At 38.4% G+C, this 144,179-nt stretch overlaps 1 protein-coding gene across 3 annotated transcripts; it reads left to right on the forward strand.

Annotated features, from left to right (window-relative positions):
• The first annotated feature begins 9,923 nt into the window (after positions 1–9,923).
• On the forward strand, positions 9,924–103,561 carry HTR1E (5-hydroxytryptamine receptor 1E). Of its 3 annotated transcripts, XM_044005064.1 has the most exons (4): positions 9,924–10,658; positions 33,230–33,387; positions 94,184–94,238; positions 101,001–103,561. In XM_044005064.1, the coding sequence occupies exon 4, from the start codon at positions 101,163–101,165 to the stop codon at positions 102,258–102,260; it is 1,098 nt and encodes a 365-aa protein (XP_043860999.1). In that variant the 5' UTR covers positions 9,924–10,658; positions 33,230–33,387; positions 94,184–94,238; positions 101,001–101,162; the 3' UTR covers positions 102,261–103,561. The 3 variants fall into 3 exon arrangements, with proteins under 3 accessions (XP_043860999.1, XP_043860998.1, XP_043861001.1); XM_044005063.1 differs by lacking the exon at positions 94,184–94,238; XM_044005066.1 differs by lacking the exons at positions 9,924–10,658; positions 33,230–33,387; positions 94,184–94,238 and adding an exon at positions 79,399–79,445.
• Positions 103,562–144,179: the final 40,618 nt, after the last annotated feature.

The following is a 144,179-nucleotide window of genomic DNA, read 5'->3' on the forward strand; positions in this document are numbered from 1 at the left end:
AATAGTATTCTATCACATCGTGTGCCACAATTTATTCAGCCACTCTCAGTTCTGCATAGGCTCTAGTTTTTGCCACCCCCCCAAAAAAAAGAGTTGTTATAAATATGTTTGCATTTATAAGACCTTTTCTTATTTATTGGAGATATAAACCCATGATATATAGTAGTGGTATAGCTGGGTCAAGGGACACACACTATTTAGTAACTTTTTTTGTTTATAATGCCAAATTGCTTTAGAGAATGGTTGTAACCATTCACAAGTTCACTAAGAGTACATCAGCTTCCCCTTAGTTCCAGTGAAACCTCAAACCAAAAACTACCATTATTTATAACAGAGATAAACCATAATCTTTTCCATTAAATTCAAGATGAAACAAGGATACCCATTGCCACCATTTCTATTAGATATAGTACTAGGAAGGCTGGCTATGGCAATAAGATGATGTTGTACTTAAAGACTCCTGAAGAGTCAAGTGAAAAATAATTGAAATTATGACTTTCATGAATTTAGGATCTAAATAAATCCATGAAAATAATCAATATTTCAATATAATACCACCTAAATAGCTCAGTCGTTACAGAACCAAAACCACAGTCAGGAAAACCTGAGTGAAAATTTAGCCTCAGACACTTCTAGCTGTGTGTCCCTGGGCAAGTCACAACCTCTGCCCCAGTTTTCTTGTATGTAAAATGAGGATAATAATAGTACCTACTTTCCAGTATATCTGTGAAGATAAAATGAGGTATTTTAAAGGTCCTTTGCAAATGTCAAAATCCTATTAAAACCTAGCAGGAGGAAATAGAGAAATTTTCTTTAAAATCACAACCCTTTCATTTTACAAATGAAAGAACTGAGTCTCCCAAGTGATTTCTCCAAGGTCAGACAGCTAGTGTGATTTCAAGCATCCTGGGAGGGAAAAGGATGAGGCAGGAAGAGAGGAGTTCACCCCACCATGCCATCTGGTAGCTTTCTGTTTTAATTAAGTAGCCTTACTCAGCTCAGTGCTAAGTTCTATCATATCTATATTGCTGAAGCACTGCAAGTGTTGTCAGCATCCTCTAAATTTGGAGCATTGGGGCAACACCCTGGTCATCCTGCCCTACTTTCAGCTCTGTCTTAATAGATGAAGATGATTCACCATAATCAACGTGAGATGTGTTCTAAATTATTTTTCTCCAAGCATACATAATCTCTGATTAATCCCTCCTTGATACCAAAGGTACACATGTACTATAAAATAATCTGGATGCAATAACCATAGAATAGAGTTTTTTGTTTTTATCTGTGCAAAATTAACTGAACCAATGAGATCTTGTTACAGAAACAATGAGATCCTCGGCTTGTGGAATTTGCACAAATCCTCTATGGACATGGAGTTCTGATTTCCCAGTGGTTTATTAAATGATATATTCTTACACATACATCACCTCGTCACCTCTTACCAAGACTTCTGCAATAGCTCCCTAATTGGTCTCTCTGCATCCAGTCTTTCTTCTCTCCAATATATAGCCCATACAGCTACCAAGTTGATATTCCTGAAGTACAGATCTGACCATGTCACTCCTCAGCTAAAGGAGCTTCAGCAGGTCCCCATAGACTTGACGATAAAATGCAAACTCCTCTGTGTGGCCTTTAGGGCTCTTCACAGGCCAGCTCCCTCCTATATTTCTAAACTGATTGATGATTACTCCTAGTCATACCATCTGTGCTCTGGACAAACTGACTTCTTTGCTGTTCCACTTACACAACACTCCATCTCCCCATCTCCTTATCTTTACAAAGCTGTTGCTCATGCCTGGAATATACTTCCTCCTCACTGACACCTTTTGGAACTCCTACCTCCCTTCAAAAGCTACTTATTGTTACCTCCCACATGATGACTTTACTGACTCTTCTCATTTCCCCTCCCCCAAAGAAAAAACTTTTTAAACGTTATTTTACATTCATTTTATACTAACTTATCTGTAATACATATCCTTTCTAGTAGATTATAAGCTCCTCTAAGGGAAGGACTGTCTCGCTTTTGTTCTTATATCCTTAGCACCTAGCACAGCACTTGACATATGTTGTTGTTGATGTTGTTAAGTTCTTTTTCAGTCACGTCTGACTCATCTTGACTCCATTTGGAGCTTTCTTGACAAAGATACTGGAGTGGTTTGCCATTTCCTTCAACTCATTTTACAGATGAGGCAACTGAGGCAAAGAAAGTGAAGTGACTCGACCAGGGTCATATAGCTAATGTCTGAGGCCAGATTTGAACACAGAAGATGAGTCATCCTAAGTCCAGAGCCAACTGCTTGACATATAGTAGGCAATTAATAAATGTGAATTGATTGATTGATATATACACATTCATACATAATTCAAGTCACATTAATTCAACATCCATTTGTTAAGCACCAACTCTGTGCCAGGTACACAGTACAGTCTCATGCCTTCAAAGAGATTACAGTCTAATAATCTAGATGATGTCATATTGGTCTGAATATAGGCATAGGACATAACTCTAAGGTAAGATCTTTAAGGAGAAAAGAAATATTTACATAAACACTGAAAAATAACATCTATTTTCATAATTTGTAGTTGCTGTAAGTTGATGGACATACTCAGGTTGACAAATCCCCTAGGCTTCATAAAGGAGTAGCTATAATTTAGGGAGCTTACAGCATTAGCTGTGGTTTTGATGGGATGCTTCAAAAAGTCCCTTTTCTCTGGGCTTTTAATATGTGTAAAGAGACCCACAGAAGCCTTTACCTGCTAAATTTCTTTCTGAATTCTTTCCATTTCTTCCCTTATCAGCTCAGTAGACTGCTCTGCTTTGAGAACATTTAGCCCTCAAGAGTTATCAGTCATAGCTTCCTGGTATCATTTTTTTTTCTTATCACTCCAGTATCTAGCCTTCTGTGGGTATATCTGCACTCAGTGGAGTGCCCAGTCTTTTTTTCCTCATCCACTTTTTTTGCTGGTAACTTTCCATATGATTTCAAATACTCACATGTTGATTCCTTAAAACAAAATCTGATTTTCATTTACTATTTTACCTATTGATTGGACCATAGGTAGAGAATCAAAATTTTAAATATTAACAATTACTAATTCACTAGAGCTACACTTATTTATTGATCAACTAGCAGAAACACATAGGTTCACTGTTTGAATCTATGTTCTGAGTTTTAACTACTTAAACTGATCTGTCTAGATTTACAGCTTCATTTCTAGAATACATGAAGACTTTTACCATTAGGGATAATACATCCACATATTCCAAAAGGTTATTGACCTTAATTAATATTAACAAATAACTGAAGTTTATATAGTGCTCTACCAATTGCAAAATGCCTTACAAAAATTCATGCATTCTCTTATTTGAGTAAAAACCAGGTTGAAGAGATGGCTCTCTCTCTCTCTCTCTCTCTCTCTCTCTCTCTCTCTCTCTCTCTCTCTCTCTCTCTCTCTCTCTCTCTCTCTCTCCCTCCCTCCCTCCCTCCCTCTCTCTCTCTCTCTCTCTCTCTCTCTCTCTCTCTCTCTCTCTCTCTCTCTCTCTCTCTCTCTCTCTCTCTCTCTCTCTCTCTCTCACTGCTGGAACATTTCCCTGAGGTTCTTAATCATTCTCACCACCACCACCCTCCCCACATGTGTGTTAAAAAACTATAGGGAATATAACTATTTTTGATTCTTGAGTCTACTATATCTATATTTACACCATTAATTTTCTTCTTCACTAATAAACAATTTTTTAACCCTGGAAATGAGATTTCAATTGTTTCCTGAGAAACTGACATTTGTAGTCAACATAGAGAATTGAGAACAGTTGATATTACATATGCTTTTTGAGTCTGTGCTTGGCACAGATAAGTACTTGATAAATGTTTTTTGGTTGATTGATTACTATTGCCTTTGAACTTCCATTGCAGGCATATACATATTCTATGCTTTGTACCAGTGGTCACTTCAGTCCATTATCTTTCCTCTTTTTCCCTCTTTCCCTCCCTTCTTTCCTTCCTTCTCCCTTCCTTCCTTTCCTTGCTTCGTTCTTTCCTTCTTTCTTTTCTTTCCTCTTTATTCCTTTATTTCTTTCTTCCTTCCTTTCTTCTTCTCTTCCTTTTTTCTTTTCTTCTTCCTTCAATGAAATCAGAGCTTTAACTGGGAGAAAAGCTCGATATGATTCAACACTGTGATACAACAGCCAAAAAAAGCTAATGTTGAATCCTGGCTTCTTTAAAAAAAAAAAAGACAAAGCATTCAGGACAAGGGAGATGGTAATCCTTTTGGTTCTGCTATAGTCAAGCTACATCTGGAGGTTTTTGCTCCATTGTGGGGGGCCACATTTTGCAGGAATATTGATTAGGGAGGTGGGGAACAAGAATTTATATAACATAAAGGTATCTCAGAGACACTTCTCTGTGCCATGCATTCTTCCCATGAGAAGTCCAAGGATTTCTCTCTTGGTTTCCTTTCCCTAGCACCCTAAATAAAATATTGTTTTATTCTAATAGGAAAAAAAGAATTTATATAGTACCTATGATGTGTCAGGCACTTGGGCTAAATCTTCTGACAAATATTATTTTATTTTATCTTTTCAAGAATCCTGTTATGTAGGTAAAATCATTCCAATTTTCTAGTTGAAGAAATTGAAGCAAACAGAGGTTAAGTAACTTGTCCATGGTCACATAGCTAATAAATATTTGAGGCTGAATTTGAATTCAGGTCTTCCTGTATCCAGGCTTGGCACTCTAACCTAGCTAGAGAATGTCCAGAGGAGGGTAACCGCAATGGTGATATTAACCCAAATGAACAAGGGAATGGAGATATTCAGTGTAGGGATGGGGTGAGAGATGAAATAACATTTATTAAGAGCTTATTATAGGGGCAGAAGGACCTGAGTTCAAATGCAGCCTCAGACACTTGACACTTACTAGTGGTGTGACCTTGGGCAAGTCACTGAACCCTCATTGCCCTGCAAAAAAAGAGCTTATTAAGTGCCAGGCAAAGCTCATTATGTGCCAGGTGTAAAGAAATGCTAAAAACGTGATCTCTGCTTTCAAGGAGCTCACACTGTAATGGGGGAAGGAATATGCAATTAGCAAGAAGAAAAGAAGAGATGTTAGAGAAAGGAATAGAGGATAAAGCATAGGACACCTATAGAGCTGGAAAGATGACAAACCAGGAAAAGAGAATGGAAAAAGTAGTCAAAGAGGTAGAAGGAGGTGGAAAGAGAGCAGAAACATTGGAAGCAAATGAAGGAGGGCATCCAGAAAGAACAGTGGGTCAATAGTATTTGCTGCTGCAGAGAACTCAAGGTGTGTGGGGAAAGAGAAAAGACCAAATGGATCTCATAATGAAGAGAAACTAGAGAGAGCAGTTTCAGAAGAGTAGGGGAGATTGGACACCAGACAGCAGGAATGAGCTGATGGTGAAAAAGTAGAGGCAGTGAAGTTTTTCAGGGAAGGGGACAGTATCAGAGGGATAATGAGAAAAGCAGAGCTGCATAAATTTTATTTGATTGTTTTCTGTTGCCTTGTTTTTAGGATTGGTGAGACACAAGCATATTTGCAGACAACAGAGTAGGAGCCAATAGTTAGGATGAGATTAAAGGGAGAGAGAGAATGCAATGGAATGATTGATGGAATACTCTCCAAGAGGAGATAGGAAGGATTATTAAAGGGCACCAATGAAGGGGTTAACTTTGGCTAGAAGGAAAATCATTTCGTCGCCTGAGAATGAAGGAAAAATGGGTAAGGACATAGAAAGGTTTTAAATGCAAAGAGTGGGAATTGAGAAAGTTCTTGACAGATAGCCTAAGTCTTTCCAGTAAAGTAGTCAGTGAGGTCATCTACCAAAGGGGAAAAATGGCTTTGGTCTAGAGTTGGGGCCTTGAGGAAAGAAGAGAAAGTTCGAAACAGTTGGTATTAGGGATGTGATAGAAAAGAGATGAATGGGTGTCTGTGTAGTGAGGAAAGCCCAGTTGAGGTTAAATAGCATGAATATATAGTGGACCCAATCAGAATAATTTCATGACTTCCTCCAGCAGTGTTGGAGTAGCAACTGGCAATTAACAGTGTGGGAAGAGCCTGAAGAAAAAGGAGCTAAGGAATTCAAGGGTGGAAAACAATGCCCTGTTGAAGTGATTAACTATGAATTTAAGACTGAAAGAGGAAGGGAATGAATCTGGTACATAGATCGACTGAAATAACAGAGAGGGAATGAAGGCTCAGAAGTCTCGAAGAGCAGATTCATGAGGAATGAAGCAAAGAAAAGGACAGACAAGAGTTCATAGGAGGTTTTGTTCAGTTCTTTAGGATTCAAGAAAATAGAAATTGAAAATAGAGAAGTCTGGGGGTATGATGAGGTCTAAGGTGGGACTACCCTTATAGATACCTGAGGCTTGAGGATATGGGATACCAGGGCTCTAGAAGAGTTGTGAATGTGAATATCAAAATCACCAAAGAGAGGTCAGAGGTTGGGGTGAAGAGTAAGGTAGTGAGCAAGGTGGAAGAGTGACTTGGAGGCTAGTAGATAGGGTGATACAATGGGATAGCATGAACTCTTCTTATTTGAGGAAGAGTAGTTGCAGAGTGATGGTGAAAGAGAAAAGGTTTGGAAGTAGAATTGGGTCACAAAAAGTATGCCTATTTTTCTTCCTGGCCTGTGGACAAGAAAGGACATGAGAGAAGGAATGCCCAGCATTAAAGAGAGATGAGGTAAAGATGATTTATCTTAAGGGGAAAGGTCATTCTGTGCTAGTAAAAATAGATTAGGAAGGTGAGAATTGCACTGGTCTGATGACCTGGATTCAAAGCCCACCTCTGATTCCATATGAATAACCTTTGGCAAATCACTTAGCATCTGTGGGCCAGTTTCCATTATAAAATATGGGGCTTGGAATAGATTGCCTCTAAGACCTCTTCTGGCTCCAAATTAATGAAAGTAGTGTAAAAGGAAGAGCTCAAAGGGGCAGCTAGGTGGCACGGTGGATAGAGTAGTGGCCCAGGAGTGAGGAGGACCTGAGTTCAAATTCAGCCTCAGACACTTGACACTTACTAGCTATGTGACCCCTGGGGCAAGTCACTTAACCCCAATTGCCTCACCCAAAAAAAAAAAAAAAAGGAAGAGCTCAAGAATATGAGGAAGAGAGGGGCAGCTAGGTGGTGTAGTAGATAAAGCACTGGCCCTGGATTCAGGAGGACCTGAGTTCAAATCCGGCCTCAGACACTTGACACTTACTAGTTGTGTGACCCTGGGCAAGTCACTTAACCCTCATTGCCCCCACCAAAGAAAAAAAAATATGAGGAATAACTCAATACTAACAATAGATCAGGGATTTCAGATGACACATTGGAAGGGATAAATAAAAGAGAACTAGGCAGAGAAGTGTGGCTGAAGTAGTTAGGGATGAGAGCAGGAGGAGGAGAATTAGGGACATGAGATTTTTATGTAGGCAGGCCATGATTCTGAATCTCAGGGACTGAAGAAGCATAAAATTGCTTTTTGATGGTCATAGAGCAGCGGGAATACAAAAATCTGGTCCCAAGTTTCTAATTGGAATGTTTGGTTAATAGACCTTTTGCTAAGTTCATCTTCCAGGTGACCAAGGCCTCAGAGTGAGGATTAAAAGCTACTGAGGCTGAGAGGATGCTGGCATTTGAAAGAACCAAAAACCTCATTTTAAGCAAAATTTCTACCTCCCCTGTCACAAAGCCATCTCCCAAACCAGTAACAAAAGTAATTTCATTCAATATCCCTTCCTCTTCGTTCCCCTGTTATTGGAGTTATATAATAGCCAAAAAACATGGTGCGGGGGCGGGGAGGGGAAGGAGACTATGAAAACACATTCAAATGGCAACGATAACCCACAAATTGAATAATTAACCTCCAAATAATGAGTTGTCTGTACTTTAAAACTGGTAAGCTATTTAATTAAAATTATGGAATCCAGAAGATAATAGGTAGTTTGGACAAAGCCACACTCCTCTGAACCAGAGTTCCTTGAAGTGACCTTCATGGTACTCCTTAATTTACAAAGGTTATTTTCATGGAAACTTCTTTTGAAGTAACCACACAGTGCCTGGCACATAGTAGGCAATTAATAAATGTTTATTGATTGATCGGTTGGTTAAAGTAGGCCAATTTCTTGGGGAAATGATGTACAACATATTCCTATTTCCTCTCTCTCCTTGGTAAAGGACCTACCTCCTTAAATAGTTTCCCTATTTCCAGACTGTCTGTAGAAACTGTTCTCTCATTTTGAATACTGGCCCTAAATGAACCACAATATCCTTCTTTCCAAGATGAATTAGAACATCATTCTTGTTCTATACATTCCAAGTCTAAGTTTTGTGAATCAGGGCCAGAAACAAATCATGCCATACACAGCAGGAAAAACTTTTTCTGTGCTTCTTGTTGCAGCTTTACAGCTTATATTACTGGCCTCTTATACCATTTCCTTAGAGTATGGAATGAAACCAAGGGAAGCAACTCAGAGGCCAAGGACTGGGAATAATCAGACTCTTTTTTGGCCTCTTTTAACTGTACTTTTACTCACGCAGATCTTTTGCATCCACAGAGCACCTGCTAACTTCAAGTGACAATCATGAAGCCTGGGAGATTGGAGAATTGGTGCCCACTGGCATTATTTTTCCCTGTTGTGCTGCTATTATTAAAGAAACATGAATTTCTGCTTTGGAATTAACAAGCTGTAAGATTTCTTCCTTTACAATATAGCCATAATGATGTTCTTGAGTATGGCAAATAGTTTAGCATCTATTAAATATTCCCTGTTTCACAGAATCCTCTTGGTGCTGAAATGCTTAGCATTGTGGTTGCTGTGTCTCTCCTGCAGTAGTTACTCCCACTACCCACTCTGAACCTACCTCTCCACAACAGAATAAAATAAAATAAATCCAGGTTCAAATAAATGCCAATTGCTAAGTAAAGCATCTGAATTGAAGACTATGTGGATCCACTTGGAATTCCCAGTTTCAGAACTCCTGGGCTCCAGTTCAGAAATGGTGGGCTTGCTGTGAGAAGCCATTTTAGTTAGATCATTTTGGTTCTTGTCAAGTGGTTTTACCACTTAACCCTTGTCTGGTATGGTAACCCTTAATTCATTTCTCCAGGAGCTGTTGCAAGGAGTTATAGAATCATAGACTTGGAGTCAGAAGGTACCTTAAAGGTGATGCCCTTCTGAGAACTGAGGTTGTGTGATCTCTGGCAAATCACAACCTCTCTGGGATCAGGTTACTGTAGCTATAAAATGGAAGGTTGGATAGATGACCTCTCAGCTAACTTCAGCTCTAATTCAGCCACAGAATCATAGATCATAGATCTACAGCTGAAAAGACCATGAAAAGCCATTTAGTCCAACAACCCTCTCATTTGACAGACCCAAAGAGGTGGTGACTGCTCAAGGTCACAGGGGTTGGAAGTGGGAATTAAATTTAGGTCCTCTGACTCTGGAAAATGGACTTCCACATGAGAATCAACTCAACTGTCTTCACAATCTTCATTAGTGACCTTTCCTACCACCCAGGTCCCCTCTCTTGGAGAAACAGACACACCCCTTCTTTCCCTTACCTCCTCCATATTTATGGAAATCACCACTTTTAGCTTTGATTTGAACAATTTACCTCCTCCCACACAAGAGACTATGCCAGGAGCCTCTAGAAGCTGCAAATTGTCCCTCTATTCCCTCCCCCCCTTTCTATTTCTCTATCCTCAGTCCTTTCCCTTCTTCTCTTCTCCAGCTCAAAAGGAAAAAGAAAAGCCTTCTTCCTTAAGCAACCAATTCTGAGCAATTCTCGTCTCTGCAGTTCCGCAGTCCAGAGCCAGGACTGGAAGAGGGAGAGAGGAGGAGCCCAACTCCCCCATCGCTCTCTCGATCCCTAACCCTATCCTTATCTTTACCCTTATCCTCGATCCTATCTGCGCCCCCGCTTTCCCGCTCCAGGACTTATACAGTGGAAATCGCTGCCCTCTAGTGTCCGGACCTGGCAACCCAGGAGGGCGCCCCCCGCTCAAGAGTTTGTGCTGGGGTTTCCCCCCCGCCCCGCTTTTGCATCCTCAAAACTGGAGGAGCTTGAGGAACCCCGAAGCTCAGGTCTCCGTTCTCTTCCACCCCCTTCTGGATGCTTCTTCTTCCCTCTACCCCTTTCTCCCTTCCTGGACTGTTATAAGGATGAGCTCTGAATTGCCGCTACCTGCGAGGTGGGTTTAAAGGACGCCTCCTCTCCGTCCTCCTCCCCTTCCTTCTCCTTTTCCTCATCCTCATCCTCACCACACTAAGAACCAGGCAGAGACTTGCAGGAGCCTGGCCCCCTGCTGCCGGGCGTGCTCCGCTCAATGCCAAGTGCGCTCAGCTGGGAAGACTTGGGAAGGGTCTCTCTCTGTGCCTCTCTACCGGTCCCTCCCTACTCCCCAGTCCAGGGATTATTGGATTCCAGGAACGAGGCGAGAGAAGAGAAGGTTTAACATTTTCCAGGCACTGAGTCGACAGCCAGGAGTTGTGAGAAGCGGAGCTTTTCTTCCTCTTTTCTTTAGAGGACAGCTGGAGCGAGCCTTGGGGATCTCCCCACTATTCCTCCTGTGCTTGGTAAGCGCTCGCCACGCAGCCGGGAGCTGGTGGAAGACACGGTGGGATTCGGAGCCCTCTGGCCCGCCAGGTGAGCAGGGCGCCACTCCCCGAGGCAATAGTTGCCCTTTCCCCCTGGCCCAAAGTCTGGCACTCAGGCTGCTTGCCCTCCAGTGGAGATGCTCGGTGGGGTAAAAGGTGATGGGAGCAATATACCCTGAGAGGCGGGGGCAAGTCTTCAATTCTCCAAAGCCGCAACTAGATCATGGCGAGCGGAAAGAGCCAGGAGAGGGTGGGAAGGGTGCCCGAGCGCCTGGAAAACGCTGGTCTGGAATGTGTCGGTGTGCCCAGACAGCTGTGCCATCTGCCTGGACCCTAGAATGGCATGCGTTTCTTTTGTTGGCAGCTGCTCGTTAGTTACTGAAGGTTCCGTTTTCCAATTGAAAGCTGAACTAACTTTCAGTGACTAGATATATGGATGCATGAATGGATGGGTAAATATTATAGATAAATAATGAATGTACATCTCATTCAATATTTAAGCTTACATTTAAGATTTCAGGCATTTGGATTGCGTGTCTTGTCTATTTCCAAAAGGATTTAAGGCATTTTTGCATAGAATAATGGTCAGAGGGGTCAGGAAATACAGTTAGACTTGGGGTGATCCATGGCAGGCTCCAGAAATGCAGAAGAGAAGATACAAAAAGTAGAGCTGATTAAAAGCCCCCTAGATATGGAGACTCTGACACCTAGAAGACATCCATGCCTCAGTAAGTAACCAAGGATTTTACCTTGGTAATGGAGATACCTGGTTGGGGAAGTGATGGAACTGGGTCAGAAAGAAGGCATAAGGGCATAATTTAAGACTGCAATTTGTTCAAGTTATTCCTACCCAGCACTGCATAAAGTAAGGCAAGCAGATGAGAAGTTCCATCGAAGTGTAGTCAGTCATTTATAACATATTTGTAATTGTGTTGTCTTATGTTTATATGTATATTTATGCACTTGTCATAGAATCATGGATTTAGAACTGGAAGGAACCCATGGGACCATTTGAGTCCAACCTCCTCATTTTACAGATGAGGAAACTGAGGCACAGTGACATGTCACTCGCCTAGGATTGCACTTAGGCATGATTTGACCTCAAGTCTTCTTGACTCAAAATCCAGTGCCTATCCACTAAGCCATGCTGCCAACCCCCCCCCAAAAAAGGTTTTGTCAGTGTCAGAATTATCCTTCCAATCCTCATTAGGTAGGTGATTTCATTAGTATCTATGGCCCCAAAAATAAAATACACCATCTAGTGACTAATGAAATGGTGAGTGATAAGCCTTCTCCATGCTGGCCAAGTTAATGTAAATAGACTTTCCCTCAATTGAGACACAGCTTCTTTTACTCGCCTATACTGAAGCTTTTCTGGGTTGGTAGGATCTGTCTGTGTTATATAGCTTTCAAGAACTCAGCATCACCTTCTACACCATGATAAGGCATTGAAGTGGAACTAATAGGAACTTAGGTATTGAAAGACAATCCTATATTACCTTACTTGCAAGGGACATTGCTTTCTGCATCCTAAGATGTTTTTAACTTCTCTACTGCCTCTTGCTTGGTTCTTCTCATCAGAACACAGGAGGAAATGAACAGAATATTTAGGGATAGGCAGCTTCCCCCAAATGATCTGTCATTTTGTTTTGTTTTGTTTTTTTTACTTTCCCAACCAATTCTCACATATATGTATGTGAAGAACTACATTGAAAAATAGATGCCATTGTTAAAACGGGTAGCTATTATTTGCATAATGTCAAATATAAAGGGCCACACTTGACTTCCTTGTGAATCAGTGGCATTACTAATATATTGAATAGTATATAAAAAGGGAAATGCTCATGTGGGAATGAACAATTTCACTAGCTGGACTTATATGAAACATCTCTTGTAGGCAGATTGAAACATGCCATGATTATTTACAACCTTTTTTCTAGAGTGATTGTTTTCCTTCTGAAAAAATAATGTCTCCTCATTCAGGCAATGCAAGGGTTATACCAGAGGTCTATGAGCCCTAAGATGCCCTGGCAGCAAATATTTTGGGTAAATGAATGGAAGCATTTTACAAATATTGGAAAATGCTCCTCCTTTTCTATTCTCTCCCTCCCTTTTGAAATAAAGAGTATACAGAAGTCTGAGTGCAGTTTTAAGCCAAAATAGCTTAAATTTGCATGACTTTTAGAAAACTCTATTTTTCAGATCATGGGATCACTGAGCTGAAAGCATAAAATGAGTCCATCAGTGGGAACTCAATTTGTTTTTCCTACTTTAGTTAAAGCAAAATATATTGCCACTTTCCAAAATCAAACTACATTAAAGAGCATTCAACATAGAGGAGAAATACATGTATTGACCACAAAGTTATGTGCATCGAATCATCTTCAGAGATTTAAGGAGAGGTGAATGCAAATTTTGATGCATCAACATAGCATGAGTTGTTCCATCATCAGTATGAGGCTTCAGCCATGGAGAAGTTGCCACAGCTCTCATTCCATATGCAGAGGAAACATAACAATGGAGGTCATTAAATCACACTCATTAGGATGAAATGGCAAAGCAGATGGTATTTCCTATTCTTTAATGCCATTGCTGTTGATAAAAATTATAACAGTTTCTGGTGTTCACCTATCGGACAGTACCAGAGGCTTTGGTGACAATGATTTTCTTTTCTGGATCTTCAGGAGCTGTGACTGTATCACCTGCAGGAGCAGCTGCCAAGCCACATCTCCGTGGGGGCTATTTCCCTGGATTACTGGGAGGGGGAGTGGCTGGACTGAAAGCAGGATCAGTGGTCTAAGGGGTACCACCACCCACAGAGTTCTTGGGTTTACCTGCCAATCCATGACAGATGGACAGTAGTTGGTGATGGTGGTGTCAAGGAAGGGGGACCTTTCTCTACAGAGATTGCTCCCCTTAATGATGGTTGCAGGGTCCAGGAGGCAAGGAGGGACTGCTATGCCCAAGATTCTTTGCTTCAGAGTCATTAAGCCTGAAAACCTTCAAGGTATCTAGTAATGAACATCTCAGTAGTCCCCAAACAACCCATTCAATTTTTAGATGTCTCTGTCAACAATTTCTTTTTTCCTTCAGAGTTTTTAGATAGTAAAAATGGATAGAGTGTTGGATCTGGAGTGAGGAAGACCTGAGTTCAAATTCTGCAGCAGATGCTTACAAATTGTGTGACCCTGGACAAGTCACTTAAACTCCTTGTGCTTCAGTTTCCTCATCTGTAAGATGAGGAGGTTGGGCTCAGTCTGAGATCCTTTGAGTACTATCAACAGAGTTAGAAGACCTGGTTTTAAATCCTGCCTCTGACGTTTACTCCCTGTGTAGCCTGAGCCTCAATTTCCTCTTCTTTAAAATGAGAGGATTAGACTGAATGTCCTCTGAAGTGCCTTACAGCTTGTGAGCTATGATCCTTTGATCTTGTAACAAAGAGAATCTGGTCCAGTCCCCTGCTGTCCAGTGTATAAAGGTCTAAAACCACCCATAATTGCTTGTGGTTGCTCAATTGTTTCAGTTGTAGCCAATTCTTTGTGACCTCATTTGGGGATTTTCTTTGCAAAGATTCTGGAGTAATTTGCTATTTCCTTCTCCAGCTCATGTTATATATGAGGAAACTGAGGTAAATAGGGTTAAGTGATCTGCACAGCTAGTAAGTGTGAGGTTAGATTTGAACTCAAGTTTCCTTGATTCCAGTCCTGGAACTCTATCCACCTAACTCCCCTTCTCTACCCCCACCCCCCAAAATAAGTGGTTACCTCTTATTTTTCTGGAGATTTTCAGTGATAAAGATTCCACAGGTTATAGTATTATTCAAAATATGCATATTATGCATATTTAAAGTTCTTTTACTATCACCAGAAAAAAAAACATTCCACATTCCAAAAATAATCCCATAGAATATCCGAGAACCACAAGAAACTCAAATTTTCTTCCCATTTCTCCTTCCTTTCTCCTATTTTGCCTTATTCTTATAGCTGGGTTTTCTCCTGTTTCTTTTACACTTGTAAGTATATGCTGTAGCATTTCTGTTGTCCCAAAGAACCTTTTTGCTCAAGAATAGAAATATTTGTTCTTTCCCTTTCTCTGCCAAAAAAATCTTTGTAAAACTCTTGGTAGCCATATATGTTGTTATTGTTGTTGTTGTTCAGTTGTATCTCACTTTTCACAACCCCATTTGTGCTTTTCTTGGCAAAGATCTTGGTGTGCTTTGCCATATCCTTCTCCAGCTCATTTTACAAATGAGAACCCTGAGGCAAACAGGGTTAACTGACTTAGCCAGGGTGACACAGCTAGTAAGTGTGAGGATGAATTTGAACTCAGGTCTTCCTGACTCCAGGACCAACACTCTATCCACTGTACCACAAAATTTCAAACTTTGAAGAAATCTCATTAACCACCTAATCAAACCTATCCCTGAAAAGGCATCCCCTTTCCAATAGAAGAAATCTGGCCTCTGCTTGAAATCATCAAATCTTATCTTTGGTACTTATTACCTGTGTAACCCAAGGCAAGTTACTCTGGACCTCTATACAATAAAGGAGTCAGACTAAGTGCTTTCTAAAGCTCCTCCCTATTCTAAATCTCTGCTTCTTATCATCTCTTATTGTCAAAATTCTGTTAGGAGATACAAGACCATACAAGCTGTTTTCCACATTTATAAATGAAGAAACTAAAGAGAACGAGACTTGTCTAAGATCACTCAGCTATATATAACATCTTTCTGGCTTATAACAAATGTGCAGCTATATCAGAGTATAATTTTCTTAATGATTTCACAGTTTTTATTCTGTTTTTATTCTACTAAAAACTTTTCAATGAAATATGTTGTGGTTCATGCTTGAAGAGGACCAAAATGACAGGGTAAATGTAAGGTATGTCCCATTATAGCTGATCAGACCAATATGAACTTAGAAGGTTTTACAACAAATCAGGCATAAATAGTCTATGAACATTTGGAGTGGAGATGTCTCTAAATTTGCACATCTCACATTTCTTTTGAGGTACTGCAATCCTGCTTTGTTTATAGGGCATGGCGTGTTCTATGATGCAGGAGGATAGGGGTTGGGGGAGAGAATGAAATATGTACAACCAGCAGAGGCTTAGTAATAAACTCACTTTTGAAGCTTTTATCCAACTTATCAGATCTCAGTAGTTCTAATTCCAGCATCAGAGGGCCAACCAGCATCCAATTGTACCTATGTCCTCACAATCAAAATAAACTAAAAGACTAGAGGAAAGGCCTTTGATGGATCCCCAAAACCAATGCTTATAGAGTTGAATCAAAACAAGAATTGGCTAGGTGGTGCAGTGGATGTGGACTTGAAGTCAGGCAGACCTAAGTTCAAATCCTGTTTCAGATACTTCAGTTTTACAACTCAAAACAAGTCACTTAACCTATCTCATGTTCAGTTTCCTCATCTATAAAATAGGGGTGATAATAATAGTACCTGAAACAATGTTTCACAAACTTTAAAACATTATAGAAATGTTAGCTATTACTGTTTTGGTCTTCAGGGAGTAGATAGGGCATCTAAAAGATCTAGGTATCTCAGGAATTAAATGGAAGGGATTTATGAAGTCGAGCATGAAAGAAAAGTTTTCCAAAGAGAAAAAAAATGGGGAGGGGGGATAATGATTGACAATTCAAGGAAGTAGCATCTGTGATTCTCAAACCATTAGTTTCTTTTCATGGTTCCTGACTGAGGTACCAAATTAAATTAAAGTATTATAGTACATTTAAGGTTTTTAAGTTATACAGTACAACCATGTAATAGTTTCCTAACTACTGTAAATAACAGAGTGTTGTTGGGTCCTGAGAATGGAAGAGAGTCAGGGGAAATTTTAAAAAGAAAATTAGTTGAAGACCAAAACAGAATTATATTTTAACTATCTGGAGGAAGAGAGCATATCTTGGATCAGTAATAGAAGCAGACAGGGACTAGAGAGAGAATGTGGACTTCCCTGGAGCCAAGGAATTATAACCAGTTAGGAATAGCTTTACTTAATAGCAATGGGTATTTTAAGCACCAGTTGTGTACTAATCACTATTCTAGGCACTGGGGGAGACATGAAGTTTGGATAAGATATAGCCCCTGCCCTTATTTTACTTAGAGTCTAGTAGGCTAAGTAATACACAATATATGATACTGCATGACTCAAATGGCTGGATAAAGGTACACAAACCAGAGCTTTGTTAAATAAACCCTAAGGAAGATTTTGTCTTAAGCAGGACAAAATTGGACTCTGCATTCATAGAAGATTGTAATGACTGTCTTATCTAGTCTTAATCCAATGTCTCATTATAGGGTGGATGTGGCCCTAGGCTTTCAAAGTCTATACCAGTGGAGTGCAAATTACTTACAAAGCTGGAAAGGCTTCTAATATAGTACAGGCAAAAGCTAGTGTCTGCTGTCCTGAGGCCTAGCTGACCTCAAGTGAAGAAAAACTTGTCAGCATTCTAACCCCCAAAGAGATGAATTCTTCAGACAGAGCAATCCATGAAACAGTTCTCCTATATAGACACATGTAACTGCCTGTTAATTTGTAGTTGAATCCTCATATAGCTTAGTGCTTTTTCTAGTATTTGTTACATTCAAGAAAAATTGCCCAAGTGTACATAGCACTCAAACACTATCAGGTGAGGTAATGTAGCTCAGGGGAAGTATAGTATCCCAGAGATTTGAGAGTCAAACCCCTCAGTGGTAGTGTAGAAGATAGGGCATTTGCAGTAAGACCTCATCTTCTCAGTCTAGTTTAACCTTTTTAGGACCAGACACAAAGTGAATAGTGAAATAAATAGTTTTATTTTGTTTTGGTTTTTAATGCTCTTTCCTTTCAGAAAATCGGGCCCTCATTCTTTCCTCTATGCTCTCAGCCCCATGAAAACCTTTTCTCATAGCCTTCATTTCAGTAGATCTCTGATCCCAATTTTGTGGCTGTCTTGGGATTAGTGGTAGCTTGGGATAAATGGATGAATTAATGAGGCATTTATTAGGTGCTTACTATTTGCACAGCACCATGCTAAGTGCTAGGAATACAAACAGAATAGCAAGAGAGCCCCTGTTTCCAAAGAGTTTACATTCCAAAGGTAGAAACAACACCTATTAAAAGTTTCAACTGCAGGCCAAATGGAAAAGTCTCGCGGTCCTTAGGATGAAGCAGCAAAGCAGGTGGTAATGCCTTTTCTTTAATTAAATGTAGCTAATCACAGGGCTCTGGGGTTAAGGGTGATGGACTGCCTTCATCAATGTTTAAAAGGAAGTGGTAGGGGCAGCTAGATGGCACAGTGGATAGAGCACCGGCCCTGGATTCAGGAGTACCTGAGTTCAAATCCGGCCTCAGACACTTAACACTTACTAGCTGTGTGACCCTGGGCAAGTCACTTAACCCCAATTGCCTTACTAAAAAAAAAAATAAAAAAAAAAAAGGAAGTGGTAGTCAAGGTGGGGGGGGTAGTTTGACTCACCTGGCACATTCTGCCTTCCATCTCTCCCTCAGGGTGCTTTGCTGCTTCATCTAGGTTGACTTATGACCTTCTTGTGCATGGCGGTTGATTAGCTTTTAGAAGGGATGAGCATCCCTTTCTCCATAGGTATTGCTTCCCCAGATGATAGATGTAAGTACGAGGTCAGAAGCAGAAATGGTGATATGAAGGACTGAGGGAATAATGCACCTCCCAAGTATCCTGTCTATCTGCCTGTTTGGTGGCTTTTGGTCAGCATTTTGTTGTAGTGACAAGGAAGGTGAACCCCCTCTCCACAATTATTTCTCTCCTCAGTGATGGCTGGGGGACTGGGATGGAAACAGGATATGCTTTGATTGCTGGACTTGGAGTAAGAAAGACCTGAATTCAGGGGGCAGCTAGGTGGTATAGTGGATAAAGCACTGGCCCTGGATTCAGGAGTACCTGAGTTCAAATCTGGCCTCAGACACTTGACACTTAACTAGCTGTGTGACCCTGGGCAAGTCACTTAACCCTCATTGCCCTGCAAAAAAAAAAAAAAAGAAAGAAAGAAAGAAAGACCTGAATTCAGATACCATCTTAGACATTATATTGAGCTGTGTGTCCCTGGACAGATCAGATAGCTTCTCTGAGCCTTTGCTTTAATGGAGAGATTGGCCACACTATTAAATATGAAGTTTATAAAGCATTTCACATAATTATCTCTATTTACTCATCTATAAAATGGTCACTACAATGGTGTCTTCTTCATAGTGTTGTTCTGAGAATTAAAAGAGATGATGTGCGTAAGGGATGGGGATTGGATCTAGGCCTATGATTTCATTACCTAGGATATGCCCAAATGAGGAAATTCTTCTACTAAGGCTGGTTGGTATCTTCTCTGCCACTTGAAGAGTTACCTAGAGCACTGAGAAGTTAAGTGGCTTTCCCAAAGTCACACAGCAAATATATATTAGGGGCAGAACTTGAACTCAGTTTTTTCTGACTTCACAGATGGTTCTTTATTCACTGTATCAATTATATAAAATACTTTACAAATATTAAAACCTTATGTAAAACACAACAAGTATTATTATCAGTGCAGATCCCAAGCCATCCATGCCTTCTCCTACATGATTCTTGTCCATGTTACCCCAAAGATCCTCTATCTAATGTGCCAAAACCTTTTCTTTAGGTTGTTTTCCCCTCTGTGGATTCCAGTGTAGCACCTGGGCTGCCACCTCTTACCCCTCGGCCTAGCCACACAATCACCCTTTGCCTTCTCCACATTGACCTGGACAGTATCCCATAGGCCACTTATTATTATACTTGTTACATAGAGTTATAAATGACTGATAACAACTCAAAGGAGCAGTTTTCAGAGTTTTGTGATTCTGGAACTATTTTTGCAATCATCATTATACCAGAGGAGTCATGTGACTATATTATGTGTCCTAAAGAGTCTAAAATATTGTTTTGTGAAAAAAGACTTTAAAATATAGCATCAAGCTGAAGTCTGATGCCCCTAAGACCAGAGGTTGCACAAGGAAGAGCTATTCTAGGAATGAAGTCTGAGTGTGAGTAGCATAAAATATTTCCCTTCTAGAGAGATTTGAAATTTAGCATCTAAAAAGATGAAGCTCTAAGGGAATTTCAGGCATGAGGTGGAGAGGAAGATATTTGGTCCTTACTGAGCCCTCTCTCCCCAACCCCTTCCCACCCCACTTCCCATCAAATCAGTCCCAAATCTGATAAGTATATAGGCAAAACTTGACACCATGAAACATGTACGGCAGTTGAAATATTGGTCCAAAGTACATGTATCATAGCTACTCTTGTGTTTGGTAGTGCTGTAGTGTGTACATTGGTGTTGTCTGTCTTTCATATTTGTCCTTTGGGATTTATCACCTATGAGAATTTAGTCATCTTTACTAATTGACCTAACAATTCTTCAGAGATCCAGATTAAAAAAGGAAATTAGGAAAACAAAAGAATTCTGAAGCAGATAACATGGCCCTAAGCAATGAATAGAAATGCTGAAATGAAATGAAATGAAATTTCATTTAGTGAAATAGCACTAAAAATCCATGTCAGAAATTAGATATGTGTGTGTTAATAGTTACAGGTGTCACTGTAGCTAGAGTGCCAGGCCTGGAGTCAGAAAAACTGAATTCAAATCTGGCCTCAGAAGCTTACTAGCTGTGTGAACCTGGGGTAGTCATTTAACCTCTGTTTGCCTCAGTCTCCTCATCTATAAAATGGGGATAATAATAGCACCTCCCTCCCAGGATTGTTGTCAGGATCAAATAAGATAATCATTGTAAAGCATTTAGCATAGTGCTTGGTACATAGTCAATACTATATAAATATTAGATAGTATTATCAGTATTATCCTTCCTACTACTAATAATAATAATCATAAGCATAATAAATTAATAATAATTTGTCCAATCATTTTTCAGTTGTTTCTATGAACCCATTTGGTGTTTTCTTGGCAAAATAGTGGCTTGCCATTTCCTTCTCTAGATTATTTTACAGATAAGGAAACTGAGGCAAATTGGGCTAAGTGACTTGCCTAGGGCTACACAGATAGTAATTGTCTGAGCCTAGAATTGAACTCAGAAGATAAATCTTCCTAACACCAGGCCTACACTCTATCACTGTACCATCTAGCTGCCCCTTTAAATAATAATAATAATAATAAATTTACCAACATATAAAATCTAACTTCATTAGCTATATATATATAGATAATGAAAGAATATACATATAAATGACTCTCAAATCTCTGTTCTGTAAAATTATAGAAATACTGTCTTTCACTAAGCAAGATAATATATTGTCCTTAGGCTGTAAAATTCTTTGAAGATTTATTTCCATGCGGCTTCCCTCAAAATCTGAGAGAGATGTTTAAAATGTTGTATGTATGTGCATATTGTAACAGTGCAAAGTATAATATTAACAAAAATTACAATAATAATCATCATCATAATGGCTAGCATTTATATCGTATTAAAGTTTCAAATGCTGTCTGACAGAGATGCCAGAACATCATGGCCTCCAAAGAACTGAAGATGAATATCACATAGAAGGCAATGGAAAGATGCATGGCAATTATGAATAGGCTACAACACATAAATGAAGAAGAACAGGGATAAAGGATTGAATGACAAGAAGAGAGGGTGGGCTGGCCATGTGTCAAGAAGAGGGATGAGAACTGGATGGTGAGAGTGCTGCACTGGTACTCTTGTAATGTTGGAAGTGATGAAGGCCTCTAGAATAATGAATGGACTCCCTTTGGGGAACTTTTGCAAGGACATGGAAGGGAATCATCCAGAATGGGCAGACATGAGTGAGTTCCAATATATTGAAGGGAACTCTTGAGTCAGTGAAATCACAGATCCATCTAAGTATTTGATTAATTTCAGGTTTCTAATAGAATTTACATACATTAATGGAACCTCACAACAACTATGTGTTCTACTATGCTTCTGTTGCTTTTTGAGAAAGGAGTCAGTTTGGTCCCACTGAAAAGAGCATTGACTATAGAATGAGAGGACCAGGACTAATATTCTAGCTCAGTCACTTACAACCAGTGTGACCTTTGACAAGTCACTTCAGTTCCCTGATTCTCAGTTCCCTTGTCTATAAAATTAGGAGAATTGAACTAGGACTCATTTCCAGCACTAAGTCTACAATTTAGAGATTTCCACAAAAGAAGCAAGCCATCCAATAAAGCTAAAAAAAGCAATAGACCTCCATGTAGCAAGTTTTAACTCACACAAAAGAAAGTCTAGTGAGTTAGACTCAGAAAACTAGGGGCATGGGGACTAGCAAGAGAAGAAGAATCAAGGTGTATTGGAATTATATTAACCCAATAGACAAGGATACTATTGAATCTCCAGAGAAGACAGATATATCCATTATTTAACCAATAGAGAGGGTCTGCCTTTGATCAAGTAATCTTGAAGTGCAATGGGAGAAGATGAGGGAGATCACTAACCATTTGAGAGGTTTTTTTTTTCTATACCCGTGTCCAAAGTCCAAACCAATCACCCAGGTTTTTGTTCTTCCTCCAAGTTGGGTACAAGCCTACCTTGATTGTTCCATGTTGTGTTTGGGGAGGCAGAATGCTTTATAGGTGAGACAGGGCTCCTTATGTCTTACATGACCATTTTTCTCCTCTGTCATAGGCAAGATGATGTCAGTTAGCTAATTAGCTGGAAATTTCCATTATGGAAAAGAAAGGACAAGTCAAGAGATACCAAGAATAAAAAAGGAGTGTTTTTAGAACAGAAAGGCCCTGTTACAAGAAAGCCCCAACCTAAAAAGAGATTTTTTTCATACTACCCCAAGTAAATATCCATTTGGAAAATGTTTCCAGACTCAGAGAGGCTTTGTTTCCCTTGATCTCCTTCCTTCCTGCCCTTGCAACCATCAACACACACACACACACACACACACACACACACACACACAAATACACATCCATACATACACATACACACATAGTCACACAGCTAAGAAGTCGGTTTCAAACCTAGGCCTTCCTTAACTCCAGTGCCACGATGCTATATTATCACCATGCTATAATAGACCATCTTCATGAGTTGCTATAACTGACAAAATCAGTGTTTTATAGTAACACATCTTATTATTCATTTATACCTTAGTGTTTCTGGCAAGTTTGGATTTTAGCTATTAAGCACAAAGACTAGGGTAGATGCTTAGAGATCCCTGAATCTCACCTTTGTGGAATGAACAGAAAAAGGAGGGGCAGCTGGTTGGCACAGTAGACAGAGCATCGGCCCTGGATTCAGGAGGACCCGAGTTCAAATCTGGCCTCAGACACTTGACACACTTACTAGCTGTGTGACCCTGGGCAAGTCACTTAACCCCAATTGCCTCATCAAAACAAACAAACAGAAAAAGGAGTACTTAGAAAGTCAACTTACACAGGCGAAAATATCCAAAGCAATTCCATTTTCTTTTTCAATTATTGATGGGGGTTGAAAGGGAGCGGTGAAGGTTGTATCATGGTTTCCTTCTATTAAAGATATTTCCTTAAGTGCTCTTTAGCTCTGCATGTTAGGATTACACATCATGATTATCATTATCAACAACAAAAATAATAGCTAGCATTTATATAAGCACTTTACAAATTTTATCTCATCTGATCTTCACAACAACCTTGGGGGGTAGGTGTTATTATCTCTTAACACAGGAGAAAACTGAAACAGAAGGACATTAAGTGACTTTCCCAGAGTCACACAGCTAGTGTCTGAGCCTGCATTTGAATCCTGATCTTCCTGAGTCTAAGTGCAGCACTCTACCCACTATGCCACCTTGATACCCATAAAATTTGAATGATGTTTAAAATTATACAGGAAGCCTAAAGTAACAAATCTAGGAATAATGCAGCCAGCTTGGGTGCAAAGAGGGTTGGGAAGAAATTTCTTCAATGATGGGTATATGCTCTTAACAGAGGGGAGGACACATTGGCACAACCAAGGCTATAGACCTTTTGTGGGTAATACAGGGTTCAGGGTGAGGAGGGAAGGCAACTATGATTCCTGCCCCCATCTCGAGGGCAGGGAAGGAGGAAAAGCCTTAAAGAAACAAATTTGCCTCCTGTACCATTTCTACCTCTGAAAATCACATTTGTGATAATTCCTCTTCTTCTTTAGTGGGTATGTTATTGTCTTAGGATCATAAATTTAAAGTTGGACGGGCCTTCAGAGATCATCTAATACAGGCTTCTTAAACTTTTTCCACTGGGGGCCCCTTTTTTCCCAAGAAATTCGTATGCAACCACAGGTATATAGGTATAAAAAATAGAGATACATAACCCTTTACTGTTGCCAAACTTTTCATGAACCCCACATTCAGTTATAGGACCCCATCACACAGTTTAAGAAGCTAAGATAAAATCAAACCCTCTCCATTTATAGATGAAAAAGATGTCAAGTAATTTGCTCAGAGTCACACAGGACATGAGTAGTGGGATTTGAACCCATTTCTCTGATTTCAAATCTAGCAAACCTATATCATGGTTTTCAGAAATACATACAAGTCATGTAATTCAGAATTATCTCAATTTTTGGTTATATTATTGATTTTGAAAACAATTAAATATTATATCCAAAACATTGTGCTAAGTACTATGGATATGTAGTATGTAACGATTGGAATGACGCCACCTGCTGGAGACTTACTGTAGAAGAGTTCCACCCATGAAGTGAAGGTCTTTGAGGGCAAGACCAGGAGTCTTTTCTTTGGGGTCAGGAAGTGACACGGGCTAGTGGGAGGAGGAAGGAAGAGACTGGCGTTCGCTCTCAGGCTCTTTCCTCTGGACTCTGGTGGAGAGCGGAGCTAGAAATGTGCTCTCCCTTTAATAGATAGGAATCTAGGCCTTTCTCTCTCTTTACCAAATTCTTATTCTCCTTAATAAATGCTTAAAAGTCTAACTCTTGCTAAAGCTTATAATTTATTGGCGACCACTCATTAGATATTTTAGACAGTTTAGCTAGAATTTTAGCCCTTAACAAGTATTTGGTGGTGGTGGTGGTGGTGGTGGTGGTGGTTTTTTTGGTTTTTTTCTAATGGCATAATTCCTGCCTTCAATTAGGTTATATTCCAAAAAAGGGGGATTGGGTTTACCCAGCTCAGTATAATACCAGAAAGGTTAAGTGACTTGACCCAGATCAGTACAAAGCAAAAGATGAGATGGGTACAAAAGAGAGATCCAGACAAAGTGCTTTAAGAAAATGTGAAGGAGGAGATGGCCTACTAGTTACCTGCATATTGAAAAGCCTAGAATGGAAGAATTTAGACTGGATTAAAGCAAATTTTGATACTCTGGAGAATTTGAATTTTAAATGTCTGTAAACATAATCTCCTTTTCCTCCCCATCCCCACCCCCATTTCCAAACAGTCTAGTAAAATGTAAACCTGTTAATATTTATAATATTGAGCAAGGTCACAACTTTCATCAGATTTTTTTTTAATCAGAATTAAGTTACTTTGCTGATTATTCTGTCTAAAGATCACAGATTCAAAGTTAGAAAGGACCTTAGAGATCCCTGAGTCCACATACACACCCCTTCATTTTACAAATGAGGAAACTGAGACACAAGAGGTTAAGAGACTTACCTTGGTAAGTCCCACAGCTAGTAAATTTCTGAGGTGGGATTTAAACCCAGATCTTCTTGATTCTAGGTCCACTATACACCATACCACTCTAATTCTGGTTTTGAGCTTGTCTTAATGTACCTTTTAGATTTTTTTAAAAAGAGGGGTAAGCACAATTTTACATTTATATTCAGGGTAGCCAGCCTAGTCACATTGAAAACATGTTCAATTTCACAGATTCCAAACAATTATGGTAACTTAATCCACCTATAATCTTTGAGTCACAGGAAACAAATTTCTAATGCCCCCAGACACCTTGCTTGATGCCAGCTAGCATGAGGGGGGGAAATGTATTAGACCCAGTGTGTGACTTCTTCCATGCAAATGAATTGAGGGACCTGAAGTATAGGATTTCTAAGGTCCCTTCCAGCTCTCTCATTCTCTGATTGTAAGAATGAAAAATGTAATGGGTCTAATGACTTTAGAGGAGTAGGAAGTCTCATAGCTCACAAGTATGTTTAATTAGTTTTTCAGCTCAAACACTAAAGGGAATAGTTCTATGCATGCCTTTCTAATGTCCTGGAGCATGTAACATTTCTGTCTAGCAGTCTTCTGTAGCAAATGAATACCTTTAGACTAAGGTATTCATTCTCCATTCAATTAGGAGCAGTGACAATATGCATGCATGTCATCTACACACCAATTACAGCTAGGTTTTGAGTGATCTGAAGACTTACCTTGGGTATACCCAAAGTATTATTTTTCTCATTCAGAAGAATCAGTTTTTGTTTTACATTAACACATTTAACAAGCTGAGTATAGCATGACATACTGGTTGTTCTTCTGTGCATAATAAAAATAACTTCCATTGAGAAAATGTTTGACTTTTTCAACTGAAAATAGTAATAAGACTAAATTACTTTATTAGTATTAGCTACTCACCCAAAGGTAATATAGAAAACATAGCTGAGTGTTATATTAAGAATTAGGAGCTCTGGATTTTAAACTTGCCTTCCCCACTGATTTCTGGGTAACCTTAAACAAGTCATTTAAATTCTTTGTTCATCTTTTTCCTTACCTATAGAATGGGAGGACTTATATTGGCCCTACTTATCTCATAGGGTTGTTGTGAGGACAAATTGATATAATAGTTATGAGAAAATGCCATGGACTAGCATAATAATAGAAAAAGGAATGGAATAGAGACTTTTTGAGGTTTCATCTTTGTGTTTATAGCATAGTATCTAGAATGTGGCATGTTCTTAAGAAATGCTTCTTGAATTAAATCAAAATGTTAAATATAAATCATTATGCATAGTGGTCATGGTGGTGATGATGGTAATGATGGCGGCTGATTGTTATTCTACTTTGTCCTCCTCTTGCCTCACCTCTCCCTGTCAAGTAAATGGATTAGTATGATTCATAGTGATCAAAATCTGCTGTTATGATTCCTTTTGTTTAATGGTCACATAATAATACATTGACAGACATAGTAGATAGAAGGCCAGTCTTGAAGTCAGAAAGACCCGTGTTCCGATTCTGCCTGTGGTGAGTGTTGGATGCTTGGCCATGAAAAGTTACTTGACCTCTCAGTGTCCCCCAGGCAATTCTCTAAGTTTATAAGTTACATATAAGTTGTCCGTCTATATTAGTGAAAGGAATTTCCACACCATAGAGATCCTCACAGTTATGAAACCACTGGCTGGGACATAATAATAATGAAGAAGGAGGAACAGGAGGAGAAGGAGGGAGAGGAGGAGGAGGAGAGGAGATTGCAGGTTCATATTGTAGTCATGCTTCTGAAAATATATACATACATTGAATTTTTATGAATGAAATTTCATGTCAAATGCATTGCAGGGAGATTCTATTTAGGATTATACGATGAAATCTTAAAAATCCTTAAAGATCAACCACCTGGGTCAAAACCCTCATTTGGCAGACAAAGAAACTAAGGGTTAAGTGACTTGCACAAGATCTCGGAGGGAATAAGTAATAGAATCAAGATTTACATCCGTATCTTTTGACTCTTGATCCAGTGCTCTCTCTGTTTCATCACAGTGGGAACCTTACAGGGAATCTCTTTGTAATTTAAATAAATATTTACTTTTCCAGAATAATACCTCACCTTTATATAGCATTGTAAGGTTTGCAAAGCTATTTACATATATTAAGTCATTTGATTGTTGGGTCAGTTTGTAAGGCAAAAAAACCCAAACCTAATTCTTTGTCACCTAAATTTGGACTGAGATAATTGTATCAGGTTGTTCTCTAAGACCCTTCCAGCTGTAAATCCCGTATTCCTAAATTTGACCTCACTGGAGCTGGATACACCATAATGGACAACACTTAAAGTGTATATGCTGGATTTGCAATCACAGGACATGAGTATGGATCCTGGTTCAATTATTTACTATCTGAATGATCTTGAGCAAATCACTTAACTTCCCCCGGCCTCTGTTTTCTCATCTGTAAAATGTTGGGGTTGGACTAGGTGGCCTCAAAGGTCACTTTCAGCTCTAAATCTAGGGTCCTGTGATCACACTGTGATAATTACTGAGGAAAGAACCTACCCCTTTGACACAGGTAAACTGACCCAACTTTTTTCTTATCTATTTTAAATCTATTAATGCTAGCTATTTTTATTATCTAGAAGTTGATTTTGTTTTTCTAGCTGTTAGTTGTTCAGTTGTTTTCAGTCATGTCTGATTTTTTTGACCCATCTTGGGGTTTTCTTAGCAAAAATGCTGGGGTGATTTGCCATTTCCTTCTCTAGCCCATTTTACAGATGAGGAAACTGAGGGCAAACAGGATAAAGTGACTTGCCTAGGGTCATACAGCTAGTGTCAGAAGCCAGATTTGAACTAAGAAAGATGTCTTCCTGACTCAAGGTCCTGCACTCCCTGCACTGCGTCACTGAGCTGCCCTTCTAGCTTTCTACCTTTTTTTTTTTTCATTATGAAATAGCATCCTCCTGTCCCTCAGAAAATGAGTAACAATAAAGACAAATAACTGTAAGGTCCGGGTGTTTTGACATGCTTTATAAGTCCCTGGTAAAAATCTAGGAAGTAATGCTCATGATGTATTATTATCCTCCGTCTTGTTTTACAAATGACTTTGTATCCTAAGCTGGTACTACCTGGTTTTTTTCTCCACTTGACAAAGAAATAAAATATTTACCATACAAAGTACTTTCTGTGATTTTTGGAGTACTCATTGAGACAACATATTTATATCAGTTCAAATTTTTTCAGGAAATGGCAATAATATCTTTTCCTGTTGTTGCTTAATGGTTTGGGACACTGATGGCTTATTTGAATAGGTCAAGTTGAGGACGTTGGAATAGCACACATTGTCTTCTGATTTTGGTTCTTTCTTCTAATCTGATACATATTTTCACCTTTTTCCTAACTTGTTGATAGTCTGACTGCACACATAGTGCCAATTTATATAGAACTTTCATATCATCTACCAGTTTTTCCTATTGATCAAAGTATAATCATTCATATTCTTGAGCCATATTGTTCAGGGCTTTCTGTGTGCAGCACCTTCCTATTCTATTCTTAAATAAAATATTCATAATACCCAGCTATGAGGGCCCTTAATGATCTATAACATGTCCTTTTTTAATTTTTCAAGATCTAATTCTATTTTCCAATAGATTATTTTTTGCCCTCTGCTCTTGTGCCATCTTTTGCACTGAAGTCACCAAATACGTGTTAACTTGGTTTGGGGAATCTTTTTAAGTTCTTCATGGAATTCCTCTAAATCTTCATCCTTTGCCATGGAACTTAACTCCTACACTCCACTTATCCTCATGGTGATCTTTTTTTCTTATGCTAAAAATGAGTATTGAATAATAAGATGACCTAACTTTCCATGAATAATCTTTGCTTCTTCTTGTCTTTGTTCGAATAATGAAATTGACTCTGCCAACTCCTTTGTTTTCTTCTCCAAGAGGTACCTATGTGCAATCCTTCAGTTGAGTTTGTATTTTCCTTTAGTTTTATGTTTTCATCATGAAGTGAACAACATATATATGGCCTTATACTTACACTTCATTGGCTGGTAAAGATTTTACATTTAGAGTACTTTCAGTTGATGATGTTCTTAAATGTTTTTTTTAAAAACCTGTGTAATTCTTAGGACCATATTTTTAGAGTTGAATGAGACCTCAGAGATCATTGAGTCCAGCCTTCATTTTACAGGTGAAGAAACTGAAGTTGAAACAGTAAGAGAGTGACTTTCCCAGGGAATCACAGCTAGTAAGAGGCTAAGGCAGGATTTGAATTCAAGTTTTCATGGCCCCCTCATTCCACTTCTCTCTCCTCTGTTCTACTTTGCTTCTTTTGCTGCCCTTTTTGGCCATCCTCCACTGTAATTGTGAAAGCAGAATGGGCCATATGGAACTGAGCACAATTTTGTATTTGTTTTTATTTCATTGTCTTGACCAAAGAATTCACCACATAGTGGCAAGAATAATAGTGATGAGCCTCTCCTTATTTAGCTTGGAGACCTTGGAGACTCCATCTACAACCAGGATATTCTCAAAACCAATATTATGGTTTGGACATGCCAGAGACCATGTCCCACTAGCATAGCTTTTGAGAACTCTTTCATGCCATGATGAAGCAACAGAATGGAAATGTTTGGAGATTGTATATTGGAGGAAGATTACCTGGATTATTCTGGCAAAAATGTTTCAGGCAGGCATGAATTATCTGGGTCTTTTTTTTTCAAGAGGGAATCCTTTAATATAGATACTGAAACAGGATACACAAAATGGCCCCCGGGCAGTACTGCTCACACACGTGGCTCTGGCCCCATAAGCCAGACAGATGCAATGGTTTTCCAAGAAAGGACAGTTGACCATTTGGATTCTCTCCCCAGGGGTACAGGTAAAGTGAAGGTGGTTTTTTAAAAACATGGCTGTTACTCGTTTACTTTGCAGAAGGGGGGATTATGGGGGATGAAGGGCACAGCCAAAGAATTTCTACATCCTGCTGAATAACAATTCCCCCCTCCCACCAAGTATATTCCCTGCCAGGGCTGAAGCTTGGGACCCCTACTCCCCAGTGGAATTGTCACTCATACAAAGTCAGGGAACATGCACATTTATGGGAACAGGGGAAAGAACAGGGGAAGCAGAGGGGCTGTAGAACAGAGGGACTCACTTTCCTTTAAATAGCTTTTTTTTCTTTTTTTCCCTGCTTTTAGTGTTTCTACACAATGTACATTTTGTGCTTTGTAATTAATCGTCTCCCTTCCCCCCCAACCCCACCCTACACAGCCTCTTGCACTTGGGCTTGGGGTGGAGAAGAGGAAACATGGGCGCCATAGATAGAATGAGGCTGGTGGGGAGAGATCCAGTCTACGTGACAGCTCCTCGGTCCCCGATGAAGGGTTGCGGAGCTTGCTGTAGCCTTTCAGTCCACATGCTTAATGACTACTAAAGATGAATTAGTAGGACTGGCTTCATCACCAAGCCAGGAAGAAAAAAGCCCAGGGCCCTCCCAGAGTCCACAGGCCCAGACCCCGACAGAGCATGCTCGGCTCCATTCGTGAGGAAGATAGAACAGAAGGCTCAAAGCCAGAGTCAGACGGAGGGCTGATACCGGGCAGGTTAGAGAAAGGGAAGGCTCCCGCTAGGACCCTGTGGAATGGCCTGTGCAGGGGAAAGATGGAAAGAATACAGCAGGCCCAGGCAAAGGAAGCCTCAGTCCCAGTGCTTCCGGGGAAATCTGGGTCATTTTTAGAGTGCTCTATCTCATTAGTATTTCCTTGGATTTAACATGGCACCTAACTCATCAGTTCAGCCTGTCTCTAACTTGGTTATTTATATTTGTATCCCCCATTAGACTGTAAGCTCCATGAGGTCAGGAACTGTCTTTTACCTTGCTTTATATCCCTAGCCCTTAGCATAGTGCATGGCACATGGTGGGTGTTTATACAGGTTTATTCACTGAGTGACACCACAAATCACTGTCTTCCAAGTAAATAAAAGAGAAATTCTCTTTAACAGCCCTTGACAGTTTTGTTTTTTAGCACAAATATTCTATATCATCGAACCAGCAATTAATTATGAATGATGGCTTTATTCATTTAGCTACCACTTAGCAAAATCATCTTTACCTAGAGGAGCTTTCAGTGAATGTGTATGTTATGAAAGCCAGCTGTTCTCTTTTAAAGGTAAACCAGAATTCATGTTTGGCTTTCTTGAGAACCTGGCATAGGGCAAACATACATAGACTGTAAGGTTTTTCCTGCAAGGAATGAATTCAATACCCTAATGCACAGGGAATAAAGCATTTCCTAACTACAAATACTATATTCAAATCGTCATTCTTAAAATTTTAAGAAGCAGGTCTTCTCCTTGAACAGCAGCCAAATCCAACCATCTTGCTTCAGAAAATGGATACCACTTACCTCATTTTTAATATCTTACTAAGTAAAGGCCATGCTTTGTTTTAACCTGTATTTTTAGATAGTGGTTTGAGACAGCTAAAGTACATGTTACTAAAAGTGCCCTGGGTGTGCTTTGTGTGTAGAAGAGCTCTTGAAGGCATCGCAGTAATCCTCCTTAGAAAGGTTATGAAAAGCATATATGGTATGGTGGGAAAAGCCTTCAAATATGAACCACGGTACCTAGGTTCCAATATAGGCTGGAATATTAGTAACTGGCTATGTGATCTTGAACTTGACAGTAAAATGATGCCATTGGACTAGATGACCTCTAAGGTTTAACATTTGTGATGTTTTAATAGTTCAAGGGATATAATTTCTGGGTAATTGAATCATTGTATTAATAAGGCTAGCATATTATTAATAAAAAAGAGGCCAATGTCACTCTCAAATGCCTCCCATGGCAGTGGGTTCACAGCTTATATGCTCTTGGAAGAGGGGGTATTCCTGAGGGTGGCAATCAACTCTGGTGAACAAATAATGAGAGAGAATGAATATTATAATGGGAGGTAGGCTAGATTACAAGAAGGGTCTTGGGGGTACATGACTTGTATTACCTAAGTCTTGGTCAAAGAGATTTATCAATTTCCATATCACCTGTCTGACAAAAGGGAAAATCAACATTTTCCCAGACCTGTCTAAGAAAACACAATGAGCAGGAATCCACTCATTGGCCTAAACATAGAGTTTCTTTTAGTGTGTGTGTGTGTGTGTGTGTGTGTGTGTGTGTGTGTGTGTGTTTAATTAGATCTTAGCCTGAGTAAGTCTTAGAGCAAGATTCCCCACACTAATTGATTTCTGGATAAGAAAGTAGAAAAGACAAAAAACTTGGTCCTAATTCAATAATTAATTATTTATACAAGAAAGAAATAATCATTTCTCTCCCAACCTATCACTGTTGTTGTTTTTTTAGGGCAATGAGAGTTAAGTGACTTGCCCAGGGTCACACAGCTAGTAAGTGTCAGTTGTTTGAGACCAGATTTGAACTCAGGTCCTCCTGAATCCAGGGCCACTGCTCCACCTAGCTGCCCCACCCCATCCTCTCACATTGATCAATAATAATGTGACAAACTGAAAAACCATGACTATGCCTAGGGGAATATGATAACAAAGGACATGGTCACTTATGTAGCCTTTTTTCCCCCTTTTTCATCCATTTTCCCACACTGAAGTAGAGTGGCAAGCACTTTACGCAGGTGAACATCATTCAAGGAAAAATTTCTTACCCATTCCTGTTTTTCTTGAGTGTCTGGAATTACCCATTTGCCTTTTAATAAACCACTCCCTTTAATATCAAAAGGAAGTTTTCTAATATAAATGACTTAAAACATAATTTCCCACATTATTGTGGTGTTTCAGTTGTTGATAGGTTTTAGAATATCATAATAGTCATTCCTGCAAAACCTCAGTGACACTTTGCAAGGTCCCAACACTGTTAGGCCCTTACACTGTAGCAATAGAGAGCAATCAAAATGAAAATTTGCTTAGCACAGCATTAATTTGCTCACATGTAAAATTAGAAATATGATGTTAATGTCATCTAATAAATATATTTGTGTGTATTTTTTCTCTTATAGTTCTTTTTGGCCTAAAGAATTGGCTGTCTACAGTGAACAGGTCAACCAAAAAGTCTCAACATCTTCTCTTCCCTTTGTGCTATCAAAAACACAGCCTCTGAAGAATTGTTCTCCACATGAAGCATTTTTTAATGAAACTTCAACTGGTTCTAATCAAGGTAAGAAATTATTTTAAATTGCTTCAGTTTTGCAATGAAGCTTTTGAGAATCTCCTATCATCACTACCATCATGTAATTGATATGTTTGCTATTTCAAGATATTATTTCCTAACATGTCATTTCTATATATGAATCAATATTGTCATTGATTTTTTTAAACCTTTATCAAATATAAACATAAGTAACACAACATTTTAAATTGCACCAGGGTGTTTGGGCCCCCCCAAATGGATGACTTGAAAAGGTTTAGGAACCAATATTAGCTTCTAAATAAAGTCAAAACATTCTGTTATGCCATTGCAAAGTAGCTTGTCATTACCTCTGTGTCAGTGGGAATTCTTACAAATCCAGAAGAACAAGAAATGAGGATAGTGTCTTTGTACCTTGGGAAAGCAAACAGCCCAAATGGTGGCAAGCACTTTATCTCCAAGAAGGTGTCAACGTTGCCCTACTTTATTTTTTTTAGAATTCATCTGTCATTTTATTTTCCTCTTCTGAATGTGAAGCATCCTTTGAACAACCCCTCTTCTTTTAGTAGGTTTCCAGCTGGTATTTAATGAAAGTCAGATGATCCCCAGAGCCTGGAAGAGATTTATTTTAATTTGATATTTTACCCCCTTATCTAGCTGTCACAAGCATACTCTGGAAAGACTTTCCCTATGGCAAGAAATAGTCCAGAGTACCATGTCAGGAGGTACCTGGGAAATTAACACGTGAAGAACCATCCTCCATATACATAACATCTGTGTCTTAGAAATAGATTGTTGTTGAGTTGCTGTATCCTGAGTGCTACCTTAGAGGTAGCTATGTGGTACAGTGCTGGACCCAAAGTTCAGGATAGACCTGAGTTCCTATCCCTCCTCAGATACTGACTAGCTGTATGATCCTGGGCAAGTCATCTATCCTCTGTCTACTTACATTTCTTTGTCTGCAAAATGGAGGTAATAAGAACACCTGACTCATAGAGTTGTTGTGAGGATACAGAGAGAATGAGCATCTATTATGTGCCAAGCACTGTGCTAAGAACTTCACAACTATTATCTTATTTAAGAAAGTGCTTTGCAAACCCTAAAGTGCAATATAATATTGGTTATTCCCAGTATTATTATTATTATTACTATGACTTAATACTCTATCTACAAGCTCGCCCCATATCCACCACCTGTTACTTGACCAAGTAGTGGTAGTGAAGGAATGCCAGAATACAAGCCCACAAAATGTAGTTATCCCATGTTACCAGCGAAGCATATAAAAAGATCCTTGTTTTTAAGGTGTCTAAATATTAGAATGTTTACTGTGCCTGATACTCCATAAATGGGATGGAGTTCATGGTAGCCAGTCTAGGAATTGTTCTGAAGATGCTACCAAAAGTAATCAGATATTTTTCACAAGGAGGTCAATGGAAACAGTGGTTGGGAAGCTTCTTCCTCATTTTTTTTTCAGGGCAATGAGGATTAAGTAACTTGCCCAGGGTCACACAGCTAGTAAGTGTTAAGTATCTGAGGTCGGATTTGAACTCAGGTCCTCCTAAATCCAGGGCTGGTGCTTTATCCATTGTGCCACCTAGCTGCCTCCCCTTCCTCATTTTTTGGAAAGACTTTGCTCCCTGCACATGAGTGTGTGAGCACACATACATACATACATACACAAACACATACACAAACACACACACACACACACACACACTTCAATATATTCTTCCCTAGGGATGAAAGCAGTCATGGGAGAGAAAGAAATGCCACCATCCCTGGAATCCTGTGGAATTAAAAGTAGAAGCCTCATTATTTAAAAGCTTCTAGGGAAAGGAACCCAACTATATATAAAGAAGTGTTTTTTAAAACAAAATTCTGTTTACTTTTTAAATACTTAAGGACATTCAAAAGGCAGTAAGGTATAATGGCTAGCCTGCCAGCCACAGAGACAAAAAGACCTGCATTAAAGGCCTACTTCTAAAACATACTGACCATGGGCAAATTACTCAACCCTTCCGTATCTACTGATTTTCATTGGTGGGGGGAGTTTTCTCCTCTTGGAATTTCCTGTTCTAGTGAAATCACAAGCCCAGTCCCTATCCTAATTTTTCTTCAAGAGGCAATCAGGGGAGGCAGCTAGGTGGTGCAGCAGATAAAGCAATGGCCCTGGATTCAGGAGGACCTGAGTTCAAATCCAGCCTCAGACACTTGACACTTACTAGCTGTGTGACTCTGGGCAAGTCATTTAACCCTCAATGCTCAGCAAAAACAAAGCAAAAGAAAACAAAACAAAACAAGAGGCAATCAGGGTTAAGTGACTTGCCCAGGGTTATATACCTAATAAGTCTCTGAGATTAGATTTGAATTCAGGTCCTCCTGACTCCACGAGTGCTCTATCCACTATGCTACCTATCTGCCCCTCACACACAGTCCCTATCCTTATTGGCAATTTTTATTTATGTAGCAGGATATGGACAGTTTACAGAGGCAATTATACAGTAGTACCAGGCTGTACCCTTTACAATGTGGTTTACTTATCTTCTTTCATTTAAACCCAATAGCGATTCTATGGCTTAGGTATTTAGCCCAATTTTACAGATGAGGAAAAAAAGGTCAGAGAGGCTGAGGTCATTATATTATTGGATCATAGTTTAGGGCTAGAAGAGACTTCAGAGAGCATCTAGTTCCTCATTTGACATATAAGAAAACTAAGTTCTAGAGAGGGTGTGACTTGGTCACACATGTATCAATCAATCAGTCATTCAGTCAGCAAGCATTTAGTTATCCCATATTATCAGCAAAGCACAATTCCAGGCACTGGGAATACAAGTACAAAAAAATAAACCAATCTCTATACGTAGAAATTATATTCTAGTAGAAGAGACAAAAGGTACATATATATATATATATACATATATATAATAAATATGAAGTTAATCAATACAAAAATATACAAAGTCAATAAGTATAAGATAGTGATAAAGGAAGGATTTGAATCCAGGTCCTCTGGCTCCAAGCCAGTGTTTTGTTTTTCTTGTTGTTATTCCCCATTGTACCTCTCCATGACAAACCATGATTGATTGACCTGGGAATTTCAATTCCACAGGACGAGATATCCCTCCCAGGAAAAGCCCATCATTTCTAGATTCACCACCATGTTCCTGACTCACACTAACTCCCTCAAACTCCTCTCACCTATGATTGGAAGGAGAAGTATCAAACTCCTCCCAATGCCTTCCTTTATAGAGGGCAGAAACTGGACTTTCCACTTACTCTACTTTGCATCTGATGCTCTGCCTGGTTTCAACTTTACAGAATAAGATAAGCCCTGGTGTCCCCCATCCTCCCACCCCCAACCCTGATTTCTTGCTTCCTTTTGTGTGCTGTCTCTTCTTTAGATTGTAAGCTCCTAGAGGGAAGGGACTGTCTTTCTATTAATCATATCCCTATTGGGGCCATTGTCAGTTGACTTGACTTCTGTCTTGCCACTGCACTCTGGAGGGGAGAGTGAGGATGATGACTTTGTACAGCTCTGCCTCACTTAAATCCATCTCACATGCAAGTCAAGACATCATCCTCATGATGTCATTGGTCCTCTTCGAGAATAAAGGATGAACAACAATCTGCATCCTGGCACTTATTGTAGTAGGCACTTTATAAATCCATAGTAGGAACTTTATAAATATTTATTGGATTGGGTTAACCCTGATAGGTTCTAGAGATAATAGGCTGTCATAATATAACTAGACTCCAAAGTAAATTTAATTCGTTACATGACTACCTTGTCCTTCAATATATAAAGTAACAAAGGATTTGCCACATGGTATCCCTCAACCCCACCAGAGACATGCAACAAACCTTAAAGGCATAAGCCTTCCTAATTAAGCTTTCTCAATAGAGCTTAGGCAACCCAGGCAGCCTTCAATTCAGGGACTTTCAAAGGCCTCAAAGCATTTTCCCAGGGAGAATTCCTTCTCAGAACAGTCAGGCTTTAAGGAAATTGCCCTGAGAATAAAAGGGAAAGTTCCAAAACTAAGTTCTGCTTCCTGATGTGATTATTTGATTTAAAAAAGAGCATCTTAAACATCAGTAAACCCTGAGGAAGATTTTTTTAAATTGGATCTTATTCAGTTTACCTTATTATAAAAAAAATTTATTTTCTCTGTCTCTCTCCTACCTCTTAAGTATTTGTTTCTAATGGTAGCCATCTCTAGGGTGGGAGGGAAGAAAAATAAAGAAATTTACGCAATAATTTTATTGTATATTTGAAAAGAATAACAAGTTGTATATAGATTTGCAATTTCACGTACAATCATCTTTTTATTGTACTATGTTATGGAAATGTTTGTTTTATTTGATAAATTAAAAATAAAATGTGTAAAAATATGTAAAAAAGAAATATGTCAGGACAACTGGTGATGGCCCTTCCCATTATGTTTTAGGCACTGGGCTAAGTACTAAGGATAAAAAAAAAAAGGCAGAAAAAAATAGTCCCTACTATCAAAGTGATTTAATGGGGAAACAACATGCAAACAACTATGTAAAAATAAGATCTATACAGGGTAATTTGAGGATAAACTCAAAGGGAAGGTATTATCTGGGGAGAGGAAAAGGCCTTTTACAGAAGATGGAAGTTGAACTGAATCTTGAGGTAACCCAAGGAAGCCAAGAAACAGAGATGGAAATGGGGAGCATTCTAGATATGGAGAACAGTCAGTGAAAAGTCACAGAGGCCAGAGATGGAATGCCATGTTAGTGGACCAGTAAGGAGGCTACTGTCACTAGACCTCAGACTACATAGAGGGAAGTAAGGTATGAGAAGACTGGAAAGGTAGGAAAGTGTCAAGTTATAATGGGCTTTGAAAGTCAAAGAGTAGGGGCAGCTAGGTGGCACAGTGGATAAAGTATTGGCCCTGGATTCAGGAGGAGCTGAGTTCAAATCCAGCCTTAGACACTTGACACTTACTAGCTATGTGACCTTAGGCAAATCACTTAACCCTCACTGCCCCACAAAAAAAAAAAAAAGAAAGTCAAAGAGTAGATTTTATATTTTATCCTGGAGGCAATAAGGAATCATTGTAGTATATTGACATAGTCAGATCTGAATTTTTTAGGAACTAAAGGCACTCAGGTTTGGGGCAAAAGTAGGGCACTGCTCTGTAGAGGAAGATAGAAAATCTAGGTTACCACAAGACCTTTTTCTGGGAGACACAGACCAACCCCATTCATCCCCAGTGAGGAAAAGAGGACCATTAGGTATCTTCCTGTTTAAACCAGTCTTAATAGGTTACAGCAGGTGCCATGAAACCTGAGTTCATACCGTGGGTGTGCCACTTGTTACCTTTGTGACCTTGATGGCTGGGATTTCCTCATGTGTAAAATGAGTCATATTAAATGACCTTCAATGTCCCCCTAACTTTTGGTATGTGATCTCAGTATTAGAAATAATTAGCATACAAGAAGCCTGAGATGCAGGGGGTGGGGATCTTAAAGAGTTCTTGAAACCAATCCCTAACTTCCTCCTACTTATCCTCAAAGCATCATGCTAGAGACCCAAAGGGACATCAAAAGGTACCTAAAAACTAAACCATCAAAGAGGGAAAGTGTCTCACTCAAAGGTCAGACAACTCCTTTTGAATCTGAGACTGAGCTGAGATGGAGCTCAAATCTCATACCATCCAAGTTGGAGGAGACATTAGACACAACCTCATTTAATCCTTTGACTTTACAGAAGAGAAAACAGACCCTCATTTGCTGTCAGAGAAAGAAACTAAGTTCAACTGACTCCCAGATTATTGAAATGTGGCCTCCTTCATCATCATGTTATTGGTTCAGCCTGACCATGGCTACATCCCCACCCTACCACCAGAGCCTACACTTGCCTTCTTCCTTGGAGGATTAAAAATGCTAATAATATACTTGGAACTTCTTGTCCTGGGACAAAGTCCCTGTTATCACTCCTGGGAATAGCTCTTTGTAAGATAATCCTGCAAATTTAGCACCTTCACCTTGATAATAGTGTTTGGTAACAAGCAAAATCTTTATCTACAATCATACTAAAGGAAGCCATGATTTCATTGAATACTACTCTCCTCCAGTTGTAGGTATTCTTAGACTATTTTCAAAAGTCACTTTGGCCTCAAGAATGAATGAATACATGGAAAAGCATTTATTTAGTGTTTAATATATGACAAACACTGGGGATGCAAATACAAAAGTGAAGATTGTCCCTGACCTCAAGAAGATTACCTTTTAATGGATAAAATAGCATACATAGATGAGTGGATCCATGGAGGTTCATTGGGTCCAGAAAGTTATAGGTATAATAAATAGGGTCATAGGGGAAGGGGAATAAGTTGGCATATCCCATTCAGGAACAGTGGCAGAGTTTATTTGATTATAGTTCATCTTGACCCTCTTTGAACTTAGCTATTCTGGTTCTCAACAATAGATTCATAATTTGTCACTGGACCCATAATCAAAGATTTTCCCAGAATGGTATAGCCTGCCAGAACTTACAATTCATCTCTGCATTATATGGAGGCACTTAAGCAGGGCTTTACTATTCTGTGGAAATATGGGATTCAGTTGGAAGATTGCTAGATTTAGTCAGAGGACCTGGGTTTGAATCTTAGCTCTACCACTTGCTTCCTGTGTGATTCTGGACAAATTATGATACTTCTGTGAACCTCAGGGTCCTCATATATAAAACGAGAATTTTGGACTAAATAACCCATAGAAGCCTTCAAGTGCTTAAGCTATGTTCCATTTGACCAGAACTGTAACTAAGGTGGGGCAATTAGAGATTTCCCCCAACTGACAATATTCAGTGCTCCATTCTTTCCTGAGGTGATCATCTCTGATGTACCATTGCCATGCCTCGCAGTCCTCCACCATCTCTACATTGTATGATCTCAACTCTTCATATCTGGTCCAGGGCTGTTACTACCATAGGCATGTTGCCATGGCACCCAGTCTGTCCTCCTGAGAATGAAAGTGTGATGGGCAAAGTCCAGCCAGAGTCTTCTCTATTCCAGGAGGTCTTTCAAGTCCCTCACACCAACCACTGTAACACCAAGGGGCCTAGATCAGAGCTGACTATAGAGAAGGAAAACATTTGGCATTATAATTACTGTCATGGGAACAAATTGAAGACAACTTCAAAGTACATCTGACTCAGGTGTCAGGGGGCCTGCTTTCAAGTTCCATTTCTGATACTACCTGTATGACCTTGGGCAAGTTAGCTGGGTAGCTCAGTGAATAGAGCACTGGGCTTGGAATCAGAATGACATCAGATCAAATCCTGCCCCAGAAACTCATTAGCTCTGTGAACCTGGTCAAGTAATTTAAACTCTGAACCTCAGTTTCTTCATCTGTAAAATGGAAATAATAATAGCACCTACCTCACAGAGTTATTCCGAAGATCAGACAAGATAACATATGTAAAGTACTTTGTAAATCTTAAATGGTAATATAAATATTATTGGCAATAAACTCACTGGGGTCATTTCTTCATCTATAAAATGAAGGAGTTAGACCAGATGCTCTCAAAGGTCCTTTTGAACTTTAGATCTATTGTCCTTTGATTTCCAAACCATGTGTCCAGCAACATAATCGAAGATGTAGCACTGGAAGGGAGCTCAGATACCATCTTGTTCATCTCAAGATTACAAGGAGAATAAGCATTAGAGATAGTTTTCAAACCCAGGTCCTCAGATTCAACAGCCATTGCTATTTCCACCGTACCATACTACTTCCCCAGATAATCTATGCTGTAGTAAGGCCATCCTTAGCACATAGATTTTCATAACATTACTGGGTACTAGGAAGGAATCAATTCCACATCTCATAAATTTTACAGGAGAGAAATTTGAAACATACTATATACACATAAACAAGTGGTGAATTGAGCAAACTATCCTGATAAATACAGTGCAGCAGTGGATGGAGGGTTTCAAATGGTCCTTCCCAGTATAAAAAGAAAAAAGTATGTTTTTGCTTCAAATTATCCAGATCAACCATATAACTTACATTTTCCATATAGTTAGTTAACTCAGTTATTATATTCAATCCTTCAGTCTAATAAATGGATGGGCAAAAGATGCAGCTACTCCCAATGTGATCCTCAGGAAAGACCACTGAGATAAGAGTCAGGAAACATGGATTTTAGTGTTGTTTCTGTCACTAACAAGATGTGTGACTCTGGATAATTTACTTAACTTCTCTATCCTTCAATTTCTTCATCTATAAATGCTCTAAGCTATTTCTAAGGTCTATTCTTGATTAAATGACTCCTGCTCTCCATTTCTCATGATACCCAACAATCCTTGGACATTATACTGTTGTTCTTTCAGTCATTTTTAAGTTGTATCCAACTCTTTATGACCCCATTTGGGATTTTCTTGGCAAAGATACTGGAATGTTTTGCCATTTCATTTTATAGATGAGGAAATTGAGGCAAGCAGGGTTAAGTGACTTTCCCAGTGTACCACAGCTAGCAAGTGTCTGAAGCTGGATTTGAATTCATGAAGAGGAGTTTTCTTGGCTCCAGGCCTGGCTCTCTATCCACTGCACCACCTGGCTGCCCCTAAGCATTAAAATGTATATTAAATGTATATTATATACGTATTAAAATGTATATTAAAATGTAAAACACTTAAGTTTTCTTTTTTGTGATCTGAGCAAGCTGTCAGTAATGTAACCATTTATTTTTTTCACTAACATTTTAACAGACATTTATAGTGCTTTACTTATTTTAGCCTCCTAACCACTCAGGGAACTAGGTGCTATAGTTTTTATGATTTTCATTTTACAGATGAAAGAGAGATGAAGTAATTTGCCTATGGTCAAACTGCTGGTGAGTGACAGAGATGGAATTTGAATATATTTGAAATCAGGCACAACCCACCATGCAATGAGTGTTGAATATTATATTAACCAAGCTTGCACAAAAATACTAAGTGTTGGGATAAAGGGGCAAAATTATTTTCCATATAAACTATGTATTTGCCTAATAAGAATTAAGTACCAATGTGATTATAGTTCTGTGAACTGTTGAGACAGTCCTGCCATGTCACCATGCTATTATAATAGGCTGATACTTGTGTTCCATATTAATTTTCAATATAGGGAGGGAAGAGGAATTTATTTAGAATTTTTACTGTACACGTTTCAGAAAATTATTCTTGTTGCTATAGTACTCATGGCTTTTTTATTCACTTTTAAAACCTTCTATTCATTTCTGCACCATTATAAGTAATGCATCTACTATTTTAACATCTTAATTAGGTCAGATCACAAATGAAGGAAAACCAATTATATTTTTTTCTTTTTCACCCAGTAGATATTTCACTGGGCTTTTACTTTATTTCCATTCTTTCAAAACAAGTTCAGATGAACCCAAAGCCGTGACCACAATCAAATCTAGGGTCTTAATTTGTACAGGATTAGTATTTTTAGGGTAAAAAATTTTATTACTCCTTTCCTGAGCATCTGGTTAGCTTAATTAATTTTCTGTTCTTTTTAAATGGACTTAATGATTCACTTCCAGTCCCTTTCCACTGCCAAGGTGTGTCACCCTGGTATTATTAGAGCAGAGGTGTCACTGTGGAGTAGTAAAGGGCTTTTTGGTTCTGGGGCAACAAACAAAAGACATGTTATCCACAAGGGAAGAGATATAAGGCTGTATCTTAGAATATTATTTAAACCTTTTATTTTGTTCAAAATTTTATTACCTTTCCCCTACCTCCAAAAATGTTCTTTATGTTATAGGAAGATAAAGGAGTGCTCTATATTTTTAATCATGTTAGGCCCACATTCTTTAGGAAACTTTCTCAGACTAATTCCATCTAGTCTTGGTCAACTCTCCTGCTCCATGATGGCCTCAAGAATTATGGATAATTGTTACAGTTACATCACCAGCTAATGTCTGCAAGAGGCAAGAACAATGAGCACATTCTTTCATCTTGCTTTATTGCCCAAGGTCAGGTAATATTCTGACTACATATGGGTTTGACACCAGAAGAATTATTGGACCTTGCTAAACATCTGTAAATCATACTAATTAGAATAAACTGAGCAATGAAAAAATCAAACAGAAATTTCAATACAGATTCATTTACAGCTCAGTCGTTATTGTATTTTTAATTCAAATGGTGTGATGGGTAGAGCAATAGATCTGGAGTCAGGAAGACCAGAGTTCAAATCAGACCTCAGACATTTATTAGCTATGTGACTCTAGGCAAGTCACTTGACCTCTCTCAGCCTCAACTTCTGTAATGCCCTTTACATATGTTTTCATTTGGTTCTGAAAACAATCTTGTGAGTGTGAGATTTAAAATTGGATACTAGAGCATTAACCTCCCTTTGTAACTTTTCCTTTATTTATCTCCCAGACTAGTAAATGGTGGCGTACTTTTTACCACATGAGGTATTATTATATGAGCTAATATTATTATCTCCATATTACATCTGAGGAAACTAAAGCACTGAGAGGTTTAGTGACTTGCCCAGGGTCACACAGTTAATAGATATCTGAGGCCAGACTTGAAAGTCTTCCTGACCCCAAATCCAACATGCTGTCCACTAAGCTGCCTGTCCTTTCAAACAAGGGTACCATCCATCACCTTTCTAGTTATCCATGTTCAAGACTTTGGAATCATTCTACTCTAATTAGCCTGCCTCACCACCTATGACTTGGTTACCCATTGGTAACATCCCTGACCACATATTTCTTTTACACAAGTGCAAAAGTCATGAAATTCACCTTATTTAAGCCTGGCCAAACCAAACAGGGATTTTTTTTGATGGGTAACCAAAGTTTCTAGTACTTTTTCATACATTTTCTATCCATCAAGAATCCACTAGTGGGTGAGTACACATGCATGCCCATTCCTACACCCCATCATCTTCAAATCTGGAGTAACCCATGACTCTCTGGACCTCTGTTCCCAGTGACCTTCTTCTCACACTGTCAGTGTCTCAACCCCTATATTATTTTCCTCCTACTGACTAGTTCCTCCCCAAACCTCCATTTGAGGAAGTGCCCTTGTCATCCATGCTCTCTTCAAACCTGGATCAGCTCATGACATCTAAGATTACTTCTTCCCCTATCCCTCCCACCTCTTATCCCCTACTTTTCAGTTCCCTTTTATGTATTGTCATTGAGGGCAGAGATTGTCTGTCTTTTGATTGCATTTGTGTTCCTAGAGCTTAGTATAGTCCATAGTCCATAGCACATACTAATAGCTTAATAAATACTTTATCTTTTTAATTTTTTTTTATTTATCTTCCTAAGAAATTCACATGAGAGGTGAAATGAAAATTAGATATATCATCTAATCCAACCCCATCATTTAAAGAAATTAAAGATTCAAAGACGTTAAGTGAATTAAGAACAAGTAGGTAGCAAAGTCAAATTCTTTGCCCAAGTCTTCTAACTCCAGGACACTTCCCATGATACCACTCTGCTTCTGCCTTGACCTCTACAAATTGTAGGCCTAACAGGGAGTTATTTGTCTATTGAGACATGACTGAGCCACTTTCTTCTGTATACAGTTGCCCTTTATTTTATTTATTTTTTTTTTTGCAGGGCAATGGGGATTAAGTGACTTGCCCAGGGTCACACAGCTAGTAAGTGTCAAGTGTCTGAGGCCAGATTTGAACTCAGGTACTCCTGAATCCAGGGCCGGTGCTTTATCCACTGCGCCACCTAGCCACCCCTGCCCTTTAGTTTTTAAAGATCACACTGTTCATGCATGAGAGCATAGGTAAAAAGATCAGGATACGACTAATAGTTTTTTCAATGAAATGCATACATATCATTTTCCTTTATTGAGCTTAAACACATTATGGGTAGAGAGCATTTGCTTCACCAACTACAAGCCTGTTATTTAGACTTATGTTCTTCTAATAAAATCAGCAAGCACCTACTGTGTGTCTGGCACTGTGCTAGGCTTTGTGACAGAAACAAAGGACATACAAACCATAGTACCTGCCTGCAAAGAGCTAAGAGTATACTTTTGGAGGCAAAATACATGAAAAAAACTAAAGAACAATATTGTATAGATAGATAGATGATAGATGATAGACACATAAAAACATAGCAGTATTTTACTATAGAACAATAGAATATTTTAGTTTAATCTGATATTAATAATAGAAATGCCAAATGCCATTAATAGTGACATCCACCCCCTTTCATTTTATAGAAGACAAATTCAGTTAATAAGAGAAGAATTGTTAGAACCAGAGCAGGGAAGAAACAGTAAAAATTGAGTTTGGGTGTAGGTTCCTTCATAACCCTCTATTCCCCAGCAGTGTATCCCCAAATAGAAAAACAATAAGTAGAGATACAGTTGATAAGAATAAGTCCCTCAGCCCAACTATCCTCTTCATGATATGTATCTTGAGAAGAAGGAGACATGTTTCCAAAGGCACCAATACAAATTTTCTCTAGGAAAAATTACCAGGTTACATTTTGTTTTGGTTTGTTTTGGTTTTTTAGTGAGGCAATTGGGGCCAAGTGACTTGCCCAGGGTCACACAGCTAGCAAGTGTTAAGTGTCTGAGGCCAGATCCGAACTCAGGTACTCCTGACTCCAGGACCGGTGCTCTATCCACTGCGCCACCTAGCTGTCCCACCAGGTTACATTTTAAAGAATTGGTTTTGTGCCATTCATCCAACAAGCATTTAACTGCCTACTATAAATAACAATTCTTGCTGTGACTTACAGCACTTCAATTTAGCTTGGAATGAACTTGTAAAATGACTTGGCTAAAGTATGTGACTCAAGGGAGAGAAAGTGTTTCCAACTTGTGTTAAGGATCCATAAACGGTCATTATTGTTACTTCACAAGATTTCAGCACTGTACTGAATGCAAAAGAGATTGGTCTCTTACTCTGACATAGGATTTATATATTTGTAATGCAAGAAGAATGAAGTCTATTTTGGATGGAGAAAATTTAGTTTTTCTATCTCATGCTTTCCATCATTCATTTGTTGGGCTATTGGAACGTAGGGTCTTTTCCTTAGAAAAATCCAAGCCTTAAAGAAGGGTGCAAGACTTAGCTTATTTGCTAAATATGGAGTGGTAGGGTTTGTTGGGGGTTTTTTAAACCAAAAGAATCCAGCCAAAGGAGTACTGACCAGATTGACCATGAAGGAGAGGAGAAGATGAAAAATAAGATAAAAGCTATGGGTAAATGGTGAAAAGTGAAGGGTAAGTGATTCAAGAGGCAAAGAAAGTAATGAGAAAGGTGCCAATTTAAATAATAGATCAATGCCTCATAAGAGAAAGTTCATGTATAATCTAAAAGTTAGTGGCTCATTGTTGGTTCATTTCCTCCCTGTTTGGCTCTCCTATATTACAGATATTTTGAGGCAGTCCTCTAGCATAAGGGAGTCCCCTGACATAGGATTTCCCTATTTATCCTTACTTTCTACAACTGGGCCCACAGTGCCATGCTCCCCCAGTTTAGATGTGATTGTCAATAGATTAAGTCCTTGTCCAGGTACCCAGTTTATGTCTAAAGCAAGGCCAGTGGGCCAGCCAGAGACATTGTGGAAAACAATACCTTAATGAGTTCAGATGCTGTGAATAATGTGTAAAACAATGGGAGTCAGTTCACTGAAAAGCTTTAGTGCAAGTAATGGGGAACAGGGGGAAGGGGAAAGAGGAAAAGGGGACCTGACATACACCTCAGGCAGATGCACTAACATAGAATATAACTCACATAAAGGCAACACTATGCTGGGGAGCACTGAGTCATGGATCCATTCAGCAGAAGACAATGCGCCACCAGGGAGGTGTGCTCCTGTTGGAGGGGAAGAGGAAAACCTAGTGGGAAGGGGCACTCCAGACTGAAGGGAAGGTGTGCTCCAAAGTGCTTTTCTGAGAGTGAGGCTCTTCTACTGCAATTCTGGATGGGCTCCCTGGAGCTGGCCCCACTGACTACCAGGGGTCAGGACAAAATATTATTGGGGGGGTTGTTATCAGGGAGAAAAACAAGCTGGCAGTAGACAAAATATTCTTTGGGGGTTGCATATCAAGGAGAAAAACAATCTGGTTGAAGACAAAATATTATTTGGGGATACAGTTTTACCAACCTTCAAAAACTATTATTCTCAGTATTTTTCCATGAGTATGTTCTATAAGCTTACCATCTTCCCTAAGGGGAAACTGTCATGAGGGCCTCAAAACCATCAGGCCTAATCTTATAACAATGGTTTTCATGCATAGATTCTGTAAACTACAGCTTTCCTTAAGGGAAAACTATCATGGTGGGCTCGAAACCAGTAGATTTAATCTTATAATAAGAGGTCATATAGATTTAGTAGATATTTAAGCTCTGGAAGGAAAGATTAGCAGGCAGTCACCATGTAAGTAAGGATGAACAGTGTTATGGATACACAAAAGATCATTTATCCTTATTTAGGAGTCTCCATTTTGTGTCTTTTTTACAAGAAATTTTATATCCTAAATTACATTTTTCTTAAGATGAAAATAAAATGAGTTTGAGTTCTCCAAGTAGAAACTGTCTAGATAATAACAGCTGACATTCATTTATTGTGTTACAAGTTTTTGAAGTGTTTTACCTACATTTTCCCATTTTTAACTCTACAACAGATCTGTGAGGTTAGGTGGTATTGCCATCACCATGATAAATCTGATAAGGAAACAGGGTGAAAATAATTAGGCCATTTGCTCAGTAATACACAATCAACATCTGAAACAAGCTTTGAACCAGGTCTTCCTGACTCCAGGTCTAGTATACTATCCAATGTACTATGCTACCTCTATATGGATGATGAAGATAAAAATCTAGAATGTTCTGGGAAGTAGAGGGACAATCTTTTAGAACATAAAGTTTACCACAGCTTTATAACTGGAAATGACCTCAGGTGTTCTCTAGTACAGCACCCTGCCCCATTTTACAGATGAGGAAACTGAGTCCCAGAGAGGTAAAGTAATTCGTCCAAGGTCACACACATGATAGGCAGAAATGAGGGAAAAACCTGGAAAGACTTATATGAACTGATGCAAAGTAAAATGAACAAAACCAGGAGAACATTGTACACAGTTACAGCAACATTGTATGAATGATTTAGTTCTTCTCAGCAATACAATGATTCAAGACAATTACAAAGGACTCATGATGAAAAATGCAATCCACGCCCAAAGAAAGAACTGATGAAATCTGAATAAAGATCTAAGCATACTATTTTCATTTTAACTTTTTTATGTTTTTTTCCTTTTGATCTGTTTCTTCTTTCACTACCATGACTGATATGGAAATATGTTTTGCATGATTGCCCATATATAATCTCTTTTCATAGATGAGGGTACTGAGACCTAGAGGTTAAGTGACTTGCCCAGGGTCTCTCAGGTAGTGACAGAGCTGCAATTTGAATTCTGGTCAGGTGACTCCCAATTCTTTTTCTACTGGGTTACCTTGCCTCCCATCCCAATTCCAGAGCTAATAAATTTCTAAGGCCAGATTTGAACTCAAGAAGATGAGTCTTCCTGACTGCAGGCCTGACACTCTATCCATTGTGCCATTTCCTAGAAACAGCCTTAGAAATCACCTAGTATACCATTTTACAGATGAGGAAATTGTAGCCAAGAAAGGTTAAATATTTTATGCAAGGTCACGGAGATGCTAAGGATATGAACCCGAGTCTATTGCTTTTTCCTTGGCCCCATATCTACACAAAGCTAACAATACAGAAAATTGAGCACTGACAGTACTTTTGTCCTTGGGATATATAACTAGGGAAGAAAGAGTTCTCTTGCATTGAAGTAACTTGTCACCCTGTTAAAATTTAGAGAATTTAAAAGCAAACCTACCTTTTTAGCTTTCTGCATTCTTTATTATCTTTAAAATTCACTTTTATAGTTTCATGTTCAATCACAACCTTCTGAAAATAGCACATATGATGACTGAGTAATTATTCATTCTATTCAGTAAGTTTACACAATTGAAACTCTGTTAATGAAATCAACAGAATGTTCTTTATGCAAGTTATATTTCCAGTCATCTCCTTGAATTAGACAGTGGCAAAAAGACTTGAGGGTTGAGGGAAGAGGCAATGTGAAAGAATGTTTGGCTTCTCCATCTACCTTACTAGGAAGAGCATGGATAACCCACCAAAATGAAAAGTGTCTCAAGTTTGGCCCAGAAATAAGGATATCATTCCAGAGGGTTGGGAATGCATTATAGGAGTATAATAGAATCTATTAAGGCTTCTGAGTTAGTAAAAAAAAAAAAAAAAAAGGACAAGAGGTTAGGAGATGAAAGCATAGAGAGACTCAGTAGAAAGACCATCAATTTCTTAGTAGGCAATTGAATCCTCTGACTTGAAAATAAAGATGTGTCAATTCCTTTGGCCACAAAAATCATAAGAGATTTTCCTTTGGATGAGAATGAGTGATTGAGATAAGGAATTTCAAGCTAGATTTTGGAAATAATAAGAAGTCTGCCCTACCAGCTGCTGTTATCAAATTAGACCTTCATACTTTATATGCAGACATTGGATTGGTATTTGCTGTCTCTCCCATTAAAGTATAAGATCCTAATGAGTAGAAAAGGGTGGAAGGAGGGAGGGGGTCTTGTCTTTGTATCTCTAGCACCTAAGACACTGTCTGGCATATAATAGGCACTTAAAAATATTTCTTGATTAATTGTCAGTATATACTATAAAATTTACATAAAATAGGAATTATTAAAGGATGACATGAAGATAAAATAATATTTTATTCAATCAAGGGGAAGTCAGCAGAATTTGTTCCATAAGAAAGTGACATGGGAGGAGCAGAGCCAAGATGCTAGAGGAAAGGAATTAAACTCTCAGAGCTCCTGACACAATTACTAAAAAAAAGCTCCAAACACAGCCATAAGACAACCCCTGGAGCAGCAGAACCCACAAAAAGATGGGCTGGAAGTATTTTCTAGCCAAAGACAGCTTAGAAGCTTGACAGGAGAGGGCCCCTGTGCTGGGCTGGGAGTGAAGTCCAACCCCATGACACAGATCCAGGCCCAGGCAGGCTGCACCAGAGAAACTTACCCCTGAGCCTCCAAATCAGCTGCAGCACCAGCGTCTTCTGGAACTAAGCTAAAAGTAGGGTGAGAGGGCTGTACAGCTGGCCAGTCAGTCTGGGGAGGGGGGAACACAGGGGTGTCTGCAGGACCTAAGGAGGAATTTGGTAGTCCTACCCCAATGGGGAACCAGGAAGAAATCTTGAGTGGCAAGAAGCCCAAGTCAGGGAGGGGCCCTGGGCTGTCAGATCTAACAACCACAGCACACAACCTGGTTAATTAGCAAGTTGGCCTGAGGTTATCTTCAGACCAGAACACAGGTCAGGAGAGTGAAAAAACCTGCCATTCCTTGAACTGAAACACCTAGGACCCTCTGAAGGTAGGGACAGTGTAGCTTGGAAGTAGGTCCCCACTGTAGGAGTGAGTTAAAAGTCAAGTAAAAGATGGGAAAGATGAGCAAGCAGAGAAAGTTGCGAACCATAGAAAGTTTCTTTAGCACCAAGGAAGATTGAGGTACACTTTCATAAAAGGATAACATCAGGGTTCCTACATCCAAAGCTTCTAAGAAAAATAGGAATCACTCTCAGGCCACAGAAGCACTCAAAAAGGACTTTGAAGACAAAGTAAGAGAGGTAGAGGAAAAAACGGAAAGAGAAATGAGAGAGGTGCAGGAAAGACATGAGAAAAAAGTCAGCAGCTTGAAAATCCAAATGCAGAAGGAAATACAAAAGCTCTCTGAAGAAAATAATTGCCTAAGAATTGGGATTGAACTAATGGAAGCTAGTGACTTTATGAGAAATCAAGACACAATAAATCAAATCCAAATGAATAAAACAATAGAGAGCAATGTGAAGTATCTTCCTAGAAAAACTGCTGACATGGAAAATAGATCCAGGATAGATAATTTGAAAATTATTGGACTACCTGAAAACCATGATTAAAATAAGAGTTTAGGCATCATCTTCCAAGAGGTTGTCAGGAAAAATTGCCCTAATATTCTAGAAGCAGAAGGTAAAATAGAAATTAAAAGAATCCACTGATGACCTCCTGAAAGAGATCCCAAAATGAAAGCTGCCAGGAATATTATAGCAAAATTCCAGAACTCCCAGGTCAAAGATAAAATATTGCAAGCAGCCAGAAAGAACCAATTCAAAGACTGTGAAGCCATGGTCAGGATAGCACAGGATCTAGTGGCTTCTACATTAAACGATCAAAGGGTATGAAATATGATATTCCAGAAGGCAAAGGAATTGGGATTACAACCAAAAATCACCTACCCAGCAAAACTGATTATAATTTTTCAGGAGAAAAAAATGGGACTTCAATGAAAAAGAGGACTTTCAGGTATTTGTGATGAAAAGACATGAAGTGAATAGAAAATTTGACTTTCAAATGCAAGACCCTAGGGAAGCATAGAAAGGTAAACAGGCAAAAGAAATCATGAGAGATGTGAAAAGATTATGCTGTTTACACTCCTACATGGGAAAATTATATGTATAAATCATAAGAGCTTTCTGAGTAATAGGGCAGATGATAGGAACAAATTCAGACAAAGGGCACAAGTGAGAATTGATTATGAAGGGATGATATCTGTAAAGCATTTATTTTTTGTTTGTGGGGGGAGCAGTGGGGTTGGTGAGTGTCTTATGTCTGAGGCCAGATTTGGGCTTAGGTCCTCCTGGGCCCAGGGCAGGTGCTTTGTCTACTGTGTCACCTAGCTGCCCCATGATGACATCTTTAGGGTAAAATTGAGGGGGGAGAGGAATGCACTGATGGAGGGGAAAGAGGAGAGGTAAAAATGGGGTAAAATCTTACACAAAATAAGCAAGAAAAGGTTTTTGGAGTGGGGAAGTGAATGAGCCTTACACTCAACAGAATTAGCTCCAAGACTTTAATCTCATCAGAGTTGGCTCAAGGAGGGAATAACATGTACACTCAATTGGGTGGAGTAATCTATCCAGCCCTGAAGGAAAGTAGGAGGGGAAGGGGCTAAGGAGGTAGGGGTGAAAGAAGGGAGTGCAGAGCAGGGGAGGGGGCAGTCAGAAGCAAAACATGTTTGAGGAGGGATAGGGTAAAAGAAGATAGAAAATATAATAAACATCATGGGAAGGGAATAGGATGGAGGGAAACAGTTAACAATAGTAATTGTGAAAAATGTTTGAAGCAGAGGCAAGAGTAATGTAAGATGATGATTGATGATGATGATGGACTGATGATTGGAGGAAGATGAGGATTGATTGATGAGAATTAATTGATGAGGAGGACTGTGATGAGGAGGAAGATTGAAAGAAGGATTGACAGTGATGAGGATTGACTGAGGATAATGATGAGGATTGATGTATGATGCTTGATTGATGTTTGATTGATGATGATGATGGCAAAATGTATGGTACTTATTTTGCTGGGCTATCGTAAAGAAAATTCTTTGTCAAGTTTAAGGTACTATATAAAAGTCATCTATTACTGTTGCTGCAATAATTAACCTTATGGGTTTATTGTAAGGAAATCTCTCTTTAAAGTACAATATAAACATAATTCACTATTAAAAAATGATGAGCAAAATACTATTAAAAAGACCCGGAGGGACCTGCATGAGCTGATACAAAGTGAAATCTACTGTATACAAAATAACGGTAATATTGTGAGATGTTCTGCTGTGAAAGACTTGGTTTTTTCAGCAATGTGTTGATTCAAGGTCTTATGAAAAATGCAATTTATCTACAGAGAGAGAACTGATGGTATTTGAATACAAATTGAAGCATATTTTTTGTTAGTTACTTTATGTGTAAAAAAATGATGAGCAGGATGCTATGAGAAAAACCTGGAAAAATCTACATGAAATGAAGCAGAGTGAAATGTACTATATACAAAGTAACAGAAATAGTGTAAGATGATTTGCTGTGAATGTTTCAGCAATGCAATGGCCCAAGATTACTCTGCAAGACTTATGAAAATTGCAATCCATCTACAGAGAAATAATTGATGTTATCTGAAAACAGATTAAAGCATAATTTTTTTGATAGCTCCTTAATCTGAAGTTTAGTTTTTGTCTGTTTTCTTTCACAACCTGGCTAATGTGGAGATGTTTTACATGACTACTCATGTATAAATTATATTGAATTATATTAGTTCTCAGGGAGTGGGGTGGGGAGGGAAGGAGGAAGAAAAGTTGGAACACAAAGTTTTAAAAAATAATGTCAAAATTTTTTTACATGTAATTTGGGGAAAAAATAAGTTCTAAATAAAGGGAGCAAAAAGAAAAGAAGTGACATGATAGGATTTGTGTCTTAAGAAAATTGCTTTGCACTTGTGTGGAGGATGGATTAGAGAAAGAAGAGACTCGAGGCAGAGAAAACAATGAGGATGATATTACAGCAGTCCAAGAAAAAAGAAAAAGGGGCTTGAACTAAAAGCCCTTAACAACCTGACCTCACTGCCATCCATGTACTCTACTATTCAGCTATATTGGCTTCCTTACTGCTCTTCATGTATGACACTCCATGTCTCGTACCCATGCCTTCTTATAAGCTCCATCCCATACCTGGCATTCTCTCTTTCCTAACCTTAATATCCTGGCTCCTCTAGCTTCCTTTTAAGACCCACAAACAAATCTCACCTGCTGCAGAAGGCATTTCCTGGTCCTGTCTACCACTGCTAGTGGCTTCCCTGTGAGATCACTTTTCATTTACATTATATATGTCTTTTATATGAATAGTTATTTCTATATTATCTTCCCCATTAGAATGTGAATACCTTGAGGGCAAGGATCATGTTTTTATCTTGCTTTATATCTCCAGTGCTTGGAACATACTAAATATCCAATTTGTTGACTGACTAAACCAGGATGGCCAAGTGTTTCAGTGATTTATTTTGGTTTTTTTTTTGCTTGGCCATATGTTTGAAAAGAAAAGGACATATATGAAAGATGCTAAGAAGGTAGGAATGATAATATTTGACAATTGATTGGATACAGAGGTAGGGTGAAGGAAAGTGAAGAGTCCAAATACCATCAAGGTTATAAACTTGAGCATCTGGAAGGATCATGGTACCCTCAGTAGAAATAGGAAGCATGAAACTGACTTGGGTTTTGGTAGAAGGGTAATGAGTTTTATTTTGTTGAGTCTGAGATGCCTTATGGGATATCCAGTTCAAAAATGTCCACTAAGCAGTCAATCTGCATAGGTATTATAATTAAACCCATGGAAGCTTAGAAAGTCACAAAGTGAGAGCATATCCAGAGATAAGAGAGGAAGGACTAGGAAAACTATTGGGATAAAACCACAATCAGGGTGAGTGATATGGATGATGATCCATATTTGTCTTTTTGCAGCTTCTAAACATTGCTATTAGTTCTATCCTCTGGGGCCAAGCAAAACCCCTTTCCTCTTTCACATGATAGCTATTCAAGTTCTTGACAGTAGCTATCATGTTTCTCCCATATTTTCTTCTCTGGCCTAAATCTAAATATCACCAACTTCTTCAACTGATTTTGTTATGGAATCATCGTCATCATCATCATCATTATCATGGCACCGACTATGTGTCCAGGCTCTATGCTAAGCACTTAAAATTATTTTCTCATTTCATCCTCACAACACTGGGAGGTAGGTGCTGGTTATTATCCCCATTTTACAGATGAGAACACTAAGGCAGGTCGAGGTTAAGTCACTTGCCCAGGGTCATACAACTAGTAAATATCCAAAGCCAGATTGGAAATCAGATCTCCCTGACTGTAGGCATGGTGCTCTATGCATGGCATTGCCTAGCTTCCCAAGCCCTTTCACGAGTCTCATTATTCACCCATGGATGAGTTTATCCTGCTATCATTGTATGTGTTCCTCTTCACTGGAGGTCTTTCAAGAAAAAAATTGAATACCAATTATTAAGTATAATGTAGAAGGGATTCCTGTCCAGGTATGGGTTGGACAAGGTAGCAAATTATTCCTAGTTTTTGCTTATAAAAACCAGTGTTTCCCACCCCCCCTCCCCTTACCATGGGCAAGTTGAAAGTTAACCTACATATCAGATTTATGTTCTTCAAAACAGTCTGCTGATTCTAATTCAGTATTGATAGTCCACCAGAATAAAAGAGCAAAGTCCCCATGATTTTTGTTGTTCCACTAATTGGTAAATATATCTAAAATGTGTTGTAAGCAAAGGTTGAAAATGCTATTATACTCAGTTTGTTCTCACTGGTCCCGTGGCACTTAACCAATACTCTAGAGGATTTAAACATAGACTATACAGTTTTATATTTATGTAAGCCACTCAAACTAAACATATACCTTCTCACAAAAGCTTGGCAATAAATGTTTATGGGCTGTTCCTGGAAAACAATTTGAAATGTACAAATCTCTAAACTGCTCATGCACACTGACACAGTAATCCCACTCCTAGTCATACATGAAGGTCAGAGACAAAAAAGAAAGGTCTTGTAGATGGCAAAATATTCATAGCAGCTTTGGGGGGGGAGGTGTGGGGAGGAAGGAGGTGTATGTGTGTGTGTGTCTGTGTGTGTGTGTGTCTGTGTGTATGTGTGTGGTAGTAAAGAACTGGAAATAGTCGTTGGTAACAAAGTGGGTCTCATTGATTGAAGAATAGCTAAACAAATTGGGCATGGGTATGTCATGCAGTATTATTGTACCATAACAAATAATAAATATGAAGAATTTATAGAAACAAGGAAAGGCATGAATTGATGCAGCATGAAATAAGCTGATCCAGGAGAACAGTATACACAGAAAGTACAGTTATGTTAATAAAAAGAACCATAAAACAAACTAAACATTATATAACTATAATGACCAATCTTGGCTCAGAGAAGATTTTAATAAACTTGTCTCCTTTTTATTTGACAAGTAAGGAGCTATGGCTAAAGATGGCTGCATACACTGTCAGAAACAGCTACAGTATCCTTTTTCTTCTTTGACACAAGGAAAGGTTCACTGATGGGATGGGAGAGAAAGGTATAACCAGAAATGACTGATAGAGAAACAAAATATATCCTTAAAACAAACTGCCAAGATTAACAGAAAAGGAAATAGATACTTAAATAACCTTATCTCAGAAAAAAGTATTGAATAAGCCATAAATGGACTCCTTAAGAAAAAATCCCCAGGACCAGATGGATTTAAAGGTTAATTCTACCAAACATTTAAGGAATAATTAATCAATCCTAACACTATGGAAAGTATTGTAAGGGGAAAAAAGATAAAGAAGGAGACCTACCAAGTTCCTTTTATGACACAAATATGGTTTTAATATCTACACCAGGGAAAGCAGAAACAGAAAAAGAGAATTATAGACCAATTTCCTTAATGAATATTGATATAAAAACTTTTTCAAAAAATGCTAGCAGAGAAATTACAGCAATATATAACAAAGATACTACACTATGACCATGTAGGATTTATACTGATGATTTATGTGAGTTTATTTTATATCCTACAATTTTGCTGAAATTGTAAATTGTTTCAACTAGTTTTTAGTTGATTCGAGTGTTCTCCCAGTATACCAACATGTCATCTTCAAAGAATGATAGTTTTGTTTCCTCAATGCCTATTTTTATTCCTTCAATTTCTTTTCTTGTCTTATTGCTATACCTAGCATTTCTAGTATAATACTGAGTAATTGTGATAATGGAATCCTTACTTCACCCCTGATTTTATTGGGAAAGCATCAATTATATCCATGTTACAAATAATGCTTGCTTTTGGTTTTAGATAGATACTATATAATATTTTAAGAAAGGCTCCTTTGATTTCTCTGCTTTTTAGTGTGTTTAATAGGAATGGGTGTTGTATTTTGTAAAAGGCTTTTTTCTGAATCTATTGTTATAATTATATGATTGCTGTTTTTATAATTGATATGGTCAATTATGCTGATAGTTTTATTGATCTCTAATTAGCCCTACATTCCTGAGAAATTCCATTTTAAAAAACTGCAAACAATATAAAATCTTTGAGAGTCTACCTGCCAAGACAAACCCAGGGATGATATGAACACAATTAAGAAACACTTTTCACACAAACAAAGACAGATCTAAAGAGTTGGATAAATATTAGTTGCTCATGAGCAGGCCAAGCCAATATAATAAAAATGACAATTCTCCCTAGGTTAGTTTACTTATTTAGTGCCATACCAATCAAACTACCAAAGAATTATTTTATAGAGATAGGAAAAAATAATATCAAAACTCATCTGGAAAATCAAAAGGTCAAGAATATCAAGGGGATATCAAAGCAGTCTAACAGTTCCAGATTTCAAATTGTATTGCAATGTGGTATCATCAAAACAATCTGGTACTGGCTAAAAAATAGACTGACTGGTCCATCAGTGGGTTTAGATTAAATACACAATACACAGTAGTAAATGACCATAGTAATCTAGTGTTTACTAAATCCAAAGATCTTTAGGGATAAGAACTCACTATTTGACAAAAATTTCTGGGAAAAAAACTAGAAAGCAATCTGGCAGAAACTAGACATAGAGCAACATCTCACTCTGTATACCAAGATAAGGTCAAAATGGATGAATGATTTAGACATAAAAGGTTATTTTGTTGTTGAATTGTTTCAATCATGTCCAACTCTTTGTGACCCCATTTGGGGTTTTCTTGGAAAAAAAGGCTGGAATTGTCCGCCATTTCCTTCTCCAACTCATTTGTACAGATGCAGAAACCAAGGTAAATAGGGTTAAATGACTTGCCCAGGTTCACTCAGCTAGTAAGTATCTGAGTCCAGATTTGAACTCAGGAAGATGAGTTTTCCTGATGCCAGTTCCTGTGCTCTATCCACTGTGCCACCTAGCTGTTATCATAAGTAAATTGGGGAAGCATGGGAAAATGGACCTGTCAGATCTATGAATAAAGGAAGAGTTTATGATCAACCAATAGAGAGAATCACAGGCAGTAAAATAGTTAATTGTGATTACATGAAAGTGAAAAGCCTTTGTACAAACAAAACAAATGTAGTCAAAATCAAAAGAAAGGAAACTGGGGGACATTTTTTACAGCAAATTTCTCTGACAGGCTTCATTTCTCAAATATATAGGGAGCTGAGCCAAATTTATAAAAATAAAAGCCATTCCCAGGTTGATAGTCAAAGGATATGAACAGGCAGTTTTCAGAAGAAGAAATCAAAGCTATCAATAGTTACATGAAAAAATGCTCTAAATCACTACTGATTAGAGAAATACAAATTAAAACAACTCCAAGATACCACCTCATATCTATTAGGCTATCAAGAAAGAAAAGGGAAATAACAAGTGCTGGAGGGAATGTGGGAAAATCGGGACATTATTATAGTCTTGGTGAAATTGTGAACTAGTCCAATCATTCTGGAGAATAATTTGGAACTGCGGTCAAAGAGCTATAAATTGTGCATACCCTTTGACCCAGCAATACCAGTACTAGGTCAGTATCTCAAAGAGATCAGATAAAAAGGATAAGGACCTATTTGTACAAAAATATTTATAGCAGCTCTTTTTGTGGTGGCAGAGTTAGAAATCAAAGGGATGTTCATCATTTGAAGGATAACTGAACAAGTATGATTGTCATGGAATACTATGTACTATAAGAAATGATGAGCAGGATGGTTTCAGAAAAAAATCAAGAAGACTTATATGAACTCATGCAAAGTGAATTTAGAAGAACTAGGGGAATATTGTACACAGTAACAGCAATATCAAAAGGATATTCAACTGTAAAAGACTTAGTTAATCTAATCAAGACGATGATCCAAAGGACCCATAATGAAAACTGTCATCCATTTCCATTAAGAGAGTTAATGAACAATGAATGCAGATTAAAATATACCTTTTTACTTTATTTTTCTTTTTTGTCTGTGTTTTTTTTCCTTTGCAACATGGCTAATATAGAAATATGTTTTGCATGACTTCATGTGTGTAATTGATATCAAATTGCTTGCCTTCTCAAGAAGAGGGGAGGAGCTGGGGAGAGAGAGAATTTGGAGCTCAAAGTTTTTTTTTTTTTAATGATTGTTAAAATGTTTTCACATGTAATTGGAGAATATTTAATGAAATAAATAAAAAATCTATTTTAAACCAAACAAAAAATTTCACAGGTTAGTTCAATGGGCTTATAAAATCATAACATATAGAGCTGGAAAAAGAATGTTAGAGGTAATCTAAGTAAACAGAAGCTGAGAAACACTGAGTGACTTGCCCAAAGACACATAGTAATTATATGACAGATATTTGAACCCAGCTTTTCTAACTCCTAATCCAATAGTTTTTCAAATAAAGTGCATGGTTTAAAATTGGGAGGTTTTATTATTTTTACTATCCCCCCCACTAAGAAATAATGAGAATTGGTGCAAGGTGTTTCTTAGAATCAAAAGATCCTAAGATTCAGATTTTAGGAATCACTTAAAATAACTCCTTTATTTTATAGATGAGGAAACTGGGGCACATATGTTTTAAGTGATTTGCCAAAATGAGGAAACTGGGACACTTAAGTTTTAAGTAACTTGCCTATAGTTATAAAACTAGTTAATAAGAAAGCCAGGATTTGAACACAGGCCCTCAAATTCTAGATTCAGAACTCTTGCTACTCTACAATGGCACTATATACAATTAAATAAGACAGCAAAGTCAAATGGAACAAAGTGTATATGACTCTGGTAATGGGAGAAAATGCAAGTAGGACTCTATGTACATACTACCTAAATTCCTTGGAGAAAATAGAATTCTAGGGGATAAAACTTTCCCTGTCACTATCCCTGGAAGTCCCAGAGAAACTCCCTTAATCCCATTGGGAAACCAAATTCCTACAAACCTAAGCATAAACTTGTAGATGATTTTAGAACTCATATGGCTTCTAACAAAAAGTTATAAGGGATAACTTTCCCAGAATGCTATAAAGATAAAATTGATATCCAAATACATCAGAATTGCATTCTCAAACAAAAGGCAATCCAGCATAACCTTGCACCCATTCTCATTATGCAGCACCTTCCCCTCCTAACCTGACACATTAAAACCAATTTCCCTATGGCTACCCTAAGAGACAAACAGAATCCAGATTTCCTCATGTCCCAGGGAATGCAGAGATAAGACCTTGTTGCTGGGACTCAGATGTAAATAGACACAGTCCATTGAAACAGCACTGATTCATCTGAGGAGGTAGGAGGGGGTGAGTTCCCAACACTGTGGATACATAGATTCCTGGATCACATAGTCCTGCAAATATTTCTCTGTAGGAGGCTACAACTTCTCACAGTGCTAATTTTACTGTACTCAAGTAAAGATAAGCAGCCAACTCACAAATCACCAAAGTGAAAGGGGAAAATGGAGCAGGGGAGGTGCCTGGGCTATACAGACTCCTTGGTAACACAACGGAAGGAAGCATTTACAGAGGAATTATCCATCCACCAGCTGCTTCCCTTTCTTCTAACAGCACCTGTCCATTCACCAGAGGGGATGTTCTTTAATAGCCCTTCCTGTCATGCAGAAAGGGTGGAACTTTCCCAAACTGCCATATTTCTGCTTGCCTCATTAACACAGTTTTAGCTAGAGTGGGTGATGATGGCATTCATCACTGATAACATTAGTAACAAACCCCAGGTTGCTTCTAAGAACCTACTGAGAATTAACAATTCATTAGCAAGAGTCAAGATTTCTCAAGACTGTTTAGGACTAAAGGAGTGCTATTATCACCTTAGGAACTCCAAGTCTCCAGATAATGCTGCTAACCTTTCCATTCTTGCCCTCACTCTCCCTTCTCAAAAATAATCCTTTTATTTCAACAGTATTTGAATATGATGGATCCAGATCTTACATGGACTCTAGAAATCACCAAACATTCAGTTCTTATATCTTCTATTCTTTGACAAATAATTAAAAGACCTAACTCCGGTCCTTTAGATTCTTAGAATAGAATTAAAATTATGTACAAGACAACCACCAACATAAGGCAATATGGGAGGGAGGTGGTTATACATGCACAAGACCTTTTGTAAAAAACAAAGGATATCATCTCCCTCTCTCTTGTTTCCTCTCCCCCTCCTCCTCCTCCTCTTCCTCCTCCTCTTCTTTTGCACTCTCTGTCTTTATTCATTTTTCATTTTTCATTTCATATATGGGACCAATTCAGCAGTGCATTCACATTATAGTTATCATTAGCATTGGTCCAAGATCAACACCATCACCATCTTCTCCTACATAAGGTTGTGAACTAACCCCTTGGCTCTCCTTAGGTTGTGAATGAATAATGGTTCTTTCCTGTTTCAGTTCCCCAGGTCCTTGGTATCAGACTACACAACACAAAACTGGTTAAGCCACCTCCTTCACTGATTAAAATGGTAAATATCCAACAACCAGCTCTCTGAAAAATAAAACGTATATATGACATACTTTTAAGATTTTTATTTTATTTGTGACATATAATTATATATCAAACATAAATATAAAATACACAGACACATATATGACATATATAATGTAAATTTTCTACATTATTACATTTAGATATAACTAGATATATTCTAATACATATAACTTAGTATTTTCATTCCTTAAATAATGGTTTTATAAATAACAAATACATATCAATTTATATTAATAATTTATATGACAAATTTGTTTATATATAATTGCTATATAAATAATACCTAAATAACTCATAAATGCACTATATATGTGTGTTTGTATATAAGTACATATATACCTTCTGTACCCTTCACAGCACACCCCTCCCTCACCTTTTCAGATTAAACATTTTTATTTATATGTTTCTATTCCAATCTCTATCCCTCCCTTGCCCCCTCCACTCCCCCCTCCCCAAGGTGGTAAATAATCTGATATGGGTTATACATATATGATCATGGAAAACATCACCATATTTGTCACTTAATGAAAGAATGTGAAAAAAGGCATGCTCCAATCTATTTCATCAGTATCAATTCCTTCCCTGGAGGTGGATTGTATGTTTCATCAATATTACTTTGAGATTGACTTGGATCATTGCATTGCTGATAATAGTCAAGTCATTTGCAGTTCTTTATCAAACAATTCTGACTCTTTGTAGAGTATTCTCTTGGGTCTGCCCACTTCCCAACACATCATTTCATACATGTCCTTCCATTAAATTTGATCTGAATTAACATTTTCATCATGATTTTCTCAAGTCCAAACAACCAACAAAACAATAAATCAAACCTCGATTTGTAGCATTTGATAATTACTGAAGTGTAAATGCTCACACTGGATATTTAACAATTGACTGTCAAGCAGGTTTGAGCTGGCTCCATCATACCCTGGATAAAATCATATGAATTTCATGGACAGTTTGGATCTCAAACCCTCATAATCTGCCCCCATTTTTAGAGACTGATTCAATTCCAAGTCAATCTCAGGGTCCTTTAAACTAGGAATTTTGGTTCATGTCAGATACCACCTCCATCCCTTTTCTCCAACTGACCTAAAAGATCAGATCCAAATTGTAAAGATTAGTCTTTAACCATTGGAGAGTGAGAGAGGCTAGTTCATTTTGTCTGAGATACTGTCAGAGGGTATGCTTTGTACCTGTTGTCATGCAATGGAAAGAGCACAAAATTTGTAGTCAAAGGATGTAAGTTCAAATTCTTATTTTACTACTTAACTACCTGCATGACTAAATTAAATCACTTTACTTCATTGTGCTTCTGTTCACTCATTTGTATTGATGAGGGTAAACTGGTTAAGCTCCAAAGTCCCATACAACTTTCCACTAATGATCCTGAAAGTCAGTTCACAAATGCATCCATCTATCCATCTATCCATGGAAATCATGGTCCCTGTCCTAGGATCACTCAAAAATCCAGTTTAGGGAAGAGAGGCAGAAAGCAATATTTGTATGTGAGAATACACAATTATGCCTGGGGTAAATAGGGTGAAGTGCCCCTTCAATCAACTTCTTAACCTTAGGCATGTCTACATCTGCTAACGAGTTCACCTGTAATAATGCCAAGGGAACAAAGTGCTAGCTTCCTATTTTAACTCATTACTAATTAAGTGCTAAACTCTATTGTTTCTACACTGTGGAAGAATTTCATATGCTTTCAGGACCTTTTAAATTTCAGTGCCCTGAGAGAAGTTACCAGTTGCCCTGCCCTAGTTATGACTCCATGGGGAAGTTCTAACCAACTAGAAAATTTTAGCAAGCAAATGGTGTTATAACATTAGTTCTCCCCAAATATAGAGGAATTTAAGGCCAAGCAAGAGGAGACCCTGATCTGGTCATGAAAGATTTAGGACTAATAATCAAGCATATACTGGGCTGAATGCCAAGATGTCTCTGACAGTACAAATAGAACTGCATTATAAAGAACTGAGCATTTCTGAAATTTAAAAATAGCATGATCATATATTTTAATGTGTTTTTGAGAGTGGCATTCATTTTGCTGATGTAACTTTTTAAGGTATTTCATTTCATGATGATAAAAACATTTTACAATATAAAGAGACTGATTTCATAATCATTAATTATCCAGGTTTCCAGCTTTGACAGAAAATCTAGTCTTTGTCTTTCCCACAGGCAAAAAAAAAATGCTTTCTCCTATTTCCATAGAAATAGAAAATCTTCCATTATTTTATGACTAGCAAAATGTGAAAAATGTTTATGTAAATTTGATGGGTACTTCCATAACATCCCAATAATCTATAGTCATCCATATTTTATTAATAGCCCCTTTTGTATTGAGGTACATATTTAATTCATCAGCTACATATAGCAAAATTTTATTTGAATTGTTGACTAAATATAGTATCACTAACTCCTATTATTCAAAACTTTATCATTCAGTTTGGAACCCTTTCTTTCTGTCTCAACCCATGGTTTAAAAAAATGAGGGTGAAGAATCAAGAGTTCTAGTATCGGGGCAGTTAGGTGGCACAGTGCATAGAGCACCGGCCCTGGATTCAGGAGGACGTGAGTTCAAATCCAACCTCAGACACTTGGCACTTACTAGCTGTGTGACCCTGGGCAAGTCACTTAACCCCAATTGCCTCACCCAAAAAAAAAAAAAAAGAGTTCCAGTATCAGCTCTTCCATAGAAATTCTAGCTGTGTGACATAGGATAAATTCATTCCTTTTTTTCTGGGCCACAGCTTCCTTGTCTGTAAAATGGGATCACTAAGTGATCGATAAAATATTATGGCTTAGAATTGTTCTTCCCTCTAGACATTCTGTGGCTGGATATCTTCACTTAATAGCAGGGTACTGTTTCTCTCTGTTAAAGGGGGGATTAGGGCCAAGAAAGGGATACTAGGGGGGGGGAAATGATGAAAAAATCCATTTTTTTTCAAAAGAATAAGCTAGAGTAGTAAAAGGTGACATTGGGTAATTCTGCTAATTTTTTAGAAGTTCTCATTAAAAAAAAAGAAAGAAAACTTTGGTTGGGAAGGTTGAAGTTACTAGTTATAAATGAGAATGGAGGAAGAGGTGAAGGGATCTGCACAGAAATTAACATTTGACTTTAAAGAACAACAAATTTCAAGTGGCATTTTGCTTGCCTGAGAACAATAGTTTCCTAATACCCTGAGCAGAATATTTTTCTGAGTGGAATAAATCATGTTCACTGCTTCACAGGCAAATATTTATGTATGGGGATAATAATTCCACAAAGCTAGGAGAAATGAAGTGGAAAATTAATTCAAAAGAGAGGAGCTGTGTTTTTATATCATTTCCTATGAAAAACCTTTCCTAAAAGGCTTGTTTAATGCTCAGGATTTGAGGAGGGACCCACTTATTAAATAGCCAAAAAGGTTATCCATCATGCATAGGCTGTCCATCAGTGGCTGTTTGAGTGACTACCCTAGACTGATATTGCCCATTTAGTGTGTTAGGACAAGACAGGTATGAGGAGGTAATTGGTAGCATTTTGAACTTTAAGCCACAGGGCAGCTAGGTGGTGCAGTGGATAGAGCATCGGCCCTGGAGTCAGGAGGATCTGAGTTCAAATCCAGTCTCAGACACTTGACACTAGCTGTGTGACCCTGGACAAGTCACTTAACTCCAATTGTATCAAAAAAAAGAAAAAGAACCTAGAGCCAAAGAGATGTGGGTTCAAACTATACCTCTGACACTTAGTAGTTGTGTGTCCCTGAGCAAGTTACTTCATCTCTCTAAAACTCACTTTCCTCCTCTATAAAATGAGGAAATTGATACTTGTAGCACCTATCCCACAAGGTTTGTGTGAAGCTCAAATGAAATCATGTTATGCACACTTCTTTGAAAGCTTTAAAGTGCTGGATAAAGGTCAATTGTTTTTATAAGGTTGCATGAGTTCCTTGATGCAGTGAACATGTTTTTGAAGACATAAAACTGATGAAGAAAAGAATTAGCAGAACCAGGAGAATGTATCCAATAAGAAAAACAAACAACCTTAAAAGTTGTAAGAACTATGAAATGGCCATTCATAATCCTGGAGAACCAATGATGATACATGCTATCCATTATAGAGAAGTGATGGATTTAGAGTGTGGAATGATGCAAATATATTTTTGCATACAGCCAGTGAGGGAATTTGTTTCACTTGCCTATGCATATTGTTGTTTTTTCTTTCTTTTTTTCCATTAGAGTGGGAAGAGAGAGAGAAAATAGATGTATGTTAATTTTGTTAAATAGAAAAGTGGAGGGTTCTATGGATGGAGAATGTTGCATATACTTTCAGATGAAATCACTATATTATTATTTACTTAATTATTATCCTTTTAAAAAATAAGAAAAAGAGGGGGCAGCTAGGTGGGGCAGTGGATAAAGCACCAGCCCTGGATTCAGGAGGACCTGAGTTCAAATCCAGCCTCAGACACTTGACACTTACTAGCTGTGTGACTCTGGGCAAGTCACTTAACCCTCATTGCCTCACAAAAAAATAATGAATTAATTAAAATAAAATAAAATAAAAAGACCTCTCACAGAGTGAGAGTAGATGTAAATGCCTATGATATAAAAAGAAAAACATCAATAGTTTTTAAAAATAGAAGGTGTGTCATCAGGTTTCTCCCTTCAGGGGAAGCTTCTGCCTGGAGTACTGTTCTATTTCTTCCTTCCATCATGCACCCCATTTACGTATTCTGTTCAGTCAGAATGCACTCACTTTAGGACTGGCTTCATGCCTTTAGCTCGTTTAACTCCTCACTGTAGCATGAGCCAGACCATTAGGTACACATTCTGTGCATGCATGTACATTTCTCTTATTTCTCTCCATTGAGTCAGCTAGCTGTCATGGGGGATGGAGGATGAAAGACCTGAGTTCAAAGTCATCCACAAATGTGCACCAGCTGTTCAATCCTGGAAAAGTCCTTTCACCTCTGTTTGCCTCAGTTTCTTCATATGGAAAATGGGGGTAATAATTGCACCTACCTCTCAGGGTTATTGTGAGGATCAAACATGATAATATTTGTAAAGCAATTAGCACAGTGTCTGGCACATAGGAGGTGCTATATAAGGTTTACTATCATCAACATTATTGTTTTCTAGGAGAGGAAGGAATCCAGGTATATGATTTCATCATCATGAAGAACTCCTGGTTTCAAAACTCTAATCAACGCAGATGGTGAACTTGTCTGTTACTCAGAGACTTGTTTGGAGCCTTGAGAGCTTAAGTGACTTGTCCCTAGATACATATCCAGGACATGTCAGGGGCAGGATAAGAGTCCAAGTCTTCATGACAGAAAGACCATTCCTTTTTCAACTTAACCCAGCTTGTCTCTCTGCAATAGGACAATCAAGCATAATACTTTCAGAGGCAACTACTTCTTCCATCACCCCCCCCCACCAAATTTTCCACTACAATGTCCTTTGGCATCCCCTCCTCTCCCCCAGAAAAGTTTCTCTGGCAGGCTCCCCAGCCTCCAACCCCCATCTAAATACACTGCAACAAATTAAGAAATTTACAAAAGAATGAATAGTGAAAATGGACAGAGCTATTGCTTTAAGTTGTTGTTCAGTCATGTCTGACCCTTTGTGATCCCATTGGGGTTTTCTTGGTAAAGATACTAGAGTGGTTTGCCATTTCCTTCTCCAGCTCATTTTACAGATGAAGAAACTCAGACAAACAGGGTTAAGGTACTTGCCCAGAGACACAGCTGGTAAGTGTCTGAGGCTAGATTTGAATTCAGGTCCTCCAGATTACAGAGCTAGTACTTGATTCACTGTGCCACCCAGCACCCTATCTCTGCCACCCTCTGCCTGTTTACTTATTTTCTCTCTAGAATAAGATCTTTCAAGATCTTAAAAATTCAGTCCCTTTAGATCATAGGACCAAACTCTTGCTATCCTGAAGAGGGAAAACTGCAAAAGGTAGAGCTATTAGGAGAAAGAAAGAATGTAAACTGTGTTTCAGAGGTAATGAAATGTGACTAGGTAAAACTGAGGGGAAATCAAGCAAATCTATGGGGAATACCTTATCTTTTTATCATGTAATTGAATTGTGTTCCACTTTGCCATACAATTTCATAGGCCCAGACCTTCCAGGGTAAAGTCCTTATTATCTGATCACAGAAAGCAGACACTGTTTAGAACCTATTTAGTTCAAGAGAACAAGGCAAGCGGAACCTTGAGAGGCAAAGGATAAGAAGCAGCTTAGTGAAGGGTGGTGGCATTCATTTCAAAGGCAAGTCAAAAACAACCTTGGAGTCTAAGAGTAATGCCAGAATTTAGTCTTCCTTTCTCTCTAAGAGTAAATCATCAAGACTATGAGAGTTAAACATTCTTTACAAGACTAAAAGGAATTTCTGCCTCTTTCAAAGCATCCTCCCTTTCCTCAAACCTTCTATGAATTATATCATGGAAGATTTTTTGAAGTCCAGTGTTACATTTTTCTCCTCTGCATTTTATACCAAATTTAGAGAATGTCAGAAGGAAAATCCTTTCCAGAAACATAATTGATTTCCACTGGGTGATTGATTTAAGAACTGTTAATCTAGGAAATAGCCTGCTGGAAGCCAGCAGAGGCTGACTCTCCACTGTGTCAAACTTTAAAGAAATACTTTTAATTTTGATGTGCTTTGAGCTCCCTGTGAGAGGAAAGCAGGGTAATTGCAAGGTGTTGGGAGTCGTCAACCTCTCCAATAAGAGATTTGCTATAAATATACTGTGGAGTTTAACCATATTGAAAACAATTGTTTACTTCTACCCTAACAGCAAGCAAAGTGCTTGGCACTTGTTTAATTAGGATTTGATATTTTTTAATCCTTTAGCAATCACTTTAGCTCATTTTATTTTATTTTTATAGAATACAAAAGAGTTTATCAGGGCAGAGATTTTTTTCCTGTAGGGCCTGCAATATAGTTATGAAATCTTAAGACTTTGTACAAAATGCATGTTGAAGGCACACTTTCTAGTAGAAGCCCCATTGAAAAAGTTGCATTTTTTAAAGTTACATTAGCATCCTTTGTTTTTATATCACCTTGATTTCCAAATATAGCCTTCTCTCCTCCCTTACATAGTGTCATACTTAGTAACAAGAAACAAGAGAGAGAGAGAGAGATAAGAAAAGCAATTCAGTCTGTTAGTCAATAAACATTAAGCACCCACTATGTGGTAGACACTGTACTAAGCTCTGGGAATACAAGAATAGGCAAAAGACAATCCCTGTTCCCAAAGAGTTAACAATCTAATACAAAACTAAAAAAATCAGTTGTGTCTTACAGTAAAAGTATATGCAGAATTCTATGCCTCCACAGAAGTAGTTAGGTGATATAGTAGTTAGAGGACTAGGCCTAGAGGCAAGAAGACCTGAGTTCAAATCTGACCACAGAAACTTACTAGCTATGTAACTCTAGGCAAATCACTTAACTTCAATTTCCTCAACTGAAAAGTAAGGATTACAACAGCACCTACCTTCCAGGATTGTCATAAGAATCAAATGGGATAATATTTGTAAAGTGTTTAACACAGTGCCTGGCACATAGTAGATAGTTAATAATGATTGCTCTCTTTCTTTTTCTTTCTTTCTTTTTTCTTTTCTCCTTCCTTCTTCCTTTTCTTCTTTTTTCTTTCTTCCTTCTCTCTCTTTTTCTCTTCCTTTCTTTCTTCTTTCCTTCCTTCCATGCTTCTTTATATCTTCACTTATTTTCCAATTCTCTCACCTCAGCAAAAGAGAAAGATACATTTTCTCATCTCTTCTTCAGGGCCAAGCTTGGTCATTATAAATTGCACAGACTTCAGTTTTCTAAAAAGGAGGATTTTAATTAACTTGAGCTGGCAGAGGGCAAACACATGGAGAAGAAGGGGGGGCAGGAAACTATGGCAAAGCCTAGAAGGCAGCTCTTACGTGTGTGTCTATGTGTATGTGCATGTATGTTTATGCATATGCATAACATATGCTTATGTATATAATTGAATGATTTTAAAATGAAACACTTCTTCAAATGTTATAAAACACTATCCAAATGTAATGAACTGTTACTAATACAGGGGATGGTACAGCCTGAAGCATGGAGGCTACCTCATCTTGGGTAGAGATTTGTGCAGAATCCAAAGCAGCTCTACCAAATCTAGGTCTGTGTTTGCTCCAGGTCTGTAATTGCCTTTGACAATCTTGGGCTCCTTCTTTCTATTTTCTCTTACTGGATCATTCTACTGCCTTAGGGCATAATCTAAGGCTCAGTCCTCAGCCTTCTCTTTTCCCTGTACTCTCTGTCCCTGAGTGATCTCATCCGCTCCAATAGGTTCCATTATCATCTCTGACCAGATGATTCCCAAAACTTTGTATGCTGCAATATTTCTTGTGAATTCCAATCATTTGTTTCCAACTGCCTTTTTAATGTTTTCACCTGGATGTTATCTGAGCACCTCAAATTCAACATGAATAAAACAGAGCTCATTATCTCTCCACAACCTAACATACCTAGCCTCCATATTTACCTGTTTATGCTGAGGGCACTCTCCTCCCAGTCATCGTGGTTTATAGCCTCAAAGACATCTTTGACTAGTCTATCTCCCTAACTTTCCATCTCCATTCATTTACCAAGTCATGTTAATTATACATTCCACAACATGTTATAGCTATCATCTCCCCTCCACTCAACTACTCTTGTTCAAGTCTTCATCAGCACTTGTCATGATGATTATAATAGCCTCCTAATTGATCTCCTTGCCTCCAGTTCCTTTCAACAGCAATACATTTGCAGACAGGTACCAAAATGATTTTCCTGATAGACATCAAAAAATGCAGTAGTTTCTTATTGCTTCTAGGTTAAAAACTCTCCAGCCTAGTTTTTTGTTTTGTTTTGGTTTTTAGTGAGGCAATTGGGGTTAAGTGACTTGCCCAGAGTCACACAGCTAGTAAGTGTTAAGTGTCTGAGGCCGGATTTGAACTCAGGTACTCCTGACTCCAGGGCCGGTGCTCTATCCACTGCACCACCTAGCTGCCCCCTCCAGCCTAGTTTTTAAGGTCATCTTGGCAGCAATGAATAGAGCATTGGCCCTGGAGTCAGGAGAACCTGAGTTCAAATCTTGCTTTAGACACCAGCTGTATGACTCTGGGTAAGTCACTTAACCCTATTTGCCTCCATCTCCTCATCTGTAAAATGAATTGGAAAAGGACATGGCAAATGTGACATTTAAAACCTAATGTGTGTGGTCACCTTTTTCTGCCCCCAGTGTGGGAGGGAAACTAGCTAGGATTTACTTATAAATTATAATCTTCAGCAACAGTTTAGGCATTAAGCATTTATTAAAGTAGATTAGGGGTTAGTAAAGAGAGAACACATGGAGTTCAGAAAGATAGCAAAGCCTATCTACTCTAAGGTTCAGACTGGACTCCTCCTTCTCTTCACCCACCAACTTGAGGTCCCAGACTGAAAAGAGACAATGCCAGGGAGCCAGCCTCACTTCCTACTTCCTGTCTCCCAGCCCCGGAAGGGGCCATCCTTCAAGCCAATTGGCTAGAAGATGGTCTCATGTTGATGTCGTAGTCCATGGCCTCTAAGAAAACTCCCTCTTCAGAGTCAGGCAGGTGTGGTTTTAATCAAGTCAACTTCAAGTGAGTTAATCAGCAGAGTCAGTCAGTCTCACTTAATTCAATCAGTCTAGATTAATCTCCTCTGGGTTGGGGCCTTTAGACATTGACAAAAAGCCCATTATATCTTACACAAACCATTGCAGTATATTTGCCAAGAAAACCCCAAATGGGGTCATAAAGAGTTGGACACAACTGAACAACAATAACAAAATGGATGAACAACCTGGTTTCAACTTATCTTTCCAGCCTTATCTCACATTGCTTCTCTTCTCACACTTTGCACCACAGGTAGATTTGTATTACTAGGTATTTTCCAAACTTAATATGGCTTCTCTGCCTCCAAGCATCTTTCTTTCCTCATCCCCACTTTCAGATTTGAAAGAAGACTTGGCTGTTTTCTCCACAAAACCTTACTTGTTTACTCTCATTCCTCGAGCCCTACTGTGTCTCTCCTTCATTACCTTTTACTATACTTAGTGTTGTTGTTGTTGTTGAGTCATTTCAGTCGTATCTGAATGTTTTCTTGGCAACACTGGAGTGGTTTGCCATTTCCTCTCCAGTTAATTTTACAGGTGAGGAAACTGAGGCAAACAGGGTTAAGTGACTTGCCCAGGGTCACATAGGTAGTAAGTATCTAAGGCCAGATTTGAATTAAGGAAGATGGTCTTCCCAGCTTCAGACCCAGAACTCTATCCACTGGACTGCCTAGATTTCTTTTAGTATGCTTAGCTATGTGTGTGTGTCTTCCCAGTTAGGAAGTCAACAAACATTTTTTTAAGCACTTACTATGGTGACAGGTGCTATGGTAACACTGAGGATACAATGAAAAGCAAAAACACTCTTCCTGCCCTTAAGAAGATAACAATCTAATTTGGGGAAGGGGGGAACACATAAAACTAAATATGTACATATAAGACATAGATACATATATAGAAACACAGATAAATACATAAGTATGGCTATGTCGATGATAGGTAGATAAATGGATGGGTGGATGAATGGATGGATGGATGGATGGATGGATGGATGGATGGATGGATGGATGGATGGATGGATGGATGGATGGATGGATGGATTGTAAAGCCACTAATAGTGAAGAGAGGGGATCTTTTGCAGAAGGGTTATAAACTTTCTCTCCAGGAGGTAGAGGTGAGGAGGAAGCATATTCCAGGGATCAGCCAGTGAGTATAAAGGCCTGGAGTCCAGAGATGTAGTGTCATATTTGAGGACCAACAAGAAGGGAAGTATGGCTAAATCTTAGTATGTGAAGAAGACTGAGTTGTAAGAAAACCAGAAATGTAAGAAAGGATCAGATTGTAAATGGTTTTAAAAAACAAACATAGTATTTTATATTTAGTGCTGGAGGCTCTAGGTAGCCACTGGAGTTTATTGAGTAGAATAGGGGCAGTATGACATGGTCATACCTGTGCTTTAACAAGACAGCAGAGTAGAGGGTGAACCAAAGAGGAGAGAGAATTGAGGCAAGGATGTCAATAAGAAGGCTATTGTAGGGGGCAGCTAGGTGGCGCAGTGGATAAAGCACCGGCCCTGGATTCAGGAGTACCTGAGTTCAAATCTGGCCTCAAACACTTAACTCTTACTAGTTGTGTGACGCTGGGCAAGTCACTTAATCCTCATTGCGCCCCCAAAAAATTAAATTAAAAAAAGAAGGCTATTGTGGTAGTCCAGGCATAAAATGTTTGTGGCCTTCTGAGAGTACAGAAGACATGACATGAGAGATCATGTAAAAGTAGAAATAGCAAGACTTGCATATAGATTGGGTACATTTGGTGAGTTTGAGTGAGAAATGGAGCATGACAGCAAGGCTGCAAACCTGGATAACTGGTGGAATGGTGGAGTTCTCAACAGTAGTAGAAAACTTAGAAAGAGCAGAGTTTGCAAGGACAAATAATAGTTTTGTTTTGTTTTGGACATGTTGAACTCGAGGTCAGAGACTCTTAGTTTTGTCTTTACACATCTAAGACCTAGCACTATGTATGCAATAGGAATTTGTTAAATATTTATTGAATTGAATCAATATTATCATTAAAGCATTGACTTCTGATTTAGTTAGAAAAATTTAAGTACTTTCTTATCCAACTTTCATTCTGTTCTATTTAACTTAACTTTAAAATTTTAATGAAATAAAAACATTTTTGAAAAGTTAACATAGTATTCTTTAGGCTTCAAAAAGTTTTAAGGAAATGTGTCCAAACCCTGTGCTAACTTGAGTCAGATACCCTGGAATACTCTTTCTTGAAGAAAATAAAAAGTAATTTGAAGTTGGAATCAGCTTAAATTTGAGAATCTTAGGAGATGCTCAGACAATAAATACTCAATTGATAAGCAGAAGAATTTGTGATTTGATAGCCATGAGTACTCCTCTACTTACCCAAATCCTAATTCTTCCACCTCATCTAATCTTGTATAATCTTTATTAACATATCCCCCAAAACTCTCCATAGGATCTACCCAGTGTGCCAGAGAACTTTCTCTTCTTCCGTCATTATCTTTAGGTTAACATGATACCAATAGAGTGGTCTTTCTCTTGTTTTTTTATCTTCATTATAATGTGCCAAACCACTCTTATTTTCTTTTCATTCATATCTTAAACAATGTCTTTTATGTTTCTTAATGCATGCAAGTTGTTGTTAGCCAGAAGTTACAGTCATTTTATGCCCACCACTTTACACCGTTGTCATTTTAATTCTCCTAAGATCAGGTTATTCAATGTTCTGTGATTAGATAGCATCATAGAGCACATATTGCTATTTAAGAGAGGAACTTGAATAGTAGTGAGCAAATTTAAATCAATGAAAGTAAACAGTTCACAGCAATCTTTTCCTCTTGTTCATTTCAGTTCTGTATTCATTTCACAAACCATTAGCAGTGAGTATCTAAAATATTCCTATTTATATAATAACTCAATGGGCAATATGCAGTTAGAGGTCACAGTCTGGACAAATTCATTTTTCATCCACTTTGTTTTTATAGTGTATGTGATTGAATCAATCTTTTGCTTTTAATTTCATTGAGAGACTGTAATACTTGTTTAATGAAATTGATCAGATGACATTTGCTAAATGACAGCTGCTAGTATTGATTTAAACAATTTAATGCATCTTTCTTTGTGTATCAATTACAGTAACAGAATTGATGTCTAGCTAAAATGAATAGATGATTCAAAAATAAGTACTTTTCATTATTCTTCATCCAACAAACATTCCAATATGAAATCACCACCACGTTAATTGTTTTATTTTCCACTCTATATGCCAACATAATTTACTTTAACATTAATGACAACTGACATTTATCAAGTTCTTTAAGGTTTAAACATCACTTTACATATATGATCTTATTTGATACTCACTACCTTGTGAGGTAAATGCTACAAGTATCACTATGCCTGTTTTACAGATAAGAAGACTGAGGTAAGGAGAAGTTATATGACTTGCCAATGTTCATGAATTGTGTTGTTGTTTGTCCTTCATTTTCAAAAAGGATCAATGAGGGTGATGTCCTGACTTGCTCATAAATTAGATTTAAGTGAGACAGAGCTATGCAAAGTCATCAGCCCCACTCTCTCCTCCAGAGTCATCAAAGTCACCAGTGGCAAGACATAAGTCAAGACAATGCAATAGGTGACCTTTCCAATAGTGGTAGAAGACACTGCAAGAAATAGCCTTCCAGGGGCAGCTAGGTGGCACAGTGGATAGAACACTGGCCCTGGATTCAGGAGGACCTGAGTTCAAATCCAGCCTTAGACACTTAACATTTACTAGCTGTGTGACCCTGGGCAAGTCATTTAACCCAATTGCCCCACAAAAAAAAAGAAAGAAAGAAATAGCCTTCCTAAAGGAAAATATGCTAAGGAATGAATAGCACTTATACAAATTAGGAGTGTGGACTTCTCCTTCACAAGTTTCATACTTTTAAAATAAAGTAAGGGGCAGCTAGGTGGTGCAGTGGATAAAGCACTGGCCCTGGAGTCAGGAGGACCTGAGTTCAAATCTCACCTCAGACACTTAACACTTACTAGCTGTGTGACCCTGGGCAAGTCACTTAACCCCAATTGCCTCACCAAAAAAAAGTAGAAGAAGATGGGACAATAGCTTTAAGGAATAGTATTGAAGGATTTAGAGGAAGAATGTTTAAAGAAGTCTGAACAGATTTGAAAGCACAGGGAAAGAAGCCAGGGAAGATGGAAAGATGAGGATGTAAGAGAAAACTACTATTTAATGAATAAGCTCCCAGCGTTGGGAAGTAATGGGATCAAGTGCAGAGATAGATCCAAATTGACAAGGAAGAGGTTCCCATACTTAAAGACAAAACTCATATCTGACCTCCCCTAAAAGATGTCAACTCTTAGATGTCAAATGTCATCATCCATAAAATGGAGACACCTACGCTTCATGAGGTTGCTATGAGGAAAGCACTTTGTAAACCACAAAGAGCTAAATGAATGTAAGCTATTATTTTTGACTCATGATATCTTTTCTATAGCCTCAAATCAACAAAATGTCATTGATCTAGTAATCATCAAAGGGGTGATTCAAACCCAGGTCCCCAGTATGCTTTCTACTACCCAGTACTCCCTAGAAGAAGCCACATATACCTGTTAGTGGAAACAAAAACCTTATCATTTACTATCAGATAATAATTTTAGTCCATTAATAAAATTTACTAACAGTTGCCTATATCCAACCAAGAAGAATTCTGTTTTCAGCAGGAGAGTTCTCTCCTCTAATTAGCTTAATAGGTTTTAAAAGATGCCTTGCTTGGATGACTCGCTGTCTACTAAAGCTCTTTTTAAGAACTCCACTCAGGGAATTTAAAGCTTAACTGTCAGCCTCCTATATGGTCCCTTCTCACTTGAGCTGTCCTCCCACCAACATATCATCTGATTGCAATCCTAGTGAGAGATTCAGTAAATGCTTAGCACCAAATTGGAACAGGAGGTGGGGGTGGAAAACTTCAGAAGGTCCCAGGGACCTGCCAGTCCCCAGTATATGAAGAGATATCACTGTTTCTGAGCTTTATAGCAGTGACTCATGATGTCCCCTCTTCACCCACCCCCCATGCTGCTTCCCATTCAAGTAAAAATACGTAAAGCTAAGTAATTACAAACTTAGTAAAAAAAAATAATGGGACCAAAATTCAATTTTGAACAAGTATTGCCTTTTTATAGTTACAAAAACTAGCTCTTTCCACTTTCTCCTCCATTGGACAAAAATCATTTGAAGATCACCTCAAGGCTTTTCTTTACTCACAGGCTTCATTAAAGGGGGATTTGTTTGTATTTTTCAAAAATAAACTGAAGCTATCTTAGGAATCATCCTAGAGCCAGAGGACACTCCTATTTGGTTAAGGATGTATTTGTGTACTTGCACAGCTGTGCCTGCTCATGGTCATTTGTGCCTTTTGAGTGATTAGCAATGTCATAAAACCATAATCATGTCTGATAAAGGCTCAGTAATTCCAAAAATCAATAAAAATCCCACCACCTTTCCATACTCATTTAAAATGTTTCCAATCAAATTCTTCTATTTTATCAGCAGTAAGATAAACATATGCTATCTCAATAAACAATTCACATTTTTTTTAAAAATAGAAGCATTTCAGAATTTCAAAATACTTCTGTAGTTACCCAGTCAACAGTTATAGCAAAAACACCATATAATCTAGTGTAGGGTTTCTTAACCTGAAGTCCATGAGCTTTGGGGGTATTTTGTTTTTGTTTTTGTTTTGTGGGGCAATGAGGGTTAAGTGACTTTCCCATGGTCACACAGCTAGTAAGTGTTAAGTGTCTGAGGCAGGATTTGAACTCAGGTCCTTCTGAATCCAGGATCAGTGCTTTATCCACTGTGCCACCTAGCTGCCCCAGTACATGAGCTTTTTAAAAACTATTTTGATAGCTGTGTTTCAATATAACTTGTCTCCTTTGCAATCCTATGTATTTTGTGCATTTAAAAATGTAATTGTGAGAAAGGATCTATAGTCTTCATCAGACACTGATCAAGATTAAGAATTCCAGATCTAGTGATATACAATTTCCACATTGCTTATTCTTTTCTAATGTGTACAGCTTGTGGCACAGTGGATAGAATGCTAGAATAAGGAAGACTCATTTTGAGTTCAAATATGACCTCAAACACTTACTAGCCGTATGACCTTGGGCAAATCATTTAACCCTGTTTGCCTCAGTTTCCTTATCTGTAAAATGAGCTGAAGAAGGAAATGGCAAACCATTCCAGTATCTTTGCCAAGAAAACCACAAATGGAATCAAGAAAAGTCAGACATAACTAAGACAACTGAACAAAAATACCCTATGCCAGTGATTATTTTTGTTCATTTCTGGGTGCCACACTTTTGGAAGGGCATCGACAAAATAGAACATGTCAAGAGGGGAAAGGCTAGGAGGATGAGGGGTTTGGAGACTGTGCCATCTGAGAATTAAATTAAGAAACTGAAGATGTTTAACCTGGAAAAGAAAAGACTTAACTTTCTTCAAAGATTTGCAAGTTGTCATGGGAATAAATTTGTTCCATTTGGCCACCGTGATAGGTGGGAATTTCAAAGAGACAGAATTGGGCTTCGTGTCAGAAGAAGCACCTACTGTATGCAAAGCATTGTTCTAAACACTAGAGATACAAAGGCAAAATGAAAAATGATACTTGCCCTCAGATCTTTTATCATCCTGGAATCCTTAAATTAGGACAATCCCCAGGGCAGCTAGATGGTTCAGTGGATAGAGCACCAACCCTGGATTCAGGAGTACCTGAGTTCAAATATGGCCTCAGACACTTAACACTTACTAGCTGTGTGACCCTGGGGAAGTCACTTAACCCCTATTGCCTCACCAAAAAAAACAAACAAAACAAACAAACAAAAAAATTAGAACAATCCCAAAATGCCCTGAGCCACCTCAGGAGATAAGAGTTTCCCACTTCACTGGAGGTTCTCAATCAGGACTGGGCTGGATGACCCCTTGTCAGTTATACTGCAGAAGAGATTCATCTTTGGTCATAACTTGCCAAATACCGTTTTGCTCAGGCAAGGGTTGGATGAGAAGACCATGAAGACCCTTCCAACAATGATAAGATATTGAGGTCCTGTTCAGATTTTCCTATACTTACTTTTGTTTCTATAGTTAGCTAAGATTATACATTTGGAATTGGAAGGAATCTTGGACATCATTGATTCCTATTCATCATCTTACAGGTGAGGAAACAAAGTCCCAGAGAGGTGAAGAGACGTGTCCAAGGTCGCACAGGATAGCATCATTGGGTCTTGGATATTTTTTTTCAGGGCAACGAAGATTAAGTGCCTTGCCCAAGGTCACACAGTAAGTGTCAAGTGTCTGAGGCCGGATTTGAATTCATGTCCTCCTGAATCCGGGGCTGGTACTGTATCCACTGTGCCACCTAGCTGTCCCCAGGGCATAGACTTTTCATCAGAAAGAATCTTAGAATCTATTTCTTTCTCACCCTTATTTTATACATAAGGAAAATTTGTCCTGGGAAGTTTAATCATTTGGCCAAGTTCTCATAGACAGTAAGTGACAAAGCTAGGACTCAAAGCCAGGCTCTCTAGCTTCAAATTTAGTCTCCTTTCCATTCTACCAAATTGGCACTCTAATAATTTTTATGAGGTTTTGCAATGCTTCCTTTTTCAGCATGGGTTGGTTTTCCTATGTCTCAAGAATCCCTAATGTAATCAGTATTCTCCATCTCCTATGGATAACAGGGTCTTGAAATCCATGTGTTGTTTTGAGGAAAAGGTAAAATTATAGGATAGTGGCTCATTCCCCAGTCTTACAACATTTGGACAGAAGATTTTTAGCCTTGGCTAGGAGAGCCTATGATTTGCCACATAAGACATGTGGGATCGGGGCAGCTAAGTGGCACAGTGTTTAAAGCGCTGGCCTTGGATTCAGGAGGACCTGAGTTCAAATCTCACCTCAAACGCTTGACACTTACTAGCTGTGTGACCCTAGGCAACTCACTTAACCCTCATTGCCCCCCCCCAAAAAAATTATTAAAGACTTGTGGGATCTTCACTTATTAACTTGCAAGGTAAAGTACAGTAAAATCTTAACTCTGTCATATGTGGGTATAAATATAAAATATTGTCTCTGATTACCAGAGACAAGATTATTGAACCACCATTAATAACTGGCTATATAATGCTTTAAGGTGATTTTCTGATAGTGGTGATGAAATTGAAATGACCTAAGTAGTTTCTTTCCATTGTCCTCCCTCAGGACAAACAGCATGGCAAGCTGTGTTAGGGAAGTAGTATTTGGCCTTGGGACAGAATAAAGGTTACCTGCCCACATGCAAATTAAGCCAACAGACTTGGCCTTCTTAGTACTATGCTCTAACCAGCTGCTTAAATGAACTGCAGCTATAGACAATAAGGATATTAGTATCTTTATATAGAGGGTCCCAAAAATGCCATTTTAAAGCTTTAGTTCCTTATAACTGCACTAAGACTTTTGGGACATTCTATATAAGTATATCATCATTGAGAATTTTTGAGCCTGAAATGTATTTAGTGTTATGGTGATAGAGCTAGAGATATAAAGAGGAAGAAGACATAGTCCCTATCCTCATAATCTAGTTGGGGAGATATTGAAAGAAATATTAGAATAGGGTCCAAGAGAGAGTCTGGGTTGCTCCACTATGGGTTTTCCTCCAGGTTGACATGTTTCCAGTAAATGACACATTCTTGACTGTTGGACCAAGACACCTATCCATATCATCCTGCAGTCCACATCCCTCTATCTTTTCATTCAAGATATTATAGTTTCAGGGGCAGCTAGGTGGCACAGTGGATAAAGCACTGGTCCTGGATTCAGGAGTTCCTGAGTTCAAATCCAGACTCGGTCATTTGACACTTACTAGCTGTGTGACCCTGGGCAAGTCACTTAACCCCCAGTGCCCCACAAAAAAACAAAACATAAAAATAAATTTTAAAAAAGATATTATAGTTTTGTTGTTGTTCAGTCATTTCAGTTGGGTCTAACTCCTCATGACCCCTTTGGTGTTTTCTTGGCAAAGATACTAGAGTGATCTGCCATTTCCTTCTGCAGCTCATTTTACAGATAAGGAAATGGACACAAACAGGGTAAGTGACTTGCCCAGGGTCACACAGCTAGTAAGTGTCTGAGGCTGGATTAGAACTAAGGTTTTCCTGACTCCAGACCCAGTACTCTATCTAACACACCACCTCACAGCCCTTAGGATAGATAAAGACTGGCAAATGCCTTTCTAAAATGGAGGTATCCTTTCCTAACTCTATTAGCTGTTACTCTGAACAAAAGGAAATGGGTTTTTGTCTGACATGATGTCTTCTTAATGAACCTCTGTCAGCCCCAGTGATTGCTGCACCATACAAATGCTCAGAAACTCTCTCCTTAATTATCTAATTAGGAAATTTACCAAGAAATTACATTGTTTACTAACCTGTATATAATTTGAAATATATGCCTACTTCCTCTTCCCATTTTGGAATTTGGGGCAGTATTTGCCCACAGGTAGTCTTAAGATACCTCTCATGCTCTACAGTTCCCCAGAGATCTCCAAAAAGAGAAGTCCAGTAACCAGATCCATAAATTAACATTTGTAAAGCACTTTAAGGATTGCAAAGTGCTTTAAAAATATCTCATTTAGTCATCACAACCACCCTGGGAGGTAGGTGTTATTATTAATCCTTATTTTCCAGATGAAGAAAGATAGACAGAAATTATATGACTTGCCCAAGATCACACAGTTAGTATCTTAAGTATCTTAGGCCAAACTTGAACTTAGTTCTTCCTGCCATGAGGTCTGATGCTCTATCCACTGCACCACTTAACATACTTAGCTGTGGGTTCTGATAGTATGATTATGTCTCTGTAGGAAGAAAAATACAAACTGATTCAAATGGAGGAAGCAATATGATTAAATGTAAGAAGAGTCAAAAGCCTAGGTTATGCTACCAAGTGGTCTTAAGTCTTACCCACATAGCAAAAAGAAATCTAGAGCCCCTACTTTACCCAGAGTAATTTCCAGTCTCATTGTCAGGTGATGAACATGTCCAACTAGCAAGGCTAGTCTTAACAGCCAACTCCAATAATAGCATGGGTGAGAAGGGAAATTAACAGCCTATATTTAGCTGAGGGTATGCTGAGTCCTGACTACCCCCAAGGAACATGTGAATCAAAGACAGAGCTAGTAGATCTTGACCAGAGACTCCAAAATGATGATTTCAAAGGGGTGGTTAAAACAAGTTTATATAAGAGGTAGAGTCTTTTCCAGCTCTAATTCAATGACTCAGTATGAAAATCAGGGTCACTTTGTGTATAGGAAAGAAAGAGCAGAGCACATATGGTTGAAGGATGCTTGCATGAGAATGAAAATGAGATAATAGATGGAAAAGTGCCTTGAAAAGGTTAAAGGGTTTTTTAGGAGGTTTATGGTAAATGCAAAGTATCATGGCTATTATCATTATATTATATTTTTATCATTATTCTCATAGCACCACCAACACATCTATTCTGGTCAGTCTTAGAGAGTTAAGGAGTACTATCACTTGAGACACACACACACACACACACACACCCTGGCTATCTGGCTCCAGGAACTCTTAAGAGTCTAAGTTGACACATACAGCATACCCTGTCTACACTCTATACCCATCTCTTTGCAATGCTTGCACTATAGCCAGCCATAGAGCTTCCCCCACATACCCCCAACAACCACCAAATCCCTATCCCCATCTCATCACTAAAAACCCCAGCAATCTCCAAAGCCTTCTCTTCTCCCCTCAGGTAGGTTATGCCAGTCAGTGAGATAATCTACATTGAACATATTGAACTTCAGCATAGAACACCTCCTTCCCTTCTTAGGAATATATATATATATATACATATATTTTGCGGGGCAATGAGAGTTAAGTGACTTGCCCAGGGTCACACAGCTAGTGTCAAGTGTCTGAGGCTGGATCTGAACTCAGGTCCTTCTGAATCCAGGGCCAGTGCTCTATCTACTGTGCCACCTAGCTGCCCCAGGAATAGTTTTTCATAGATGGCATGTGCCAAATTCAGAAACTGTTTCCAAATACTGATGGCAATACCAACTGAGTCTAGAATTTGAGAAATCATTAGTTATAGTAAAAGAAAGAGGTTTGAAGGGAAAATTATCAGGCACTGAAATCTTGTAAATAAGTATCAAATGTGATAATATCTATAAAGTGTTCCACAAACTTTAAAATGCTATATACTGTTAGCTATTTATCATCATCATTAGTATAAGTAGAAATATCCAACCAAATCTATACCTCAAAGAAATCTTACAAAGAAATCACTACTTACTTATAGAAATATGCTAATAATAATAGTGATTTAAGGTTAGCAAAGTTCTTTCCAAATGTTCCATTTTATGTGGCACAGTGGATGGAACACTGGGTTCATCTTCCTGAGTTCTAATTTGGCCTCAGACAGAACATCTGTGTGATCCTAAGCAAGTTACTTAATTCTGTTTGCCTCAGTTTCCTGTAAAATGAGCTAGAGAAGAACATCTCAGTATCTTTGCCAAGAAGACCCCAAATGGGGTCATGAAGAGACACAACTGAAACAGCTGAACAACAGCAATCCTTACAACAACCCATGGGAAATAGGTCTTATTATTATCTTCATTTTACAGATATGAAAACTAAAGTGAAACATGTTAAATGATTTGCCCAAGGTCTCATAGCTAGTGGTATGTCTGAGGTGGGAATTGAACTCAGGTCTTCCTGACAATGGGTCTAGTACTCTGTCCATTGTGCCACCTACCTGCCTGTATTTGTGTCTGCCAATCATCTTTACGCTGTCTTTTGGGTCACTTGCAACTTTCGTTCTTCAAAGATGACTGTGTCCCAATATTCTGCCCACTTATTCTCACATGGGTATCAAAGGGCCTGATTGGGCAACCACAAAGAATTAAGAATAGATCATTTGCATTTAAAAGTTGGAATTTTGTGTCAAAGAGCAAATGGGGTAATTAAAAGCACCATAATTTCCCAAAGTATATTTTAGTCTGCTTTCCTCCTTCTATTCAATTCTGTTGTTGTGGTTCTTGTTCAGTCATTCAGTTCTGTCCAACTCTTCATGACCCCATTTGGGGTTTTCCTAGTAAAGATACTGGAATGATTTGCCTTTTGTCTCCATCAATTTATAGATGAGAAAACTAAGATAAATGGGATTAAGTGACTTGCCCAGGATCACATAGCTAGTAAGTTTCTGATGCCAGATTAAAATGAGGAAGATGAGTCTTCCTGACTCCAGTCCAGGCATTCTATCCATTGAACCATCTAGTTGCCTACTATTCAATTCTAGGTTGAACTTATTGTCCATTTGCCATGCCTGATCCAGTTATATGTAATGATGTATTCCATAGATGTGCCATCTAACTACATGTCATAGTCTGAATAGACATTTTTTATCCACTTTGTTTTTATTATATAGATTGTTAAGCTTATATCTTTTGAATAGTCATAGTTCTCATGGCTGAGACTTTATAATGTTTGACTACTTAATGGGATCTGCACATTGTCATGTAACGAACAGGAGCATCTGGAAGACCTCATCATCTTTAAGGAATCCATCCTCCATTTGGACTTGCTAACATTTCTCTATGACAATAGTGAACGTATATGATAAGCACTCAGCTCCCTGCTTGGCACATACCACCTGTGTTAAACCTTGATTACTATGAATAATCAGATCACTGAACAGGTTATCTTTGTCATTCTTTTCAGAGAATTAAGAATGCTCTTAGCATATGCATGAGAGACTTCTTTTTGAAGGAGAAACTTTAAGGCTGCAATTTATTCAACTGTGATAAAGATTGCGTTTGGTTTTGGTTTTCATAATCCACAAACAATAAGCACAATAGCTTCTTTATCTTCCAGCAGAATTCCATATTCTTTCTATCTTTCAATTGATTAATGTGACTTTTAAAATGTGATTTGTTGTAGAAAGCTGTTTGCAAAAGCCTTCCCATCCTGTTCTTATATTTTCATCAAAAATGTCCTTTAGACATGAATATATTGCTTCTTTAAGTAATAACTTTATAAAGAAGACAAAATAGGCACATCAATAGGTACTTATTGATGTCATTGAATAGGGTGGAGGGGGGCAGAGTAAATTACCTTTTGGAATAAGGGGTCGTCAGTATTTTCCCGGTGATTTTGGTATCTTTCCCTAAGATTTTTGGGGGGATATGGGAAAGAAAGTAGTTCCAGACCTGGGCTTCAGTGGTATAAGGAATTCCTTATACAGAAATACTCCTTATATTCCTTATACAGAAATAGCTTATGTGAAAACTCATTGAGATGGTAGAGGTCTGGATCTAGACTGAGGAAGACTTAAATTAAAATTCTACCTCAAACACTAGCTATGTGACTCTAGGCAAGTCATTTCTCCATCTGCTTCAGTTTCTACCTCTAAAAATGAAGATAAAAATAGCACCTCCCTCCCAGGATTGTTGAGTGGATAAAATGAAGTAATATTTCTAAAGTGTGTTGCAAACCTTAAAGCACAATATAACTACTAGGTTATTATCAATATCATTACTATTCCTTCTGCCAATGCAGATTCCTACCCATGAAGATCTGACCACCTCTTTGTGATTTACATTCCTAGAGAATTGCCTGGGGCACTGAGGGATTAAGCAACACAACCATAGTAACACAACCCACATATATGAGAAGCAGGACTTGAATCCAGCTCATCCTGACTCCAAGACCAGCCCTCTATCCACTGCATCATGTTGCCTTTCTTTCTAAGATATTACATTTAAAAAGGAGAATAATAAATACATATCTAAAGATAAACTAGCAGCTAGGTGACTCACTGGATAGAGTACTGGGCCTAGAGTCAGGAAAATTAATTTTCCTGAATTAAAATCCTGCCTCAGACACTTACTAATTGTTTGACCCTGGGCAAGTCCATTTAACCCTGTTTGCCTCAGTTTCCTCATCTGTAAAATGAGCTGGAGAAGAAAACAGCAAACCACTCCAGTATCTTTGACAAAGAAACCTCAAATCGTCTCAAGGAGAGTTGTACATGACTGAAACAACTGAACAATAAAACTGTTGTCGCTTATTGCCAAATCAGTGAATTCTGGTCTGGTGTAATGGTCTTTTTTTTCCTTTTTTATATTAGAGAAAGTAGAAAATGTGGTATAGCAGAAAGATTGCTGGATTTAGATTTAGAGGACTTCAGTTCTCATCATAGATCCACCACTGACCTAGCTATCTCACCTTGGACAAGTCCCTTAACTCACTGGGCCTGTTTCCTCATCTGTAAAAGGAAGGAAAAGGATGAATCACTTCTAAGGTTCCTTCCAAATCTAAACTTATGATCAATCCTTGATCATTTTTAATACAGTGTAGATGGTCTTTTGTTGGCCTTGCCAGTATGGAGGCTGAGGAATATAAGGGCAGGTTTCATTAAGAATTAATATCTACACTTCTCACTCATGCACAACATGCCCACACAAAGGAAAACCAAATTGAGTGGGATGAGAAAGTCCCATCTGAGCAAAGTGGCAACAGGATACAATAGCCCATGCAAGCAGAGTACATAGTCACATACTACACTGTTGCTTCAAGGATGTATTATGCCCCAATTATTTTTTGAAGCAGTACAGAATGTAGTGAAGAAATTTTCTCTGTATGTCAGAGGCCAAAAAAACCCATACATTTCCTGGAATAATTTGTTCTTCAAAAGTGGCATCAGGGTATATCAAAGAAAAAAATTTTATTTCATAATACTTAAAGTATATTAATAAAATCTCAAGCATCTGCTAGATTTCAAGTTACTTCACAAAGTCTGTTTTTATTATCACTCATCTTAAAAGTAAATAACACTTTTTTAGGTCTCCTTTATGTGAAAGGACTTTATGTAGTAGTAGTAGTAGTAGTAATAGTGGCTCCCTATTAAATAAAATACCATCTGGATACCAAAATATTATGCCCTTCATAGAGGTGCCCCCGGGTCATTTCTATTCAGAAGAAAGTAGAAAGACTCAATTGGACAAAAGATGATCACCCAAGGTTGTCTGCTTGCAAAAGTTAGAGCACAAGAGCACTTTCTAATTTCTGATTCCAAAATCAAGGAGCTCAGTTAAGAAAGGCATCATAAAGCTCAATGGCAGACAGAGATCAAACCAGAGCAGAATCAAGACCTCAGACTAACCTGGGGCAACAACCTGAATCAGAATGACTAGGGAGGTTCACCCACTTTAGACTAATTTGGAACAAGATTTGAGATGCAGAATACATTCATAATACAAAAACAAGGTGATTTCATCCCTATTTCATAAAGGTGGATAGGACAGATAAAGAACTTTAACTGGGAACGTCCCAAAGGCAAGTCAATGTCTCATAGAAATTCTGGTGAGAACTAATTGAACTGAATTTAAAAATGTTCGTTTCCCCTTTTATCCTTAGACATGTCAAACTGCACAAAGAAATTCCAGAACTCTGGAAATTTTTATAATTCTCTTCTTTCCTATAAAACTCTTCTAGAAATCCTATAGTACCACCTGCTACTATATTGATCCACTTATAGTTCATTTTTTTTTTAAATCTGCTTTATACAAAATCTGAGTGCAACCTGCAATCACATTTTCAGTAAGAGGACAACAAGGAAAGCAATAAGAACAAAAAGAGTAATAATGAAAAAAATGAACCTATCATGTCATTGATGTGGCTGCTCCCTATAATAGTGCAAACTGCAATGCATCCACCATTTTCTAATCCATTAAATTCTTGACCATGTCCTCTCATAAATCCTCCAAAGGAGTCCAACCACCATGATATGAACCTTCACCTAGGTCTTTTAACATTTTGTAAGTAACAGTACAGCATGTGTGCTGTCCATCCATTATCCTTCATTCCCTAATATGATTTACTTCCTTTCACAATTACGGATCATTTTGACCAATTATTTTTACATTGCTTTATCATACAGTTTATTACTGATAATATGCTACAATTTATTTATACTCATTATCCGACTCTCCACTACCCTTTTGGTGACCTACAATATTGATCCCTCAGAGGTTATGATATTTCATTATTATTTCCATTTTTCTCTTGTTTTTGTCTATCTTCCAAACTCATCCCTAAATTAACCCAATGGGGGTTGAGTGACTTGCGCAGGGTCACACAGCTAGTAAGTGTCACGTGTCTGAGGCCAGATTTGAACTCAGGTACTCCTGAATCCAAGGCCAGTGCTTTATACACTACACCACATAGTTGCCCCCAATCCCTAAATTATTTATGGATAATCTAGTTTACTGAATGTTCTATAGACAGTATTTCCCTTCAACTGTTCTTGTTGCTTTATGAGTTGATATTACCCATCCTCTGTAAAATTTTATAAAGAAGTTTATATTGTAAACCAGTATTGATTTCAACTACGATACTCTTCAGTTGGCAAGAAAACCAAATGGTTCTTGAGTGAGGTGGGGTTTTGGTTTGTTTTGTTTTTTCTTGAGGTCTATTTTGGCCTCCTCATCATGGTGATTGCTTTACTTGGGTGAAAATTCCAGAGGACATGATCATAGTTCATGTCAATGTCTGTTCCTTTATTCTTTCCCCATTTTTAAACATCAGTTGCTTATTTAAACAGATCAAGATAAAGACATAAACTCTGCAACATGGCTTTAGTTTAATGTCAGTTTTAATCTTTGTTATATCTAATCAATGGACTTAAATGTACACAGAGAAGACATTCAACTATAGTACCTACATCTTATATTTAATCATTTCCTATAAGTAATTCTCTTTTTTTGTAATGTCATTTGGCATTCACTATGTTCGGCACCTCCCTGTTCTCTTCTTAAAGTGTTCTTTATATAAATGTGTGAGGTTTTTGTGTAGTCTGCTTTCATTTTTCAAACATGAACTTTAATTTCCAACATATTTTCTCTCATCTTCCCATGTATCAGTCTCAGCACTGAATTTATAGCTGTATTGTCTTTTTAAAATAAATCTTACTTAGTTCTTCATATAATTTCTCTACCTCCTTATTTTCTGAAACAGATATTGGTATATCAACTAAAGTTATCTACATAGTGATCCCTTTGTTTGCAATCATTATGAGCACTTCAATGCAAGATGAACAAAGGTCCTATGAAATGATGCTTCTTGTTTCCTTGGATATATGACAAAACTAACACTACCAACTCCCTATTTTGCCTCTCCAAACTCCTCTGTATGCACCCTTGAGTCCATTCTTTCCCATCTTCTCCAGAAAATTGTTCCCTCTATTATCTCTACTCTCAACCTCTCCCTATTGCTGCTGCTTGCTGCCTATAAACATGCCCATTTCTCCCCATCCTTAAAAGACCTTCATTTGATCTGACCATTCCTGCTAGCTATCATTCTGTATCTCCTCTCCTTTTCATGGCTAACCTTCATGAGAAAGCTATATCCAATCAATGTCTCTACTTCTCTTCTCACTTGATTCTACATCCTCTGCAGTCTGACTTCTGACCTCATCATTCAACTGAAACTATTTTCTCTAAAGTTACCAATGATATAGTTAACAAATCTAATCTCCTTTCCTTAATCTTTATCCTTCTTGACAACTTCTCTAATAACTCTCTATAAGGCATCAATTGATAATCTTATCAGCTCCTATGGATTCAATTATCACCATTATGCAGAGGATTGTCAGATCTATTTATTCAGCCATAACCTCTCTTCAACTTCAGTCTCACACTACCAACTACCCATTGTATATCTCCAATACTGGAGAGATGTTAATGTGTACTGAGCAAGGGAATAAGATTCAAGCATACTTTAGCAAAAGCAATTAGATAGAAATGTGTAAGAAGGGTATGTATGACAAGAGATTGCCAGCAGAGAGGCCACATTGTCTATAGCAAAAGTCTAGACAAAAGGGTAATGAAGGTCTGAAATGTGGTAATGGCAGTTGGGAATGAAAAGAAAGTTAAAAAACAGGATTTATTTAAGAGGTAGAATCAACAGGAAGAAGATAGTGATTTTCTTTTGAGATGGGGTGTTAGGAAGGGTAACAGAGGGATAAGCAAAGAAGAGGAGAAGTCTGATTTGGCATATGTTTAGCTTAACATTCAGGTGGAGATGTCTAATAGGTAGTTGAAATCTGGGTATATTATTCAAAATGAAGTTTGGAGTTATATAGATTAAATCAAGAGACAGACGCAAATAAACAGAGATAGAGACAGAGATTTAGGTATTATCCATATTGATCATTTTATCTCAGTTATTAGAGTCATAAATAAGAGTCCTTGTGCCTGGGGAATATTTAGTTCTGAAGGGGAGTAGTGCAGAAAATAAATAACCCTTGTGCACTTGTGCCAGGACAGGGACAGCCAATGTCCATTTGGCATTGATGGTTCTCTCTGAACCCCTGTTCTCTAGGAAGAGGAAGAAAGGCATGGCACAGGGGAAGGTAGGCTCTGAGAGAAAGACACAATGATAGGGCCTTAGGGGTAGTGGCCTGAAGTCAAGCAAAGGAGCAAGAAAATTATATCATATAATTCAGATGTGGAAAAAAATAATGCCTCTTATGTAAGTACCCTGGAGGAGCTGACATCATGGGTCCCTTGTTATAGACCTAGAAATCATGCATGTGAAGATCACTAGGAGATAAAGAATAGAGAGAACAGAATAGGTTCAAAGAGAAAGCCTTGAGGGATTCCTACAATTTAAAGAGTAAGAATAAGAAAAGGAGCCAGAAAGGACTGGCCATAGAAGCAGGATGCTGTGCAATAGCAATGTGTTGAAATCCAGAAGAGAAGATATCCAGAAGAGAAAGATGGGAATGGCAGGTGGTTAAGGAATGAGTAGGTAATGAGGGAGTAGGGTCTGCAAGTGTAGACTGTTGACAGAGTCTTCCTCATTCTAAGGTAAATGCTCTATCCACAGCACCACGGAGCTTTGAAGATATTCAAGGACAAATAAAATGTTAAAAGTTCCATTCTTGTGGATATGGATTTAGTGAATCTAGTGCAAACCCTTTACTTCCATTAGTCTGTTTTACAAAGGATATAATCCCAATTTAGGATCATAGGCTCATAGATTCAGAGTTAGAAGGGATCTTAAATATTATCTATCTTTTCTCTAATTTACAGATGATGAAACTCACTCCCAGGTACGTTAAATGAATTACAGGAAATCACATAGGTAGTTCACAAGAATTCTATGAAATTTTTTTAAACATGACTTTTATAACGGATTTGAAAATCATCCATCATAAAAATTGTGACTTCAGAAAAAAAAAATTTGCTAAGCACAAAGCTATAGTCTGTTTACCTCTCTCAATTTTAGTCTTTCCTCTGTTAATTATTCCTATATATTATTCTAATATATAATAGAACATATAAATATATGTTATGTATAATTATATAGTATATAGCATAGTATATAGTGTATTGTATAACATGTCATACACAATAATGTATAGTGGCATATGTCTGTAATCCCTGCTACTGGGGTAGACTGAAGCTGATGGATTGATTGCAATTGAGAATTCTGAGCTAAAGTAGCTCCTAGCTAAATTTTTAGCTCTAGGATGAAACCAGTTGAGCAATCATAATAAGTCTGGCACCAAGAGGGTGAGCCCCTTGGATCAAGAGCTCAGCAACCAGGCTGCCCAAGGAGGACTGACCCAGGTGAAAAACAAAGCAGGCCATAACTTACTTGACAATCAGCAGACATATTAGAGTCATAAAGAGAAACATAAAGTATGTTGTAACAGACTTTCAAAGAGCAACATCCCTATCTTGTGATCTTTATAGTATGTGTGTCTCATTTTCACGGTTATAGGCACAAAAAGATGGACTAATTTGGTGTTGACTTCATGGCTTCAGATAAAATTAAGCCAAGAACCAGAGCTAGCTTACTGGTTCATTGCTACTACTCTATCTATTTTTACTCTTACCACTTTATCCATTAAACCTGCACACACTCCCATGCATGTACACACCATGAGGCAGACTTAGCCAACATAGCATTGACTCCACAGAGACAACTGGCAAGGATAATATTGTCTTTACCATGCTTCAGAATCCTAGGAGGAGTCTTGGGAAATGGTTGCAGCCAGATATAGATGACTTTGCAATGTGGGAATCTTGATAGAATTGTGCCATGATTGAGGTAGATGGGTAATACAGGGATCCCGGGGCACAGAAGGACTTCAGAAATGCCAGTAACATAGAATTGTCTGTGCAAAACTCAGTATCAAAAAACTCCCCTAGTGAATGACAATTTCCTAGAAGACTTTTATCCTATGTTCTTTTGAGGTATCTAAATATGTGAGGGGGATAGAGAAAGACAGAGAGAGAGAAAGAGAGACAGAGAGACAGAGACAGAGACAGTGGGACAGAGACAGAGAGACAGGGACAGAGACAGAGACAGAGACAGAGACAGAGAATACCCAGTAAAAAGAGCAGTGGCCTAGAGCAGGAGTTCTTAATCTATGGTCCATAGATGCCTAAGGGTTTCTGTAGATAGATTTCAGAGAGTCTGTGGGACTGTGGGGGAAAAAATCATCTTTTTCATTATTTTTTCATTTTCTTTGTAATCCTCTGTGTTTTATATTATCCATTTAAAATACTGAGAAAGAGGGGCAGCTAGGTGGTGCAGTAGATAAAGCACCAGCCCTGGAGTCAGGAGTACCTGAGTTCAAATCCGGCCTCAGACACTTAACACTTACTAGCTGTGTGATCCTGAGCAAGTCACTTAACCCCAATTGCCTCACCAAAAGAAAAAAATAAAATAAAATAAAATACTGAGAAAGAGTCCATGGGCTTCTCCAGACTATCAGAGGTGTCCACAACACACACACACACACACACACACACACACACACAACCACAAATGATTAAGAAATCCTTCTCTAGAGTAAAAGACTGTGGATTAAAATCATGCTTCTCATACTTATTATATGTATGTCCTTAGACAAGTCACTTGACTTCCATAGGCCTCAGCCTCTTTATCTATCAAATGAGAGTTGAGTTTGATGGTCTCTGAAGTACCTTCTAGTTTCATAACTATGATCCCATAGTCCTTCACTCATCACTATCCCCACAGGACTTATCAGTAGTCTACCTCTCCAAGTGCTTACCACAGTGGTTTACATACAGTAGGTAATTAATATAGTTAGTGAGTTTATTATTTAATTTCCACCAACCCTTAAGTATGTCAGCCCAAGAGCTGAGTCTTCTATGAAACCCCTTAAGATTAATTCCATTTGGTACAAGACAACCCATTCATTATAGCTATCCTCCATGAGTGTATTTGAATCTTGGTATAGCTGTAATTGGCAATGTTTACCTTTTTTTTAACTTATGAGATTATCATCCTCACATGACAGCATGCTTGGACTTTATCATTCCAGTCTGGGAATCTTGTCATCCTAAAAAATCACATCACCTTTGAAATTCACATCTCTTCTTCCTGGGGCCCCTCTCTCCTTATTGCAGAGGATGGAGAGTAGACAGTGGAAAGCTCCTTCCAGATGCTTAATTTAAGGAGGAAACCCAGGGCAGCCATCCATCATTTTCCATCAGGCTACATTCTTCTGAACTTGATCATCACACCACCAGATAACCTCCCTTCCCCCATTCCAGCTTCTTTTTATGTGTTGTCTTTCCCCATTAAATTGTGAACTCTTTGAAGGTACATGCTGTCTTTTGCCTTTTTTCTTTGTATCCTCAGCACTTAGCACAGTGCCTAGCACATAATAAGTGTTTATTAACTGACTGGACTAATATATAAAAACAAAAATAATACTTTGTGTTGAACAGTGTCACTCTGTCCTTTACTCGTAAATTCCTTAAAGACGAAAGCTGCTGGATGGATTCTTTGTGATGGTAGCCCAGAGGAATTTAGCGTAACTTTCTGCAGAAGCTCTGAATAAATGCTGCTCATTTGTCTGATCAATGAAGCCATGGCTTCCACCCCTACTTCTTGGAAATTCTGTTAACATAAATATCAGTTTGCAAGTGAACTTATTTTGAAAGGGTAGCTGTTTTCAGGTTTAGTGGTTCTGCTTTTTTCACATTTAATGACAACAATTTGCCATAAACCTCAGAGTAAAGAATGTGCTTTTATCCTATGTTCTTTCTTTTTTCTCTCTCTCTCTACTCAAAGAAAGGCACAATAGGCTATGTAAAATGTTAAGAATAATTAGATTCATTGTATAATTCTCCTATGACACTAATGTACCATTGGAACTGAATATTTGCTATAAAGGTTTAAATTTGGTTTGAAGACTACATATTAAAAATAATATATATTTTACCCCAATGTGTTGTCCCTAGCTTTTTAAAAAAAAAAATTTTTAAAAAACCTCATGTAATGTTAGAGCTAGAAGGAACCTTAGAGATTTGATCCATTCTCTTCATTTTCTAGATCAGAGGATTGAAATGACTTGTCCATAGTCACATGAAAAAGGCAGAATTATCGTGTAGTGCCAATATTAAAATATGCTTTCAAGTGTAAAGACCTAGTTGAAATGATCTTCCTTTTGTACTTGGCTTCCATCTCCAGCACTCTGCTAATGTCATTAGGGGCCTTTCAATTTCCCAGCTCAATGGGCTTTTTTCAATCCTCACTCTGTCTGATCCTTTCTAAGCATTTGACAAATACTGACCAGCAACATAGATATCTCTTGCCCCCCCCCCTACTTCTTGCTCTCCTTATTGGGTCCATTATATTCTTTTGCCTCATATATGCGTTTGATCTAAAGAATCTGTTCTCTATCCTCTTCCATCTCTCTCCACAGTATGCTGCTTGGCAATTTCATCTACTCCCAACAAGGATACCATCTATCCATATAGGTAATTCCCAAATCTATATTTTCATTCCCAGTTAAGTCTCCCCTGAACTTAAGTCCTGTAGATCCAAATGTCTAGAGGATATGTCTATACAGAGGTCCCATCAATACACCAAACTCAACATGTGCAATACCATCACTCTCTGAAGCTTAAAATCTTGGATTTTTAAAAATCTTCCTACTTTTGTATACCCTCATATTTATAGTTGTCAATCTTCCCTATCTTCCCTTTTTTTTTTATTTTTTGCGGGCAATGAGGGTTAAGTGATGTGCCCAAGGTCACACAGCTAGTGTCAAGTGTCTGAGGCCAAATTTGAAGTCAGGTCCTCCTGAATCCAGGGCCAGTGCTTTATCCACTGTGCCACCTAGCTGCCCTCTATCTTCCCTTTGCAATATCTCTTACATCCCCTTCTCCTTTCTACTCCCACTGTTATCACCTTAGTTCAATACCTCATTACCTCCCTCTTGGATTATTATATTAGACCCTTGAATGGTCTTCCCATTACCAATACAACTTTCCCACAGCTGATAAAGTAATCTTCCCAATGAACAAAGGCTGATCACAATTACTAGCATACTCAACAACTTTCAGTTTCTTCTCATTGCCAAATGAGTAAAATATATACTCTTTAACTTGGCATTTGAGAATCTCAACAATCTAGTCTCAACCTATCTTTCCAATCTTATTTCATGCTACTCTCATTCAAGCATGGTAAACTAGACTGCTAGATGTTCCCTATAATTGTCCTATCCTCTCCCCCAATCAAACATTTGCACACCATGTTTGGAAGAGAGTCTCTTCCATGTCTACCTATTGAAATCTTTCCCCTCAGCAAGCTTCTCTGATAAAGGTTTCATTTATAAGAATTATGTGGAAGTGATTCAAATTCAAAAGAATAAGAGTCATCCCCCAGGGGCAGCTAGGTGGGGCAGTGGATGGAGCACCGGCCCTGAATTCAGGAGGACCTGAGTTCAAATTCGGCCTCAGACACTTAACACTTAACTAGCTGTGTGACCCTGGGCAAGTCACTTAATTCCAATTGCCTCAAAAATAAGATAAAATTAAAAAAAAAAAAAAAGAGTCATCCCCCAATCTATTCTTTGACCATTCTGCAATGGTCAGACGATATGAAGAAGCAGTCTTCAGAGGAAGAAATCTAAGCTATCACCAGCCATATGGAAATAAGTGCTCCAAATCACTAATAGTTACGGAAATGAAAATTAAATAATTGCTGAGGTTCCACTTCATACTCATTATATTGGCAAAATTAACAAAAAAATGGAAATGTTTGTAAGGAGATGGGTACATTAATGCACTATTGTGGAGCTGTGAACTTATCTAGGCAATCTGGAAAATAATTTGGAACTATGCTCCAAAAGTTACTACATTGTACATACTCTTTGAAGCTGAGATACCGATACTAGGTCCATACACAAAGAAATCAATCAAAGGAAGAGGAAAAGGACCCCTGTGTACACAAATATTTGTATCAGATCTTTTCTAGTGGAAAAGAAATGGAAATTGAGGGGATGCCGATTATTTGGGGAATGGCTGAAAAAATCATGGTAATGAATATGATGAAACACTATTGTTCTGTAAGAAATAATAAAAGGGTCAGTTTTAGAGAAACCTGGAAAGACTTGTGTCAATTGATTCAGAGTGACGTGAGCACAATCAGAACTTAAACAATACCAAAATATTATAAAGGCAACCATCTTTGAAAAGCTTAAGAACTGTGATCAAGGAATTGACAATCATGATTCCAGAAAACTTATAATGAAAGATGCTACTCACCTCCTGACAGATTCAGAGGGTAGATTGAAACACATTTTTTGGACATTGTCAATGTAAGAATTTATTTTGTTTGACTTTGTTAAAAGGGTTTTGTTCTTTCTTTTTCAGTGGGGAAGAGAAGGTGGTAGGAATAGAAAATAGGTTTTCATTGTTGTTTTTTTTTTTTTTGAAGGATAGTATCCTGTAAACAACATACTGTAGGATTCGGTTTTTTAATCCCCTCTGCTATTCACTTTCATTTTATGGGAGAGTTCATCCCATTCACATTCACAGTTAAGATTATTAACTGTTTATTTCCCTTTATTTCCTTTTTAAATATATTTTTTATTTTTTTAAAGTAAAAAAATTATAGTTTTAGGTTCCAATTTTTATCCCTCCTTCCCTCCCTCCCCTCCCCTCTCCATGAGGCACCAAGGAATCAGATATGGGTTATATATGTATGATTATATAAAACATTACCATATTAGTCATTTTGTAGAAGAAAACTTAAATAAAAGAAAAAAATGAAAGTGAAAAATAGTGTGCTTCAGTCTGTTCCATCAATATTAGTCTTAAAGAGTTGTCTAGATTACTGAGAAGTTGCCCAATGTTGCAGGGCTTAAATCTAGATATTTGGGGCCAGCCCTGATTCAAGCCAGTATGATATTTCAGGTTCAGAATTGGAATGAAAAAGACACTCGTAAACTATCTAAAGGGTAAGAAAAGGCAATAGGCTCTCACCCTTGTCTCCATACAGAAACATGCATAGTCAGCAGGGTAATATGTGGTGATTTGTGGAGCAATGGTGTATCCAACAAGTCTGAAGGGCCCTGACTCCACATGGATGGACTTCTTTCATACCCTTAAATGAGGAGTAATTAAGGCCTAAGCCTTAATATCCTAAAACCATCAAATCTTTTTTTATTATTATTATTTTAGACTTTTATTTTCCAAATTACATATAAAAGCAAATTTTGACATCAATTTTTTTCTAAGGTTATTTTCTTTTTTAAAAATTTTATTTATTTATTTTTTAGTTTTCAACATTTATTTAGATAAGATTTCCAATTTCCAATTTTTCTCACTCCCTCCCCTCCCTCCCCCCTCCCCTAGACAGCAGGTAATCTGATATATGTTTTATATATTAAACATATTTCCGCATTAGTCAGTCATCAATTTTTTTTTAAACTTTGTGTTCCAACTTCTCTTCCTCCCTCTCCTCCCATCCCCACCCCAAGAACTCAAACAATTCAACATAAATTATAAATGAGTAGTCATGGAAAACAATTCTACATTATCTAGGTTGTGAGAGAAAACAGATAAAAACAAAAGTTCAGATTAAGGAATTGTCAAAAAAAAATGTGTTTCAGTCTGTTTTCAGATACCATCAGTTCTTTCTCTGTAGATGGACTGCAATTTCCATAAGTTCTTCAGAGTTATATTGGATCATTGCCTTGCTGAAGATAACCACGTGCTTCCCAGGAGATCATCTTACACTAATGCTGTTATTTTGTATACAGTACATTTCTCTCTGCTTCAATTCATGTGGGTCTTTCCAGGTTTTTCTGATAGCATCCTGTTCATCATAATTTTTATATAGTATCTTGAACTTAACAGAGAATTTTCTTCACAATAGCCAAACAGAATAGGTACCATATGTTTTGACATTGTAGTCAATCATCATAACTATTTCCCTCCATCCCATTCCCTTCCAATGATATTTACTCTGTTGTCTATCTTATTTTGCCCTAATCCTCCTGAAAAGTGTTTTACTTCTGACTGTCCCCTCCCCTGCTCTGCCCTCCCTTCTTTCACCCTTCCCTCCATATCCTCTTTCCCTCCTACTTTCCTGTAGGGTTAAATAGATTACTCTTCCCAATTGGGTGTGTGTATTATTCCTTCCTTGAGCCCACTCTGATGAGGTTAAGGCCTTTGAGCTAATTGTTTTCCAAATTTTCTTCCTCCCTCCCTCCTCAACTCTCCCTATGAAATCAAGCAATATATGTCATACATGTGGTGTTATGCAGAACATCTTCACCTTCCTCAAAAGTGTTTTGCTTTTTACAGCTCCCTCCCTGAAACTTCCCTTCCCTCCTTCCCCTCTTCTCCCCACCCCCACCCCCCATCTCCTTCTCCTCCCACTTTTCCTCAGGGAAAAAATATACTACTATAACCACTTGAGTATGTGTTATTCCCTCTTTGAGCCAATTCTGATGATAGTGAGGTTCACTCCCTCCCCCTCTCCTTCTCCCTCTTCCTCTCCCCTCAGTAGGCTTTTTTCTTGTTTCCTTCATGTGAGCTACCTCTCCCCATTCCACCTCTCTGCTCCCCCCTCCCCCAGTCTATTCCTCCTACCCCTCACCCCTATTTTAAAGATGTCATCATAGGTTAGCTAGGTGGCACAGTGGACAAAGCACCAGCCCTGGGCCCAGGAGGGCCAGAGCCCAAATCCAGCCCCAGACACCAGACAATCCACCTTGTTTGTTCCACAAAGGACAAGGATACACAAAAAATAAATGCTTTACAAATACTATCCCTTCATATTCAGTTCAGACCTGTGTCCTCTGTGTATTCCTTACTGAAAAAGTTCTTATGAGTTGGAAGTATTATTTTCTCATGTATGACTGTAAACAATTTAACCTTTTAATGTCCCTCATGATTTCTTTTCCCTGTTTACCTTTTTATGATTCTCCAGGGTCTTGTGTTTGAAAGTCAAATTTTCTATTCCGTTCAGGTCTTTTCATCACAAATGCCTGAAAGTCCTCTTTTTCATTGAAGTCCCATTTTTCCTCTGAAAGATTACACACAGTTTTGCTGGGTACTTGATTTTTGGCTATAGTCCCAGTTCCTTTGCCCTCTGGAATATCATATTCCATGCCCTCCAGTCCTTTAACGTAGAAGCTGCTAGATCTTGCTTTATCCTTATTGGAGCTCCACAGTATTTGAATTCCTTTTTCTAGATGCTTGCAATATTTTCTCCTTTACCTGGGAGTTCTGGAATTTGGATATAATATTCCTGGAGGTTTTCATTTTGGGATCTCTTTCAGGAGGTGATCTGTGAATTCTTTCAATTTCTATTTTAGCCTCTGCTTCTAGAATATCAGGGGAATTTTCCCTCACAATCTCTTGGAGGATGGTGTCTAAGCTCTTGTTTTGGTCCTGGTTTTCAGGTAGTCCAGTGATTTTCAAATTATCTCTCCTGGTTTTATTTTCCAGGTCAGCTGTTTTTCCAAGGAGATATTTCACATTGCCCTCTATTTTTTCATTGAATTGGATTTGCTTTACCATGCCTTGGTTTCTCATAAGGTCACTAGCTTCCATTTGTTCAATCCTAATTTTTAAACAATTATTTTCATCAGACAGTTTTTTTTTAATCTTCTTTTCCATTTGGCTTTTCAAATTGTTGACTTTTTTCTCATGACTCTCCTGCATCGCTCTCATTTCTCTTTCCATTCTTTCTTCCCTCTCTCTACATCTTCCTTCTATCTCTCCTACTTTCTCTTCAGAGTCCCTTTTGAGAGCTTCCATGTCCTGAGACCAGTTCATATTTTTCTTGGAAACTTTGGATGTAGGGGCCCTGTGGTTAATTTCCTCATCTGATGGTGCCCCTTGATCTTCCTTGTCACTGAAGAAGCTTTCTATAATTCTGAACTTTCTTTGCTTGCTCATCTTTTACTTGACTTTAAACTCTCCCCTGGGGGTGCGGGGGGGGGGGCTATTTTTCAGTTCTACTACTGTTCCCAGCTTCAGAGGGTCCGAGGTGTTTTGGTTGAGGGAGGGCAGGTTTTACTCTCACCTGGCCTGTTCTCTGGTTCAAAGATAACCTCAAGCCTACTTACTAAACAACCAACCAGCAAAGCTTTCTGTGGTGTGGTTCTTAGCTTCTATGAGCCTGAGCCCCTCCCCCACCTGGGCCTCCCACCACTCAGGATTTCTTCCTGGTTCCCTGCTGGGGTGGGACAGCCGAATTCCTCCCTAGGTCCCACTGGTACCCCTGCACTTCTCACCCGCCCCGCCCCCAGCCATTTAGCCCTCTTACCCAACCGCACGCTCAGTTCTAGAAGATGCTAATGCTGTAGCTGATTCAGAGGCTCTGGGAAAACCATCAAATCTTAAGAACAGTTTCAATCATTTTTAAAGACAGCAACTAGCCCAGGCCAAATGGCAGGACAAGATCTTCTAAATCTCCTACCTTTTCAATGGTTTTAGGTCCATTACTAGACAGCCCTAATCTTAGGGAAGCTTGTAACATGCAGGATCAGAGGAAGAAAAGAAAATCTAAACCAAAAAGATGGCCAAAGCAAAACAAACAAAAAAGTTGCCCAATGAAAGAGTGAGCAAAGATGGGAGGAGAGGGGAAAACCAACCTATCTCACTAACTTCAAAACCAACTATCTGCTTCTCATTCTACTAAGTCTACTGTAATGATTGGAATGATGCCACCTGCTGGAGACTTACTGTAGGAAAGCTCCACCATGAGGAGAAGGCCTCTGAGGGCAAGGCCATGCAGCTTTTCTTTGGCGTCAGGAAGTGACGTTTGCTTGTGGGAGAAAAAGAGGGCAAGGCTGACCCTCTTGCTCTCTTTCCTCAGGACTCGGTTGGAGAAGGGAGCTAGAAATGCGCTCTCTCATTAATAGATAGATGAATCTAGGCCTTTCTCTCTCTCTTTACCAAATTCTTATTCTCCTTAATAAGTGCTTAAAAGTCTAACTCTTGCTAAAGCTTATAATTTATTGGGGACCACTCATTAGATATTTTAGACGAACCAGCTAGAATTTTAGCCCCTTACACTACACATGTAGAAGTAAAGATGAATTCTCTCTATAGAAAGGAGAAAGGGAATATTATCTAAAATGATTGAAAAGAGCTGGTTATGATTACTCAGAAAATAAAATTTAAAAATGTTATAAAGAAATTCTTTTTATTAACAAATGGCATGATGTTTATTATCCATTAATTAAATCAACACATTTGCTTTTTTCCCTCCCCCAGGAAATCTACATTCAGGAAAAACTGTGGGTCCCTTTCTCATAACCAGCGAAAATGGAAACTGGAACTTCTTTATGGCTTGGATGTGTTGAAGTCTGAATGATCAGCTAGAGAGGAGAACTCCCATCTTTCCTGTAGTAGATTCTAGGAGAAGGAGGGATAAAAATGAATTTCACAAACTGTACAACAGAAGCCAGTGTGGCCATTAAATCCAAATCAGTAACAGAGAAGATGGTCGTTTCTATGACTCTGGTGGTAATCACTACGATGACTACTCTCCTGAACTCAGCAGTCATTATTGCGATCTGTACCACCAAGAAGCTCCATCAGCCTGCAAACTACTTAATCTGCTCTCTGGCTGTGACAGACCTCCTAGTTGCCATTCTCGTCATGCCTTTGAGTATCACTTATATAGTCATGGACTCCTGGACCCTGGGTTACTTTATCTGTGAGGTTTGGCTGAGTGTAGACATGACCTGTTGCACCTGTTCAATCCTCCACCTCTGTGTGATTGCCTTGGATAGGTACTGGGCAATCACCAATGCTATTGAATATGCCAGGAAAAGAACTGCAAAGAGGGCTGGATTGATGATACTGACTGTGTGGACAATCTCAGTTTTCATTTCCATGCCTCCTCTGTTCTGGAGAAGCCACCGTCTTCTCAGTCCTCCACCTAGCCAATGCACCATCCAGCATGACCATGTGATCTACACCATTTACTCCACACTTGGAGCATTTTACATCCCCTTGACTTTGATCCTAATTCTCTATTATAGGATCTACCATGCTGCCAAAAGTCTTTACCAGAAACGTGGCTCCAGTCGCCATCTGAGCAACAGAAGCACTGACAGTCAGAACTCTTTTGCAAGCTGCAAACTGACCCAGACCTTCTGTGTGTCTGACTTCTCCACTTCTGACCCAACTACAGATTTTGATAAAATCAACACTTCAGTCAGGATACCTCCCTTTGACAATGACCTGGACCAGACTGGAGACCGCCAACAGATCTCCAGCACCAGGGAACGCAAGGCTGCTCGCATTCTGGGACTGATACTAGGGGCATTCATTTTGTCCTGGCTGCCATTTTTCATCAAGGAGCTCATTGTGGGACTAAGTATTTATACCGTGTCATCTGAAGTGGCTGACTTTTTGACGTGGCTTGGTTATGTGAACTCTCTTATCAACCCTCTACTTTACACAAGTTTTAACGAGGATTTTAAGCTGGCCTTTAAAAGGCTTGTCAGGTGCCGGGAACATTCCTAGAGGGGTAGAAAACCCAATGCCTTTGGCCAGCCTTGTGAATGCACAAAGGGCATTAAACTGATGAACTCTTAAAGATGACTGATTCAAGACAATTCATAGGTTGTGATTAGGGAGAGGGATGCAACAGGGTGTTGTGTGCGGTCCTTTGCTCTTCTTTTGGGGGGTCCTGACATTCAGTATGCTTTTTTTTCTACCTCTGGTGTTATGTAAGGTACATAATATCAAGTCAACTTGACAACACCAAAATGGAGACCTTCACAGAATTAACCAAAAGGAAAATAATTAATTATTTATTTTAGCAGTCCAAATTACTCCTGTAATCAGTAAATGAAAAAAGAAAATTCTTCTTGTTCATAGGAATTTTCTTGGTGGATTCTTTGCACTTGAGTGGCATAAAACTTGATCTTGTGTGTCTAAGTGCATACAAATCCAAGCAGAGACTGTATGATTGTACATAAAGAATAGAGAGCAGTCACTGTCCCATTAACCCATGCTTGCATCCCTATGCTGAAAGCATTCCCCATGGCACAACCACATAGCACATGTACTGCTGAGGCAAGAACCCCTATTTCCCATGGTCCACAATAAAATAAACCAGTTCAAGTTTCAAAAAAACCCAGAATGCTCTGGGGATTTTGTGTAAGTTGTTTATTGTGAATATAATATATAAACAAATGAGAAACAAAAGGAAAATGTCTTCTCTTTGGTACATATGCTTCTGGTGATATTTTGGTTTCTGGGGCTTCAGAGTAAGAGGTAAGTATTTTAAAGGATTTTATAGCTGGGAGGGACAGATCTCAGAGATCCAGTCCAAATTTGTGAATGAGGAAAGAGAGGTTCAGAAAAGTTAAGTGATTTACTAAAGGTCAGAGAACTAATGTCTGCCAGCGGTCTATTGGTGCAATTAGGAGGCTTCACAGAAGAAACAGATAAATCAGTCAATCCCGAATGCAATAGGCCCTTTTATTTGGCACATTTAAGAGATTAACTGGAGATACCCAAAGGAACATGAAGGGGGAGGCTGGGGCAGTAAAACAAGGATACTAGTATACTATTTACCCCACAAATTGAGGCAACAGCCAGTACCTCCAAAGCTAATGCTGTACGACCCCTAAACTAGGTCAGAGGTTAAAACCTGCAAAGTGGAATAGGAAAGAGTAGGGCAGATACACAACCAGAGAGGTCAACAGGACAAGGCAAGAAAAAGGGAGTCTCTTGTTGTTGTTTGTCCTTTGTTCTTGAAGAGGACCATGGCATTGGGGTAATGTCATGACTTCCACTGAATTGGATTTAAGGGAAGAGAGGACTATGAAAGGTCACCAACCTCGCTTTCTCCCCCAGAGCCATCTGGGTCCAGTGGAAAATATATACATCAGGATGACTGGAGACAGCTCTGGATGTTTAAGTCAATTGGGGTTAAGTGACTTGCCCAGGGTCACATAGCTAGCAAGTATGAATCTGAGGTGAGATTTGAACTCATGGCCTCCTGACTCCAGAGCCAGTACTTTATCCACTGCCCCATCTAGTTGCCCCCAAAGTAGTCTCTAATGAAAAGCTCTTTCCAGGAATTGGCCCAATGTTATACTTAGTTCTCACCTGTTTGGCGAGTGGGACTTCTGGGTCCATCCTCTCTCCATGCATCCCGTTAAATTCAGGAAGCTGATTAAGGCCAGGTGTTTTATAGGGAGAAATAAGGTCCTGCTCACGGATGTCTGATTGGTTTTCTACCTTTGATGTGATAAGCAGGGTGTCAACAATTAGCTGCAAGTTTCTAACTGGGAAATGCACAGGTATAGATGGTTTAGGATATGGCGATTGGCTTTCAGAAAGGGTCAGGGCGGGAAGATAATAGGCAGGAGGAGGAGGTTTGGCTGTGGCAGAAGTCACCTGCTGGATAAACACTAGGCCCCAAAAGCTTTTCTGGACTACAGCAGCTGGGAATAGTCTGAGAGAGTTTCAAGTGTTGCCATGACTAGATGATATCCCAGGCACACTAAAGTTTCTAATCAAATTGAAAGGTTATAGTTCTCCTGCATAGAGGAAACCCTAACAATACACACATGAACATATAGGGGGAGAGAATGAGAGAGAGAGAGAAACACAGTGTTACATATTTATGTAGGGGAAGATCATTATCCAAAGACCTCTGTTGTGAAATGGTGCCTGTAGAATTTACTAGTGGATTGGGTTTAGCAGAGAAAAATTATAAAAACAAGCAAATCTAGACTCCCACTTAGGACCATGGATCAAGAAAGGGGTTGAACCAGGTGATCTCTAAAATCCTTTCCTACACTAGATTTCTGCAATTTTAAGAAAATCAAAGGCAGGAAAAAAAATTGTTTCCTAGACTTCTTTTTGCATCAAGGACCTGAGTTCAAATCCAGCCTCAGACACTTACTAACCCTGTGACCCTGGCCAAGTCACTCAACCCTGTTTGTCTCAATTTCCTCATCTGTAAAGTAAACTAGAGAAGGAAATGGCAAATTACTCCTGTATCTTTAACAAGAAAATCACAAATGAAATCACAAAGAGTCAGACACAACTGAACAATAACAACACCTCTGTCTATTGGCCATATGTATTTAGGAGCACAAGGAAGGAACTAGGGAAAAAGTCTGGTCTAACTAATTCGTGAAGGATGGTAACAAGGATGAAAGCCCAGGCCTAGGCTCTGCTTGACTGAGTTTATGTCTGACTGTATCTCTGAATCAATACTCAGAAAAGAGTAATAGCGGATAATCGCTAACATTTATATAAATGCTTACTATGTGCTAGGCACTATGCTAAGAGCTTTAAAAGTATTATTTCATTTGATCTTCACAACAAACCTGAGAAGTTAGTGTTCTTATTGTGCTAATTTTACAGATTAGGAAACTGAGGCAAAAAGAGGTGAGGTGATTTACCCAAGATCACACAACTAGTAAGTGTCTGAGGCTGTTTTTGAACTCAGATTTTCCTGACTCCAGGCCCAGCACTATAGCTACTGTACCAACCAGCTGAAGCACCTAGAAGAAAACATACGTGAAAATACCAATGATCCTGGCACCAAAGATTTTAATTGATTACTGAATGAATGTTGAACAGTTTGTTAGGTCACCTCATTAATCAAGTCAAAGAGAGTTTTGATTCCCACCTAGGCCAATTAACTTTTCTCTGATGGTCATAGGTATACGCCTAATCTTTTTCAGAAATTAATCTCTGCAGGGGCAGCTAGGTGGCAAAGTGGATAAAGCACCAGCCCTGGATTCAGAAGGCCCTGAGTTCAAATCTGGCCTCAGACACTTGACACTTACTAGTTGTGTGACCCTGTGCAAGTCACTTAACCCTCATTGCCCTGCAAAAAAGCAAAAAACACACACAAAAAAAACAGAAATTAATCTCTGCAAGATCCTATGTAGCATCATAGGATTTAGAGAGGAAAAGTAACTTAGAAGCCACTTAGCCCAGTCCTTATTTTTACAGATAAACAGAGGCCCAGAACAGTTATATGACTTGATCAATATCAAACAGATAGTTATTGGCAGAATTTGAAATTGAAACCAATTCTTCTGACTCCAAATCTAGTGTTCTTTCCACTGTGCCACTCTGCTCTAATTGTTAAGAAGGCTTTTTTTTTTACAAAAATATGTACTTTCTTAAAGAAGGAACTAGTAGAAGGTATTGATGGATCAACATAAACTCATAACAAGCCTAATGTACAATGGGTCAATAAATATAATCTTCCTATAAGTCATCTTCCTATATGAAGGGCAGCTTTCATGTGGGTGGTGACAGTTTAGTCAGGACCAGGACCAAGAAGTTGGCCAACCAAGTCAAAAGAGATCAAGAAGATGCTAATGGTCTTAACCAAGGGAAATTAAATTTATTTTTGCGTGTTGTGGACCCATTTGTCAGGCTAATGAAGCTTATGGACCCCTTCTCAAAATATTTATTGTCTACCTTCATAATTAAAGGACATGCCAGATTTCAATTAGAGGTTAATAAAAATAAAGGTATAATTTTCCCATGCAAGTTCATGTCCTCCCAGAAATCTATCCAGGGGTCTATAGATCATGAGTTAATAACCCCTGGTCTAAACAGACAAAGACTCAAATCCAGATGGTTTCAGCTAAAACATTAAGGAGCAAGTAAAAATAGGTCAAGGCAGACGTTCAGAGTCTAGGAATTAGAAAATCAACCTGAGCTGCAATTATAGAGCAGGCCTGAACTCTGAACCCAAAGGAGAGATTGTTGGCACTCTGCCATTTGAAACTACCTGCTGTTTAGCCAGATGGAGATTCATCAAAGGTTTCCAAGTGGGTCCCACTGCTTAGAATCCAGAGCAAAGCAGACAGCAGTATAGAGGGTTAAGTATTTGTGGAGCTGTCTACACCTACTGATCACCTCTCATTTCCCAGTAAAAGAGTGCCAAGTTGTGGAAGCAAAATCCATCCTCTGGGTCATGGGGTGGTTGTTGAATGAGTGAAATAAGAACCTGAATGTGTTTGTGATAAAACTGAGTGGAATATGAGTAAATAGTTAATGTCATTGTCTATAAAAAGACTATTTGTTGCAAACAAGTAAGGAAGAGTAACTACATATAGGAGATACATGGCCAGAATGGAACCTTGGAATTTGGAAAGTCCTAGAATTGGGAGCTGATGCCTAAGGGGTTGTAGAAGTGCAGAAAGAACAGGCTGGTGAAGACTGCCTTGCTCCACTGGTACCTCAAGCCCCATGGCGGTCTGAAATTTAAGATTCTGATGCTATTACATAATGCTATCAGCATTTGGAGAGCAGTGGCTGGGATGTTTCTGAGCCCTTAGGAATCTCCACTTGGAAGGGAAGCTAATGAACCTATAGTCTGGGGGTGAGACCCTATAGGTAAGTCCATGTCCCCTTCCCCTGCTTGTAGCTGGCACAGAATTTCGAGGATTATGTCAAAACTCCACATTAAACATTTTAGGGAATTGGCTAAAACCAAGGTTGCATCCTCATGTATATTTTTCATATCTGTACTAAGGGGCTTGCTAGGTTGATGCTTATTTAGACCAATGGTGCTGCTAACCATTATCAATATTGTGCATGTCTCAGAACTGCTCTATTGAACTATCTATCCTTTCCCTACCCAAGAATTTTTATCTCATTTAAAAAAAATAAAGGAATAAGCATTACCTACTGCTTTTGAGATTTGTCATTGTCAATGGTGATTACCCACTTTTGTGGTCTCATGGTGGTCATGCCTCAAGAAAAAGTAGATCTGCTAAATACACGTTAGATTGGAACATTATCCAAAGGGTCAAGGCCTTTTCCCTAGGTAGAGTAGAAATCTGTTATAATATGATTTATTGCATGGAGTCTTATTGCATGCTTTGTCCTCCACCATCCTGCCTATAATAGAACTTCATCCAGCAAAACCAAATATGCCACAGTCAGTCTATAAGGATGCTTAATCTTTATACTACACCTAGCACCAGTGTTATAAATTGATGTCACTGTAGAGAACTCAATGGATCAGATCATAGCTTAGAGAGGAAAGGCACCACAAAGACCTTTTAAAGATGAGGAAACTGAGACACGGAAAAGTGAAGTGACTTGCCCAAGGTCATGCAAGTAGTAAGCATCACAGGAAGTAGTTTAACCTAGCTCATCTAATTCCAAAGTCAGTACATTTTCCACTGGAACATGTTACTTTCCCTAGTTCAGAAGCAGCAATTTATTTCATGTATTCTATATGCAGAACTTTGTGCTAGGCATAAAGAATGACCTTGAGTAAGTTAATTAACCTCACTGGCTTCAATTTCCACATAAGTAGAATAAAGGGTTTGAACTAGATAACCTCTAAAACCCCTTCTAATTGTAAAGTTAGGATCCTATGATGAAAAAATGACACAGCTATTATCTTCAAGGGGCTTAGAACATAATTGGGGTGGGGGATGGGGGAATAGATGAGACATTTTGGCAAATAATTAATATAGTACAGAATATGTTAGGACCACAAGGTGGCAAAGTGGATAGAGCACTGGGCTTGGAATCAGGAAAATTCATCTTCATGAGTTCAACTCTAGCCTCAGACACTTACTAGTTGTGAGACCCTGGACAGGTCACTGAACCTTGTTTTCCTCAGTTCTTCATCTGTAAAATGAGCTAGAGAAGGAAACAGCAAAGCATTCCAATATCTTTGCAAAGAAAACACCAAACTGGGGTCATAGAGAGTTGGACATGACTGAAACAACTAAACAATAAAAAGCAGGGACTAGTACATAAGGGTTTATAAATTAAAACAATTACTAAAAAGTTTATAGAGATGACACAAGCCCCGACATCATAGGCTGGCATTCTACAGGTTGACATCTCTGCAGACTTGGATCATTTTCAAAAGGGAATAGTAGCAATCACATCTAAGAGTTGAGGATGTCCAGGATTTCAGCAATCTTTCTAGGACTTCAAAAGATTCAAGAAAACCTCATACTTCGTTTTAAGAAAAGGAAGAACTGGCCAAAAATATTCAAGGATTTTCTTCACAATATCCTCTTTATATACAGAGAGACAGACAGACAGAGACAGATACAGGAATGAAGATGGTATTTCATTCTTGAAGGTTCTGCCAAGGGATTACAAATTCTGGTAGATTCAACCAGGATGGAAAGATTTTGAGTACAGTCCTGAGTATTCAAGCACCTTGTGAGAATTGGAATGACACCCTCTGCTGGGAGGGACATTATGAGCTCTGGTATACTCGAAGCACCAGACTACTAATGGTAAGGTCATTACCAGCAGCATTTGGCTACTGTCAACTCTGAAACAAAGAAAAAATTTAGATGGACCTCAGTTTTGCAAAGATGTCCTTCATCTTCTACAGTAATGGTAGCAGACTGATGGGAAAGGGGGCATGGTGTACTAAAAATCAGTTGGTTTTTTTCTATTTATAAATATAAGCAGAAGACTGCTCAATGAGAGTACATGAGATGTTTTGTAAGTCCTGGGAGAACATGGATGTTTGATAAGCCAGCTTCCAAAAATGAGTAATGGAAGGTCCTATTCTCTACTTGGTAATTCTCATTTTGGTTCCAAAAAAGAAAGCAGGTACAGAATCAGGCTCACTAACCATCCATATATTTTCAGGTCTAGGCCCTGATTCTTAGTGCCCTGTAACAAAAACCTTCATTTAGCTGTGAGTACTGTAAATGTGGGAGGCAGTTAGGTGGCACGGTGGATAGCATGGGACTGGAGTCAAGAAAATTAGTCTTCCTGAGTTTAAATCTGACCTCAGATACTTACTAACTGTGTGACCCTAGGCAAGTCATTCAACCCTGTTTACCTCATGTGTAATATGAGCTGGAGAAGGATATTGCAAACTGCTTTGGGATCTTTGCCAAGAAAACCCCAAATGAGGTCATGAAGAGTTGAAGACAACTGAACAACAAGAACAACAGTGAAATGAGTCTGGAGCTAGGCTAAGACATTTATGTTTTATCTACTAGACAATAGGAAGTCCAAAAGAATAAATTCAGATGAAGAATTCTTTTTTCTCTACCCTGTTCCACACCCCATTTGTTTCCCTCTGGATAGAAATGATTTTTCCCTTGGAAGTAGTCTTCCCCATTACACTAGCACAGTGTCAAAGGAAAGCCTCCTCTTCTCTCCTGCCAATTCAAATCATATATTTTAAGCTGCAACAGAATTTAGAGGTCATCTAGCCCAACCCCCTCTTTTTACATACCCTGAAGTGTAGATTTTTCCAAACTGTGATTTTTCCAAGTTCTCACACAAAGACGTCAGAATTGGAACTTTAACTCTGATCTTGTTGACTCCTTGTCCAGTATTCTATATGGAACACCATGTGCTGCCTCTTCAAGAACTATTTATTATGTGCAAATTACCTCTTATGTACAAACCACTTATACCTGACTCAGGCTTGAGTAAGATCTTGTCTATGCCACCTTTCTAGGGCCATGCAACAGGTGAGCTAGGTGTAGACTCAGGATCCTTGGCTGCATGACAACCTATGGCAGCAAATAGAAAAGATGATTCTGCCTCCCAAAAGGCAATGGGAGATTTGCTTCCAACCAGCCAGAAGAAAGAGGAAAGTCCAAGGGTGTGTGTGGGGTGGGGTGGGGTGGGGTGTGTGTGTGTGTGTGTGTGTGTGTGTGTGTGTGTGTGTGTGTGTGTGTGTGTGTGTAAATGAGAGAGAGGGAGAGGGAGGGGAGGGAAAGGGAGAAAGAAAGAGATAGAGAAAAAGAAAGGAGAGGAGGAAGGAAGGAGGGAAGGAAGGAAGGAGGGAAGGAAGGAAGGAAGGAAGGAAGGAAGGAAGGAAGGAAGGAAGGAAGGAAGGAAGGAAGGAAGGAAGGAAGGAAGGAAGGAAGGAAGGAAGGAAGGAAGGAAGGAAGGAAGGAAGGAAGGAAGGAAGGAAGGAAGAAAAGAAAGGAAAAAGAGAGAAACAGAGAAGAAACAGACAAAGACAGACAGACATATAGAGAGCCAACAAAGGACTGTTAAATATTATAACCAATCAAGAGAGAGAGAACAACTTAAGGGTGTGTGTGACAGACAGACAGACAGACAGAGATAGAGCCTACTGCCACAGGGCAGAACCATTCATTTCTCCAGAAAGGGATTTGGGAGTACAAGCAACTATCCCCCTTCCCACACAGATGTTTGAAATGTCTTAGGGAGTGGATAAGGAGCTGCTTGGCTCGATGACTTGTGAATCAATAAGACCAATTTACTTAAAGAGAGGAAAAAGAATATTTAATGAGGAATTGGAAGCACATGGACTTTGAAGGAAATCTTCCAGTTCAACCTTAATAAGGAAACCCACCAAAACCTCAAATTCCAGATTTCCTATTTAGGACTGTCTGACCTTGGCATATGACCTAACTTCTTTGAACCCTAATGTCTTCATCTACAAATCTTAGAAGACTGACCTAGATGAACTCTGAGGTCCCTTGCAACTTTAAACCCGATGAACCTATCAGCCTATATACTGAAAACAAACATAATTCTTAACAGCAGGGGTGTTGTAAGACTTGAATGAGATAATGGATGTAAAGTACTTTGCAAATCTTAAAGAACTATTTTAATACCACTTATTATTATTATTATTAGTCTACAGTCACCAGGCCTCCATTCTGATGACTTCCTTTGCTGAGCCTTCTACTGCACTCCTGCTGTTCTCAAGCAATGTTTATAGAACAATAGAGGGGTGTGCTGGTAAATATTTAACAACCAGGCTGGTAGGGGGAAGGCAGATGTGTGCAACCATGCTTTTAAGTATATTATGCATTATTAACACTTTCTTAAGTCTAGACAATCAATAGAACATTAAGTCAAACCCCAGTTTGTCGGGATTATTAGAGTTTTATTAAATATTATTGTTTATAATTTATATTGTATTATTTATAATTATTAAATATAAGCTATTATTAAATAGCCTCTTGAAAGTCAGTTAGAGGTAGTTCCAATACACCCTGCTTAACAGTTATTCTAAAGATAACAAGAGGGCAGAGCCAATATGGTGGAGGAGAGGCTGTGACTCCCACAAGCTCCAGATAAACCCGTCCATTCACGCCCAAATAATGCGGTAAAAATCAAAACCAGAACAGCCTAATGCACATAAGAACAGAGTGAAACTATTTCTCCACAAAAGAGGGCAATTCTGATCACCTACTGATCAGGCTGAATAGCTCAGCACACGGTCTGGACCCAGCCAGCGACACTGCTTCCAGCGCATGTCAGTCTTCAGCACCAGCAGCTTCTGAGGCTCAGATTACGGACCGGACCGGTCAAAGAGAAAGTGGCTGTGATTGCTCAAGCCAGGCAGGCTGAGAAGAAGCCCAATCACCCCCTGCGCCAGGCTCTACCACGAACAGTGTGTCCTGGAAGCAGCGCTACACTTTAGGAAGGAGTAAAAAGCCAAGAAATAGTAAGCCAGGATGAGTAGGTAGAGAAAGCAGAAGACCATCGAAAACTTCTTTGGGGGAAAGGTAGATGACAATACATCCTCAGAAGAAGAAGATAATAATAGGGTCAAAGCTCCAACATCCAAAGCTTCCAAGAAAAATATGAACTGGTCTCAGGTCATGGAAGCTCTCAAAAGGAACTTTGAAGAGAAAGTAGGAGAGATAGAATGAAGATGTAGAGAGAGAGAGGAAGGAATGGAAAGAGAAATGAGAGCGATGCAGGAGAGTCATGAGAAAAAAGTCAACAGTTTGAAAAGCCAAATGGAAAAGAAGATTAAAAAACTGTCTGCTGAAAATAATTGCCTAAGAATTAGGATTGAACAAATGGAAGCTAGTGACCTTATGAGAAACCAAGACACAGTAAAGCAAATCCAATTGAATGAAAAAATAGAAGGCAATGTGAAATATCTCCTTGGAAAAACAGCTGACCTAGAAAATAAATCTAGGAGAGATAATTTGAAAATCATTGGACTACCTGAAAACCATGACCAAAACAAGAGCTTAGACACCATCCTCCAAGAGATTGTGAGGGAAAATTGCCCTGATATTCTAGAAGCAGAAGCTAAAATAGAAATTGAAAGAATCCACCAATCACCTTCTGAAAGAGATCCCAAAAGGAAAACCTCCAGGAATATTATAGCCAAATTCCAGAACTCCCAGGTCAAGGAGAAAATATTGCAAGCAGCTAGAAAAAAGGAATTTAAATACTGTGGAGCTCCAATAAGGATAAAGCAAGATCTAGCAGCTTCTATGTTAAAGGACCAGAGGACATGGAATATGATATTCCAGAGGGCAAAGGAACTGGGACTACAGCAAAAATCACGTACCCAGCAAAACTAAGCATCATCTTTCAGAGGCAAACATGGAACTTCAAGGAGAAAGAAGACTTTCAGGCATTTGTTATGAAAAGACCTGAACTGAATAGAAAATTTGACTTTCAAATACAAGACCCTGGAGAAGCATAAAAAGATAAACAGGAAAAAGACTTCATGAGGGATATTAAAAGATCAAACTATTTATATTCCTACATGGGAAGATAATACTTCAAACTCATAAGAACTATCTCAGTAAGGATTTAACAGAGGACACAGGTCTGAACTGAATACAAAGGGATGTTATGTTTTGTTCTTTGTGGGGTGTCTTATGTCTGGGGCCAGATTTGGGCTTGGGGCCTCCTCGGTCCAGGGCTGGTGCATTGTCCACTGTGCCACCTAGCTAACCCATAATGACATCCTTAAAATAGGGTTGAGGTGTAGGAGAAATAGACTGGGGGAGGGGGAAGGGGAGAGATGGTCTGGGGAGAGGTTGTTCACGTGAAGGAAACAAGGGAAAAAGCTTATGAAGAGGAGGGGAAGAGGGGGAAGGAATTGGGGAATGAGTGAACCTTAATATCATCAGAATTGACTCAAAGAAGGACTAACATAAATACTCAAGTGGGTATAGTAATATATTTTTGCCCTGGGGGAGGGGAGGGAGATAAGGGGGGGATGAGGGAAAGGAGGGAAGGGCAGATTGGGGGAAGAGAGCAGTAAAAAGCAAAATACTTTCAAGGAAGGTAAAGATGTTCTGCATAACAGCACAAGTATGACATATTGAATTGCTTGATTTCATAGGGATGGTTGAGGAGAGAGGGAGGAAGAAAATTTGGAACATAGAATTAGCTCAAAGACCTTAAACTCATCAGAGTTGGCTCATGGAGGGAATAACATTCGCACCCAGTTGGGAGGAGTAATCTATTTAACCCTACAGGAAAGTATGAGGGGAAGAGGATAAGGAAGGAAGGGTGAAAAAAAAAGGGAGTACAGAGTAGGGGAGGGGACAGTCAGAAGTAAAATACTTTTGAGGAGGAATAGAAGGAAGATAGAAAATAGAGTAAATATCATGGGAAGGGAATAGGATGGAGGGAAATAGTTATGATGATTGAATATAATGGCAAAACATATGGTACCTACTTTGCTGGGCTAATATGAAGAAAATTCTTTGTCAAGTTTAAGGTACTTTATTTAGGTTATGATGAACAGGATACTATCAGAAAAACCTGGAAAGACCTACATGAACTGAAGCAGAGTGAAATGTACTGTATACAAAATAACAGCAATGGGGCAGCTAGATGGTGCAGCGGTTAAAGCACCGGCCCTGGATTCAGGAGTACCTGAGTTCAAATCCGACTTCAGACACTTAACACTTACTAGCTGTGTGACCCTGGGCAAGTTACTTAACCCCCATTGCCCCACAAAAACAAAAAACAAAACAAAAAAAATAACAGCAATAGTATAAGATGATCTGCTGGGAAGCATGTGGTTATTTTCAGCAAGGCCAATATAACCCTGAAGGACTTATGAAAATGGCAACCCATCTAGAGAGAAAGAAGTGATAGTATCTGAAAACAGATGGAAACACATTTTTTTCTTTTCTTTTTTTTTTTTGTTGAGGCAATTGGGGTTGGGTGGCTTGCCCCGGGTCACACAGCTGGTGGGTGATGGGTGTCTGAGGCCGGATTTGGGCTCGGGTGCTCCTAGCTCCAGGGCCGGTGCTCTGTCCCCTGTGCCACCTAGCTGTCCCTGGAAACACATTTTTAAAAAAATTTTTTTTCTCTTTGACAATTCCTCAGTCTGAAGTTTTGGGAGTTTTTTGACTGTTTTCTCTCACAACCTAGCTAATGTGGAATGTTTTCCATGGCTACTCATGTATAACTTATTTACTTATTTTGAAATGCTTGAGTTCTAGTGGGTGGGGGTGGGAATGGAGGAGGAAGAAAAGTTGGAACACAATTTTTTTAAAATTGATGCTAACATTTGTTTTTACATATATTTTGGAAAATAAAATTCTATTCAATAAAAAAATTTTTTTAAAGATAACAAGACACACAAGCATTTCTGTAAATAGGATGATGTTAGATGACCTCCTCCTGGGACCATTTTGACCTGCCTTAACATCAATCAATCATTCATTGTCCCTTCTATGTGCCAATGCTGTGCAGGCATTGGGGATCCAAAGACTAAAATGAAACAATGCCTGTCCTCAAGGAGCTTATATCCTTTGGAGGAAACAAAATGCACTTGAAGAATTACATCCAAAATATACATAAAATAAATAAATACAATTTTTAGGAAGAAGGCACTAGCACCTGGGAGAGGTAGGGATCATAAAAGGCTTGATGTAGCTGACAGAGAAGGAGAGAGACAGAGAGAGAGAGAGAGAGAGAGAGAGTTGTTATGCCTTACCTATTTCAAGTACCTAAAAGGTAATGAGGTGGCAGGTAATAATTAAGGCATTCCCAAGAATGGCTAAGCAGACAGTGTCCTAACAAAAGACAACTGTCAGAGACTACTACAAGGTGGACTAAAACCCAAGTGGATTAATATTTGGACGCCAAATGACAGGGACCCATTCGTATTCCCTCCCAAATATATTACCACTTGCCAGTCATATCTGAGCTCTAATCCATTAGCCTCTCCCAAGGAGCTCTTTTTTCCTACATGGAGGTTACTGAGAGCTCAGAACTCTGCCATTCTGATGTAGAGGAAAAAACAGTTTGCACTCTTCATTTAGCTAGCATCTGTCAAAAACACTTTATTATCTTACAAGGCAATTGCTTGGAGGAGAGTCTGACCAACAGTTTCCCCTGCTAAACAAAGAACTCTGACCCATTTTCCAACTCACATTTTACAGCAGTCATAAAGCCAAAAAAGTGGAGAGATTCTACAAAATGGAAAGGACAAAAAATATACAATTTTCAGTTATGGTTTTATTAAAAACCTACTATTTCAAAAAGGGAACAGATCTCCCTTGGGAAAATCTGGTCGAGGGTCTTAGCATCTCAGGAGAAAGAAGACATTCCAAAATTCTGATCTGGTCTGCTAATCAATGGGAACCAAGAACACACTTATTATACCTATTCTTAATTCTTCCAACACAGCAGAATTCTTAGTTCTAAGCCTATAGAACTAAGTTATGCTACTTGTTCAGTATCTGTAAGGACTCTCTTAATAGCTCCCCAAATAATATAATTGTTCTATGGGGATCAACTTTAGGACTCAAGATCACACAACCTTAATGACCAACTACACACAGACAACTCTTGCCTCTTCCTAGCCTTAGAATCCATTCTCATTATCCTCCCACAATTCAAGAACCATTCACTTACTTTGAAAAGAGAATCAGCTATGAAAGTCCACACACAGACATTATGAGAGTCCCTTTCTAGCCCCACTATTTGCCTGCTGATCTACCTCATGAATGCAAGATATCCCTGTGTAAACTATCCATTCAATTTACCTATATGATTCAAGGTTTAGATGCCTGCTGACTTGAAAAAATGTACCCCTGGTCACTGAGATCAAACTCAGGAATGCCTTAGTGCTAAAAATAAAGAAAGGTCTCTTCCATGCTTTACCACTCCCTTTGAGCTATAGGTTTACTCTTTCCTCTTTTGAAAAAAGAAAAAAAAACACTCCATTTGCATTTAGACCCACACATCCCGTTGATTTGTGGAATGAAACGGGTCTCCTAAAAGTACCAGTTTGTCAATCAGCCAGCAGGAATTGATTGCTTACTTACTATGTGCCAGGCAGGCAGCTAGGGGGCACAATGGATAGAGAGCCAGGCCTGGAGTCAGGAAGACTCCTCTTCTTGAGTTCAAACTGGCCTCAGCTGTATGACCCCGGGCAAGTCATTTAATTCTGTTTGCCTCAGTTTCCTCATCTGTAAAATGAGCTGGAGAATGAAATGGCAAAACACTCCAGCATGTTTGCCAAGAAAACCCCAAATGGGGTCACTAGCAACAACAAAGTGCCAAGTACTGAATTAAGCTCTGGGGGCACAAAGAAAGGCAAAAATTTGGCCCCTGTTTTCAAGGAGCTCATAGTCTCATGATAACAATTGAATATGTATTCCAGAAGTTGATGATGGATATATCTCTGTCTTGTATTATACAGTTAAATTATTGAAATATTTTAATAAATAAACATGTATTTCAGACCCTTCACCCAGAAACTTCTCTTATCAAGCTCCCAGCCATCTTCTCCCATTTCCCATGAATCATTTGGAGGAGGAAGGAACTGTCCAGAAAGAAAACCTATGATTCATTATTCTGACATTCTTTAAATCGATGGTGGTATTGCCTATTTGTGTGTGTGTGTGTGTGTGTGCACATTGCCTTAAATGGAATTGTTGCTCCTCTTCATCACTACTGAGAAATTAAGCACATGCCACCCTCTAAACACACTCCATTCCAAGAAGACATTCCCTGTTAGGAAAAGCACACATATTTGTGAGAATCTGTATTTGCCTTGTTTCTTGCTTCTCTAATCCCTGAGATACATTTTTCCATGTTTTTTTCTATTGAACTAGGCTGATCCAAAGTGCAGGAAATATAAAGGCAGGAAAGTGCAAAAAAACCCTTTGGTTTCTTCTATTTTTAAAAGAATGCTTTTCTAGGGATTATTGAAAGGAAAATGCAAATTCTTTACAAAATAATTAGACCTCTAACGCTTATATGCCATATTCTCTTAATCATGAAACCAGGGGTTTAATAATAAGAAAGTATAATTATATGTATATGTATAATTAGATGAATACGTATGTATACATGTGCATATAAAGCATAAATGCATCTATGTACACCTATAATTTATATATAGACCATTCTGTCTACATGTACACACAAAAATATACACGTGTATACACACATATAAATGTATACATATATACACATATATATAAAAGATAATGAACTTCCTCTCCCAATGCAGACCAGCATCTTCTCTGTTAATAGTCATGGAGTGTTGGGGCAGCTAGATGGCGCAGTGGTTAAAGCACCAGCCCTGAATTCAGGAGTACCTGAGTTCAAATCCGGCCTCAGACACTTGACACTTACTAGCTGTGTGACCCTGGGCAAGTCACTTAACCCTCATTGCCTGCAAAAACAAAACAAAACAAAAACAACAGTCATGGAGTGTTGCCTGAGGCACTGAGAGGTTAATATTGTTGCCCAGGGTCACATAAACATATGACAGAGGCAGGATTTTAATGCGACTTTTCCTCACTCTAGGCCAGCTCTATTTCCCGCACTGCTTCTCACACGTACATAACATGTCTGTAGAAATACAGCCACTTGTCTATTTTGCTTTGCCTTACTGGTCCTCAGGTCCATATAAGATGATTGGACCAGATGGTCTCTAAAGCCCCTCTAGGTCTAATATTGTATGAATCTTTGAGATTTGTCCTTGGATATGTTTCATATGTTTCGTGTACATTTAAAATCTGTTTTTGTTCTTTTCTTTTTCCTTCCTTCCTTCCTTCCTTCCTTCCTTCCTTCCTTCCTTCCTTCCTTCCTTCCTTCCTTCCTTCCTTCCTTCCTTCCTTCCTTCCTTCCTTCTTTCCTTTTCTTCCTTCCTTCCTTCTTTCCTTTTCTTTCCTTTTGGAGTCAATCAGTGTTAAGTGACTTGCCCAGGGTCACACAGCTAGTAAGTGTATGGGCCAAATTTGGACTCATGTCCTCCTGACTCAGGGCTCTAACCTATGCACCACCTAGCTGCCCCTGTTTTTGTTTTCTTTAGCTACCTTACCCTTTATTTCTCTTTAGAATCATTTGTGACTGACTACATTGTCAGAATTTCAGCTTTAGCACTTCTGATACTACATATTGGGTAAGAAACTAACATGGAAGTTTCCCAGCAATAAGGTTTGTTCTGAGCTGCAAGGGAAGGAATTACTTACCTCATGTTATGACTGACAGAATGATTACCACAGTGAATAAGTCCAATCCACTTGAGCCCTTTGTATCAGCTAAACACCGAGCTCAGAGACATCTCTGCCTGTGTGGCATTGAGCAATTTACTTGAATTCTCTGGGCCTCGGTTTCTTCATCTGTAAATCAGAGGCTTGAGATAAATGACTTAAAAGATAACTTCTAACTCTCAAATCTATGATTCTGTAATTTAAAAGAAGAAGGCTTGCAAGCTTTCTTCAGGAAGCAGGGGAAGGGAAAAAGGAAAAGGAAGAGGACCTGAATAGACGAAAAGAAGCAGCAGGCATCAAGAAATAATAACTTGCAATTGAATCATGATGTCTGCTCGTGGAGCAAAAAAGAAGGAATCAATATATATATATTGGTATGGTCACATACAAAACATAATTAGATGGCATAGAGAACTTTGGTTAGAAAAACTGGGAAAACATTAAGCTGAAAAGATCCCCTTTAGCTGATGGGAGAGACCTTTTACGTGCAATGCCAATAACATAGAATAGAACATGCTAAATCACATTTTTCATTCGTCCTAAAGGTTCTTTAGCTAACTGTCATGCAAACCATAATATTTAGGAACTTCATGAGCAAACCAATTATTTTCCTATCATCCCCATATGTCACCACATTTTAAAATTCTTGTCAATTAGTGTGAAGCTTAAGATAATCTGAGATAATTAAAAACTAATGACAGAAGGAACCTAAATTTTCACTTCCTCTTTTAGGAGAAAAAAAAAAAGATGATAATCACAGCCAACTCACTAGAACTATGCTAATTAAATCACCTACCTTGCTCAGAAAATTTTTTTCCTAACAATTTCCATCATCCTTTCCTGAGGACATCCTATATACATTTTCCCCTGCAAAAATCAGTTATGTTTAATTATAGTTTGAGAGGCAACTCTTTTCCCAATTCAGATAAAAAGTTCAATGGCATTCCAGTCATTTTTTCTGTAATCTCATCCGTGCTCAAGTGAGCTGATGTGGTTCCCTGAAGGATAGCCCTATGACTGTGAACTACTTGTATGTGGAGGCTTATGGGGTGTTCAGGAAGGACTAGCACATCTGATGTGAGGGCTTGCTGAGAGCTTTCAGGGCTGCTCATCTACCTTTGGTGTTCCCCTCTCACCCAACTCTCTCCTGCAGCTCCAAAAAGCTGTAGCAAAGGCAGTAGCCACACTATGGTAAAACCAGCTCTACAGATAAGCTAAACCACATTGAGGGTAACTGACAGGACTCAAAGCCATAGAGGCATTAGAGGGATGTCTATCCTAAGCATGTAAAAACTTCCCTCGGGGCAACAGGCAGATGAGAACAATTTGTCCCAAAAGGCCATAAAGGTGGCTGAAGCAGCTCTGTGTGGTGCTTAGAGCTTGATCAGATATCAAAGATGCCAAAGGTCATCCACTGCATCCAGACCATCACCAGTCATTTTGACTCTTGTCTTGTCACTGGACTTCAATGACTACAAGAAAGAATGAGGATGATTGACTGTGCAAATCAACCTCACTTAAATCCAATTTATGCATGAGTCAAGATATCACCCCATGTTGGCCTCTTCTAAAAACAAAGGATCAACAGCAACAACTTGTATGTAGAAGGAGACATAAGGCCTGATTAACTGAGAGACCTTTGATCCACTATGCTACTGCATAGGGAGAGACAGAAGAGAATGATCTCATTGAAGGAATCCACTCTTAGATTGTATGCACTAGAAATCAAGGACCTATTGGGTTGCCAGTTTCTCCCACATATCCACAGTTCCAAAAACCTCCCATTTCCTAAAATTCATACCCTGCTGTCTTTTTGAACTCTCTGTCTCAGTCTCTGTATCTCTCCTTCTTTCCCTCACCATCTCCCCTATCCTCTCTACACATATATCATAATCTCACAAGACTCTCAGCCCAATCAGGCATCATGTTCTAAACATGTAGTAATCAGAAATCACAGGAATGTACTTTAGGGAACCACCCCAGTCTGCCTGGGTGGGAGTAGAATTAAATTAGTAATACAAATATTAGTAAACCATAATTAGACTCCAAGGTTGACACTTCAATTGCCCCCATTAACGTTCCTAAAATCAGTAAGCTCATTATCTTAGGTAAGCTCTGCTGAACATATATAAATCACAAGATGGTCCCATCTCCTTAGAGACTAGTTGTTAGCCAAATCTCTATTTCAACAAGCATTTATTAAACACTTAAAATGTGCCAGGCACTGTGCCAAAAGTTAGGATACAAAGAAGGCAAATGCAGAGTCTCTGCCTTCAAAGGAGCTCACATTCTAAATAGGGAGACAACCCGAAACCAACTATCAAGATATTTAACAAGATATTTATAGTATAAATGGGAGGGGGAAGTAGGAAAGATTTTTTTACAGGAAGTGGAATCTGAGCTAAGTTTGGAAGGAAGGCAGGAGGAAGAGGTCAGGGGGAAGACAGTCACTGAAAAGGTAATGAGTCATTGTATATAATGAGCAACAAGAAGATTTTATCATGGGGTGAGTGAAGCGAGCCAAGTCTAGAAGCCTGGAATGATAGGAAGGGGCTAATTTGTAAAAAACTTTATATCTGTTGCTGAATGGAGGAAGGCCACATCACTATGATGGAATGAGGACCTAAGAAAATTCATACCTTTTCTAGACACTGGAAGGGAAAGGGTTTATCTGACTGCTTTGGGTATGCCTACTATGTCAGAAAGGTCAATAAAAAGAAATAGAGCTCATTGATTTAGAGTTGCCAAGCCCTCTCATCTTACAAATGAGAGAACTAAGGCACATAATGAGGTTAAGTGACTTTCCCAGGGTAATATAGCCAGCAAATATCTAAGGCAGGATTTGAACTCGGGTTTTCTTGGCTCCAAGTCTAATATCAATTCATTTCACTACCTAGCTTCTTCAATAACACCCATTAATTGCTTGTTGAAGCAAGGCCCCATTCAATAGAGGAATGAATAAAAGTCTTTCCTTCTTTCTCTCAGATTGGGCTGGAATCAGGGAGAGTTGGGACAAAGAAAAAGAAAAGGAAAGAAGCTGGGAAGGAGGACATGGACAAGAAGAAGGAGAAAGAGACATGATAAGAACAAGAACCATAAAACAACTAAATCTGAATACTGAAAAATTATAATGAGTAAGTTTGGCCCTCAAAGAAGAGATATGAAAAGACATTGCTCCTTCTCCACATACCTTTTGTAGATGTGAGAGTTTACAAGTGCAAAATATTGAATATAACATCAGATTTTTTGATCATAGGTTTTCAGTTTGTCTAGTAATTCTTAAATTATCTTTCCTCACTCTATTTTCCAGGTCAGTTCTTTTTCCAATGAGATATTTCATATTTTCTTCTATTTTTTTCTATTCTTTTGACTTTATTTTATTGTTTTTTAGTGTCATGAAATCATTAGCTTCTAGTTGCCCAATTCTAACTTCTAAGAAATTATTTTCCTCAGTGATCATCTATACTTCTTTTTCCTTTTGGCCTATTCTGCTTTTAAGGAGTTCTTTTCTTCAGCGAATTTTTGTGCTACTTTTGCCATCAGCCCAATTCTGTTTTTAAGGTAATATTTCCTTCAGTATTTTTGTGCCTCTTTTTACAAAGCTGTTCATTTTCTTTCAAAACCTTCTTGCATCATTCTCATTTCTTTTCCCAATTTTTCCTCTACCATTCTTATCTCTTTAACATTTCCAGGAATTCTTGTTTGGCTTGGGGTTAATTAGCATTTTTCTTTGAGGCTTTGCTTATAGCTAGTTTCACATATGTTGTCTTTTCTTCTTATAGCCAACAAAGATGTATTGACTTGAATGCTTGATTCTCATTTAATTAACACAATGGGAATGCTCTTCCCTCTTTGGGCATTGGACAAAAGACGTTTTACTAATGTTCAAATGTTCCCAATTCCGGTATTATTTTTCACCTAGTACATACAGTGTTGCCACTTATAGTCTCTCCCTTTACCATCCTCACTTTGTAACCTTTCTTCCTTTAAGGTTCACATGACATATTTATCATCGAATGTGAATCTTTTTTTTTTTTTTTTAGTGAGGCAATTGGGGTTAAGTGACTTGCCCAGGGTCACACAGCTAGTAAGTGTTAAGTGTCTGAGGCTGGATTTGAACTCAGGTACTCCTGACTCCAGGGCTGGTGCTCTATCCACTGCACCATCTAGCTGCCCTGAATGTGAATCTTGATATATGTTTTCCATCAATCCCCAGGTTATCCTCTGAACCCTACCAACTTAATCAACTGCAGGGATTCCCTATGACTTTCAGGATCACATATAAAAAGTCCTTAGTTTAGAATTTAAAACACTTTTAACCTAGTCCATTTCTACTTTTCCAGTCTTCTTATATTTTCCTCACTTCCATGTGTTCTACAATCCAACTACTTTGGTCTACTACATTGATTGATGTTCTACTCCTTCCATGTCTTTATTTTTTTGAAAATTTTTATATTTTTTCAAATTACTTATAAAAACAATTTTAACTCATTTTTCTAAATTTTGAGCTTGAAATTCTCTCCTCTCTCCCTCTACTCCTAGCTTCTTGAGAAGGCAAACTAAAAAATTAGATATAGATTACATGTTTAGAGTCATGCAAAAACATACGTGAATGTAAAACATTAGTCATGTTGCAAAAGAAAACATCAAATAGAAAAGAAAAAATAAAAGTAGTTTTTTTTAAGTATGCTTTTATCTGCATTCAGACTCTATCACTTCTTTCTCTGGAGGTGGATAGTATTTTTCTTCATACATCCTTAGGAATGTCTTGGATCATTTTATTTCCAAGAATAGCTAAATAATTCACAGTTGATCATCCCGAATTCTCCTGATGTTACTCATTTTACTTTGTACGAGATCCTTTAAATCTTCCAGGGATTTTCTGCAATCATTCCACTTATCATTTCTTATAGCACAATAGTATTCTATCAAAATCATATACTATAACTTGTTCAGCCATTCCCCATTTGATGGGTATCCCCTCATTTTCTAATTCTTTGCCACCACAAAAAGATCTGCTATAAATGTTTTTGTACAAATAGGTCCTTTCCCTTTTCTTTGATCTCTATGGGATACAGACCCTAGTACTAGAATTGCTGGGTCAAAATATATGCACAGTTTTATAGCCCTTTGGACATAGTCCCAAATTGTTCTCCAGAATGGTTGGACTAGTTCATAACTCCATCGACAATGCATTAGGTTCCCAATCTTTTCACATCCCCTCCAGCATTTGTCATTTTCCTTTTCTGTCATATTGGCTAATCTGGTAGGTGGGAGATGGTAACCTCAGAGTGTTTTCATTTGTTTCTCTAATCAATAGCAATTTAGAACATTTTTTCATATGACTATAAATAGTTTTTATTTATTCTTCTGAAAACTACCTAGGTCATATCCTTTGACAATTTTTCAACTGGAGCATGACTAATATTCTTATAATTTTACTCAGTTATCTATTTATTTAAGAATGAGTCTTTTATCAGAGAAATTTGCTTTAAAAATTGTTTCCAATTAGAACGCTAATGCATTGTTGTGGAGCTGTGAATGGATCCAACCATTCTGGAGAGCAATTTGGAACTATGCTCAAAGGACAATAAAGCTGTGCATACCCTTTGACCCAGCAATACCACTTCTGGGTCTTTTCCCCAAAGAAATCATGGAAAGGAGAAAGGGACCCACATGTACAAAAATATTTATAGCTGCTCTTTATGTGGTGCAAGGAATTGGAAGTTGAGGGGATGCCCATCAATTGGGGAATGGCTGGACAAGTTGTGGTATATGAATACAATGGAATACTATTGTGCTGTAAGAAATGATGAGCAGGAGGAGTTCAGGAGAACCTGGAGGGTCTTGCGTGGGCTGATGAGGAGTGAGATGAGCAGAACCAGAAGAACATTGTACACAGTATCATCAACATTGAGTGTTGATCTACTGTGATGTAATATATTCTTCTCACCAATGCAATGGTACAGAAGAGTTCCAGGGAACTCGTGATAGAAGAGGGATCTCCAAATCCAGGAGAAAAAAAAAAAGAACTGTGGAGTAGATGCTGAATGAACCACACTATTTCTTTTGGTTTTGGTGCTGATGTTTCTCTATTTTGAGGTATTTTTGTCATTGCTCTGATTTTTCTCTTATAACATGACTAATGCAGAAATATGTTTAATGTTATTATGTGTGTATATATATATATATATATATATATATATAACCTATATCATGTTACCTGCTGTCTAGGGGAGGGGGGGAAGGGAGGGGGGAGGGAGGGGAGGGAGGGGAGAAAAAATCTGAAATTGGAAAGCTTGTATAAACAAAAGTTGAGAACTATCTTTACATGTAATGGGGAAAAAATAAAATACTTTATTAATTAAAAATAATAAATAAACAATAACACAAGTGCCACAACTCAAAAAAATTGTTTTCCAGTTTTTCTGCTTTCCTTCTAATCTTGGCTGCATTGGTTTTATTTGTGCGAACCTTTTTAATTTAATGTAATCAATATTCTCTGTTTTATATCCCATAATGCCTTCCATCTCTTTCTCAGTTATAAATTCTTTCCTTTTCCATAGATCTGACAGGTAAAACTATTCCATGCTCCCCTAATTTGATTATTATATCACCTTTATATTTAAATATTATCCATTTTGACCTTATTTGGTATATGGTATAAGATCTTGGTCTATACCTAGTTTCTGCCAAAATGCTTCAAAATTTTCCCGCAATTTTTGTCAAATAGCGAATTCTTGTCTGAAAAGCTTGGATCTTGGAATTTATCAAAATACTAGATTATTATTGTCATTTGTTGCTGTGTATTGTATAGCTCATCTGTTTCTCTGATCCACCATTCTATTCACATTGTTGTCTTCTAAGTTTATGCCTTGGTCTCCCCTGCCACCATATTAGCTTTCTAGGGTCAAGGTTGGGGTTTTTTTTTGTCATTGGCTTATTTTCCCAGCCTATTTCTTCTCTTTGAACTTTATATTAAAGTTGGGGCTCTGCTCATCACAGGGTGAAAGCACTGGGGTAAGCTTCTGGGTTTTTTATGCCGCTGTTTTCAAAGCTATTTCTGGGAGTTTGCAAGTTTTCAGTGCTTCCAAGGTGGTATTATCATGGGATAGGTGTGGTTACTTCTCTCTGGTCTGTACTATGATCTTTACCCAGAAAGGACCCTTTCTCCCCTGCGCCACAAGTGGTTAGTGCTCCTCTTGGCCCAGGAACTGTGTTGCATGCTGCTAGCTGCTAGCTGCTGCTGCCAAACTGCAGCCCACCACTGCGCTGCCCCTGCTGACTGCAGCTGCAGTCCGTATGTCCATTTCCAAGGCTCAGCATTAGTGCTCCTGCCAAACTCTGGGTCTGTGGTCCACCATGGTGTTACAGCAGCATCTCCTTCTGATCTCCTAAATTGTCTTAGGCTGGAAAAAGTGTCTCCCTCTTACCTTTTGTCAGCTATGCCTCTCCAAAATTTAAGCTGAGACATTATTTTAAGGTTGTTTGTAGGGGATTGTTGGAAGAACTCAACTGGGTCCCAACCTATACTCTTCCATCTTGGCTCTGCCAGAATCTAAATATCAGACAACTCAAGAAGGTACAGAACACCAACTCTGGAAGCGGTTTTGGGAAATTTCAGGAAGAAAATGTCCACCTGTGCTGAGCCTTGAAGTATGAGAAGGAATCTAAAAATGGGGAGAGAGGAAGGATTGAGTTCCAGGCACAGGAAAACATGTGTAAACACAGATCAGGGCAGGGGTGGTGGTTAAGAAGTAGAATGGTGAGAAGTCCAACTTAACTACAATATAGAGTGAATAAAAGGGAAGTAATATGAATTTAAAGCTGGAAATATAGATGGGAGCCAGGCTATAGAGCATCGCGTAGGAGTTTGTCTTTTATCCTAGAAGCAATAGGAACTACTAGAGGATTTTATCAGGGGAGCAGCCTGGTTTGACTTGTACCTGAAAGGCAATTAGAAGAATACCTAAAATTATCCAGGAAAAGAAGCAATGAAGACCTTAACTAGGATTGTAGCCATGTAGAACAAAGAGAAGGGGATGGGGGGCAAAGAAATGGTTATTGAAAGAGAATTACATGGGCAAGTGATTGGATCACTGCCACCCTTCTAAGTTTTTGTCCTGGGCCTGCCTTCTCTTCTCTGTCTAATCTTTCTTTTTCTAGGTACCATCATCAGCTTTCATGGATTCAATTACCAGCTCTTTGGGTATGACCTTGGATATACATAGATATAGATATAGATATAGATATAAGATATAGATATAGATATAGATATAGATATAGATATAGATTTAGATATAGATATAGATTAGATATAGATATAGATATAGATATAGATATAGATATAGATATAGATATAGATATAGATATAGATATAGATATAGATATAGATATAGATATAGATATAGATATAGGTATAGGTATAGGTATAGGTATAGATATAGATATAGATATAGATATAGATATAGATATGATATAGATATAGATATAGATATAGATATAGATATAGATATAGATATGATATAGATATAGATATAGATATAGATATAGATATAGATAGATATAGATATGATATAGATATGACACACATATATACGTGTGTGTGTATGTGTGTGTGTGTATATATAATATATATATATATATATATATATATATATATATATATATATATATATATATATATATATATATATCCATCCCTAATCCCTAATCTCTCTTTCCTAAGCTCCACACATTACCAACTATCTGGGACATTTTAAACTGCATGTCAAATAGAAATCATAAACTCAACATGTGCAAAACAGAATTTGTTATCTTTCTTCTTCTAGAAGCAGGTAGGTGGTGCAATTAATAGAGTACTGGGATCTAGAGGTCAGGTAGGACTTGAGTTTAATCTGTCCTTAAACACTTATTAACTGTGTGACCCCTGGCCAAGTCACTTAATTTCTTTGAGATTTGCCTTGGTTTCTTCAAATATAAAATGGGGTATAAAAGCATCTACCCTTGCAGGATTGTTATACTGATCAAATGAAACATTTGTTTTTCTAAAAAGTGCTTAGCATAGTACCTGGCATAGTAGTAGCTGTATGCTTATTTCACCAGATTTCCAGTCACCTAAAATAAGAGAAGCTAGGATGACAAAAGTTTCAAAGGGTAAAAATTATCTACTGACCAAGTGAAGAAAACCAGTTATGAAAAAGAAAAGAAGAGTATAATATTTTAGAAGTCATATCAAAAGAGGAAATTTTGTCATCAGCTAAAAAGAATAAAAAATACTAGCTCTGTGACCTTGGACCAGTCAATTAGCCCTCATTGCCCACACACACAAAAAAGATAAAGAAGATAGTTGGAAAGCCTCCTCACCGTGGAAATTTATTACATCCTTGGACTTCTTACCCTGAAGTAAACTCCACCTCTGTAGCCCCCTCTTCTGATTAGCTGGTTCCTCGAAGAACCTCCATGTTAAGGAAAAATATCCAAGCCATCCTATGTCTTTGTTCTCTTCAGGCTCTACTCCATGACTCCAGAGGCTTCCTCTACCGTGTTCCAACATGGGTGCCTTCTCCTCCCTCCCCTCCTCCCAATCTTTTCAGGCTTGATAAGAAAGAGGAGAAGGTAAGGAGAGGGTTATCTAAATTTAGGAAATTGGGAGATTTGTGACTAGTCTTCCAAAGACCCTGAGGAGGATTGATCATACAAGTAAGAGGACACAAGAGCCATGTCATGAAAGTCAAGGGAGGAGAGAGTGTCCAGGCAGAAGGATTGCACAACAATATCAAATGCCTCAAAGAAGTCAGAAAAAGCGATTTGACTCTCAGACACTAGCAGTAAATTTTGTTTGGGGGGTTTTTTGCAGGGCAATGAGGGTTAAGTGACTTGCCCAGGGTCACACAACTAGTAGTGGTCAAGTGTCTAAGGCCAGATTTGAACTCAGGTTCTCCTGAATCCAGGGCCAGTGCTTTATCCACTGTGCCACCTAGCTGCCCCCAACTAGCAGTAACTTTTGAGAAGAACAGTTTGAGGTCAAAGGTGGGATCAACAGACCAGATCACAGGTCACTGAAGAAGTGAGTAAGGTAATGAGGAAGTGGAGCAAAGGACTGTCACCTATTCTTTCTAAGAGGTTTAAAAAATGAAAAGGAGGAAAAAATGTGATAATCAATAAGGTAAAAAAAAAGCCACATGGCAGTAATAGCCCAGCTGAGATTAAAATACGTATTTTTAGTGGATTCAGTTAGTAATTTCAAGACTTCCTTCAGGAGCATTCAAGCCACTGGGCAGCAATAATAGTAGCAGGAATAGTTGCAGACATAGTAATAGAGAGAGAAAACATGTCAGGAGTAATCCAAGATTGGAACATTGATAGGTCATAAATGGTGTAAGACAAAGAGGTTTAAAAAATGGATTCAAGAATTGAGGGCAGTGCATAGCTGAATTGGTTAACTATACCATCAAAAGACCTGTAATAGAAAGGTGAAACCAAGGCAGAGGTTTTAGACTATGAGAATAGGGAGAGATGGCAATATTGGAGATTTTAGAGGAGGATAAAGAATTGTTTTAGGTAGCTAGGATGGCACAATGGATAGAGTGTCAGGCCCAAGTCAGGAAGACTTATCCTGAGTTCAAAATCTGGACTCAGACACTTACTAGTTGTAGTGACCCTAGGTAAGTCACTTAACCCTGTTTGCATCAGTTTCTTCATCTGTAAAATGAGCTGGAGAAGGAAATGGCAAACCACTCCAATGTATTTGCCAAGAAAATCCCAATGGGGTCACAAAGAGTTGGACATGACTGAAAAACATCTGAACAACAACAAGGAATAGTTTTACTAGGAATGAAGTAGAATAAAAACTGTAAAGGACACTAGATTTTAATCTGTGATGCTTAAAAATGCAATATTGTGAAAATGGTTAAGTGTTATGTGATAGAAGAAAAAAATTCTTTGAAGAGAAGTTTTCCAACTATAAGATATATCTCCCTAGGGTGTAAAAGACACTTTTTGTGGGGGTGAGGGGTAGAGATGCAAAGAAATTGCCAAAATTCCTGGGTATTTTTTTAGTACAGTTCTTTCATAAATGCAATGTTTTTTAAATAAAACAGAGTACAAATCAAGATTAACAAAAGCAAGACAAACATGGCTACCTTGCCCTGAGTGATTTCAGTACAATGAATTATTAATATCATATCCAAAAGTGTGAACACAATTTGAGCTGACATATCAAATGTTGAAATTATTTGCCACCATCAGAAATTAATGCAGACATAAATCAATTGTGTTATTGCCAATGGCTGTCTGCATTTGAATCAAAGAACGGAAACATAAAAATAAAAGTACCAACATTTCTATGATATTTCTCGATAGCATTCATTTTGGCAGTAAAATATAATTATCTGGTTTTCCAAAATCCTGAAACTTTTTTAAAAATCAAAATAATTCAAGAATAGAGGTAATTATTTTAAAAATGTCAAAAATTAAATTTAAATTTCTTTCAGATTTTATTGTCTCATTTTCAGTGAAATAATATTCCTTTGCAATAATTAAAAGCATAAACTCATTTGAAAAGAAAGTACACTGAAACATCTGGAACTAGTACAAATAGAAACAATTAAAATGGTAGAAATACAGAAAAACAAAATAATAACCCAAATCCAAAAAATATAATGTACCACATTTGTCAGTATAATCCATAAGTACTTGTAGATAGAAAGAATAGTAAGAATGTTTTTAAGCTGCAGATAGCATGAAACCTGATAAATTTAAATATCTTGAAAGTATACATATAGAATGTGTTGACAGTAGAAATTTTCTCAAAAGAAAATTAGATGCTTTAAATAAATTAAAACTTTTTCCAAAATCATATCTGTGATATCAAAAGTACAATTTGCTTCTTATAAATTTGTTTAGAGATTTTTTTAAAACTCCATCCAGGAGGAAAAACATTTATTGTACCTGCAGTCACTGAGCAAAACAATGCTAAGCAAAACAGATGAAAATAATCTTCAAATCATTCTACTTGAAGTTAATATAATAGGAAGGAGAATTGCCTATGTTTGAAGACCTATGATCAATCAATTGAGAAATAAAAATCTTTCTATCTTGCATTGCAAGTAGATGAAATAGCAGATGTAAAATGTTCACTTGACTACATCTGTATAATATGTTGTTGAAATGATGTAGATTGTTCCTTTGCAAATTTATTGATAACATGCCATATATTTTTTTTTTTTTTCTACATCATTGTTTTCTACATTTCATTTAAAAAAAAAAAATAAGAATTGAGGAGAGGGTGGCTTAGCAAACCAACCACCACATGAGTCTGGCATTATACACACTATTCTACATCCCCCTCACATACACACAAAACTTGTAAAAAATAAAGGAGAGTGTGTTTTCATATCTCTTCTTAGGCTAAAGCTTGTTCATTATAAGTCACAGCATCCAGTTTCAATTATATTGGTTTTCTTTTCAATTACATTTATCTAAGCTATTGTGTACATTGTTTTATCTAGTTTTGCATTTTTGTTGTTGTTGTGAGTCATTTTTCAGTCATGTCTGAACTTTTTGTGGGCCTTATTTGATGTTTTATTGGCAAAGATACTGGAGCGAACATTTCCTTTACCAAGCTCATTTTAAGATGAGGAAACTGAGACAACAGGTTGAAGTGACTTTCCCAAGGTCACATAGCTTAGTAAGTGTCTAAGCCCAATTTGGACTCAGAAAAATTCCAACACCAGGCTGGAGCTCTATACCCTGCACCACCTAGCTTCCCCTCTGCTAATTTTACTTTGCACATTTCTCTGAGGTCACTATATTCACCCATTACATCATGGAACTTTCTTTATCACTTCCCAATTGATAAGCATCTGCTTTTTTTTCTAATTCTCTGCTATTATAAGAAGTGCTGCTATAATTTTAGATTATATGTAAGACCTTTCCTTTTATCATTGCCTTCTTTGACTAGCAGTTGGATTTCTAGAACAGAGAATGTAACATTTTAATCACTTTGTTAGCATAATTCCAAATTGCTTTCCATAACAGTTGAACCATTTCACACGTTCTACCAACAGTGTGTTAATGTTTCTATTTTTCCATACCCTTCCACACTGACAATTACCATCTTTTATCATATTTGCAATTTTTGACTGTAAAGTGAAACCACATATTTGTTTTGATTTAAATAATTTGGAGTGGAATTGTTTTTTTTTTATGAAAATCATATAACGTGGGAGAATTATACTGAAACTCTTCATGGAAGGAACTAACTTGATGCCAAGATGAAAAGCAGGTTTACAAACCATTACTTAAAAATGGAGTTCCTCATAATTTGGACATATTGCATGCTTCACAAAGAAGCAATGATATAAAGAAATATGAGCAAGGACTTATGTATGTTCATTTCAAATATATTATAAATATAATCAAATTTATTAAAACAGTTCAATAAAGGAAGGTTCTTTGCAAAATTGTGTGGGATCAAAGTACCATGGTGCTTCTCTGTTATTGTGAAATATGCTGATTTTCTGTGTGCCAAAATACTTGAAAGGGTAATTTGAGTTAAAAAGCAGGAATTTCCATCTTTACTTAGTAATAGGAATGATGAATTCATTTAATACTAAAAAATTTCCTCCCAAAACTTTCATTTTGGTAGATAATTCTGACAAAGTACTCTGAACAACTCAAGAAGAGAAGATCCTCACAATTCCTACTCTGATCAGTAAGATAAAGTAAATGCATTTGCAAACAGCTAAAACTGCACAATAAATTTACAAAAATAAAGTTTCTTTTAAAAGGTATCCTACTGACATGAATGCTAGAAAAGTTATTTGAAGGAAAGGATCGTTTGGGTTTTTTCACATGGTACCTCTATTACCTTGCACAATACCTTGCACTGAGTAGATTCTTTGTAAATGTATTTGAATGGGATGTATTCTGACGTGTGACCACCTCTGGGAATGGCTGAGGTAGAATTGCCTGAATTGGGAGGTTGGGATGTTTGGAGGGACTTTAATGTGAATAGTGGAATTCCCAAATATGAGGGCTACATGGGCTGAATGTGAGCTCTTCTGTGTCCATTAGCACCTTCTACTCATCTCAAACCCAAGTCCATCCCCTCTTCTTGTCTTCTTGGCAATCATTTAGCTCAATAAGCACATTTGGAATGGCGACCCAGCCAGTCTTGAAATATCTTCCTAGACTCTTTTTATAAATCTCTCAAAGATTAGTGAAGAGGGATGTGGTGAGGAGTAGCAAGCTAAGGCACATCACAATTACAGACAATGCAAATTATGTACTTAAAGAAATATAGGATTTTTTTGTTTGTGAGGCAATGAGGGTTAAACTTGCCCAGGGTCACACAGCTAGTAAGTGTTACATGTCTGAGGGCGGATTTGAACTCAGGTTCTCCTGAATCCAAGGCTGGTGCTTTATCCACTGTGCCACCTAGCTGCCCCAAATATAGGATTTTAAAAGAAAGTGGGGGGTGTCCCATACAAAAGTAAAAAAACAATACTAACAATTTGTATAGTGCTCAAAGTTTTCAAAGTGGCTTTACAAATATTATCTTATTGCCTTCTTTGACTAGCAGTTGATTTATTTACACAACAAACCCTGTGAGGTGCTATTAGTATCTCCATTTATGAATGAGAAACTGAAGCAAACATGTCTCTGAGACCAGATATGAACTCAGGACTTGATGGTTCCAGCTCTAACCCATGTGCCACTAGCTAACATCACTGATGTTCTCTATTGGTGTCCTTATGATGTCAAGAGACTTGATGGAGGCACCCAGAATTTTAGGTGGGCGGCCTGTGGTAGACTTATGGATGTGAGTTGCTAGGATAAGCAGGTCCAGATGGCTGGAAATCTGCACTATTGCTATATACCCGTGCTAAAGAAATCCCAGAGCCACTGGATTTTTGAAGTATCAGATAATCCCCAAGAGCACTGCCTCCTCTCCACCAAAAAACATCAATGCATGGGAGTAATGGCCTTTATCCCTGACTTATATGAAGCATTGAATCTATAATGTCTTGCTATATCTGAGGAAGCCAAGCAACCAAAAAGTTGGTATTATATCATTAGAGGTTACACAGTAAACGGCAGCTAGGTGATGCAGTGGATAGAATGCCAGGCCCAAAATCAGGAAGACTCAAAAACCTACGAGCTATAACCCTGGGGAAGTCACTTAACCCTCAGTTCCTCCTCCGTAAAAGGAGCTGGAGAAGGAAGTGGCAACCCACTCCAGATCTTTGCCAAGAAAACCCCAAATAGGGTCACAAAAAATTGGTCATGACTGAAAAACAACTCAACAACAACAAAGAATAACAATAAGAATAATAGCACCCACCTTCTAAGGTTGTTGCAAGGATCAAAATGAGATATTTGTAAAGTGTTTTGCAAACCTTAAAGTGCCTTATAAATGCTAGTTATTGTTATTATTATATTATATTGTTATTATTAAGTCTATGAAAGGGGCTGGTGGGGGAAGAGAGAGGGAACTGTAGTCCCCCCTCTTCCTGGCCAAACACTCCTACTCCCCTTATGTGTAGTTTCTCCCACTAGACTGTCAAGGGAAGCAGAAAACTGAGAAAGAATTTTTTGAAACAAATATTCCTGTATAAAGGCCTCATTTCTCAATGATATAGAGGAACTGATTCAATTTATAAATCATGCAAGGAAATGAGCAGGCCATTTTCAGACAAAGAAATAAAATCTACTATAATCATGAAAAAATGCTCTAGATCACTTTTGATCTAGAGAAATTCAAATTAAAACAACTCTGAGGTATTATCTGACCCTATTAGAATGACAAATATAACTAAAATGAAAACATACGAATGTTAGAGGGGATGTGGGAAAGCTGGGAACCTAATCCAGTGCTGGTGGAGTTGTGAAAAGATCCAACCATTCTGGAGAGCAATTTGGAACTATGCCCCAAAGGGCTATAGAACTGTGCATACCCTTTGATCCAGCAATACCACTGCTAGGATTATATCCCAAAGACATCCCCAAAAAGAGAAAAAGACCTATTTGTACAAAAATATTTATAGCAGACCTCTTTCTCGTGGTGGCTTAAGAATTGGAAATCAAAGGAAGTCCATCGATTGGGGGATGGTTAAACAAGCTTTGGTTATGATGGCGATGAAATATTATTGTGCTATAAGAAATGACAAGCAAGATGATTTCAAAAGGGCTGGAAAGACTTTTATGAACTGATGTATAGTGAAGTGAGCAGAACCAGGAGAAGGTTGTACACAAAACAGCAAAACTGTTTGATGAAGAACTGTGAATAATTTAACTATTCTTAGGCAATGCATTGTTCCAAGACAATCCCAAAAGGACTACTGATGAAACATACTATCCACTTCCAAAAAAAAGAACTGATATTGCTTGAACACAGACTGAAGCAGGCTATTTGTCACTTTCTTTCATTTTTTTTCTTTTATTCAAGTTTCTTATATAAATTGACAAATATGGTATGTCTACATAGTTGCACATGTATAACCCGCCCCGTATGCCTTCACTGCCATAACTTTCTGCAGCAAAGTATCCCTCCCTTGTCAATACTTCCCCTTCCCTTATGTGTGTGTTTTCCCTCATTAGACCTGAAAGCTCTTTGAAGGAAGGAACTTTCTAAACATTTATGTTTGTATTCCCTAGCACTTTTAAAACAGTGTTTGGTACAAAGTAAAATCTTATATAGATATAACCTATACTCAGATTACCTGCTGTCTAGGGAGGGGGGAGGGAGGGGAGGGAGGGAGAAAAATCTGAAATTGTAAAGCTTGTATGAACAAAAAGTTGAGAACTATCTTTACATGTAACGGAAAAAATAAAATACCTTATACATAAAAAAAAACCAAAGTAAGATCTTAATGAAATGTGTTTTTATTCACTCGTTCATTCATTCATCCAACTAACCTATTGGAAAACCCTTTCCTAGAGGGACAGGGAACCATTTCTCACCTCAAGAAAAAGGCTGAAGACTTAAATGCATCCAATTTCTATGCAAACACTCCCTAAAAGGGTAAGAAAAAATGTGTGTATGTATATACATATATATGTAGTGTGTTTTATATAACCAAAATCCAGCAAAAGAAAGCAAAAGATTCATCATATGTAGAACCTGAAATATCATTAGAGTCATTAGGGAGCTCTTTAGTGGATTTTACATAGGTAGTTTAAGAAACCAAAGAAGTGGGGCAGCTAGGTGGTGTGCAGTGGATAAAGCACCAGCCCTGGATTCAGGAGTACCTGAGTTCAAATCCAGCCTCAGACACTTGACACTTACTAGCTGTGTGACCCTGGGCAAGTCACTTAACCCCCATAGCCCCACCCACCCCCCAAAAAAGAAAGAAACCAAAGAAGCTAAAATGTTAGAATTTAAAGGAATTTTAAAGAGGATCTGGTACAAACTCTTATTTTTAAATATGCTGAAATAGAGATCAAGGGAAGTGAAATTATTTGGTTAAAATCATATGGGTAAAAAGTGACAAAGGCTGAGTTTGACTTTAATATCCTTTTATTTAATCATAAAAGTATTTTATTATTTTCCAGTTACATGTAGAGATAGTTTTCAAAATTTGTTTTTTATAAGATTTCTAGTTTAAAATTTTTCTCCCTCCCTCCCTCCCTCCCCTCCCTCCCTCCTTCCTTCCCCCCTCCCCAAGACAGCAAGTAATCTGATATAGGTTATATATGTACAATCAGATTAAACAAATTTCTGCATTAGTCATGTTGTGAAAGAAAAATTAGAGCAAAAGGGGAAAAACCTCAAAAAATAAAAAAATAGAAAATAGTATGTTCAATCTGCATCTAGGTTCCACAGTTCTTTTTTCTGGAGTTGGAAAGCATTTTCCATCATGAGTCCTTTGGAACGCTCTTGGACCACTGTGTTGCTGAGAAGAGTCAAGATTATCACAGTTGATCAATACACAATGTTGTTGATACTATGTACAATCTTCTCCTGGTTCTGCTCATCTCACTCAGCATCAGTTCATGTAAGTCCTTCCAGGTTTCTCTGAAATCTCCATACTGATAACAATTAGAATTACAATATTAATTAAACCTTCATTTGCATCCATCAGCTACCAGCTTCACCTGCCTGAAATAGCATCTTTCTAAACAAATTACTTAATTAACAAAGCTTCTCAAGAAATATGATTCAGGGAGAAGAAACTTACTACTTTAAATTGAGTCTTTATAATTAATTCCAAAATGCTTCAATGCTGACTTTGGGACCTCAAAAGGAATTGGAATTGGTCTTACAGAGCAGACAGAGTGCCAGCTAATCATTGTTGAAACACAAGTCCTGTCCTTTTCTGTAACTAAGGTAAACCTACCTTGCTGTTAGACACCTCCTCCTAATACATACGGGATGGGGATGGATAAGGCAGGAGAGATGTGACAGAGTGGTAATGTAGTGTTTACCTCTGAGGAAAAGGAATTTTTATGCTGTATCATTTAATTATTAATATTAATATTAACTTATAATATTCCTTCTCTGTCAAAAGCCATCTCTTACATTAGTTTAAAGGTAAACACTCCCCAGCTAATTCTAGCTAGAGTGCCTTCTCAAGGAATCTACTCATTAACTAGGTTGTGCTGGGCCCCACTCAACTGGGAATTCTATAAGCAGGACCTAGCTTACATTAGATGGGGGGAGGGAAGAGGGGAGAATCAGCTTTTATGTCCTCAGTCTCCTCATTTGAGTGTGAGGTGACCTGGCTCATGAAGGAGAAATAAAACCAGAGAGAACCTGACCAGGGTGCCCAGATTGCTAGAGGGGGCTCAAAACTCATGTCTAAGCCTTATTCCTCAATTGACCTCCCTCCCCACCATGATGAAATAATCAGGAGGAGATGAAAACCCTTAGCCCACCACTTCATTAAATATCTACCAATCAGGTTGTCATTATCTTGTTAGGGGAGCACGTTGTCAAAAGGGGAACAGGTCAGGGGCAGCTGGGTGGCACAGTGGATCAAAGCACCAACCCTGGATTTAGGAGGACCTGAGTTCAAATCCAGCCTCAGACACTTGACACTTACTAGCTGTATGAGCCTGGGCAAGTCACTTAACCCTCATTGTCTAAAAGAAGAGGAAGAAGAAGAAGAAGAAGAAGAAGAAGAAGAAGAAGAAGAAGAAGAAGAAGAAGAAGAAGAAGAAGAAGAAGAAGAAGAAGAAGAAGAAGAAGAAGAAGAAGAAGAAGAAGGGCAACAGGGTTGTTGTTGTTGTTTGTCCTTTCTTCTGGAAGAGGAGCAATAACATCAAGAGGGTGATGCTTTGACTTGCTGGTGAATTGGATTTAAGTGAGGCAAAGCTGCAAGGTCATCAGCCTCACTCTCTTCTCCAGAGTTATCACAGTCCAGTGGCAAGACAAAAGTCAAGATGACTGGCCATGATGGCCCAGGATTCAGTGTCGACCTTGGCCTTCCAAATTAAGGTTTTTCCTAGGTCCCAGTTATCTGAGGCAACACCCATTCAATGACTAACAGGCTAGGGAAGAATTGAGACAAAAGATGGACCAATTTACCATCACAAAGATACCAGTCTGAGAGGGAAAGACCCTCAGAGTTTCTGGAAAAACAGAAAACAATCACTATTTATACTCTTTCTAGACCATCAAAACCCAAACAAGGAGCCACAGAGGCTTGGGTTGGAGGCTAAGATTAGCCATTCATTGAAAACCAGAATGATTGGGGTTTAAAGGGTAGTCAAGTAGCTCCACTTGAAACAGTGGGGCTTTTTTAAAGCCTGGTTTCCTAAAGCTATATTTTAAGAAATCACAAATGAAAACTGTGCACAGGACAAAAATTTAATTATCCCCAGTTTTTTTTAATAACAAAAATAAATAAATAAGAATATTTTTCTAAAAAAAATCTAGCCCTCAAACCCCAAAAATCTTACAAAAATATAAGCAACCAAAAATTATATTCCTATGAGGAGAGCACACATATAAGGAGTATGGAGCCCTAAGTGCAGAGAGGGACCACATGTGGCAGGAGAAGGAAGAGGGGGAGGAGGAAGAGGAAAGGGAGGAAGAAGAGGAAGGGGAGGGAGAGGAGGAGAAGAAAGCATTCCTCAACTGCTCAAATTGGCAGGTTGGCTAGGGGAACAAGGAGGTTTAAGATGACCCAAGACCCTGTCTTTGATTACTGAAATAAATTATTGATCATTAATTATTGATTATTAGCTGGTCCAATTAATATATTGATTTTAATACCTGGAAACTGTCCCTCAGAATTTTTACTTGCCACGCCTTATAGGGTTGCTGTGAGGATCAAATGAAATAATAGAAATAAAGTATTTTGCAAGCTTTAGTGTTATAGAAATTTCACTGATTGTTGTCATTCTAATTGTCAGTATTGTCACCACCATCATCATCATTATCATCATTTTAAAATTATTATTATTGGGGTAGCTAGATGGCGCAGTGGATAGAGCACCGGCCCTGGAGTCAGGAGTACCTGAGTTCAAATCCGGCCTCAGACACTTAATACTTAACTAGCTGTGTGACCCTGGGCAAGTCACTTAACCCCAATTGCCTCACTAAAAAAATAAAATTATTATTATTATTATTATTATTATTATTATTATTATTATTATTATTATTATTATTATTATTGTAGCTGTCAGCACTGGGACCAGAGATATAACAATGTGGCTACTTTGAAGCAGAATGTAGAGGTGGGTATTTAATGAGGGAAACAGGCAGTTGAGAGAGAGAGAGAGAGAGAGAGAGAGAGAGAGAGAGAGAGAGAATAGACAGAGCATTTATTAAGCGGTCTCTATATACCACGCACTGTGCTAAGTTCAAGGGATACAAATGCAAACAAAAAAAAATACTATCCCAACTCTCAAAAGGACTGTGGAGAGAGGAGCCAAGGCTACTTTTACTAAGAAAGAAATGGAGAAATCTAGAGAATGAGAAGCAAAGCTAGGAGAAGGAAATGGAGAAGTCTAGAGAATGAGAAGCAAAGCTAAGAGTGAAGTCAGTATGAACCAGGTACCTCATGAAATGGTATGACCAGGTGGCTCAACAATCAAAAGATGGGGCCATAGGTAACAGCATCTCTGAATGAGAAGACTCCTGGGAAAGAGGTAGGTTGATAAGATTAGTCTGATTGACTATCATGTCTTTATTTGATTTGGATTATTTGTATAGTTGAAAGTAAGACCCACATTTACTCCCAGGGCTTAGAAATTGAGCCACTATAATATTGGATTCCCTGAAGAGAAATTGCCCTGAAATGGCTATGTGTCTGTGTCTTTTACCCATCTTGCTAAGTGACAGGCAGGAAGGCAAACATATGTCTGTGTATGTCTGCCTTCTCTGGTGATCTGGTGTCCTGATGCAATTATTGTTACCATCACTATAATGGAAGATAGAAAAGGTTCAGTTTTCAAGTAAGGGCTTAGTGGTATATGTTGGATATAATACTTTGTCAGATACTCCATTCCACCACCACCCCTAGAGGCATATTTGAGAACTCAGGCATGATAAGAGAAAGAGGAATCAAATATTGAGATTTCATCTTCAGGACTTCTATAAGGAGTCACACTAATTTAAAACCACACATGTACCCCCTTTCATTTTTGACACTACTTTCACTGTGAGGAGAGAGAAAATTGGAACAAAAATTTCACAAGGACAAAGGAATTTTGGAATGCAATAAACATACAGCAAGCATTTATAAATACCCACTCTGCCCTAGGCATTGTACTAGGTTCTAGGATACAAAGTGAAATATCCGCAGGCTTTCAAATGTCAAATAAATAAGGTGCTTAAGAAAGATGTCAAAATTTGATTGTCCCTGATATACTTCATATATTATTGAGAAACTGCTATTATAATAATCTCTGGACTTAAAATGCAAATGCGATTACAAAGTTATCTCATTTGATTCTCACAACAATTCTATGAAGTAGTTAGTTAAAATATGACTACTGCCATTTTAGAGTTGAGGAATCTGAGGCTTATAAAGGTTAAGGTCAGGCATGCAGGAAATGACAGAGCAAGGTCTCAAATTCAGACTATCTGACTTCCAAGTCCGGGCCCCTTCTACTACACTACACAGAGGTGTAAGGGACAGCCAAGTGGTGCAGTAGATAGAGTGTCAGGCCGGGAGTCAGGAAGACTCATCTTGAGTTCAAACCTGGCTTCAAATGTTTATTGTCTGTGTGGCCCTGGGCAAGTTACTTAACTCTGTTTGCCTCAGTTTCCTCATCTGTAAAATAAGCTGGAGAAGCAAATGGCAAACCACTCCAGTATCTTTGCCAAGAAACCCCCATATGGGTTCACATTGAATGAAATGACTGAACCACAAAAACTTGCTCCCTCTGACAACTAATTAATTCCTTTGGACTATGAATACTACTGGTTGTTGGGTTGTTGTTTTTTCGATTTAATTTTACTTATTTTTTTGTCACATTTTAAGTTTCAAACTGTCTACTTCCTTCCCTCCCCACCTGGCACTAGAGAAAGACACCATATGACACACATATGTGTGTATGTACTATTCACACTTCTTTTTCTCAGATCTTTTTCTGGGGGTGGATACATCTTTCTTCATAGATCCTTTGTAGTTGGTTTGAATATTTATAATGCTCAGAATAGTTTAGTCATTCACAGTTATTCTTCTAAACAATATTGCTGTTACTGTATACAAGGTTTTCTTGGTTCTGCTCATCATACTTCATTATTTCATGCAAATCTTTCCACGTTTTCCTAAAATCAACCTGCTCATCATTTCTTACAAGACTGTAGGATTCCATCACAATCATATACCACAACTTATTTAGCCATTCCCCAACTGATATGCGTCCCCATAATTTCCAGTTCTTTCCCACCACAAAGAGCTCTGCTATAAATATTTTGGAACATACATGTTATTTTCCTTTTTCTCTGATCACCTTGGGAAACAGACCTAATATTGGTATTGCTGGGTCAAAGGGTATACACAGTTTTATAACTCTTTGGACAAAATTCCAGATTATTTTCCAATATGGTTGGATCAATTCCACCAACAGTGCATTAGTATTCCAATTCCTCCACATCCCTTCCAACATTTATTTTCCCCTTCTATCATTTTAGCCAATCTGATAGATATTATTTTATGTATATATTACTTAGGACCCCTGAATATATAATGTATGTATGTATATAGGTATGTAGGTATGTATGTACAATGTATAAATGCTCCCTGAACTATTTCTACATTTCACAAGGCAGCCAAGAAAGAAGGTTATTATTATTACTATCTTTGGATACAAAAAGCAGGTTGTTGAGAAGTTTTTCCTTATATTCTGAATGTCTTCTTGACAATTTCTATGCATTACTCTGAGATATGGCCTCTTTGGCTGAACAGAGCAAGTTTCATTCATCCTCCATATTCCTCTTCCAAGCCTTTCAAATACTTGAAGACAGCTACTATGTCCCTCATGGACATCCTGGGCTACCCATCCCCCAATTCTTTCAACCAGTGTTCACATCCCATGATCTTAAGGCCCCTCAATGTCTTAGTTACTGTCCTTTGGATAGTCTGTAGCTTGCCAATGCTCTCCCTAAAATGTGGGGCCATAACTGAAGACAATGTTTCATCTCTGCTCAGATTTGGGAAAGGTATAGTGGGACTATCACATCCCTATTTCATGAAACTGTGCCTCTCAATATAATTTAGGATTACATTAGCCATATTGATTGCCATAACATACTGTTGACTCACTTTGAGCTTTCAAAATTATAGCTTGTTCTGGTCCCCCTGATCACTCCCACTTCTAGTTAGTATGGTAAGTAAGTTTATAAGTAGCTGGTATAAAGGGATAATAGCAGAAAATAAGATTGCAAAGAGGAACCAAGAATTCACAAACAACCCAATTTACAAATTGAATTATGTATTAACCCAAAATCACTTCTTGGTTATATGTGCTGAATCAAGGGAAGCCAACTAAGTGCTGTTGTGAAGGTTTCAATGAAATATAAATTCCAGATAAAATCTGGACCTCTACAGTTCCAGACTAGCAGAACATCAAAAAGGTACTGAGGGGCAGCTAGGTGGTGCAGTGGATAGAGCACCGGCCCTGGAGTCAGGAGTACCTGAGTTCAAATCCGGCCTCAGACACTTAACACTTACTAGCTGTGTGACCCTGGGCAAGTCACTTAACCCCAATTGCCTCACTAAAAAAAAGGTACTGAAAACTTTGAGATATAACTTTAAAGGTGTAAGAATATAATTATTAATAATGAATATCTTGGGGGGGACCTAGAGATCAGTTTTAGTCCCTTCTCCCCCCACCCCCACTCCAGAAAGTCCAGGAACTTCAGCAAATTTCGTTTGGGATTAGCCCAAGGGAACAAAAGGAAAGGAGATTGATTCTTTGGTCTAGCTCACTGAACTGATTAAACCACAACTAAATGCTGAACTTCACCTTTTTTTGTTAGCTAGGGTCTATTTACATACTCTTCCCTTATGTCATCCAGTAGAGTTCACTTTAATTTGGTCATGTCAACCCATGGAATTGAATGGTGCTAACCAATTAGCTTTGATCAATGCCTCTATCATCCTCTTGGCCATATGCTGGGGTCTCATTCTCTTAGTTCCCTGGACCCACTCCCTTGGCTTAGAACGCTATCTCTTGGTGTACGCTCTTCCTCTTAGGTCAGTGTAGGATTTGTAGGTCTTTGAGACCACATGCTCTCTCTCTGAGAGGCAACATGGGTCTTCTGGGACTTTTCTTCCGTTTGTGCTAACTGTCCTGCAGTCAATCCTTTACTGGTATATATGTTATTGATTAATAATAAATACTTACCTCCAAAATGGGGACGATAGCAATTAATATATAAGTAGCAATCAATTAATTTATAAAATATAGTAGCCACAATAATTTGAAAAAACACAAAGGTTTGTTGATAACTTTGAGATGACTTAGATATATTAATGAGCTAACCCCAAGGTGGCACAAATAGGAGTAGGTCTGTTTCCCCAAAATACTCTATAAAAATGAGACTTCAAACTCCTGCCCCTTGAGCATACTCCCATCTCCATTGGGATCGTGCTGCCTAGTGCTCCCAACTATAATCCATGGTTAAATGAATGATACTTTCTGCCTCTTCCCCTCCCTATCCTCTCCCTCACACTTCCTTCCTTCACTATCCCATGCCTCCATCCCACTGTCTGTCTCTATACACCTTTCACCACTTGTCTCTATATGCTCTGTGATTATTAAAGTGTTCTTG

The sequence above is a fragment of the Dromiciops gliroides genome, chromosome 4, assembly GCF_019393635.1.
Source record: "Dromiciops gliroides isolate mDroGli1 chromosome 4, mDroGli1.pri, whole genome shotgun sequence".
Lineage (NCBI taxonomy): Eukaryota > Metazoa > Chordata > Mammalia > Microbiotheria > Microbiotheriidae > Dromiciops > Dromiciops gliroides.

Coding starts and splice junctions, on each gene's coding strand:
- HTR1E (XM_044005064.1), top strand. CDS start 101,163: ATGAATTTCACAAACTGTACAACAGAAGCCAGTGTGGCCATTAAATCC.